Source organism: Hemibagrus wyckioides, linkage group LG14, assembly GCF_019097595.1.
Source record: "Hemibagrus wyckioides isolate EC202008001 linkage group LG14, SWU_Hwy_1.0, whole genome shotgun sequence".
Lineage (NCBI taxonomy): Eukaryota > Metazoa > Chordata > Actinopteri > Siluriformes > Bagridae > Hemibagrus > Hemibagrus wyckioides.
The window spans coordinates 12,341,066-12,485,244 of record NC_080723.1 but is presented as its reverse complement, the minus strand read 5'-3'; the positions used below and the strand labels follow the sequence as shown (position 1 = coordinate 12,485,244).

At 36.5% G+C, this 144,179-nt stretch overlaps 1 protein-coding gene across 2 annotated transcripts; it reads right to left on the bottom strand.

Annotated features, from left to right (window-relative positions):
- Positions 1 to 66,765: 66,765 nt before the first annotated feature.
- lrrc4ca (leucine rich repeat containing 4C, genome duplicate a) lies at positions 66,766 to 108,506 on the bottom strand. Of its 2 annotated transcripts, none has more exons than XM_058407490.1 (3): positions 106,967 to 108,506; positions 80,299 to 80,367; positions 66,766 to 71,636 (listed from the first exon to the last, which is right to left on the bottom strand). In XM_058407490.1, the coding sequence occupies exon 3, from the start codon at positions 71,581 to 71,583 to the stop codon at positions 69,640 to 69,642; it is 1,944 nt and encodes a 647-aa protein (XP_058263473.1). In that variant the 5' UTR covers positions 71,584 to 71,636; positions 80,299 to 80,367; positions 106,967 to 108,506; the 3' UTR covers positions 66,766 to 69,639. The 2 variants fall into 2 exon arrangements, with proteins under 2 accessions (XP_058263473.1, XP_058263474.1); XM_058407491.1 differs by having other exon boundaries at positions 107,388 to 108,506.
- Positions 108,507 to 144,179: the final 35,673 nt, after the last annotated feature.

The following is a 144,179-nucleotide window of genomic DNA, read 5'->3' as shown; positions in this document are numbered from 1 at the left end:
TATATTTTGTCAGGTCTTCACTCACCATGATTTCCTTTGTACTACAGGTATATTTCCCAGATTAATCTAGGACCACTCTCCTATTTTATCTAACACCACAGTTTGCCTGCAGTAAGTCTCATGATGACATTTTAACAATTCTCTTTCAGATAAATCTGAAACATTGATTCAACTAAGATCACATTTCAGGTATTAATCACGATAATGAATAGAACTGTTCAAACCCATAAATTATATGAGAGACCACAAAGTGTGTTTTAAAGGGGAATTTGCATAGGCTTCCCATCTAAACTAAAAATTCATTACAATAGAAAACCTTCAGAGTTAAAAGATCAATATCCTCAAGAAACAATAATCACTACACTTCTCAGAAGACTTCAATTATCCTTTCACAAGACTAGACAAAATCACTACTACTATGGGGACATGCCAAACTGTTTACTTCCCCTCAGGCTATTGACCCATCTCTTTAATCTATTGTGATGTTAAATTATTTGCTAAGAGTACTAGTGCCAAGCATAATGCATGCTGCTCAGACAAGTCCTATTAAAGGGCAATTCATAATAGATAACAAGAGAAGATTGCTACATATTATTAATATTACAGCAGACTCTCTAGATTCTCTCTTGACACTAAAAAGGCACTTTGGTGTTCAAAATGGTCAACCTTTGCACTGCACACCCACAGCCACTATATTTACTGGGGCATGTAAGTCTACTCCATCTGAATTACAACGAGGAACTAGACAGGGATGTTCCCTCACTGCTTTACTTTTTGCTCTTGAACCCTTTATACAAAAATCATCAGGCACAGTCAAATGATTTCTCATATCTTACTATTTTGATCCCCTCACTATATCTCCAACACAGATGATATTTATTCTTGGATTGTATATAGCATCAACCATTTTACACTTATTTTACACATATTTGATGACTTTTAATGTTTATCTGTTTAACCATATTAACTAGACAAAATTAGCTCCTAATATATCGCTTACATCGACATGAATTAAAAGTTTTAATTAATTTAATTGAATTAATCTCTGTTTATTAGTTCTTTATAGAGAAGCACCTACAATGAGTTGAATTTCATTCAGTTATATTCATATAGCAGTAGAATAAATTCAGTTATATTCATATAGCAGTTCAGTTATATTCCTATAGCAGTAGAATAACTATGGACATTGTCATAAAGAATTCAAATTTAGATCCCTAATAAGCCAGAGGTGACAGCAGCAAGGAAAAACCAGAAGATGACCTTGAGGAATCATGCTCAAAAGGTATCCTCTTCTGGGTATGTGACTGTGATATTATTTCTGTTTTTTTTTTGTTTTTTTTTGTTTTTTTAATAAATGGGCTCAATTTATAATGACCTTCATGTTTTGGGATGTTAAAAGTTTGGGATAAAATGTTAGAACCACTTTTTCAGAACTTTGACCCAGGCTTGCTTTGATAGCCCATTGGTCTTTATGGTGCTGTTGGTTTATGGAGGTTGCCTTTCAGAAAGAGGTGTATTTATATGGCTATACTTTAATTGCACACAAGAGAACTTAATTTAATTAGCTGTGTGACTTTTGAGGGTAATTAGCTGTACCAGACTGATTTACTAACTTGAACTTTGGTGTTCTTACAGCAAGTTTTATGTTTTCTGTAAATTTATTTGTATTTATTTATTTTTATCATAACTAGCCTGACTTTTGAAAACAAAATTGACCTTGTGGCTGTTACTGAGAAGCTTCAGTCAGCTAGATCAATCTCAATATCAATCTTCCATTCTCATGATTCTAGGAATTCGCAGAGGTGGTTTGGTTTTGATGTGGCTGGTCACCTGCTTCCTGGAGACTCCCCAATACAATCCCACAATGCTCAGTACTGGATTCTCTTCTGTTCTCCATCAATATTCCCTTTCTCAATGAAGCCATATCCTCACATGGGTTTTCATACCACTGCTACAGTATGCTGATGACACTTAACTTATCCTTTCTGTTCCTTCCTCAGATGCTTATGTTTCTGCACAGGTCTCATCTCGATGCATCTACATGCCAAGATCTTGTGTTTTCCCATGGACAACAATGACTTTTACCATTTGGTGCATTCCTGGATTCAAAACTGTCAGGTTCAAAACAATGATACTTATCTACAAAGCCAAAAAATGAAGCAGAGCCCATCTAAGTTTGTATGCATTTGTTATACCCCAGTCTGCACCACAGTTACATGGATTGAGACTCTTCTCTGCCTCTTCTCTTACCTAGGGTAATGGAATTAACTTCCCCTGGGTGTCCAAACAACTTAGTCACTGTTTGTCTTTAAACAAAGGCTAAATATCTCTAATGTCTTGTGTTTTCTTTTCATGCTGGTCTAACCCCTCAAACAGATGAACTAGCATGATATGTTTTTGATAGAGACTAGAAAGCACTTTGGTAGGTCATCTGGATAAGGGCATCTGCTAAATGCTATAAATGTAAATGTATTTTGCATATATATTGCTTTTCTCCCCTCAAACCTGAATATTATGGGCTATGTAGAGACTCATGACACATAATCCCAAATAAGTCCATTTCGGGTTTCAGCTTGTAACACTTATGAATACACTGCATGTAAAGTGGTGCCTTGTATCAATGATAATGTGTATTTTTCTTTTCTTTTCTTTTTTTTTTTTAAATGTCTTAACTTGTTATTCTAGTCCATGAATCTTTCCACATAGCTTGCTTTTCCGCAACCCTCATCAAGGAAACTTTTCCAATCAGAACACCTGTCATTCACAAGTGGGGTAGTTCATTCGGTCAGATAACTATGGGCTGACACATGGCCATAGTGTGGACCTGCTAATGTTTCCTCTCCTTCAACTTTTGGTCTTATCTTTCATCCTGTGAAAGTGCTGCTAAGTACAGATTGGCATCTCTCAAACAAGTCTGCAATTGCTTGTCAAGCTACTGATTTGAAAGAAGTGCCTTCATCATTATGTGTGCTGGGTAGTAAATTGCACTAGTGGCTGGCTTGGAATTCATACTGTGATTTCTCTCGATATAGCGAATAATTTCATTACATAAACATGAACATGTAAGTAGTTACAAAGTGAGCATTTAATGTAAAGTAGAAGTATACTAGAAGTTTGCATATCTTAGTTTTAAGAAGATTCATGAAAGAATAAGTTGTTTTGTGGAGAGTATTCCAATTAAGAACTTTGGATTTTGATCAAATATAGTTACTTGTTTACTAGAAACATTATTCAGCATCTACTGACCAGGGTGCTTGAAAAAAACACTAGTTGTTTTCTCACTGTAGCTGTGAGGTTTGTTAAGGTAAGCTTTAATGAGATACTGAAGATGTCAGAATTCTTTCTGGATGAAATGAAGCAAAGTGTTCCATCATCAAAACAACCGCATACTCAATTAAGAACAGAAAAAAGATTATTATATATATAATTCATTATACATATGAATTATTCAGAATAGTAACTAAATTTGTATAAATTAAGTTATGAAGATGGCATGCATGCCCTGCAGACACTGGATACTACACTGCAAAAATAATAGCTAGAGAAACTGGGCTTAATGAAGGCATTTTGAAACTATTTTTTCATAACACAATTATTAGGTATTATTAGGTGAAAATGAATGGTGTTGTTTCCACAAATAAATGGTCATAATTAGCAAAGTGATAGAAGATTAGAATACCAATAGAACAAAAAAAATGTAAAATATAAAAATATTGAAAAATAAAAAAATATCTAGAAGTTATTCTTCCTCTATTTTTCTACTTCTTAATAGTCTTTACATTTTAATAGTAGTATTAAATAGTATTTTGATAGAGTGATCAGCCATAACATTAAAACCACCTGCCTAATATTGTGCAAGATGATTTGTGCTGCCAGAACAGCTCTGACCCTTCGAGGCATGGACTCCACTAGACCTCTGAAGCTGTGTTGTGGTATCTGGCAAGAAGACATTAACAGCAGATCCTTTAAGTCCTGTAAGTTGCAAGGTGGGGCCAGGACCCAAGGTTTTTCAGCAGAACATTGCACAGAGATTCACATTGCCTCTGACAGGTTGCCTTCTTTCCATAGTGCATCTTGGTGCCATCTGTTCCCCAGGTAAGTGACGCACACACTCTGCCTTTCATATGAGGTAAAAGAAAATGTGATTAATCAGACCTGGCCACCATCTTCCATTGCTCCGTGGTCTAGTTCTTACACTCACATGCCCTTTGGAGGTGCTTTGAGAGGTGGACGGGGCTGTCCACCCCAGTGTTTGTTCCAACACCTTTTTTATCATAACATTTTTCAGCATTTTGTGCTATATAGATACATATTCAGAGTTAGATTTGTGCTATTACATTCTACAAATATGCCAATGGACATGTTCAGAGCTGTGTTAAGTAGATTAGCACTTGAACTTGATTAGAACTTGATTTTCACTTTGACCCAGTTTCATAATTTAAAAATTCTTCTTTCAGAGTTTCAGAGCATGGGTTGTTTTCCTAATGTGACAAATTACCTAATACAAAATGTTGACAAATTTATTCGAGTGGACAGGGTATGCATTGTTATAAAATAATCCTGGCCATGGTGATATTCATAATATCTATGAAAATTTGTCTTATTTTGGGAATGTAGCTTAGCTCTATGTTAATTGGCTGCTAGCCTTTAAAATAGCACTTGATTGCACAGTAGTCTTCGGTAATTCCTATTAATGGAGTCATAGGCCAATAAATATTAATGTCAATACAGCTCACTGTAACAGTGGATATCAAACAGCACAAAAAGCACTTTAGTTTAAAAAAGAATGAATAGAGGATGACTGAGACATGTCTCTTTTTAGAGCAAACTCTTCTCTGTACATAAAAGTGTCTGATTATGGTTTAATAACATACTTAATTAAGGCCCGAATATCAGTGCAGTTTCAGTAGTAACACATCACTTCATATGTTTATCTGAATACACAAATCTGAATAGGCTCATCATTTTCATGTTTTTATAATCATATTTTACTTCTCTTCTTTCATTTCTCATCCAAACGCAGCTATCAGGTTACTAGGCAGGACAAAAAGTCACTGGAAATTCATCAAGTGTGGAAAGACTCGGTTTCTGCCTGGCTCAGCACCACTGAAATGTATGCCTGAGGATTAATGGTCTATTGGCTTATAAACATTTAGTGATACATTATTATAGCTGAGAGCAACCAACTTTTACTGTGTTGTTTTTCAAACACTTCATCCCCGTACTAGATGTTTCCTATGTTTAATTAGATACAGCAAATAGCTGCATAAGCAAATCATAATTCCACTGCACATAGAAGCGGAAGTGACCTTACTGGTTTTGACTACATTCCCTGTAGTTAGGGTCTGTTGGGACCAGCACAGAATTTAAACTGCTCCTGCAATTGCATCTGTACCAGGAAATGAGGCCTTTAACTGCAAATATATACGCTAAGTTATTTACTTACTTAATGTTTAATTAAAATTTTTTACTGCTGTAATTTTGTTTTTAATATTCTTTTCATTACTTGAAAAAAAAAAAAACACGAAGAGATTGCAATTGATGTTTGCAATCTTGGTAACTTCACCCCAGTAAGAGCTCATCTACTCATTTGAATCCCACACACTCTATCCAAATCTCTCTCCAAAGTCTCATCATAAAATCAAAGAGCATCATAAGAGACTCAAGATTTATGTTCATGCAGGCAGGTACAGCCATTAGCTAAACACTGGGTTATAATGTGACAGTTTGACAGGGAAACACATTATTGGGAGGATAAGGAATTACAGAAAAGCATACCAGCTAAAACTCTCTAGTCCTCTTAGACCCTGGACTAATGCCCTTTGTTTACTCTATACACCTCAGATTTTCAGTACAACTCTGAATCATGCCACCAGATGATGGCCAGCGATGCCAGCAGGATTAACAAGCTGATTTGCAAGGCTGGATCCATCATTGGATACGAACTGGAGATGTTTGAGTCAGTGAGGAACAGGAGGTCACTGAACAAACTGCTCTTCATCATGGACAATCCATCTCACCCACTCTACAATACAATACAGAGTCAGCAGAGCCCACTCTCCAAAAGATTCAGATTCGTTGTCACAGAGAACGTTACCCATTCGCAATAACACTGTACAATAGTTTACCTGTGTGTGATAGTAATACTCTCACACTACATTACTACAACTATTAATACTATTTTCACACAACTGTGTTTCATATCTGCTCTGCTATGTTTCATGCTCCCACTCTTACTGTGAGGACATTTCTGGACATTTCTGGCAAGAGGGTGATCCAGCTCTAGTACATGGTAGATAGGAAGCGCATCCTCTCGGGGTGTCCTGGGTACACTGACAAAGCTACAGTTCCAGAGATGTACATTCAAATTTTCCAGCTGCCTCTGACCACATGGACAGCATTCCAGTCAGCCTCAGCTATTAGCTCTTTCTGTCACATGACCCAGATGATGGCCTGCAAATCAAGAGCTGCGGCCTTTTGGCCATCAATCACATCACCAAGTTCAGAAGACACAGAGCCGAACAACCAGTCAGTCAGAACAACCAGAGCCTTGTCCCAGAGGCCTTCTGCCTCATCAGGCATAACAACTAGAGGCAATCTCTGTCATGTCTACGTTGATGTCCTCCTTGTTAACCTCCTCATGCCACTGAAGTAGAGTGAAAAGGGGCTTGGGGATGGAGGCTGGGGAATTGGGGAGTGTCCAGACAGTCCTTGACTGGCCTGTCTATTTTTTTTTTTTTTTTTTACTTTTCTCCTTTTCATTGCATCATCTTTTTTTAATTATTGTTACTTACACATTATTTTTTTCTCTCTACTTATACGATTTTTTTTTCTTAAACTCTAGTTTGTAATTATTCTTAAAACATTACCACTATATCATTTTGCATTTATTTATTTATATATATATATATATATATATATATATATATATATATATATATATATATATATATATATATATATATATATTGTATATAATATATATAATATTATAGATTATATTATAGATTGTATATATTGTTTATTTATTTATTTATTTATTATTAAAAAATAGTAAACCTAAGAATGAAGGGAGGTTGTGCTAGAAGTGTTATTGAAGATATTTATACATGGCAATCAATAGATAAGAGAACAAAAATATGCCACAGGGATTTCCACAGAGATAAATAAATAGATAACGAGAGAGAGAGGGGGGGGGGAGAGGGAGAGAGAGAGAGAGAATATAAAATAATGTTGAGGTGGTGTGGGTTGGGGTTTGAGAAAGTGAATCAGGCAGGAAACAGGAGTAAAATCAATGCCCCCTTTAAGCCACAATCAATAGTTGCCCCACAAGAGAAAATGAAAAGGAAAGGACACTAGTGTTTCAACACTACTCACATAGTCCTTCCATTACTTACATTACCTACACACACACACACACACACACACACAAGCTCTGTATCCCTTTTGTGCAGTGATGTACACAGCTACACAGCCTGCCCCCAGCAGAGACCTTATGCATAAAGCAGCAGAAGAAGGGGACCTCGGGCTTTGAAGATCAAAAGCTTTTAAAAGGACTATTGGAGACTTCTCAGTTGTGTATAATTAAAAGCTGGGTAAGCCTGAGATTCTCTAAAGGGATAATGAGGCGGGTCTGCCTCAGCTCTAATAATTACTAATTATGTATGGCTGCAAATTTGGGTTATCACAAACAATAATCACTAAATGCCTATACCTTCAGAATTCTGCCAGAATTTTGACTACATTGAGCCAGAGCTTTCTGGGTAACATCCAAGTGCATTTTGGGTAACTAGCTGATTTTAAACAAACTTTACGAAATGACAATTTACATTTAAGCAAAACTAGTACACAATGTTATTTAAAAGCACCATTGTGAAATTTTCTAGTATACATAATCCTTTAGTATATTTCTCTACTATTTTACTTTGTGAAATGTATCTTAAAATATCGGAAATTCACAGCAAAATCAAAGTGGATAGGTTGGGAAGGGTATGTGGTGTGAAGATTTTCCCCATTCTTGTCATTTTGCAGAGTGTGTGTGTGTGTGTGGGGTGTGGGGTGGGGGGTGGGGGGGTGGTTGGGTCGAGGGATAGGAAGAGATGCTAATAGAAGTTGAAGTCCTAGCACCTGCAGGGGGCTGTTATGGGCACAGAGTTCTGCAGGGTGAGTGGTGAGATTGAAGGGCTGGGAGACTCTGTGCTCTTGCTTCATTTCATTCAGCCCTGCCTCCAATCACAATCCAATCCCCTCACTGGGCCACAGCTGTCCCCATGGACCCACAGAAAAGCTCTCAAAGTCATTCTGAAGGCACCAAAAGGGCACCACTCTGGGACAAAAAATAAATGTCTTATCCAACCATATCTATGCATTTGTCTATCTATCTATCTATCTATCTATCTATCTATCTATCTATCTATCTATCTATCTATCTATCTATCTATCTATCTATCAGTTTCATATTCTTTCCGCTCTGCACCTTGAACTTCTTCCATAATATTGGATTGTGTGTTTTCAATAGGTAAAATCATGCCACTGTGCTGCATTGTAACCTTGACCTTCACTTGGCTGCAGCAGCAAGCCTGCACTAGCTGCACTGTACTTAATTTCAAGAATGACAATCTCGGCAGCTGCTAGCACATTTGTGCTGGATCAATACCATGAATGCCACTCTTAGAATTCAGCTCCACCGTGCTCTCCTCCATGTGTTCCATTATGAATTCTCCTTTGTCTCCATGATACATCTGTTAGCATACACTATCACACTCTTTCTTCTTCCCATTTCTTGCCACTTCATCACTTGACAAAATGACAGAACCATTGAGTGCCACCAAGTTAGCTGTCAAATTATAAATGAAATAAAACAATTTATCTTTGCCAGATATATTAGGGAAGTCAGTGTAGTTTATGTGGAAAGCAATAAAACATAGACAAATTCTTTCTCAAAAGAGAGCGAAGCAAACAAGAAGCCAACCCTTTATGCATGGAAAATGTTCTATATTTTAAAAGAGCAGTAATTAAGGTGTTGATTTAAGCTATTCCAAAATTTGTTCTTCACTATAAGCACCCTTGATCTTAAGGGGTACACAAGCGAACTCATCTCATGAGTATATGGTATTCACATGAAAAATATACCCTTTCATTAGCAAAATTGTTATTTAGCTTTTGTGGATGATTAAAACTGATTTTGAAAATGCCTCTTAAAGAGCTGAAGTCCTAATTATTCAAAAGGTCTTGGTTAAGAGCATCTTTAAGATGAAGCTGTGCAAACATTCTGGATTTTCATACAAGCTTTAATTCTAAATGTATTTGTAACCAAATTTCAGTGACAAGTAAAATTAGAAGAGGGGCAATGTGATTGCAAATTTAATTTTAGTAAATTGTGCTCTCATGCAGTTTCACCCTCTCAGTGGAAATAAATATATTATTTTGTTTTTCAGTCAATGAGGAGAATATGGCATCTTTTGGCAGACAACACAATTTTCATTGGAATTCTAATTAGTATGAAATCATAAAAAAAAAAACATGATTGCTAACTTCTGTTCAGAGTACTCTTAAGCATGTCTGAATTTTCCGCAAAATATATTTCTAAAAAAATGTTACTTTAAATAGTTGGGTGCAACTATTATTAATTCGTGCACTGAAAAAAATGTTGGGTTGATCTTTTAATCCAACATTTACATTTACATTTATTGTTTTTGTCAGATGATTACATGACTGGCTGATTGGATAATTGCAACATAAATATCATAAAAAAAAAAAAAAAAATTGTTGTCATATTGTCAGGGATTGGGAGGTGAAGGCGTATGCAAGTGTAGGAATTTTTTTATAAAAGTGCAACATATACACAAACAAAAACTTACAAAAAACAAAACTTAAAACCAAGACAAAAAACAAAGACTACAGGCAAGGCTGCAGTGCTCAACAACAAACACAACAAAAGCTTGACAAAGAAACACACAGAACCTAGAACGTAAATAGGAGTTCTAATGAGCAGTGTGAGTGGTCAGTGACATGTGGCATGGTCATGTCGATTCCAGAATAACCTTTACACATATTATTGTAATATTATAGCAAACAATTTTCTTCACACCTGGTTGAAAATATAGTAAATAACCATATAACCTAGTGGAACCTGTATTTCTTTAGGACAAAATTACTGTCCCTTAGTGTCTAACTAAAAGTTTAAAACCCACATTTCATAAAGTGGAGGCCACCACACTTTATCTGCTAGAACTTTTGCCGATTGTAAAGTTTCAACATGCCAGTGACTGTCAAAGAATAGGAAAGCTGCATCTCCCTTGTGCAGTATAATATATGCAGTAACTTGTACTTCAGCAGATGTGTCCAATGTGCTGAAATTGAACATGGAATGAAGCTCTACTTTCCATACACTGGTGCAGAATCCTAATCAGCCTGGCAACGATGACCCAAATGTAGTGCTTCCTATAGCATGCTATAGTATCATGTTAGGTCAATTTCATGTATTGTTTCTCGGATCTCTGTTACATGTTGAATTTTGTAGAAAAGTAGCACAAGCAATATAGCTCCTGATTTCTTACTTTAGCTCACAGCATCTTGTCAAGTAAATACTAAAGACTAAGACTGAATATATATATAAGAGATAAATATTAATTTTTATTAAATGTCAGTAAAAAGAAAGAGAAAAGAATGTTAATAGAAACATGTTTAAATTACTGCAAACTACTGTTCTAAAAAAACCCTGCATCAGAGTTGCAGCAAGCTACTAAAAAAAATTAATTATTTAATTTCATGTGGCAACAAACTAAATCAAGGCTGTGAAAATGTAAAATGGTTGAACAGATAGTCTGAACAGGGTATATAGTCACCTTTTGACCTAATAATCAATGTGGCAATTTTGCTGCTCAAGAAAGGTATTGTCTCCTATTAGGATATGACTCTTCCATGTTTCTTATGAGAAAATATGGTAGCTTTGGTTAAGCTTAACACCAAACACCAGAACAGTATAAAAAATATAATCTCAGTTACTTTAAGTGTTGCATAGCTGTTGGTGTATTGGTTTGATTACAGAAGAGTTTCAGAACATCAGCTAATCTCATTATGATGTTGGTTATGGTTGTAGTTATGGTTGGTACTTAGACCTTCTAGGTCCCTGTTATCTCCAATATAATACCAATGTGGCTTCATGTTGTTTATTAAGAAAGCTGTTACACATTATATAACATGTTGCATGCATGAAAAAGGCACATCTTAAGCCTTTTTACCTTTGTAGATTTTCATAAATATTTCTGTTTTTACTTAGACTACAAGGGGAAATATATTTATAGAAAAGTTCCAATGCCCCTCCACACAAATATTTATGTCTTCAAATCTAAAATTTGAATATGTTGTATTCAACCACTAATATTCTGTGTATATTAAAATAGGTTAAAATTTCTAAAACTGAAAGCCAACAGTGTCCTGACTAAGTTTATATAAGACTTGCAGTGATAAAATAATTTATTTATACCAATTGAAATTGTCCAATAAGTTGATTTCCATTCACTATCCAGTTAACTGGAATGCTAGTGTACTGCTGTTTGCACATGATGGAATGTTTAGGAAGAATGTACAGTTGCTGCTTTGAAGCAAATGCTTTGTTGTATTTGGATGATTTGAATAACATTGCTGAAAATTCCAATTTTATTTAAAACAAGCACTTCTATGTACATTCAAGGGGCATTGCTGTCTCAGTGGTAGGTTTCTCGCCTACCATGTGAGAAAGGGCTGGGTTTGATTCCCAGCCAGTGCCCAAACCCCAGCCACTGGATGCAGTGCCAGTCCCAAGGCCAGGTAAAATGGGAGGGTTGCATCAGGAAGGGCATTCGGCGTAAAACCTGTGCCAAGTTGTTGTGTGGACCAGTTAGTCTGCTGTGGCGACCTCACACAAGGGAGCAGCCGAAAGAACAACAACAACAACAACTTCCATGTACATTCTAAGTGATGTCAAAAACCAAAAACTGAAGAAAGTATAACACAGAAAAAGCTGAATGTGATGTTTCGGCAGCTGAAGCTATCATATGCTGAAAAGAGTGTGAAACTGAAAAGCAGCTGAAAGCTTTGATGGTACTGGGACTGCATGACTTTTGGTTTGTTGACTTCACCCAATAAATTAATTAACATTGCTACTTGACAGAAGAGATGTGTGAAAAGTTTACAGAAAATTAATTAATCTGTTTGGAAAACGTCTCTTTTGAACATGACCCAGTAAAAATAACACCAGCTTCTGTATAATGCACGCCATTGACATCAAGCTCCATTTCCCATAACACACCCTGACCTACCAACATGGCCGTCACAGACCACACGACTCACACACTCATTGGATGTGTCTCAATCAGCTCCCTAGTTCAGCAGAAAAAGCACTGATTAGGGAGATGGCTGTTTTAAGGACTCAGTTTCAAACAGCACTACAAAAACCAGGGAGTATCAATGCTCACTATATTCCCTTAATGGATATGACGTTATATTTTCTGAAGCCTCTTAGTTTGAAAAAAGGCAGGCAAACTCTCAGCCAAGTTCATCTACAGATGTAATTAGCTTGTTATTGATGTTTTAGCTTTAAGGTTTGTTTGAGTCTTTTAAGTGTTTAATGATTTTAAAAACGTCCACTATGTAGCTTATGATCCTGCTTGAACTATCCTGGCAGAAACGTTTGTGATTAAGTTAACAACTCCATATGACATATAAAAAACTTTTTAAAATGTTTGGGTTTGTGTAGTGACTGATGGGGAAATTAGAATGTCAGCGGAAAGTGAATCATCAGTGTCCCAATGTGCAGTGAGTCAGGGTCCTTACCAGTGACAAACTTGTGTACACAATATACTGATTCATGACTTAGGGAGCTTGGGAGCTGATTGAGATGCACCCATTGTCACATTCATGCTCTTCTGATTACTGATCATGCGCACCTGGACTCAGTATTGCCTGACATACAGCACCAAGCTTTTGTTTACTTCTCACAATATTCTGAATAATGATTTTGTTCTGATTTTCCAATTCTGATGTTTGCCACGTTCAGCCTGTTTGTTGATCCCCTGATTCTCTGCAATGTTTTTTTTTTTTTTTCTACATTTTTTGCCTCATAATTTGGAATGGTTTGGCTGTATTCTTAAATAAAAGCATTTACTTACAACTGCAGCCATCTCAGCTGCCTGACACATGCACAATGACAAAGACAATAATTACTATTAGCTTACAGTGTGTGACTGAAATCACCAGTTTGATTAGCAACCAACAGTGCATGAGCCTGTCTTGACATGTTTATCTGGAGCTGAAACTGCAAAAAAATAAATGTAAAATAATTTTTTTAATACATTCATTGTACCCTACTATTGATAAGAATAAATTTAAATCAGTATAAGACATAAAGGGCAACAAAGTGGCCCAGCTCTTTATAAGTGTGTATAGCGTACTATAATTGAATATATTTAAACATTGTTGTGACATATTGTGTCTTTGTGTACAAAATATCTTGTTTCATATGGCTTGGAATTTCTGCTTTGTGCTTGCTTTAGTGTTTCATGATGATTTGGATTCAAATGTTATCAAATATGTGTGGAGGAGTGGGTTTAGATTTCATACCTTTCATACTTGGGGTTGTGGTAGCTTAGAGGGTAATGTGCTGGACTACTGATTGGAAGGTTCTGAGTTTGAAACCCAGGTCTACCAAGCTGCCTCTGCTGGGCTCCTGAGCAAGGCCCTTAACCATCAATTGTTCAGTTGTATAAAATGAAATAAATGTTTTTCTGGATAAGGGTGTCTGCTAAATGCCACAAATGCTTTAAAAAATTAACTTTTCATTTTTGTTATGTCATTGAGTAATTTCTTTATTAAACACTGAATACATAGGAGGTGAGAGATGGTTCTTAATTGAGTCTTTAAACAGGGTAAAGCTAAAACATTTTTTTCTGTTAAAAGTTCTTTTTCTAATAAAAGTTCCATTGGATTATTTTTGTTTGTTTACACTTAACAATGGAAATTGCCACAAAGCAGATTTACAGGCATGAGCATCGCTAGGCCATTTAACATTTCTACTCAGCCCTCCTAAAATTCTACGATTCTCCATAAACTGTACACAAATTGGTGATCGCCTCAGTTCCCTTTAAATTTCATAGGAAAAAGGCGGCAGACTTCGGCTCCTCCCTGTCTTTCAGCGCGTTCTTCAATCCGCAGACCGTGGCATTGCAGAGCGAGGATTAGAGTACAAGTGTGTGTGTGTGTGATCAGGAAGATCTTTGGGTTGTTCAGTTATACACATCTATGCAATACAGTGGAATGCTGCAATAAGTTTACCATCATACCCTGTTAGTCAAACCTTTATTGCAATTAATTAATTAATTAATTAATTAATTAAATAAATAAATAAATAAATAAATAAATAAATAAATAAATAAATAAATAAATAAATAATTCCTTTTTTATTTTTTACTATTATACCCTCATTGGGGGCTGAGCCCCCCCTAAAAAAAAATCCTAAAATCGTCCCTCTTTACAGGAATATGTAAATTTAGGAAATAAATTACACATTTTAAATTGGACTAGATTGTCAAAATTTCATTGACAAATTGGACATCTCTTACATTTACATGCTATCATGGTAGGTTATTTTTTTTCCCGATTGAATACTGTAGAGGCTAGACACTCAAGTAAACTAATGTAGCAGTATTGGGCCACGCCTTTTTAGAGAAAACAAAGTCAGTATGCTGTTGTTCTTCATCGGATATGTTCTCTTAAGGGAACTACACCATATGTTTGGTACATAGGAGAGATGCCTCTTTTTTCTAGAAATATTAAAATAAAATCAGTAATCCCCAGGATGTGATTGCCATAATGAGACCTGCAATAACAACAGCTGTGGATTTGTATCCCCTAAAATAATTTATTTATTTTGGTTCCTACTGCGTTGTTACACCTTGTACCAAGTGCACCTCAGAAAGTGCACCATAAATCTGTTTATATGTTGACTTTTAATTTGGGCTTGAGCATGACTAGAAGCACAAGTGTCTTTATGAAGAAAAACATGAAGGAATCTGGTAGGTATACTTTATTGTAGCCAGATAAAAAAAATGTAGAATAAATTAGAACAATCAAAAGTAGTGCTTTTCCAAGTATTTATTTATTTTTTTTTACCAGTGAAGAGGGTGACATTCAATGGCAAATTAGTTGTGCTGCTCCTGGTAGGTATGTAACCACATAATTGTATAAAATGTTTATCTTTTTTTAAATGACCTTCTCTGCTAATCCTATTTAGCTCTTGAGCAGTGACCAATACTAATGATTGCTACGGATAGTCAGCTGAAAGTCTGATAAGAACTAAAAGCCCTTTTGACCAGTCTCGAAAATCAGTATGAAATAGAATATTCAATATGAAAATATGATTTAACATATTTTTAACAGCAGATGATATGAGACACAGACAGGAACATTGCTATCCCAAGAAGAGCACTTGGATAACGTGATTAGATGGTTTCTCTGGCTTTGTGAAATGTATTGCTGTGTCATCAATATCCAAGTGCAATAAATGGACACCTGCCAAGATGCAATAGCAATGCTCTAGACCCCTGTTGATGCTTATAAAGCTAGTTTTGTGGAAGCAACCACCCTGATAGCCATACTATTTACCATTAACACCTTTTGCTTTTGCTGTAAATGAGGACCACAGATATAACTTTGCTAGGAGGATGTAGGTTATATTGAGTATTTGGTCTTTATAATGCTAGTTGTACTAATAGCTATACTTGTAAGATAACTGCATCTTTCCTGCAATATAACTAATGTGTATCATAAACAATAGGGTATAATCTGCCTTGTGCCATAAGTCTCCAGGCTACAGGTTTCCCACAACTCAGTAGGATAGATGATGTAGGTGATGGATGGAGGGATGGATGGATGGATTATCTACATCTAAATAAGGCACTGCGCAAAATAAACAGTCTACATCATTAATTAATGTCATGGCAATGCTTGTTAGCACTAACTCTCACTGAGCTCTCACTGACCACCATAAATTCTAGGCTTTGTGTACAAGAAACAAATGTGTTTCAGTAACAAAAGAAGGGATTTATTTGCCTTTAGCAGCAGGAGCAGCATTTCCCCCTCAGAATTCACTTGTTATATTTAGTTTGTTTTAATGCTTGTGGTTACTAGACACTTGCAAGCATGTAATAGTGTGTGAAAAAGCATACAAAAAAAACACAAATAGTAAATATTCAGAATTTATGCCTTAACACCACTGCATGGTCTTTTTTTAATTGGAAAGAGTCATTTTTTTTTTAAAAATATGCTACTTTTAGCATTGATGGTTAATGTGTGATTAGCGTTGTAGGACAGTATACCACCTGGTGATAAACATACACACCTATCTGTGATCAACATAAGAAGTTTCCTTAATACCACTTTACTTCAGTGATTAATTAACATAACCTAACTTTTCAGGGTGTTGGTCATCTGGGTACGAGTCACCTCATTGCACAACTGAAATATTCTAACTTGTCGACAGCTACAAAAAGTGTATTTAGAACATTTATTAACACTGGTAAAAAAAGCTGTGCTGTAATGACATCTTCCTAATTAGCAAAGGAAATGCATCGCTGCGACACTATTTGCAGACATTGTGCTGTCGTTGACTTGATCTGTGTCTGGGATGCACCAACAGCTTTTACTTGATATAGAGGACTCACTTTCTACATGGAACAATAATATGCTTTCGCATGCAGTTTTGCATGTAGCTTGTGTTCTGGTTGAGCCCTGATTTAAACTTCTAAACATGTTTGTGACATCCTGTGTGTGGGTGTGTGTATAAATATTTTTAGCTCTTTGTCATAACCAAAAAGTACCATATGCCTTTACATTGCCCCACAGCACTCTCAGAATATCTTGTTTCCAACAATTTTATTAGAAAAATCAAAAGCGATTCCTGTTGGTTACTGAGTTTACGAATACGATTACGTTTACACACAGCATTAATTAGCTGCGGTAATCATTATGTCAATGCAGGGCCCCCACAAAGATAGAAAAACAAGTAAGTGTGTGGACTATGTCAAGCAAATTTATTGTCCTTAGGGCCCTGCACAATATGGTCTCCAATGAAGGTGATTAAAGACACCCATGGTAATGTGTAAAATGATTGACAGTGTGGAGGCAATGGTGTGAATGCCCTGTACATTCTCCTTTCCCTCCTGCAATCCCTCATGTAGGTATGAATCCATTTCAAGGACATGTTCTCCTACAAAGACCTTGAGTTTCTCCTTTCCCATTTTCTGGTTTCTTACCCAGCTATATAATTCCAAGACCAGCCCAAGAGGCTCAAACCACCCATGAATCCCAGTAAATTTGTCAAATTCTGCACTCTTGTTTGCTAATGAACTGATTGCTTTCACATGGTTCATCAACACCTGGAGACTACACCATGAGGTTTATCAGGACAGGAAAACAGTCCCATTGAGTATTGTTAATCAGAACCACAGGAGACATTCTCATTATCAAGCCAGATTGGGAAGATGGTTGCTATCCTGTACATTACTACATTAATGCTACAGGAAGCATGACTGATGGATACAATGCCACATTTTCCACAGCTATTACTGTCTGATTAAATCTGGAAAACAGTGGCAAACAGCTGCCTCCAATTTTCCCTCAAAATTTTATCAGACACAAAAATTCAACATTCTCTCTACATAGAACTGGAGAGGGGGTCATGTTTTCTCTGTCTAAACCCCTTTCCAAATTTGTAACAAATGTCATCTTTGAATTCACAGCTGTAATTCTCATGCTGTTTTCTGAGTCAGGAACTGCATTTATAAATTCCATAGCAATTTTAATGGATTGCTTTGTCATTTAGGAAGTCATTTGATTTGTCATTTTCACTGTCATTTTCTGGTAGAACATGACTGACTTAGAACATGACTGACTTAGTCAATCCATTACAGTACAGGCAAAGCATAATCCATTACAGTACAGGCAAAGCAAGTGTATACATACTGTGGACCAGTCTAGTTATTGCATGCTTGAATGTGGAGTCTTGCTGGGTCACATATGACATTTTACTGTAAGAACTAAATATGATATTTAAACAATAAACTGCAGAAAAGTCCTTAGTTCCATTTTTACCAGTTAATTGAACTTTACTTGTGTCTTTTGGTCTACTATTTTGTTAAGAAAAAATATCTAATATTATAATGAAGACAAAAACATGGCTGTTACGATGTATTCCTTAAATTAGATATTAGAGAAATACAAATATTTATTAAGCTTAGAATATTGGAGTAAGTGCCAAGAAAGCAACAGGTTCATGATCTGGACATTTTATTAATATGGAAAAAGTTCTCAAAGAGTGCAATCAGTGAAGGTGTGTGAATTAGAATTCCACCCCAGGATTTAGCTTTAAACAACAATGAATCAGCACTATAGAATGACGAAAGAAAGGAACCCTGACTCACTTCATCATGCCTCAGTATGAAGTTGAGATTCTCACAAACTTCTGTGACTTAAGAATTAGATTTCCATCCACCAGGATCTTTGATCATCCACTTCAGAAAAGCGTTTTGAACTCTTAATTCTGGCTGATCCTGCCTCAATTAATGGCAAGTCCCCACTGTTGCAGAACAAAGATGCATGAGAACTTCAGCCCTTCAGTGAAGATATCAATTGTGCACAGAGAGTCAAAAAGGCAAGCTGACACAACTAAGGCTATGGCTAGACCTTTGACATAATTCCCACAGAAAATTGTCCACACAGCATCATAAGCCTTCCTCCACGATCCCTTGAGAAGCTGATGCGACACTCCAGCAAGACATTAAGTACTACCTCTGCTGAACCTTTTCACACTGAGGACTCTTTCTCTTCAATCCTCCACTGATGCAATGGCTGTCTATGCTGTCTAAGTCCTTCCATGGTTCAGAAAAACCAAAGAGACACCATAAGAATGTAACTATAAAGCTTCTCTATGTACCTTCTTCAATGTTGGCATGGTAGTTTAGCTAAAATTAGTACGTTAAGTAGATCTACTCTTTTGCCCATTTCACATAATAAGATCCAGATAATTGCCTACACTCACTGTGTATGTCTGCTATTAAGCTTAATTCCACTCAATAGCCAATTGTCTATCAATTACTTCCACAGCATTTGAATATATTTTGTGCCTCTGGTGAGGAGCTGTTGTTGCATCCAGCTGGGGCATTGGCTAATACATGACTGAAAAAAATAGAAGCTATAGTGGCAAATGTAAACTCTCAGAGAAGATTATGCTGGGGATTATCTGGCAAGAACTCAAACATGCTGGATAGTAATGCAAAATATCATAGCCTTCGTAAACACTAAACTGACATGAACCCAAGGTCCATTACTTAACTAGTGTGATTATTGATTCCAGTCTTTCATTTGAAGCTCATAAAGATAATTCTATTAGAATAGCCTTTTTCATCCCAGAAATATAGTGTCACTACCCAATGCAGAAAATCTAGTTCATGTTTTCGTTGCCTCTAGGTTGGATTATTGTAATGCCTTGCTGTTTGGATGCCCCAGTAGGTGCATAAATAAGCTCCAGTAAGTCCAGAATGCAGCAGTTCTTACAAGAACCAGAAGATATGACCACGTCACTGCTCATATCTACACTACATTGGTGCCCAGTCATATATAAGGTACTGGTACCTTATATTTAGATGGCTATAGCAGTGGGTAGAGCTTTCTCATGCAAAGCCTGTACAGTTATAGAACAACCTTCCAATTAGTGTTCATGTTCCAGACACATTCTCAGGGTTTAAGTCTAGGCAGAAAACATTTGTTTAGTCAAGGCTTTTATTAATATTAATGGAGCAGATCTGGAAGAATCATAGGCATAGAGTGTTTTGGTGAACTGGGATGTTTGGATGCTGTCACCCCCCAGTCTCAAGCATTCACTCAGGTTTGTTGTCATGGCTGGCCATTTTATTTCCCAGGCCTTCCTTTTAGTTATTCTGTCATAGCTAGTCTTCATGGAGTCCCTGCTTGTGCTCTGCATACAATATACATTGGCTTTAACCATTATATGACAATAAGCATATTTAGTAATCTCTCTCTCTCTTTTTCTGTCTACACATGCTACTCCTGAGATACCCGTGATCCTGATCCCTTTTGTTCTATGGACCTGCCTGATCCCTCCTGATTCCTTACTTTTGGATAGAGTTCTCATCACCTAATAACCACTTGCTGCTGCTGAGATTGGCCTCACATTGACAGCCTAAAGATACATAAGATTACTGTGGATTGTACCACTTAGAAATCTTGAAGATCGTTTAGGACTGAAATAGCTAGGAACAGATTTGCTCTGATGGCTTATGACTGCAATTGCTACAATAACCCTGAGACTACAATTGTTGTGATCAGTGTTGCATTCAAGTCTCCATTAAAGAATAGTTGATAACTTCAACAAAATAGTCTTCATGTTTAATCCTAATGAATTAAACCCTAATTAATGAGGATGGGTTTCCATTTGCATGTGGTTTCTCTTAAAGATTCTTCCTCATATCATCTCAGGGAGTTATTCCTTGTCACCACTGTCTCTGGCTCACTCATTAGGGATAAAGTTAATTGTATTGAAATTAATTGTCAACAATTAATTGTTTCAGGAAGCTAGGTTGGTGGTCGATACACAGCCAAGAATCTGGACAATATTGTAGCAAATGTAATCTAGTTTCACAGTGGATTATGATGGTTATTATCTGGAAATAAATCAGGAGAGTAAGCTGGCATGGCCACTTGAGGCTCATTCCTCCATTTACCCCCCCTTGCATTAAACAATTAGGATGACAGAGAGTTGGTCTACCTTACTGTTTTCACCTTTGTTGAAATGTTGTAAGTGGTAATGACTTTGGATATTTGCCTCTTAACTTTTTTGTTCCATAAATGGAATCTCCAACAGCCTCCCTGGAGGAAAGAAAGACATATTACCATCAACCCATGACAGAGAGAGTCATGAATGAGTAATGGTGAGCAATAGCTTTGTTCACTGTACAAAGCTTTTGTCTCTTGCTCATGCAGGCACAAGATTAATAGCTGTCTGCAATGGTGAAGAACACCTGCTAACTATTCATCATTTCAGATGCATTCTGGCAAGCATTCTGACATCTAACTTTTTCAGCAATATATAAAGCTATTTGCCAAATATGTTGGCAAAAGGAGAATGACCCATTCGTGGGTTTGATAAACATTTAACTGCAACATTTAAAAGGTAGGACAGAGCAGGTAGAAAAATTTGGCAGAGAACACAGCCCAGTCAGAATTCCAAATTATGGTTAGCCCAAATAATATTTAATTAATTCAATTATATAGTAATTCTAATAATTCATCAATTAATTAAGCAAGAAATGTATGATCAGAATCACCCTATGAATGATATACAAACTAATAATATACAGTACCAACTCATTTTCATGATGCTGTGGTGATCTAATGCCAACCCAACAGGATGAAAGCAACACTTGTGGATTAGCATTCAACACATTGTAGAATTGGATGTTTATATGTTTAATTAATGCACAATACTTCAGTTTCATGATCTCGACACCGCATACGCATATATACATTTATCTCCAAGGTGTGGGTAAATTTGAATTAATGAATTGAAGGCTTGAAAACTCACACAGCTCATCATGCAACAGAATAAATCTAATATTACATCTTTGAGTTGTGCAGTGGTCTATTAACCACCTGGATCTGTGATCATCACCTGCAGAGTGACATAAGAATTTCTCTGGACTTCACTGAGGCTACAAATGGATCTTTGACATAGTTTCTGCCTGTCCACACAAAGTCAGGAGAATTTCTCTATAATCTCTGGGAAAGCAAATTCAAAATTATGGCTACATTCAGTCTCCGTTGGAGTCTTAAAGCTGAGATCTCCAAAAACACCACAGCCAACTGGTTCTGATCAGACCAACCAAGGACAACACTTTCATCAATGTTATCATAGTAATTTAGCTATAATTAGTTTATTAAGTATAATCACTGATGTGTAAAGATATTTTCATTGTTGAAAAATTCACTGCTGCCCACATATTATAATTTGAATATCCATCACTTATACACTCTCTCCCTCTTATTGTATACATGCCCTCTAACTTTGTTTTTTGTAATTTGTATTATATCGGTGCTTACCTTCCTTCTTATTATAATTCAACTTGTGTTTTACTTGTTTGTGAGTTTCTTTCTTAACACAAATGAGTTACTACAAACTATCAAACAATGACTTAATTTGAGCAATCACTTTTCTTTCAGACAACAGCTACTGTGGTACAGTAATGTGAGTACTTTCAAAATATGGAAAATCTCTGCAATCTCAGTAGACTAAAGAATTTACAGCCTACAAACTATATGCATTCTGAAAATACCAGTGCCGTGTTATCTTGGGACTTACAAGCCTGAGTGTTTTGCAGAAGAGAAGTTATTTCAAAAGTTATTATAATGCCGTTAAAAGCACAAACTTTATGCAACTGGTCTATCATCAATATATTTTAAAAGAGATTAACATTATACATTATGTATAAATCTTATTCAGATATCATGAGGGTAGGGTAGACTTGGTTAAATTATATTGCAGAATATGACATACAGAGCATTTGAGTGTAATGTTGATACGCTCATGTACAACGTGTGCTTGTGACAGAGCATTGATATTTGAAGTATGAAAGGTGCTGCAGATACAATAAGTTGCATGTGAATATTTTTCTCCTCTGATACTGTGTTGCTAATAGAAGAGATACTAGTGACTGCTTATGCCTAAACTGCACACACTGTGTAAGACAGAATATGATGATAGAGATTAAGAATGATTTTTTAAAAAATATTTTTTCCACTTTCTGTACTGCTTATCCTACACAGAGTCACAAGGAACCTGGAGCCTATCCCACAAAATACCCTGGGTGGGATGCCAACCTATCGCAGGGCACAATCACACACAGAGTCACATACTCATTCCCACACTCCCGCAATTTAGAGATGCCAATCAACCTACAACACATGTCTTTGGACTGGGGAAGAAACCCCAGAAGCATGGGGAGAACATGCAAAGGTCATTCTCACAGGGTGGAGGTGGAAATCAAACCCTCAAACCTGGAGGTGCCCCCATACCCAATACCAGAAAGATTTCTATTGAAATTCCTATTGTCCTTTCTTCATCATATCAATTACAATCAAATGTACATGCTGAGCCCTAATAAAGAAAGATTATTGAAAGGCAGGATAATAAAATGTCAAACATGAGGGAGGGTTCAGCTAACATTCACCTCAGCAGGAGCTCCTCTGGCCAGTGATAATAAAGCTTTCCATTTGTTCTCAACTGATCATAACAATACCACATTCAAAACATCAGTTCTTTTAAACCACCCGCAGGAGGTCATAATCCTTGGCAAGATACTGTAGGAGTGTCTAATCTCTAGAAAACTGCCTAAATCACACTATATAAAGCGATTGATTTTATACACTTACTGGGTTATGTCATATTTATGATCTGTATTTATCACCCTTTATCCTTTACGACAGATAAAGAAATAAAAGATGATATATGGTTTTCCTCAATAGGAAGTTTCCTTGAGTTTGTCTGCAGAGTTATTAGATGAATTAATTTACATTATTGCTCAAAATGAAAAGAAAATTCAACAGATATTTTCTCACATGCATATTGACCACCACACAAAATGTAAAATAGTCAAGTTTTGGGTTTTATCTCAAGTACCTTTAAGCATATTTAATAAACTGAAAAGGAAGAGTTACTCTAATTGGGGAAAAACAGCTAAATCAAGTAAAGGACAATTCATTATTTTTTAGTTAAAGCTACACACTAAACTATACTGATTTTAAGAAATTTGGTGCTTATCAACAGATGTACACATTTATGGCATTTGGCAGACACTCTTATCCAGAGCGACATACAAAAGTGCTTTAAGTCTCTATCATTGAATACATTAACACTGATTCAATAGGTTACAGACTTAGGATACCATTAGCCTAAAATTGGATGGTACACATCAGTGGTACAGTGTCATATTGGCGCATCAACTTTAATGCTCAAAATATTATGTTGAGAAGAAACATTCTTAAACTTTTACACAATTATTGTAGTCTGTACTATTTTGTTACACAAGCATCTGGCTGAGAATTCAAGGTGTAACCATTCTGTAGGTAGCTGCCTCAGTAGCCTCATCTTTATATGTAGTGGACCCATTTCTACTGAAAAGGAACAGACATAGCATTCTAGACCCCAGTCAACATACTGTATCATATTTAATATACTTTAAAGGTAAACCAGCTTTTGAATATTTGAAGAATAACAGCTATGTAGTATAAAAATGTAAAAAAAAAATATGGCAGAATTTCTCTACTCTTTGTATTAATAATGCTAGTGCAGTTGCATGTATAGCAGTACATTGCTGAAGGACTTTGTGATCAAATAACAGAGAACAGGTCAGGGAGAGAGATCAGCTACCAACATTGTAAAAGAAGAATCAAAACACACTCTCCTCATTGTCAAACCTTTGTCTGCATTTTCTGGCTGTTTGGAGGATTTCTCAGTGCAGGGAGAGTGAGCTGGAGGTGAGTTGCTGTATAAAACTACAGAATACAAAGTGTATACAGTATACAAAGTGTCCTTTAGAAGTCCTAATGCAGAGTTTGGAATATGACCACTAGAGAGGAAAAACTACACATTCTAGGAATAAGAAAATATTTGAATGAATTAAACTTATTAAACATAGTTCACATAAAGCAGTTGTAGGGCACGGATGGATACATGAAGTAACTATAACACTAACTATGAATTCACTATAACGATCGATTAACATGATCAGGTTTATGTACCAACTATCTTTGAGCTTGCTTTAACAGCAGGTCTTTAAAATACATTGCCTGAAACCTTATTATACAATTCAATATGCAAATCATTCAAGTTTCCACAGAAACACAGTTTTTTTTTTTCAGGATTACATTGACAGCCCCTTGAGGGTTTTGCCTAAGATTCAGCTCTATAAATAGCTAGCACTGTGGTAGAACTGGCATAGCAGAAATTTCAGCAATCACTGTGGCCCTCAAAAGAAAGAAAGAAAAAAAAAACCCAGCTTGTTGATTTGTCTGCCCATGATTATTTTCCTGCCTGTGTTTTCTGATTAAACAGGCAGATACTGTTATAACAGTAGCTTATATATTGAGGTGAAAGTCCTTTAATTGTCTCTCCTCTCACAGCTTGTCATGTCAATTCTACCGTCATCATTCTTTTCTCATAAGAACTGTGCCTCTCAACCAAAATGGGTTTTTATTCTATTGCATTAAATACATTTTTTCCTCAAAAAAAAAAAACTTTATACGGTCTTTTTAATAAATGTACTTTAAAGAAAAGCACAAAAAGGCACAAATACATCAGCTTAGAGACCCACATAGGGAAAAAAAATAACTTGGCAAAACAAATTATGTATACGAAAGCTGGATGGACGAATTGCTGCCAGATTACGGCTACAATACTGCTATATTATTGCTACAGCTATATTAATAGTGTATTACTGGTTTATTGCTATTTTATTACTGTTGTATTAATGCTTTATTATTACTGCTGTATTAACAGTGTATTACTACTGTACTACTGCTGTATTGCTGCTAAATTTTAGCAATTCAGGGCAAACAACATGATAATATTAAAGAATATACTGATGGTAAGCTTTTGTGGTAAATTCATCAAATAATTTTCTTTAATTGCTTGTATTTAAAGAACAATTTAATTGCAGATGAGAAAGAGAAAGCTCTTAATTTGGGCATATTCCTCATTTGAGGCCAATTATTTGGCACAAGCCAATTTTTGGCTCAGGAAAATAAATCAAAATTTATATGTGGAAGTTTTTCATTCTTCATGAATGCAGTGAGTGATATCAGTTAGAACTGGACAGGTACAGGAAATCCAGAGAGAAGGCTCAAAAGTAAAATATATAATATTAAAGAATGGCAGTGAATGCATTAGAACATCTGTGTAGAGAACAGCAAGAATGTAAAAGCAAAATTAAAGTAGGGAAAACAACCTGCTCAGTGTTGCATTGCTGTAGGTAGAAACTAAATAAATACTAATTACCTTGAATGCTCCTCGGTGCTAATGAGCCATAATTCCAGTTCAGCTGCACACTGGCTCCTTGTGTTAATAGTTAATTATGTTTAGCTCAAGATGGAAGCTCTGTTTTTACAGACAGTCATTAAAAAAGTGCAAGTGAAAAGAAAAAAGTTTTACTTCTCAGACAATTCTTAGACACTTTAAATTATGTAATAGTGTTCCATGTTAATAAATGTTTTTAAAAGAAAGATATTGTCAAGAACAATATATTATATACAATGAATTTAAAAAGTATACATACCCCGGTTTTTGTGATGAATGAAACATAGATAAATCATTTCAGAACTTTACCGAACTTAATGTAAAAAACAAATGTAAACATTTTTATGGAAAAAAGGTAAAAAATGCAATAACCTAGTTGCATAAGTGTGTATACTTTTTGGCGCACCTTTTAATTTTATTACACCACTCAGTCTTATCGGACAAGACAGTATGGTTTAAGCCACTCCTTGATTGGGTTGATTTGGACGTATGCTTTGAGTCACTGGCATGCTGAAAGGTGAAATTCCTTTTCATCTTCAGCTTATTAGCAGACAATTGGTTGATCTAGCTAAAGAAAAGCACCTCTAACACATGATGCCACCAATACTGTGCCATGGGCATGGTGTACATTTGGTACTGTGTTTTTATTTTTTCGCACCAAATATACCTTTTGGAATTCTGGAAATAGTGTATCTTTTGAAATTGGTCACATAAGACAGCAATATATTTAGCTTCATGGTTTGGAGTGATTTAGTTGGAGCTTGGGTGCTTTTTTGTGAAAGGGCTTCAGTCTTGTCACCCAGCCCCATTGCCCAGACATGTGCGAGACTGTTGTCACATACAGAGAATAATCTGTAGTTGTCAGATATTCCTGCAGCTTCTTTAATGTTGCTCTAGGGGTCTTGGCAGCCTCCTGGTAGGTATTTGCCCTGTCTTTTTATACATTTTGGAAGGATGTCCTGTTCTTGGTGCTTCATTTTATCCATTGAAAACTTTTGTTTGTCCGAGTGAACAGGGGAAAAATGTTTAGTGGAAAGAAACCACTTGCTAATAGTCAAAATCTGAAAATCAAATGTTCCACAAATTATGTTGCGGTGACTTCATGCAAGAAAATTCATAGGAGTGCAATTAATGTGCTATCAATCGTGGCTCAAGTGTGATGAAAAGGAATGTCAAACTCATATATACAGGTAAGGGCATGAGAATGGGTCAATAGCTGAATAGGCACATACTTGATTAGGTTTAAAGACCCTAGACAGTACATACTGTAATATTTTTCAATATTTCTACAAAATTTAATAGTATGTATGGTTTAGCACAAAAACCTGAATTAGCAAACACAAATAAATTATACATCACATGCATCAGAGAAGCCAGAAGGTAACTACTGATATTTGTGTACTTTCCTTCGATTTCTTGCATGTGCTGCGACAGTTCCTGCTTTCCTGCCAGATGCCAGCAGAAAAACAATATTCTTCCCTCCATTTAAGATGTACACACCTCCCTCACAGCTCATACAGTCTGTCTCAGGCAAAAAGAAGCACACTGCTTGTTTTATTTGCTGTCAGGCAAAGCCCATTCTGAATGCTTGATCTATAATGACTATAAATAATCTGTTTAAAAAACAAATTCTTCTCAGCAGTTTTACATTTTTTCCTGCTGATTTCAGAACTTTATTTCACACATAACTACCCCTACCCCAAGAAGAAAAAAAATAAATCTGAAAAAAGCATTTTCGGTTTCTATTAGGCAGCTTAGCTTTATGTCTGACAAATCAATTGCATAATCTAAAGTGTAATAGATTTTCTGATGCAAATATGCATACATTTTGATTAGACTACAATTTTAGGAACACCATAGTGTAGAAAAGGATAGAAACTATAAAGGGATTGTGTGTCTAAGCAGCAGCAAATAACATTACAAATCCTGTATAAAAAGGGAAGGAGATTGGTATGAGTACTAACTGCTATAAAATACAATGAAAGCTACTAATTCCAGTAGCAGGACCTGACATTATCTAATTTAATGTTGTTTAACACAGTAATGGAATACAGCAAGCTCGTGCTTATGTGTTCACTCTTAGTGCTTTTTAAATTTTGTCATCTTCAGTCATTCTGTAAGGACAACTGTTGTCTTGAATGCATAAGGCGATTAAAAGGACTGGCTTAGAATATCATAATAAATCCCTTCACCCTTCTCTTACATTTTCCATTATCCCATATTATTGAAACAGCAGCAAATCCCATTAACATTGTTGAAGGTTAGTTTGAAATATTCACAATGCAGTCATATAAGGACCTCAATCATTGAATTGTCATTTTAGAGCTATAAGGTCCCCTTTCCGATTGAGCCCAGATAGAGCCTTATAAAACTAAGGTCACAAAATATTATACCTAGCAAATATTTCCAACCTTGAAAAAATGAAAAGCATTTACACAAATGTAAAACATTGTTTGATTAAGTGTAGAAATGCTACCGAAGTTTCTGATCTATGAATAATAAATATACAAGAAATATGCTAGCCTAAAGACTAATGACTCTTGTAAATTTGCCAGTGTAGTACAAAGTCCACTGATTATTGACAGTCCTGGTGTGATGTTTCTGGAGGGAAAGTACTGTTCACTGAAACATTCACCTAAACCAGCTAGCTAATGATAAGAGTTCTTATACTGAATAATCTTTAAAGATCATTAAATCTATAATGGGTCTCCTACCCATTGTTTGCTCACCTGTTTGTTGTCATCTCTTGACTTATTTAAATCCTGCTGCTTCTGTCTTTCACAGCAACATTTTATTTTGTATTCATGTCATTGAGTCCAAGCCATAGTCTTCTAAGTTTCAGGAGTTCAAGCAGATGAGAAATACATCACACATATTTTCAATTGAGCACAAACATAGACTCCAATTATAGGCATAGGCATTTTATTCATGACAGTAAAACCTCCACATAGTTAGGAACATAGAGAAAGAAATTGGCTCACTGCAATGTGAATGTAACATAATCCTTCACCTTGTCAAGAATTGTGCATGTGCAATTCAAACTGTGCACAGCATAGAGGCATCCGATGAGCTGACACTCAAGTGTAGAGTTGTGTTCAAAAAGGTCACCATATCACAGCCCCTGCATCTACCACCATACTGTATACACACACAAATGCAAATAGTTTGCCTTAAGAGCTCAGCGCCACAGTACCACACAATTATGCAAGATTTCATTACATTAAATTACAATTTCACTTTTTAAAACTGGTAAGTTTTTTAAAATTGAAACATATTTCCAAAATCATTGTTCAGCCTTATACCTTCAACCTTTTTCCCTTTATTTCATTTATTTTAAATTACGGTGTGTGCATATGGTCCTGTGGCATAACAGGGAAGTATATTGGCTAAAATTCATGCAGAATAATTAATCTTTATTAGGAAGACCTCTACATAAACATGAAATCCAGACTTAATTCAATAAAATTGCACCTCCTGCAAATATAGTCACTCTTGCTCATGTGAGTAGCTTAAGGGCCTTAAATTTCATTAGCACATTCTGCTTGTAATCTCTACATTTTAATTTAATTAGCAGACGGGTGAATCAAAACCAAATAAAAGAAGCTCTCAACTCATTAAGAGTACAGGAGCAATTACCTCACTCGAGGGTTTTTTTATTTTCAATTCTTCTGCAAAAGGCTCTTAAATGTAATATGCGAACACATTTTTCAGCATTATACATCTATCTTTTTTACTTTTTTATTTTTTTTTGTGTGTGCAACTCTAGACTAGTATGGTAAGTGTAGTATCTACTTACTAAGCTGCTCAAATTAGAATTGACTCATGATATTTTATTTTTTTATGTAACATCTTTATATAACTTATGTTAATCATGATAGATTATATTGGAATAAAAAAAAATATTATTTATTTAAAAGATCCTGTATCCTGACACCTTAAACAATTCTACGTTTATAGATCTTGTGTGTGATTTGTGAGGCTGAAGATGACATCTCTAAATTGTCCATAGTGAGCGAATGGTTCTATTAGATGGACTAGCCCCCCAGTCCATAGGCTTCAGACTCCTTGCCAAAGGAAGGATGGGTAAATAAATAAATACAACATCTCTGAACACAAAGGCTCTTTTGGGAATAACACATGGTGTATTTTTCCCTACTAGCATGTGCAGTAATATTATCACAATCTACACCCTGGGAAAAAAATACCTTCTTAAAATGGGCCCATGGATATCATTGTGCAACAGCATGTTGAGAGGAAAGATCACTGTACAGCTTAATATGAGTGCAACACATAGCTGTCCCACAAAGTTCATCTGCTGTGACTGATGAGCTGTGGAGTCCCAGTGATGAGGATTTGAATTAGTGTGATCTAGGAATGGAAGAACACTGTCCTTTGAGAATGTAATACATGGTTTTAGTGATTTTCTGTTCCTTTCTCTGTTACATTTAAATGGATTGTAAGGTGGAGAGCTCTTGAAGCTGTTTGAGAACAATTTAATTCTAGGTGAGATGAGATGTGGCTTTAGCTTGAGTGTGTAGAACACTGCTTCACTGTTCAAAGTGGTTTAGCTTTCCACAGGCTTTACACACTTTCCCTCTGGCAGAGTAGTCTCCTTTTCAAGAGGACATTTTATATCACAGTTGTACATTGTGTCTATTGTTCTGTCTTTGTGTTTTCTGTGTATGATATTTGCAGTGTATCATGCCAGCATTCAGACATTTTCAGAGACTGGTTATATATTTAAAAAAACAACTATAATATGTGTAATTGTACTGCAGTGAAACATGTTGTTCGCTGTAGCAGATGATGTTTCTGAGATGTTGTACACACATTCTTCAACTAGATAGGTTTATTTCCAGTTTAGCTCTGGTTTGATTCCATGTCAAATGGCTAAACTGACATGTTAGTTATGGGTGGATGGCTTTGGCAGCAATAATAGTGGAAACAGCTAACAATGTCAGAAAGATACTCATATTTCAGTATGAATTTTGTAAAAATTTGTGAAAACATTTTTCCTCAGGTGTAATGGTCTCTTTATGTATTTTGCATTTATGTGTTATCCATAAATAATTAGAAGTGCAGTGTTTTGGTAATTTCTTAACTTTTTATAATGCTATATAATGCTGCTTCAGAAGCTAAATCTCTAAATGCACATTAAAGAATATTTTGTTTTATTCTTATTTTAGTAAAACATGGTACAAATTCAAACATCATTAAAGTGAGGAAACTTTAGGTAAAATCAGTTTAGCTGGGTGTAATAAATTTTTTTATACCTAAAAATTTTTATTAAATTTTTATTATTTTTAGGTATAAAAATAAAGTTTTGCTGTGATCTTAAACATGCAAAATTGAATAATTTATTTACAACATAGCTTTTGGTGACCTGAGCAAACTGTAAATTATTATTGCTTCTTAATTTTTTGTACACATGTACAGATCTTTATTCTTTTCTATTTCTCTCTGAGAAATCTGTCTGAAAATTAATTCAAACTTACTTAACTTAACCCTTGTATGCTGTTTATAAAAAGAAAAATGATATGATTAATTATTTTTTCAAACTCAAACTCATTGGCCTTGGGTCATTTTCTGTGAAGAACATGTATCAGAACACATTTTCAATGACCACACACACTGTACACCCCCCTACACATTTATATTACATACGGGATGTTTGGGTCCACTAGACCCAGGGCTAATAAAAGTGTGGAAATTGTAGGTCCTGTGTACCTACACTGTCCTCCTCCTGTTTGGGCCTGCTGTTTCTGTGTGTGTGTGCCTAATGTCACCAGTGATGAGCAGCTGATGCCATTTTGGGGCCGTTGCCCTTTTCAGGCAGTATATACCATGTAAACCTGCAAAATATGGTATAAAGATCTGGGCTGCCTGTGATGCCACTTCCTCATATTCTTGGAACTTCAACAAGTCTACACAGGGAAACCTGATGGAGAAGCCGCTGAGAAGAGTCAAGGAGTGAGAGTTGTCCTGGACATGACTCAGTGGACACAACATCACATGCAACAATTTTTTACCTCGCACAAACTGGAACAGGAACCCCTAAAGAGGAAGCTGACCATGGTGGGAAGGATACAAAAAAACAAGTCTGAGCTCCCACCACCAACTGCTGACCACAAAGAACAGGCCTGTCAACTGTACACGTCTGACACATCCCTGGTATCCTATGTGCCAACGAAAGGCAAGAATGTGGTACTCATAAGTACACTGCACAGGGAGAATCTGTGGCCAGGAGCATCAAAAACCAGAGATCATCATGGATTATAATGCCACAAAAGGGGGGGTGGACAACATGGACAAGCTGGTGACTGCCTACAGCTGCAAAAGGAGGACCCTATGCTGGCCGGTGGTGATAATCTTTGACATATTGGACATCTCAGCATACAACGGCTTTGTCAACTGGATGGCGCTGAACCCAGAGTGGAACAGATGGAAGCTCCAGGGGAGATGCCTCTTTTTTGAGGAACTGGGAAAAGCACTGGTGAGACCTCAAATCCAGAGCAGACAACATGTTCCAAGAACCCCAGCGTCTGCAGCCATCATAAGGAGGATTCAGGAGAAGAATGCTAGTGCCCCATCCACCCAATCTACAGAACCACCATCAGCAGAGCCTGAAGTGTGTGTGTGATGCTGCTGACACACATGCACATCCAATAGTGAGGTGTAAATGTTAGGTGTTCCTGATCTTCTCAGCGTTCTAGGTTGCAGTCAGCAAACAACAAAAAGAAGCGCTGTGAAATGTGTGGACCCAAGATGGACAGAAAAACACAATTTGCATGCATCAAGTGCAAAAAGTGTATATGCAACACACACAGTAAAACTCTGCCCCTCATGTGTTGTATAGGCTGGTATGAAAAGGCAATGTGTTCAATGGGGCTGATGTGTTGTCTAGACTGACATGGTTACTGTATATGTTCAACTAATGTTGTGTTAACTGACCTGAAAGGGTTAAATTTCTAATGAACTTCAAATAAATAAGAATCAGTAGTTATGAAAAACCTTGCTTCATTTGTAAATTTGTTGAACTGTTTTGTCATATCTTGATTATAACTGATGTTCCTTTTTTTTTATTACATTTTATTTAAAAGCGAAAATAAAAACAAGCAGCAATGTATTTCATTAATGTGGTCTAACAAAGGGAAAGGGCAAATATTAACCATATATGTTGTTTATATTGCTTGCAATTGGGATAAAGTAAACACCTGTTGAGTATTTTAACATAAAATTGTTTGATTGTTTTGAATTAAAGACTCTGAAAAAATTCAGAGGGTCCACCAGACCCACAAACATTGGCTGAGTAACAAAAATATGAACGCCATACAAAGGTTAAATTTACTTCAATATCGGTACATAACCCTGAATGCTTGTCTTTAATGTAATTTACGCTTTTATTAGTGCTGGATTTCTTTAGTGTACTCTTCTGTACTGAGGAACGCTTCCTAAATGCTTTAAACTAACTGAATGTGAATTTTCAAAAGCCAAATTTTGATAAACAGATAGGACAGGAACCCACTGCAAAAAATGTAGCAGCCATCACCAAAGTCTCAGTGTCCACTAGCTGTAACAAATTGCACACATCTCGATATAGCTGGATTTTACTGCCGTATTGGGAGAAAAATTCTACTGTGGTTATGCATCAGTGATCCCCCTAGACTGGCTGGGGCTATGGGATTTTTCAGAAGTGGGTTATTTGCCTACAGCTGGATATCAAATGCCAGTTCCTAAAATACTAAGTTTTCTCCAAGGACTGTTAGTCCTCAACTACACCTAAAGTGTACAGTATAATGCTGCCATATCAGTGTGCCATTGCACCATGGGTGGCAGCTCTCTGGGGTCTCAAACTTATTACAACATTTTTAAAGGGGGATGTGCCAAGTTTTTTTTAAAAGCCTGACATGGGATATCCCTCTCATACTGAATTCCCTTAAGGCATCTCTTTATGAGCCTATGCAAGACACTGATCTGAAATAAGTCTCTCTGAAAACAGCCTGGTTGCCTTGTCTAAGCAGTTACCATGCAATGTCACTCTACCATGTAATGCCAGTCTACAAGGAAAATTACCCCTCATTGGAATTACTTAAAGCAGATGTGTGCCATTTCTCCATGTTCTACAAGGTTAATGTTGCCCCTGGCAGTTAGCTGGGGTTCATAGAACTACAGTTCCATTTAAAATTTCATGGCATTTTTCTTTGCTAAGCTGTGATCATGCTTGGTTTTGGGTGAGTTTCTTCCAAGTAGCACTTCCTGCTGGATATTGTACCACTGGGCACTGAAAATATACAGAGAGGTTACAAAGTAATTGAAAAGTCATTGGCTCTGTCATGATGTGGAGGACATCTTGCTGGCATGGTTTGGGTACACTTGTCCCCGTAGATGGAAGGATAACTGGAAATCAATACAGACTAATGCTGACTGATCACCTTTATTCTATGATCACAGATTTCTATCCTAATGAAAGAATGACAGTGTCTACACACACTATTCACAATGGCTTGTTTGATTCTTTAATGAGTTTAAAAATAATTTAAATCATATGCATGGCCTTCGCAGTTACAAATTGAACATCTGTGGGAGATTTGGGGTCAACAAAGAGAGAACAGAAGAGAACAGAAGAACAATGTGTATCCCTACAAATTTAGTTCCGGTGGCTTGTTGTAGCCCAACACCTAACAAAAATTATTTGTACAATTTAATTTATAATTTTTTATAAAATAGTCTTATCGGACACTTTAATGTCTTAAGTGCCTATATACTAATGTTCAATAAATTGGCACACTTTAATTTTTTTTTTTTAAATTATTTTACTTTATTATATACAGCTTTATATAAACATTTTTACAGAGTCTCAAGTAGATAGAAGAATAGATTAGCATATTTTGCTGTTTTACGTCTAAAGAATCCACACTAATAAAAGCACAATAATGGGCCTTGTTGTCATTATTATAAGAGCATGTTGTTACTGCCAATAAGGAAAATACTTACATAGGTTTCACTTTGAATTGAAAATGAAAGCATTATCCAAATAATAAAATATTGTTATATTTTATAATACAGTAATATTTATTGTAATATTGTTTGACTTTTTCCTAACTCTTTTAGGGAAGTTAGCCACTGGCAATTTTCAAAGTGCTTTTCTAACTTTTTTCTTACCCGCAATTACTACGTTACAGACAACTTGTTATTTGCATTTTAATAGATTTTGCTATTAATTTTTCTAGTTAATATTTTTAGTTAATATAAGAAACTAATATTTTTGTTTTATTCCACTAGACAGCTGATTGTTATGCTTTAGCATTTAGATTTTGCAATTTATTGAGAACTAAAATTACAGTGTAATTATATTGCATTTTTATGTCTCTTAAGGAGAAATTCCACAGGTTGTTAACCAACTATATTCACTTAGCCTCAAAGACAGAGCTGCTTTTATAACCATTTTGATGGGTGATTTTTCATTGGAGGTAGCTAGGCAGATAATCACGACTCTCAGCTCCCATTTAGCTTCAGGGCAAAAGGTCATTCCCCCAGCTTGATCAGGCTGTAATAAAAATATATAATATAAGTTCTAAAAGAAAAAAAAAACTTGCACAAGAATAAAGCAGACTATTCTATATTTTATTCTCTATTCTATACTATATCCAGAAGGACCCAAGTGAACCATTTTATCCGATCTCAGCTTAAAGGCAACATCCTCCACACAAAACAAGGCTGCTATTGCATTCCTCTAATTTATCTCAAAGCCAACGTATGTGGGTGAGCTGAGGGGGCGGTATCAAGCACTGCACTTTGTCTGCGTTCCCCTGGAAACAGTAAGAGAGGGGTACAAGGGGTCTACTTAGCATGCAAGGTGCTCACTCCCTTGCAAGAGAAAATGTGAGTCTTCACAGAAGTTACACCCTGTTCTTTCCAGGGAAGCACTCCAAAAAAAACTCCTCTTTCATCTTTTTCCTGCTTGTTCATTGGTATTTTTAATCTCATGGTAGACTGCTGTCCTAACATACATGTTTTAACCACTCTTTTGCATACTTTGTTAGAAAGGTAGAATTCCAGTTGCTTTTTAACGAGAAAGAATATTACACATCCTGTTTTTGTTCTTCCATCTTTTTGTTATTACTATTTACATTTGGCAGACACCCTTATCCAGAACGACTTGTGTGTGGCACTGGAAATCTACTAACTGACTTTAATCTGTAAAAAATAAGAAAAGAATTGATTTTTGTAACATGATTCAGTTGATATTGTCATTACACATCATGACTGATAGATTGGATAAAATAAAATGGGACAAATTTTCTACTTTAATGTCTACCATGTCGTTACTGAATTTTTCCGGTGGCATTAAAGTATATTCACACCAAAAGCATTCCTAAACCCCACCCAGCCCATCCATCCATTCATTATATAGACACTGTGTTCTTTCCTACTTCCTTTTTTACTTGTGTGTGGTGGCTTGGCAATATTTGGCCCATGTTTGGGCATTGGCACCTCAGTGTTAGCCTGAAATCATTATTTTTAACTCACTGCCTGATTACAGTTGCGGTTGGCTTTAAAAATTTTTTTTCTTACTTGTATCCAAGTCTCCTTCTTGTTACATGACTTCAAAAAAATATAACACAAAAAAGTAACAGAAGACCACAGGGCTTTTCACACTTTTCACACTGGGTTATCTTGTTTCATGTTTCACACTACTCAGATTTACCTAGTATTAACAATTAATCCTGGGTATTCATATCTGACATTTCACACTGTACATTCCTAAACCCTGTGCTAACATTCATATTTGGGTTGCCAACAACCATGATTGGATAAATACAGCATTTGACTGGCTTAAATAATGCTTGTCTCGCACTTTCACATAGGTGAGGAAAAAAAGGACAGGTCTGCAGTTTGAGGAGGTATGATTATCTTTCTCAGCCTTGTAACCTTTTTTTGGCCTTTTCAAGTTCGTCGCATAGTTGACCAGGCATTCGTTGATATTCTTTAATTAGATTAACTTTTGCTAATATTACAGTGTCATGTATTTCCCCCATTCTCTACAGCACACACTTCCATGATATTCAGGATTTTGCTGTCTCACGCTACTGAGCTGCTTTTATTCTCCTATAGTCAGATTTTCATGTGCTATGAGACACGTGCTGTTCAATTCCTGATTATGTGTCAGTTGCTAAGCATCTTGATGTAACATTGTAACACCACATTATTTCACACTGTACACCTTTGGCACAACAACACAAGGCTAACTCTGCAAAAGTGATAGCAACCTTGTTTCAGAACAAGGTTTCATAACCCTGGATAAAAAGTGATGCTAACCCTGCTTTTAACTTGAAAGTGTGTAATGTTCCTCTACCCAGGGTTAAATGCAGGGTTTATAATGTCGATAACCCCGAGTTGAGCGCAGCATCAAAAGCTGTCTTGTGTGTTTGCAGGTTCTGTCAGTCACCTGGTTATTTTGTGTTAAGCAGATTGACAACCAAGGGGAAGAAGCTGTTTCTTAGCCTACTGGCATGACAGCGGAGGCTCCTGTAGTGCTTCCAAGATAAGACAGAAGTGAACAGTCCATGGTTGGGGTGAGAGATATCCTTGATGATGCCTCTTACTCTCTCTAGGCAGTGTTTGAGATGAATGTCTTCGATGGAGGGCAGCTGGGCATCAGTGATGTGCTTTTCACCACCCGCTGGATGGCTTTCTGGTTGGAGACAGAGCAGCTGCTGTACCACACTGAGAGGATGCTTGTCAGTAAGCTCTCAAAGGTGCAGTATTAGAAGTTCACTAGCATCTGAGTAGATAGACAAGCTTTCTTCACTCAAGAATAAGAGATGCTACCCTGCCATCTTTTTGAAAATTTGAAAGTAAAAAATGTGGACATCCAGGGATCTCTAAAATAAGCTGGTAGAGTCATTTGCATGCATTCTCCTATTCAGAATTGTGTGCTTCATGCATGATACCTATAGCAAAAGATTTTTACAAACGCTCTTGGAGATCTCTGAAATATCTCCAAACACATATTCTATTTTCATACAGCCACATATACAAACACATTTCCTGTGGCCTTCCTGCAAAAACATATTTAAATCTTGGCTGCAAAAATTCTCACACACACTGAGTAAACTATGTATATCACTCCTATTTTCTATTAGCTTTTTTTTTTTTTTTTTTTTTACTTTACATATTTCTTTTGAAGACCTTGATGGTCACTTATCTCTATCCTTCTTTTTTTTTTTTTTTTTTTTTTTTTTACAGCTCTTTCTCATACTGGCAGGTCCTCTGGCAAGAGACAGTTTGCAGTCTCACAAACATTAGTCTCCTAATGGGTAGAATGTCGTTCAGGTCTGCCAGAGGGAAAGCCCTTCCCAAGTTTGTCCTTGATTAATAAAGTTGAAGTAGTGAGTCTGCTTAAAAAGGACATTTACTTTTGGATGATGGAGAAGGAAAGTACCACCTTGAATAAACTTTTTGCCGGGTTGTACTATTTCATCTTCTTCCCCATAATACTCAGGTCAGTGGGTCTTGACTCATTTTCATAACTACATAACTTTTCCCAGAAGTATTGTTACATAATGAATCATATTTATTTACTTAGCTCTATGCTGGGAACTAATTTTGGTATTTATGCTCAAAACTGCTTGAGAAAGACCTTCTACTACATTTTTTTTATTTGTGTCTTTCAACGAATAATTAGATAGTGCATGATGTTAAAGGAATAAATATATGAATTCTTTGCTGCATGACTTCGAGGGCAAAATATACTGAACCTTGAGCTGTGCAGAAACTGCATAACCTTGTAAGTGTTTGACAAAGCACAGTGTTTACTGTAGGATAATGGAGCACTAAAGTCATTTACTTACTGTACTTCCTTAAAATATAATGTTGTTCTACACTTTATGTACACTGCATTATTAAGACTGTATAAAGTATTGTTATATTTTTTTTTTGTCTGTTGAAAAAAACAGTCTCAAGCCGGTAAGAGGAAAAGTGCCTGTTAATAGAGAAAGGATAGAGAACATAATCACATTTAGTTTGTATCACCAAGTTGAATCACCATCAAGTTGAATTTCATCACAGCACATTAAAACCAACATACGTAGCACCTATCTTTTGTAATAAAAATGTCAATAAAGTAATATAAATAAAGTAATATAAAGTAATAAATGTTATAAAATAAAAATGTTTAAAGTCAGAGTTGGAACCTTTGGTAAACATTATATCAATTAAACAGATAATAAGCTTACTTTCTACTGTCAGAAAAGTATGTTTAGCTTATTTTCTCTAAATTTGTAAGAGGAGCTTCTTTCCAGTTCGGTACAATAAAGACATGAGGCATGAAATAATGTGCCCCTCACTGGATCTAATAAAGAGTTTAATAATACACTCACTGAACACTTTATTAAAAACACTACTCTAATACTAGGTATGGCCTCCAAATGCTCTCAGGATAGCTTCAATTCTATGTGGCATGAATTCTACAAGATGTTGGAAACATTCTAGTCCATTTTGGAATGATAAAAGTAAAACCCAAATCCCAAAAGTGTTCTGTTAGATTCAGATCCTGTGAATGAAAAGGCCAAAGGAGAACACTGAACTCATTGTCATGAACCCATTTTGAGACAGTGAAGTGGTTTGAGACCATGCTTGTAAAAGACGGTGAATTGTGGACATGATCAGCCACAATACTTAAATATGTTTGATTGATTGATATTAATGGGCCTAAAGTGTGCCAAGAAAACATTCCCCACACCATTACACCGCCTCAATCAGCCTGGACCGTTGACACAAGGCAGATTGGGTCCATGGTTTCATGCTGCTGGTGCCAAATTCTGACCCTACCATCTGTGTAACTCAGCAGAAATCAAGATTCATCAGAAAACAGTAAGTTTTTCCAGCATCCAACTGTTCAGTTTTGGTGAGCCTGTGCCCACTGCACAGGTATTCTGCTGTTGTAGCCCATCTGCCTCAAGGTTTGACGTGTTGTGCATTCGGGGTTCTGTTCTGCTCACACACAATTATAGTAATTATTTAATTATGGAGTGGTTACTTGAGTTACTGTAGCCTTTCTGTCAGCTCAAACTACTCTGGGCATTCTCTGTTGACCTTTCTCATTAACAATGCGTTTCCGTCTGAAGAATTGCCGCTCACAGATGTTTTTTCTTTATTGGACCATTCTGAATAAACTCTAGAGACTGTTGTGCATGAAATTCCCAGGACATCAGCAGATAAGATAATTACATGAATGAATCGGTGAACAGGTTTCCTAATAAAGTGTTCTGCGGTATTTGCATGCATATTTAATCCCATAGTCAATCAAGTCAGTTATTCATTCAATAATTTTCAGTAAGCATTTTATTCAGGTATGAGTCACTTAGGGAGCCTATTCCAGTAAATCTGATCATGAGAAATATCAGACAGTAACCTGAGCTCAGGATCGAATCATAGACAATGGAGCTGTTAGGCAGCAATATTACTTGCTGTGCCACCATGCCACTCATCTCTCATTTCATTAAACATAACGCACTCACTGCAGATTGTTTAACATTTGGACATTGTTGGGCTTTAGTAAAGTTGCTACGACAGAAAATTACTTTTTGCAAGCCACTCTGAAATAACAGTTATATTTCCAGCTCAAGAATACCTGGCACATTTGGTAAAAATCGGTAAAAAAAAAATTTTTGTAATTAAAAAAATATTTTCACAGTGAAATATGGAGGAAAATTTATTTCATTATACAAAACGTGTCACCATTACTGGCATCTCTGGATGTAGTAAGATATACAACCTCACATTCCCAACATTACAGTGCAGAGTCTACTCCTATAATGCTGGGTGAGATGCAGGGTGTTGAATCTGACGTCTCTCCTCAATACAGAATCTCTCTCAATCCTCCAGGGTCCTAGATCCTATCCTTTGTAGTCTCCTCTTCACCTCATCTCACAAATTTTCAATGGATAGTAGTTCATGGACTGGAATGGCCATGTCAAAAAGATTTTTGTGTGGATTTAAGCACATCTTTTGGATCAATAACTTACTGGAAAATCCAACCATTACCCAGGTGTGGCTTCTGGGCAGAGATGCACAGATTTTCCATCATTTCTGGTATCAATTTTCTGGGATTCTCAGGGCTTTTAAAGCAAAAACAAATATAACATACTCATTCATTAGAATTAAACTATTTGCTGTATAATCATTCTCATTTTTATGCCAACTTGATTTTGGCAGACAAACAAAGCTCTGTTTTGTTTCAACTAACCATAAGTCAAAATTCCAGAAGTATCATCCAATTAACTCCATGTGGATAGATGAAAGTATATGTTTTCTTCAGGCATACGTTCCACTTATTTTGCTATCATTGATATGGCATCTAATTATAGATTTGGGAATTCCTGACTGTGCTTAAGAGCAAAATACACATACATACTCTTCCAGGCAGGCTCATTACAGTTCTAGTTGTTTTAAACTTTTTAATTAGTGATTAGCTTGACACATTTATTCACAGTTGTTTATGAGAATTTTTAGTGGTGACAAATGTGGCATATGTTTTTGAAAAAAAAAAAAGTATTAAAAAAATAAATAATTTCTTTCATATTTTCAGTGTGAGATAAAGCTAAATAATTACTATATATATATATATATATATATATATATATATATATATATATATATATATATATATATATATATATATATACACACTATATTGCCAAAAGTATTCGCTCACCCATCCAAATAATCAGAATCAGGTGTTCCAATCACTTCCATGGCCACAGGTGTATAAAATCAAGCACCTAGGCATGCAGACTGTTTTTACAAACATTTGTGAAAGAATGGGTCGCTCTCAGGAGCTCAGTGAATTCCAGCGTGGAACTGTGATAGTATGCCACCTGTGCAACAAATCCAGTCGTGAAATTTCCTCGCTCCTAAATATTCCACAGTCAACTGTCAGCTGTATTATAAGAACGTGGAAGTGTTTGGGAACAACAGCAACTCAGCCACGAAGTGGTAGGCCACGTAAACTGACGGAGCGGGGTCAGCGGATGCTGAGGCGCATAGTGCGAAGAGGTCGCCAACTTTCTGCAGAGTCAATCGCTACAGACCTCCAAACTTCATGTGCGCAGAGAGTTTCATGGAATGGGTTTCCATGGCCGAGCAGCTGCATCCAAGCCATACATCACCAAGTGCAATGCAAAGCGTCAGATGCAGTGGTGTAAAGCACGCCGCCACTGGACTCTAGAGCAGTGGAGACACGTTCTCTGGAGTGACGAATCGCGCTTCTCCATCTGGCAATCTGATGGACGAGTCTGGGTTTGGCGGTTGCCAGGAGAACGGTACTTGTCTGACTGCATTGTGCCAAGTGTAAAGTTTGGTGGAGGGGGGATTATGGTGTGGGGTTGTTTTTCAGGAGCTGGGCTTGGCCCCTTAGTTCCAGTGAAAGGAACTCTGAATGCTTCAGCATACCAAGACATTTTGGACAATTCCATGCTCCCAACTTTGTGGGAACAGTTTGGAGCTGGCCCCTTCCTCTTCCAACATGACTGTGCACCAGGGCACAAAGCAAGGTCCATAAAGACATGGATGACAGAGTCTGGTGTGGATGAACTTGACTGGCCTGTACAGAGTCCTGACCTCAACCCGTTAGAAGACCTTTGGGATGAATTAGAGCGGAGACTGAGAGCCAGACCTTCTCGTCCAACATCAGTGTGTGACCTCACAAATGCGCTTCTGGAAGAATGGTCAAAAACTCCCATAAACACACTCCTAAACCTTGTGGACAGCCTTCCCAGAAGAGTTGAAGCTGTTATAGCTGCAAAGGGTGGACCGACGTCATATTGAACCCTATGGATTAGGAATAGGATGTCACTTAAGTTCATATGCGAGTCAAGGCAGGTGAGCGAATACTTTTGGCAATATAGTGTATATATATATATATATATATATATATATATATATATATATATATATAGTTTTTTTCCCTCCAGTGAGAAGTGTATTCATACAGTGGTAAAGCAGATGGCCACACTACATGTTTCTGAATAAGTAGCCTATTATGTTGGATGAAAATTGCTCATGTCACCAAAAATAGATACAGAGTCCTCAAGACATCCCAAGGGACTGAAAAGGCTGGTGCAAACTTAAGCTTCGAATAATATGAATGGGTATCTGCATATTTCAGCATACTTGGCAATTTCCTGATTCTAAATTTAGATACATCTAACCTCTGTTGATGGACAACACAATTCTTCTGAATTTTTCCCAATTAACAAAAGCTAGCATTCAGCTCACATACAGCGATATGAAATAGTTTTTAAAATCACTAATTTATGAACAACATCTCTACATGTGTGTGTCTGTGTGTGTGTGTTGAGTACACTCATATTCCTGGCTACCACTCATATAGAGTCTAGCCAGTGTCTTTAATGACCTTCATTTGTAAATAACCATACTCACTCTAGATGTATTTTAAATTGTTTGCAGTCATTTTGTAACTCTTCCCAGATTGATTTTCAGAAACACTTGCTTCTCTGGGACTATTGCCTTTCTCCTGGTTTTCTTTTTTTTATATAAAAGAGCTCACACTTACTATTGATCAAACAATGCAATAGGTAAGCAGTGTTGGTTACTTATTGTATTTTTCTCTACCTTTCCTGCATGTACACATACTTTGTTTTGAATAAGTAATGAACCAGTGACCTTTGTTATGTGTTATGTGTGATCTGGACCTTAATTTGTCCAATGGTAGAGGCTGGTGAGGGCATTTGTAATTTACTTTTTATGAAGGTTTTTTCCTCAAAAATTGTAATATATAGGGATATGCAGAAGAAATGACCATCTTTATTAGAACTTTAAAAACATACAAATATTACATGCTAAGTTACAGAACTTTCTTTTACTTTTCTATATTCAAAGTTCATAGAATTCATAGTTTTTCACTGATCTTTCCTGTCAAGCTTTGATTTTTTTTTCATTTACCACCGAAATGATATGCTCCATTACTCCACTGGCAGGTAGACTCATAATCAATGACTGGACCAGTTTTTTGGGCCTCTTCCAGGATACCACACATGCACATGTCAAAGCTTATATGTATTTCTATTTATTCCATAACTAGAAACTTAAGCTATGGAAAAACTGTGTTGCCCTTAATTTATGAATAATGACAGAAAATACAGATTATAAATTCAAACATTGGTCTTTCTAAAACTATTTTTTAACAAATTTGACAAATCATCAGTCACCAGCTTGAATATATATAGATACATCTTACAGACACATCAGCATTGGCATTTATTTAAAAGATGACATTTCAAAGACTAAGTAAAAAACTGAAATATCAAAATGGCTTCCTTCCAGTTGGCTTGCACCCAAAGCTTTAATCAAGTTGATAACTTTAAAGGAAGGTTTAAGTATCACGACCAAATACATATGCACAACTGTTATTCAAATGCTACATGACATTTTGAGAGGGCATTAGAGAGGGCAGTAACACCTAGCACAGACATTTTACTTCACATTCAGATAATATTTACCTGAAAACTGTATCCAGTTAGGTATTCAGTGGATACTGTACCTTGATTCATAAATTCAATGCTATCACTTTTTATCAGTTTCAAATAAACACCAGTCTTTATGGTATACTTCGGCAATCGGTGAGATAGGTCATGACTAACTATCATGAAGGCCCATGATAGCAAGTGGCATCTGCAATTACATATGAATAGCATGTTACATCAGCCTTATGCCTCAGGGATCAGATTTGCTGTTACCTTGTTACGCTCTACAAAATAAGCATTCTCATTTTCATTCACCTAGTAGGAAAAGAGTTCTCAGCAGGAGGGTGAGGCAACTGAATGGTGTTTAATGTAGCCTGTGCTTTTTATGCCTTTAAGAGTTCTCTATTCAGATAAGAACTGAGAAACTGCAACATGTAAATACTATGAGGTGGAAGGCAGAAGGTAGTTTTGGGAGTATAAGAAAAAAAGGTTTACAGTTTTGAGGGAAAAAAAAGCAGCATTGGCAGTATGGAAGCAAGGAACATTAAATCCTGGGCCCCTGGGCAAGGCACCACATTCTGCTATGCATGAACTGATACATGTAACCCTTATATATAAACACAGGCAAACAAGGTCTTTTTCACTATATTTATATTCTCCTTTAGGGAAGAGGACCATGTTTGCCTGGAGTGTATAATTCTCTGGTCAGTGAAGGTAGATATTTTGCTGAACAGATTCCACATCACTGGTTGCTGAAGGCAAGCACTTATGCCTTTATGGCATTGTCAACAGAAAACTAATTAGTTGATGCATTTAATTCCATCAGAGTCTGGGGAACAATCTATCATGGTTGAGGGGGACAAACAGAATACAATACTCACATAAATTTAATCCTCAAGTGCCTCTGGCTCAACATAGATCATTTTTATTCCTGTATTAATTTATGTCTTTACCATGCTTTATCACAGAAATCACCTTCCCATACTGCTACCCATTACATGCCCCATATCTTGTAAGCTTACATAAAAGGTAAGTGCAAATTCAGTGGTTTACAATAAAAAAAATGGAATATACTTTTATAATACACCCAATTAGCTGTACAGCCACACGTGACTGTTGGCTATATAGAAGGACCAATACACAAGAGTGGAACAAAAAAATCAGAACTTAAAAATACTAACAATTGCTGAAGAAACAAAAATGCATAGATATTAATTATGTCTGGGAACCTCCAATATATTTCCTCAACATTTTGAAATCTTTTATTTAATGTTCAATCTGGTTACTTGTGACTAGAATTTGCATAACATCTGTCTAAAACAGCACTAACATTATATAGTTCTACTTGGTCATTTTATTGTAGCTGCTGCAGAGCTTGTCTTTAGCTTACTTAACATTATCAACATCTGAATGACATCTGCTGTCAATAAAAGTTAATTGTCAAGAGACATGGTGACTACAGTTGGCAATTTAATTCAGCCACTTATGTTCAAACATCAAATCAACATTTACATACGTCTCCATATTCAGACTCAGCTTACACATTCGCTTCACTTGAATTTACAGATCATTAAATTACCTGAGTGCAGTTCACACCTCCAAGGTTAGTACTTCTCGTTTAGCTCTTTGGAGACAGCAGATGTTCAGTTAAATGTAGACCACTGCCTTAAAGTCAAGCACTTTCCTTTCATTCTGGGGGGAAAAAAAAAGTATTATACAGCTGTCAATTGCAATACTTAATTTTTACACAATAAACTAGAAATAGGCAAATAAATATTGCATTAACAATGGCAAAAAGAATGCTGCATAGGCAGGAGTGGAAATGGGGAATTGTCTTGGCCACTCAACAAACTATTTATTTACATATTTATTTGGTATTCTATGTGGCAAGATACTTTGTTTATTCAAAGATTACTTTGTTTGAATTAGTCTCTGTTAATGGAACAACTGCCAGGTCAAACTGGTATGCTATGGCTATCGTACTTGGGTAATAAATCTTTCTGATTCTGAGATTCAAAACCAGGGTCATGAAATCATAATGTGTATGCAATGTACTTTTAATGCCTTCATTATGCAATTTTGAGTTTTTAAGAATTAATATATTAAATCCTTCATGTATCCCCATTTTAATGGATAATCTGACTGAGAAGTCATTTGTTCTGGTTACAGATTCAAGATCTTGCTTTAAGTCGGTAAAGTTCCTAATTATATCGTAAGAATCAACATTCCATATAAAATTTGGTCCTTGAGAGATGACATTTTTCAATTAGGAGGTCATCTCAGCTGTGCACTCAAACATAATTTATATATTTAATATTGCTCTGTAATGCTGTTATATTTACATTGTCCAAAATATGTTTCAGTATGAAGTATTGTGGTTACAGCAAAATGTCAGACAGTGGATAGACTTCCAAGATAACTGAGCCCCCTTCTCCACCCTTTCAAAACCAGGAATGGATTAGACTTTAGGATGGGTTTGGCACAAAATAGGAGTATAAATTTGTCCAATAAAAATATTTGTATTCAGAATATTGGTATTCACCCGATCAGATAGATTTTTTATGTGTTTGTTCAGCTTATGAATCTATGAGGACCAGTGGCGGGCTGTGCATTTCACACCTAGGCCTTCACTGGTGTCCTTCCTGAATGAATCCACCTCTATACCATCATTGTGTCATTTTATTACGGTTACTTTTCGCAAAAAAGTAATTCTTGATGACGTAGACAGCAAACTGCAATCTCCGGAGGACGCAGCATCCGAAATAAGACGCATCGAATGTATAACAGTGCGTTGTGTCACAGGCTCTTGTAGCAAACATGAATAAAGTTACATTACATATAGCAAAAAACAAATTAACACAATTCAGTCTCACAAGTCTCCTTTCACTGCAGCAAAAAAAAACAAAAAAAAATACACAGCCCTCCCCGGGGATCTGGAATGAAGGCAAACTGAAAACCCAGAAAAAAAAAAGAAAACCTAAAAGCATAAATGGTTCTTGAAAAAGCTTACCGACTATTTTGAACAATCAAAAGGATTTTCTTGAAAAGTCCGCCTTGAAAATGCATTTGTAAGGATGTCCGCGACCAAATCGATTTCTTCTCCTCTGTCAGCCATTGTGAGTTAAAATATATATATATATATATATATATATATATATATATATATATATATATGTTTTATTTAGTTTGTGCGGTTTGCTGCCTCTGACTGCTCCAATTATCCAATCAAAAGACGTGAAATTGCTGACGTAATCGTATGCCTGCTAGTTGTGACGCTAACTCGAAATCTGATTGGTTAATGGAACAGTTTCATTGCCACTTATTTTAAGCTACGGGCGCTTGCACTATTGATTCTGAAGGCCTTAAAGCCAGGCAACACATGATGTCAGCCACTGGCTGAAATATGACTGGATAAATACTCTTATCATAAATATACACTACTGGAAGCAGCACAACCAAGAGAAAAGCTATAAAATTTAGAGAATAGACTCCTGGGAATAATTTAATACACATTCATGGAAAAATATATTAACTATATTAACATGCAATTCAGTGATTCAGATCACTGCTGTTTAGGCCAGCAGAGAAGGCCTTGCTGGCCCTGATTGTCCACCACTGATGAGGACGTTTAAACCATTCTCCAGCCTATCTCTGTGGGATAGTGAGCATCTAGATGGCTGCATAAAAATGGCTTGCATCAGCTAAAATATGGAAGAAGTAATCAGGAGAAGTATCAACAGTCAGTCTTTACAGGCTTATTAAAATGTTTTTTTTTTAAAAAAAAGCTCATAAAACTCAATACCACATTATTTATTGATATTAACTATATACAGTACATGTATGAAGTGTCACATGTTATTCACAGAAGCAAATCTGCATGTGACACCCATGGTGATATATTAATTCCCCAAACTAAAAAAAAAAAAAGGAAATAAAATGGATGGTCAGTGATCCATCCAAGTAAAATGTAGAACAGGAAGCCATTAGACTTATAGAGTGTTGTTTATGTGCAGCTGGCTCCTACTCATTTATTAGTCAGTGTTACCCAGCAACAGCAAAGTAGAGGGAATAAACATTAATACTGTTTTGTTACACATCAAAAAACTGAAATAGATAGATAGATAGATAGATAGATAGATAGATAGATAGATAGATAGATAGATAGATAGATAGATAGATAGATAGATAGATAGATAAGCAAACAAACAAAACACCATAAGTGGCTTGTAATGGTGTGGCTTGTTAAGTTATTCTGGCTAATGTCCTTAAGATCCTATGTTACCATTTCTAACTTAATTGGAGTTGTCTACCAGGATGATACTGTCCACATCCACAGGGCACAGTGGGTCACTAAACAATTTGATGAGGATAAAAAATAATACAACTCATAACCTATGGCCTACGGTGTCAATAGATCTCAACCCAAAAGAACACCTGTGGGGGTTTTTTTAAACAAAATGACAGTGCTGTCTTCAGTACCACTGTGAAATCACCAAGTCCTCAAACACATTTTCCCAGTTTCAAGTTTGTGTGTGTGTTGCATGGACTTGAGAGTGAAAAAATACTTCTCCAAACAATCTATTCTTAGAGCTATAGAGAGCTTTTGCAAAAAAAAGAAAACAGCAAGTCATGGGAAAGTAAGCGTGGAGGAAATGGTATCGGAAGACAGTCTTGAAATCACAGGAAGTGACTTGTTCAGCACTTTTGTTTTAAGTGAGTTGACCATTTCAGTCCCAAGGTTATTGTAAACTGTGTTGAGCAGCAGTGGCATTTTATACATATATATATAGTACTATATGGTCACCAGATGTCCTCATAAACAGGTTTTTACCAATATGACCAATTACGTTATGAGACCCAGAAAAGTGAATCTTTGGGTTATGTCATAACACTGCAAATTTACAACACTGAAGGTAGGTAGTTACCATGTTATGGAAAGGTAAGAGTTATATGCTGCTATATCAGCTGTTATATCAGTACTGATCGTTTATTCAATGAGTGGATTTACAGGAGCCTATGACTTGTAGCATCCTATAATTTATCACATGCCCAAATCAGAAGGGATTTCTATGTTTGGACAAACTGCTGCTCCAATGGAAAATTAGTTGGACAAATAAATATTTTGGTTGCTTCATAAATACTTAGCATTTATGCTTGTGCTCTCAGGAGATGAACCTAACACTTTTGTCACTCTACTTATGGATAAGGATGAAAGTGTGCCATTCTTGTCTTAGATTGACAGGTAAACAAGGTCTTACCACCAGTTTACTGCACTCTTTAGGAAGGAATGGAGTCTTATAAGAAACTCTTGCCGGTATTAGACCTAGGAGGAAAACTGCCTTTTCTAAAACCTTGGACATCATGACTACTTGTTCATGCCAGAAAAATATGTTGTAAAGAATCAGTAAAGTAGTGGTTGAGAGACTGTGCACCTCTGCTGGATCAGTGTTGCTTGGCAAAACTTTGTGTAAAATGGACCTCACTGAAGCACAGTATGGATCCATAGGCAAGAGGTTTATTCATACACAAAGATAGTCTATACAGTCCAGGTTATATTACAAAAATGGAAACAAATAGAAAAAAGGATATTCAAGACACTGTCAAGAGGAAACAAGGGTCAAAAAACAGTTATCAGAAACCAAAATCAGGCAAGGCAAAGACAAAAACAACTTGAGGCAAGGCAGAGCCATACACAATAATATTTTCATTGATGGCATTTGGCAGATGCCTATATTTAAAGCAACTTACATTTATTCCAATTGAGGGTTAAGGGCCTTGCACAACAGCCTGGCAGTGGCGACTTGGCAGTCCTGATCTTTGTCCTTGAACTCAAATCCCCCAACTTCACGATAAAACATTAAACAAGTCCACATGCATTCTACATTGTGCAGGAAATGAGAAGATTAACTAAAGTAGCAGTTTAAAATTCAGGTGAGGCTGCTCTCTAGTGACCTGGAGGAGAAATGTTTGTGTTGAATATTATAGCTACAACGTAAAACACATTTTAATAACCTCTTAAGACATTGTTAGTAGATTTAAACTTAATACATGAGGTTGACAAGTGGTGTGAAATCTTTCAATTCAATTTTTTCAATTTTTAATAATGAATGCTTTCCTTTAGTCACATCATTTAATGAAACTGAAATGACTTTGAGGAAATGCAATTTTCTTAACAAAAGAATTTGATTGGCATATCACCAAATATGGGCAGACACAGCTAACAGAATGAAACATGTTCTTGGCAAATGACTGCATCAATAATGAAATGTTGCAGACGAACTGTCCATACAGATGACATGGCCATCTTCGTAGTAACAACAGCATTTTTTGTCAATTCACTCACAGTACCTGGAGTATAACATCTAAAATGATCTTGCTCAAAAGAATATTTCATTTAGATTTTTCTTTATGTCACGTAACAAACTTTATTTAACTTGATTAAAGTGGGCTTGCATTCCAGCTGTGACGATCATTACATGATTTTAGGTGCTAAATGTATTATTTTACATTGTATTATTATGCACAGTGTCCTTGTTTACCATGAAAAGTTTCATTACAGATAAAACAAACTAATATTTATATATAAAATATGCAATAGGCTATATCATATAATAAGCCACATTTTAAAAGCATAATATCTCTTTTTATACACCTTTTTCAGTGACATTTTTAAATGAGAATTTGTTTATACTTTCACTTGAGTCACAGCTTGAAGACAGCTAGCATCATATATCTCACTTTATCTCTGTAACTCGATGTCCACTGTTATAGATTAGTGAAACAATTACTCTGGTTTTCTCATGAGATTCAGAGAGAGAGAGAGAGAGAGAGAGAGAGAGAGAGAGAGAGAGACAGAGAGAGAGAGAGAGAGATCTCGAGGGTCCCGCACAGAACAGTCTAAAGGTTTAATCTTGGGGACATTATTGTCTTGAGGTTCTCAGGAACACGACATTAGACAATTTGAGGTGAGGCTATTCCAGAGTGTTGAAATGCTCTATGTTGAATTTTATTTTGTGTATGTAGTTTCTGTACACTTAATTGATAGTGAGTCTTTCCAACAGTGTTATGTTCTGAACACAAGGGTAACTGATTTATTTGATTTTTCCCTACATTTCTATTTGAATTAATTAAGTAATGTATTTATTAAATGAATTACATTAGTCAAATAACTGTATTAATTAATAAGCTTGTTTGCTTGCCATCCTTGCTGAGAATCTCCTATTAAGTTCAGAAATTACAATTTTTGGGGGGAAATGCTTGAAACATTTCATTATAAACTGTTTCATTTATCTCCAAGATTCATTGATATTGGCAAACATTGCCCAGTCTTTGAGATATGAGGAATGTAGCTATGCTGCTGTTTGGAAATGTGAGCTTTTGGCACCACTTGGTTAAACATCTTTCTTCACTCTGATGTATGACACAGTTACAGAAATGCTGATCAACACAAGCTGGGAGAGCTGGGCAAAGCTTCAGGCAAAGTGGTATTTGACTGTCAACACCTCAGCTTACTTAAGACTACAGAACTTTTTTTTTTCACAGTTTTAGACATTAGGCTTCTTCTAGAATAGCAATTTTTAATGTGATTACAATTGTTTGCAAACTTAGTAGAAATAGTGAAGAAAGGCCTCCATTATGAGTATGAGATATTTATAAATAGCCATAAATAGTCCTAATTGTAGTGATAATGTTGCTTTGGCATGTCTGCTGATAAGTTAAATAAAAAAATAAAATGACATAACATAAAGACATAGAATGATAACATGAATAGCCCAGCCATTTAGGTGATGATAGTAGCCTGTATCAGTCATTTAGTTAAAAAAACATCAAAAGTAATGTTAATAACTGCATACTGAACAGCAGGGAAGTGGAAAAGCAAAAAAATAATGTGGCAAAAGAAAAGAGACAAGAAATTACATCATTTATTCAGCTTTATCCTGGTCCAGGTCACAATTGGCAAAAAATTTTAAAAGAAAAAATAAAACATATTTATATGTTTGAAATGATGCGGTGGAACTACTAGTTAACATTACACCTGAGTCTTAGCAACAATCTTTGTTCTCAGTGTGGTGTGTATTACTAGAGTGGATTGAGGAGCAGTACAGAGCATAATATAATTTTGTGCTTCAACATGAGAGTGTAATAATAAACCAAAAAAGAAGAAGCCTTTATTATTGACACACATTACCGCACAGTGGAATACTTTTCTTCACATATTCCATCTTTGGCGGTTGCAACAATGACACAGCACCCCGATACAAAGAGGGCCTTGCTCAAGAGCCCAACAAAGGCAGCTTCAAGATGCTGGGGATTGAATCCTCAACCTTTCTGTCAACAACCCAGAGCCTTAACCTCTTGATCCACCATTACCAAAGCCAAATTAGTTTTAAATAAGGAATGATAGACCATATGTAAAACCACAACCTTGCAAAAAAATGAGTTGAGAATATGTTGAATATAGTTAAATATAAAATATAAAGCAGTATTTCCTTAACCGAAAGACTGCAATAAACCAAAAAGATTTTTAGGGTGGTGGATAATTCTGCATATTTTTAGCATTTATTTCTAGAAAGTAGTAACATTATCTGCAAGAAAATGTCAAGCATGAAATTAGTTCAAATAAATAAATAAACAAACAAACAAATAAATAAATGACATACAGTTTATTGTAGTCTTACAAGAATTACATAAAGATAGGATAAAGTTGACTACATTCAAGACATTTTTACTTGCTAAACATTTTGCAGTGAAAAAGAATGCACAGATTTGGTGCTGTTACAAGCGCATTTTCATAAAGAGATGTCCCATCCACAAGAAAAAAGAAATAGCATTTTATAATTTTTTATAATTTTTAAACTCACCCAATCACAATTTTGTGTGGAAAGCAGGCCACAAAAAAAACAAAATACATTGTCAAAATTATCCACATACCTTATGTCACATAATGGGCATATGCAGTTGATTGTATAGCAGTTTTAATGAAACTAGTCAAACAAATTCAAAACAATAGGCAGGTTCAAGGTCAAACAGGTAATAGTCAGACAATCAGCAAACAGTATTAACTAGGAAGGGCAAAGGCAAACAACAGTAAACAGAAGAGGACAAGCCAGAGAATCAATCAAAAACAAATTACTAAGGAAATTCATGTACACAAGAATAAAACTGAGCAAATACTTCACAATCTGGTTAAGAATGAGAGTCACTTTGAAAGAGAATCCATGGAAATCCATGGAAATGGAGTCCATGGATTGCTGTGACCTAACACATTATGTATGGTTGGGACATCAGAGCATCAACATAGCCCTTCAGTGGAAAGAAAACAGCTCTCTTTCATCTATATTTTACAGTAATAACTGATGAAAGCTTGAAGAAAGCTCCCTGAGCACAGTAGTCAGATCACATAGTACAGATGGAAGTCCTAGAAGAATGTACAGAGGAAGATCTCCAACAGTGCTGCCACTTATCTGTCTCAGGAATGCTCTCTAAACAGGATATTGGATCAAATTAACCAAACATTGCAGCATTGTCTGGGGATCTAGTGGATCCAAAGGTAGCAGCAGATGGCTGAGCAGTTTCCCAGTGGGAACTGGCTGAGGACAAGTCAACCAGTCCTTTTCCTACTGTACTACCTTATAAATACCTAATAAATGCATTTTTGCCAGTAGGTCCCTCATGCAAGGGGATAAAAACAACTTCAAGTGTCTTAGTGAGGTGTTGGGCCAATATATCCTGTCACAGCTTCAGTGGAACTGTATTGGAGATATGGACTACTGTATCTTCAAATATATTCCCATAAATTGATATTTTAAAGGATCGAATGGCCTTTTTGTCTTCTTAATTATAAACCTGTGCTCCATACAGGTTTTGTACTGTTATTTATTTGCTCTTTAATTTTCAAGATTGAAGTGATTGAAGCAACATTCTACAGCTTGGTTATTTCTCATAATAATATCAATAATATACCACTTTATACCAATATACCATATACCATCCACATCTTTTTCATTTTTATCTTGAATTAGTTTTTTTTTATATTCTCACCAGACATATCTCTGCTATGAACATTATTTGAAACATCACATTTCCATTTGAAATATTCATGTACCACTTTCCTATGCTATGGCATGTTGTAATGTTGTAAGTGGTGAGAAATAGATTTAATATCAGCACTGAAATCTTTGACCATACTGCAAGTTCAGAAGCATCAATACGACTACAAAATACATGTCTATATTTACTGTATGTTCACAGCAGTGGAGCTGAACATAAACATTATTTTGTTGTTTGAGCAGACAGTGATAAGAGCCGTCGAATTACAAACCACTTCTTTTGATTTATTTCTAATATATTTATCTAACTTATGAATGTATGGAGGGTCATAAATGAAACAAAAGTTTCAGTTCTGTGGACATGAACAAACATTAATCTTGTTTTTATCACAATCCTGTTATCTTCTGTGTACATATCAGTTAAATATTAGATCAGTAAATCAGTAACATTTTTTTTTTATATATTTAAGGAGTGCAGAAAGCTAGTTGAAATATTGATTTGGTGGAGAACACTTTGCCTTATGGTCTGAAATTTAAGAAAAAAAGTGTAGCAAACTGCAGTATAAAATACTTATTCAAAATGTTTACCAGTGTCCAAAATAGAAACATGAATAAATATTGATTTATAGATTGCTTCATAGACTGATTCATTGATTGATTCATTCGTTCATTCCTCTTCATAAATCTCTTTATCCTGGTCAGGGTTATGTTCCCGATAGTCCAGAACCAATCCCAGGAAATGTGGGTGGGAAGCAATAAACAAACAAATAAAAACGTGAACAAAAATACATGAAGTGTTTTGTCCTTCAGTTCCTCTCATTACCTCCCACTAGTGTCTGTTGTGAGGTTTCTGCCAGGCAGTGACTCCATCCTCAGAGTGACATAAATCTAGCAGCAGGTTTCTGGTGTCTAGGCACAGCTGTCTGCCTGTCGGTGATGACTAAACACCTCTGTGTCCCTCTCAGCATGGCTCCAGACCCCAAGACTCATTTGCCCACAAAGACACACAGGTGAGTTGACAAACACTCACCTTCAGAGGAGACCAACATCAATGTCAAGGAAGAAAAAAGGACACATACAAACAAGGACACATGGTATCTGCAGAACCCTGATCACACAATCGGATTAAAAAATAAAAAAAAGGTGAACATTTGTGATTAATTGTATTTAAGTCTTTTGTTATTCATATTGTGAAAGATGTGCTTTTATATTTTTTTTATATTACATTTTAATCAAGACTGCTATACAGACTTCCTTTTCCCTGGCGCTGAACAGAAGGCCTTACATTTACTCTCTGTTCTTTACCCTTACTAAGCAAAGTGTAAGATAGCTAGTGAGTCAAAGTCCAAGTAATACAATCAATATGTTATTGTCAACCTAATTAATAGTTTATGTAGATTCTGCTTTAAAGCAATTAATTAGCCAGTATTGAGCTTGACTCTTGACTCTGCTTCAGTGTCCTTATTTTTTTATTTTTTATAATCAAGTTAAATATTATTTATATATTTAATATAATATATTAGATATATTAATATATTATATTATAGAATATATATATTATATATATATATTAATATATTACATATTATTTTCTTAAAAATACAATATATATAAATAACTGAAATAAGACCAAATGGCAGGGCATGTAGCATCTGCAGCATCCACAAAAAAAAAAAAAAAAAAACTGATAAAGGTTAAAATCATCAATGACAACAACAAAAAATTAAAACAAGCATTCAAATAATAAAATAAAAGTATCTTAAATTAGTGGTCAGTTTTTTGATATAGAAAATGGGGAAAGTGGACTTTATAATGTGCATGTTTTATGCTCAAGAGGTATTCTTACAAACCAGTCTGTAATAGTTTGTGAGCCAGTGTTGTAGTGTAACAAAACAATGATTAACATTAAAGATAAACACAATATACTTTTAACATATAAGCAAAAACCTTTGTGAAGATCCACCACTTCTGCAACATGATAGATGCCGGAAATTTCTCATATTGCAATCGTCTTGATTTTTCAACACAGTTTTGTGTATTTACTGTGACTGTGTCACTGTGAGTTTTTAGACTCTGTTGCCATAATGTATACATTTAAAACAATAATAACCCATGATCCTTACTTTACACACTTTAATTACTCCATCCAAGGCAAGCTGATAAATGCTAACTCAGTAGGATATCTGAGAGCAATGTATTCATGGTTTACAGCTACTTTAGTAATGAAAAATAATATAACATCAAATTATAAATAATAATAATAATATAATATATAATATAATAATAATATAATAATATTAATAATTTAAATAAAACATAACCCCAACCCACCACACTACCCCATTCTCCTAAACACCCAGAATTCCTATTGCACAACTATAAAAAAAAATTACAAATCACCATAAAATGTCACTAATTGACCTCATAATGGACAAAAAGACATATACATATGCTTTTAATGTTTTTATTTTATTTCTAAGTACAGACTGTTGTTATTTATAACATTTGGAAAGTCTTTTCCCCTCACCCATGTCGTGTGAACTCTCAGTGGTTCTCGCTATACCACAGGTATGTTTGTTAGGTTAGGGCCCTAAAGCAGTGGGATGTTCTTGAAAATTATAAAACTGATTGTTATAGTGACCTCAATATTATCTAAAAAAAATTTGGAATAACTTGTTCTTAGTTATATATTATAACATTAATCAAAAAATTGTATACATATCAACATGATAAATGTTTCTATATAATTATGTGATTACATTTATAATTAAATGTTTTAAGTACAAGAAGAAAAATGAGTTAAATGACTTGGGTGGTGGTAGCTCAAGTGGTTAAGGCTCTGGGTCGTTGACCAGAAGATCGGGGTCCAAGCCACAGCACCGCCAAGGTGCCACTGTTGGGCCCTTGAGCAAGGCCCCCAACCCACCCTGCTCCAGGGACACTGCATCATGGCTGACCCTGCACTCTGACACCAACCCCTAAGGATGGGATATGCGAAGAAAGAATTTCACTGTGCAGGAATGTATTTGTGACAAATAAAGACAACTTAACTTATATTGCAGTAAAAACCTGTTTAAAAATTCTTTCATTAAAGGTGGTAATAAATGTTACATTTGACAATAATATTTACAATCCGATCCAAAATATGATCTGGAAAATCAAATTATTGACATCCATAACAATAATTTTTGCAGAATGTAATAAAGAATTCAGTTTTTATTTTCCACATAAGAGTCAAACCTTGTCTTGTATTCCCTAAACAGTGATTATTTTAAAACAACAGCTGTTGAGCTTTGCGACCTGATTCATTTCTACAGAGGACATGGTTTGCTTCCTCTCTGCTTGTTTGGCATGGTCTTAATTAATATGTCTGTCTGTTTTCCAGCCCACAGGCACCTAGATCAGAGGGGCTTCTAATGAGCCTCTTTTGTGCCCCATTTGAGCCACAGTGATTAGGGATATTTTATTCAGTACAGAGGCTAAATACAGAAATGTATCTATGTATTAGGCATGAATGATTCTTGTATTAAGTTAACAATAAATTCAGACTAATCTGCAAATTCAGCCATCTTTTCTTTCTTGCTAACTCAGATTTATTTCCAAATGATAAGGCACTGTGGGGTTCATAGAAAGACAGTGCAGAACTAGCATACTGTAACACCCAACCTCTCTTACAGTTTCTCTTTTTATTATTATTATTATTATTATTATTATTATTATTATTATTATTAAGAAATTATGTATTTCTGAACAAAGATTTTAGGATTCATTTATCACTTTGATACTTTGGAGAATTTTCCCAAGTGCAATTATTCTATTATTATTATTAATAATAATAATAATAAAAAAAAATAGTAAACTTTGGTCTACTGAGAGCAATGTGTGGAAAAACTGCAGTCATATGTCACAATAGCTGTAATTTGTCTACCCCTCTCCCTCTGTGTGAGTGTGTGTGTGTGTGTGTGTGTGTGCTACATAAAATTCTGAAATGCTTATCATTTATTAATCTGTGCACCACAATGGTCCTGAAAATGCTATTATATTTCATAGTAAAGTACAATGAAAAATAATTAAGACAAATACCAGAAAATAGATATTTTGCTATAGTGCATGTGTTGTCTTCAGGAGATATAATACATGTAGATATATCTAGAATTTTCCGTTTCATGAAGTGCAAGTGATATGGGGGGTTATTATTATTATTATTATTATTATTATTATTATTATTATTATTATTATTATTATTATTATTAAGAAGTTATGTATTTCTGAACACAGAATTTCAAATGCATTTTTCACTTTGATGCATTGGGGAATTTTTACCATGCTCAATTCATCTTCTTTCTGTGTGTTACCTCCGATTACCATTAACCCTTAGATATAATTTTTTTGTCCATTTTGACCGATTTGGACATTGAATGGCTGTGATAAATTTCCCTGATGACGATTCTTAAAGTGACAGAAATTTCCAATCTGACCTGCACATACTGATCTGACCTGCTTGAGCTGCATTTCATTTTAATCACAGCTTTCCTGCTGACATCTAACCATTCAGAAAGTGTCACTTAACAATTTAGAAGTGTTAGATCAAGAGAACAATGAGGAAGAAGTGACAGTGCAAGAGGACAATGTGGAACAAAACTCTGATCACAGCCCAACTAATGAAGATAAAAGGATTTAGAAGACAAATGACGCCAAGGCATAACAAAGACCAAACAGTATCACTTCCAGAGTATGAAGAACCACAATATACAGCCATATTTTCTTGAGAAGTTCTTGCTATCTTACTTCTAGTTCCAAATGATAAGGCACTCTGAGGTTCATAGAAACACAGTGCATAACTAGCACACTATTACACCCAACCTATCTTACAGGTTGTAACAAATATCTGGATAATGTTTGCAACATAGTATTGAGAAACAGGACTAGGTTAGGATATAACCTGAAACATGCTCAAAGATGGCATAAAATTGAAGAACCATGTGTTAGGGTCTGTTCTGTTCATGTGTTTCCTAGATTGCTAGGTCACAGTCTTCAGTTGGCTATTCTGAATGGGGGGAATCAAATCAGGGTGTTCCAACCGCTATTGAAAGCAATATTGGAAATCAAGGTCTTGCTGGCAATCTTAGGGCCATAAGCAGGTGTCTGTGGCCTAGTTGAACAGTTTCTGTACAGGGTGGGAATAATCAAAGGTAGTAAATGAGAGGCATCTATAATAGCAATCACCCTGAGCAGCCTGTCTCAATGGTCTTTCCAGCTCTGCCATGGAGAACCTTAACTGGCAATGTGTTGAATTGGCACTGGCAAAGAAATCCAGCTGTGACCTGCCAAACCTGTCCCAGATCTGAGCTATCACTTCTCAGTGCTGCTGCCACTGCCCCAGACATATTCACCATCATGGCAGTGTGTTCTCTGCATTATTGTGCAGGTTTGGCTGATGAATTGCTTATAGTCAGGCTAGTCATGGCTGGATACACCCGAGGAGACTGTATGCAAGGTGGATAGAGATGCTTAACCTCACGCTGCCCTGATGGTGGATGTAGCCGTCAGTCTAAATGTTTTGTTTGTTTTTTATTTTACTTTCATGATTGTCATTTTATTACTTTCTGTCATGCAGACCCAGCTTATTTTGGGATAGGAGATCCTTTTTTAATTTGCATTTTTTCACAACAAAAAAAGATCCCTCTGACCACTTAAAATTAATTTGGCATTATAAACCCTTAAACCCTTTATAACCCTATATAACCAATAAATCTCTTTATTGTTGAGGTTTAAAAGTGTTTCTGGAAAAGAGGAACAATGGCTCAAAATCTGGCCTAGAGAATGAATGTTAGGTGGTAGATGAACAGCATTATGCTTTAAATTGTTCATCTCTGTACAGTATGCTACTTGATCAATTTTTTTTATGAACATTTTGTTCTAATGGTATTTGTACATGAAAATGATCATGGTGTTTTTAAGTAATCTTTTGCTCAGATTTATTATTAGGATGATGTTATGGCTATTTTTAATGTATGTAGTATCAGTTAGAGTAAACGCCTACTCAAGACTAACAGCCTGGTTTATGAATATTTCTGTCCAGCAGTAAATTTATATTAACCTTCATCCCATTACTTTGGAGCAGTTTGCCCTCGGATTTACTGCAGTTTTCTGTATACACAATGATCCTCATTTCTCAGTCTTTCAGAAAAGTTGTCTGCAAAAGTTAAAAGCCAAGCAGAAATAAAATTTCTGCCAGAATTACAAGCTGAAAAAAGTCTGGTTTACCTCACATATTGCATGTTCTGGTCTCAGCTCAGAAGAAAATTGGGTTGACATGAAAAAAGATCTATGCTATATGCAACTGACCATGGACACTAGTGGACACAAATCTGCAGAATTAAGTCCAATTCTGGCTGAAACACCAAGCATGTCACACAGAGAAACTGCTATTTTAAGAATTGTTTTAAGTGTCTCACCCAGCAGGCTGGATCTAAAGTATTGCACAGCATTAAATAAAGTTGCTGTAGCGAACAGAATTGATTTATAAGACAACCTTCTTACTCCAGAAAATCATAAAGGTTTATAAACATCCTTCGTTTACAAGTTCTTCTCTCAGCTGTGGCATTTGTTTACACCTTATGGTTATACACAGACAGATATTTAAAGAAGCATTTATCTAATCATAACTAAATAACTAGCTTTATTTATTTATTTATTTATTTATTTATTTTTAGAACACTATGAGCACTGACAGAACACTGATTATTTCCTCATCATGGCACCTGTTAGTGGGTGGGATATATTAGGCAGCAAGTGAACATTTTGTCCTTAAAGTTGATGTGTTTGTCCTCAACAGTTGGGGTGTTCCCAGTCTGCAGTGGTCAGTATCTATCAAAAGTGGTCCAAGGAAGGAACAGTGGTGAACCGGAGACAGGGTCATGGGTGGCCAAGGCTCATTGATGCACATGGGGAGGGAAGGCTGACCTGTGTGAACCGATCCAGCAGACGAGCTACTGTTGCTCAAATTTCTGAAGAAGTTAATGCTGGTTCTGATAGAAAGGTGTCAGAATACACCTTTCATATATTGTTACGTATGGGGCTGCATAGCCGCAGACCAGTCAGGGTGCCCATGCTGACCCCTGTGCACCACCGAAAGCGCCAACAATGGGCATGTGAGGGTCAGAACTGGACCATGGAGCAATGGAAGAATTTGGCCTGGTCTGATAGTTTTCTTTAACATCACGTGGATGGCCAGGTGAGTGTGCATCACACACCAGAACACATGGCACCAGGATGCAATATGGGAAGAAGGCAAGCTGACAGAGGCAGTGTCATGCTTTGGACAATGTTCTTCTGGGAAACCTTGGGTCCTGCCATCTATGTGATTGTTATTTTGACATGTACCACCTACCTAAGCATTGTTGCAGACCATGTACACCCTTTCATGGAAACAGTATTCCCTGAGTATTCTCTGTGGCCTCTTTCAGCAGGATAAAATGCTGTGCCGCAAAGCAAAAATGGTTAAGGAATGGTTTGATGAGCACAACAATGAGTATGAGGTGTTGATTGGCCTCCAAATTCCCCAGATCTTAATCCATTTGAGCATCTGTGGGATATGCTGAACAAACAAGTCCGATCCATGGAGACTAGTAATAGGCTATTAATTGGTTAGTGGATTAGGGCAGTGGTTCATCAGTATTTCATCCCAAGAACAGCTTAACTCAGCTGTTAAAAGCTCTTACTTGAGCCTGATTTGGCCAACAATAATATTATATGTGCAAAAATTTGCTGATAAATTGCATTCTTACAATCTCCTTTCCACATGATTGGATGAAAAAAAATGTTGTTTCACTCAGTGTGGAATAAACTAATTACACCCATGTTAATGAAGAAAAAAAATGTTTCCAGTAGTGCCCCGTCTAGCACCCCTCTTTCTGCATGCCCCCTAAAACTTTTAATAAGCATTCAGAATATTGTACAGCCTACAAATCAGCAGAATATATGTGTACTATTGTGAGAGCAACCCATTTATTTTACCTATAAGGAAGTGAGAAGCACATTGTTGCTAATAGTTGGATTGATTAATGAGTGTAATTAAACAAGGAAAGGAATTAATGATTGTAGGAAAACACATGGGGATGAGGGAAATGGGACTACTGTAATTATGATACATATTACAAGCACAAAAACAAACAAATGGATTAGATTAGGTTTACTAGTGAAAGCACTGTAGGTGACATAATTTACCATTTAAGGTGAGATCCACTTTTCTTGGATGACTTGCAGCAGCCCTTTGAAATCTTCTATCCTGATTTAGTGTGTTAATGTGGATCTGAACAGTTTCTTCTAAATTACACACTCCACTAATATAAGATTGAAATATTCATTGGCCATAGGGTACATTTAATATTACAATACATTTAATAATATAATATAATAAAGAGGGGTTTGAACATATTCATTTTGCATGCTTTGTGCAAATCCATGCCTTCACGTATGGACTAGAAGAACCTGGAAATGAAGAACCTGGTGCACTACCTGCACTACACCCAACTGCCCCCCCAAGAGTATGTTTCCAACACCCTTTCTTCAACAGCAAAGAAACATATATGGATCAAAGTACAAAGTTTGTGAAAAATAAATGATGCATCCAGTCTTTCGTGTTTATATGCAACTATTTTGTATATGGCAATACATCTGAAGCACATGCAGTCTGGTCTGGGGTGTAGTGGGGAATTCATAGACAAGACAAAAGGCCAGCTGGAGGCACTTGAGCTCTGGATCAGAACCACACACATTAAATCCAATGCTTTCAAAGTCAGAATCTAAAATCAATTTAATATATTTATTTCACTAACTGTGTACTAGTTAAGTACGGTGGAGTGACAGAATTAGCAATAGTATTCATTTAATAATCCATTTCCTAACTAGTCAGACCTGGCACCCAAACTATGTGGGATGATAACGTTACAAGTAAGTTTTCTAACATCCTTACTGACAGTACACTACTTCTGAAAATACTTAAAAGACTCTTGTGAGTTCAGAATAACAGCATGGCAGAGAGTGTAAGAGAACATCATTTGTCAGGACCTCTAGATGGAAGCATGCCATTATCCTATAACCTGTCAGTAAGAGTGACACTTTTTATGTGGTTATCAGTTTTATCATCATCATCATCATCATCATCATCATCATGAACTTATATATATATATATATATATATATATATATATATATATATATATATATATATATATGTTTCTTAAAATATATAGGAATATTTAATAACATTTGACTGATTGAGTCTTATCTTGTAAACTTATTTTCTCCCAGTATCAGTTAAATAGCTTCCCGCTGCTGTGGCAGCAAGTTAGTATTTAAATGTTTCATAGCTAATCAACATGCAAAGTCACAAACTGTCAAAATACTTTATATTCAAAAGATGCTGAAATTGAAAAGGTTTTAATTAACCATTTAATTAACACATTAAGAGACTGCTATACTTTCTTTCTGTGTATAGATAGCTAGGCTTGTAAGGAAGCCCTCCAAATAGCTTATTGGTAATGTAGTAGAGAGTGCAATATTCACTAGGCTACAGAAACCCTCTCGAAAATCTCAGAGATGCCACATGATCTTGATAGTTTCCAAAATTTGAACATGGTTTAGAAGATGCATAATTCATAAAGATTGTGGTGAGGCTTCATATTTCTTAGTGGCTTGGAGGTGACTGGTGCCACTGCAACATTAGAAGTTCAAGAAATCATAATCTCGAATACTATTTACCCCTGTCAGGTTTTAATCATAATGTAAAATTCGTATCTAATGAATTTGATAAAAAATAGAGTATAAAATAGTAAGGAATAAATAAATAAATAAATAAATAAATAAATAAATAAATAAATAAATAAATAAATAAATAAATAAATAAACCTCTGTATCCCTTTACCACACAACCTGAAGCACTAAATCCCTATTACTGATTATGTGGATGTGGTTAAATTATGGAGTTGCAGTACATGACCCACAGTGTGGTCTAAAAAAGATGTTGATATACATAATGTGTGTGACACAATTTTGTTATTCATTTTGTAAATATGTTGCATAGGATCATTGTTCTTAAGACACTGGGTTGGGAAGAAGTAACAAGTGAGTGGAAATTGGCAGTGATCAAATAGGTGGGGGAAATAAACATAAGAAAATAAATAAAGTTTTCTTTTAATACAATTGGATACATTGCATTTAGAAAATAGACAACTGCCAGGTTAGTTCTCAAGCACTGACATGAATTGAGTGTGTAAGTGCAGCCCTTGCTGACCTGCCCTTCAATTTAACAGTTTGTCCTCTGTGTAAGGCATGACTGGCAAGTTCTATTCAAGGCCTGACCTTCACAATAAATGTAAGGAGTACTGAAATTGAGAAAATAAAATACTGTAGCAACAGATAATGCAGCTCAGTAAAGCATTTAAATGTAAAATATTAAAAAGTGGCAAATTGCATTCATAAACTAGTTTGTCGTTATCATTTAGAATTACAGAAACAAATGTAGAATAGTGTTACATCTTCTATGGGAAAAGGTGTAAACAGCCTGATATTGACCAGTTAGGATTTCTGAGAAGAAGAAGAAGAAGAAGAAGAAGAGTAACAAGAACAAGAAGAAGAAGAAGAAGAAGACACAATAACAACAACAACAACAACCAAATTTACTGTTTTTTTTTCTTGAACAATTTTTAACTGCTATCCAGTTGGCTGACAGGAGGAATCCGATGTGGTCTTCTGCTGTTTTCATAGCCCAGCTGCCTCAAGGCCTGAAGTGTTATGCACCATGGATTGAGTGGTTATTTAAATTACCATAGGCTTTCTGTCAACTTGAACCAGTCTGGCTATTCTCCTCTGACCTCACTTATCAACATGGTGCTCACTGAAGGTTTTGTTCTTTATTCTTTTTTCAGCATTCTGTTTAATCTCTATTGTATGTGAAAATCCCAGGAGAGCAGTTTCTGAAATACTCCAAACAGCACCAACAACCATGCCATGGACAAAAGCACTGAAATTACCTTTTTCACCCATTCTAGTATTTAGTATGAACAGTAAGTAAATTTTAAGCATTTCACTGCTGCATCATGATTGGCTGATATACAGGTATACAGGTGTTCCTAATAATGTGCCATGGTGTGTGTGTGTGTGTGTTTGTGTGCGTGTTGTGTGTACAGTTTGCTCAAATCTGTATCAGGTTTGTTCAGTACTTTTTCTACATTCACCTCAAAATATTACAGACATTTACAAACAACCTACAAACCCAACATCTTACATTTACAAATCTATATGGAACCTGATATGACCAGAATTGTCTTTAGTTGTTACTGTGTTCATGCGCACTCCACTTTATTTTAAGGGATCTCAAAATTAATTGAGATATTACACTACATCAGATTTTTGGTCAGCACGGGTTAGACAATGATATGCTCCCTGCTCCCTGGCTGCAGAGTACACCTGAAAGAAATCATATTCTAGTATACTTGGGATACAAAATGATTCATGAGCAATGGTTTGTGAAATAGATCCACAGTGAAAACAAATATTTCAAACTTTAAAAACAGCAAATATTATAGCATGGAGAAAGGGAAGGTTCATGTACTGAACAGTATTGTTCATGTACAGATCCGTATTTAGTTGAAGTTATTGTCTTTTACCGAGGTGTACTCAGGTAATGCTCTGCAAGGTATGCTGTACTCAATGGTATGTGAAATAAATATTTAAAATAATTGTTATTGAAAAGTATTAAAAATATTTAGTTGTCTAGTTTGTACTATAGCAGTGATTCTGCAATATCAAAAACATTTACTATTCACATATGCATCTGCCATGTTCATGTGTTTATAATAAAAATAATAATAATATTATTATTAATAATAATAATAATAATTATTATTATTATTATTATTATTATTATTATTATTATTATTATTATTATTATTATTACTATTATTATTGTTGTTATTGTTATTTATAGTAATAGCAGAAGTCTTCTTGTTGTTGTTTTAAACATACCCTTTTACATATGAAGCAACACAACCTTATGATTATTATAAAATAATTTTTTTGAGTACTATTAAGAACAATTTCTTTACTGTCTTTCAGATACCGCCATAAAAAGCAGGTCATACAGAAAAAAACAACAATAGTTTATTTGTAACCATATTTCTGTGTATGAACTACAAACTCCTTTTTCTATAATTGATTTTTTAAAGGTCATGAAAGTATGCTTACATGAAAATCAATTTTGTGTTTTCCAACACGTTTCTTTTTCATTTTTTTTTTTTTTAGAACAGGTTGGCACATGTAAAATTGAAGTCCCTTTTTCCCCCAAAATGTAATTTTATATAAATCTATCGCTAGAACAGCATTCCTTCTTAAAGAAGAAGAAAAAATGTGCAGAACAAAGAAAAACTCACTTGCTCCTTCTTCAATACAAAACAAATGCTTTCATAATGAGACAAAAGGGAAAAAAAAAGCCATCACACAAGAATTTACCATAGAGCTTTTGAGAAAGAACTAAAATTGAATCAAAGCACAATTATGAGACAGAAGGACAAAGACTTTTCATATGAATGGAATTTTAAGACAATGATCTAAGTTCACAAACAAAGCAAGAGTTGATAAAACACACAACAATGTGCTGATCTCAAGGCATTACTAGCATAATCATCAATTTTACAAGGTTGGCATCACTGAATATGAAATGGGGTTTGGAAATGTAGCACTTGAAATATGGATACCTTTACCAGACATAGGAGATGTTTATATAACCATGGCTTCATGAGTCCATTCCTGTTATAGTTTACCAATGTTTAGGCTTGGGTTAGCAGGTTTAGGATAATCAGCTTTATTATGATCTTATGACTTTTGAATTATTACATTACATGTACCAAAATTGAATTATTTTGGAATTACTATATTTTTGTGTGTGTGTGTGATTCGATTTTCTTCCTACACCAGAACCTGTGAGTGATGTGTTTGAGTGCAGGTGTGTGTCTTACTGGAAATGTTTGTTTTACAATAATCATCCTTCTCTGAGAACAGATCAAAGCTATGATCAAGGCTCATAGATGTTTGAGCTTTGATCACTAATGCTTTTTAGCCATAATTTTGAGCCCACTGAAGTTGTCTAGCAGGGACTTTGTTTATAATTATTAAACATGTTCCTGGGTTCAAGCAATGTGTACGTTGACTTAGTATGCTAGAGGGAAATTTAATGTTAACATGTTTACCTGCTAAACAGTTACAAGATTGGTTTTATGATCTGAACAATGCACTTCAAATGAGTCTTCTTTTGGCACTAATGCGGGTCTCTCCATGTACTTTAGCTCTGAATACATTAAACTGTCAGGTCAGTGGGTGCTCCATCAGCTATTACCTTCTCACTCAAGGTCATTCGTTACCATAGTGACTGTGTTGGCCAACTCATTATAATAATTTCGCATTATTGGAGGATGCTTTTCTGGCTATAGACTTCTTGAGACTTACTCGTTTAATCAGCAGTGGGATGCATTGCATAATTGCATAGCATAATTTGTTTTAAATGTTTTGATGCTGTTTGTTTAAACAAATTTAACAGTAAAAATGGAGGCATGGAAAAGTTTCAGTTCACATAATCTATAAAGAGACACCTGGGGAATCTTTGGCTAGCATTAGATTTGAAGGGCACTAGCACTGACTTCCCATTGATGGCTTATTGATTCATGCATCAGGCTTTGAATGGCTCCCAGGATTGACGTATTTGAAAGTGTGTCTCAGCACACTCCATGACTTGTTTAAAATGGAAATGGTGCCATCTATGCGGCAGATGCAAACCTAACATCTGCTTGAAGCCACGGCTATATATATTGTTCCTTGGGCCTGTGTCCTAATCCATGCTTTGTCTGAGACGCAATCATAAATGGAATACTATAGGCAAAATGTGGTGGGAAAAGTGGAAAAAATGTTCAACTGTGATTAATCTTGAATGACTTTTGTCAACTTGTCAAGGTGAAGGAATCTTGAACAACAGGTACAAACAGGTACAACTGGGAAAATACTTTATGGAAATGCACAGTGATCTCTGTAGGGTAAAATTTGGGGGTACTGACATCATTCAGATATTTCTTTAGATGAAAGAAATAATTTAGATGATACAGGAGAATTTTAAGATTATCAAGTTTTAGGATAAAGCACAAGCATTCCTTCCAAATTGCTATTAAGCACATTTGGTTTATATTATGCCTAAATTTTCACCTTCCACCCAAACTATAATGCATATATTTGACAGAAAATCCACCTGTTTTTAAATAATGGCATGGTTGTCACCAAACTCAGAGATGGAAAAGCCAACCACACATCTGATTTAATCAAAACCAGAGCAATATGTTCTGACAATGACATGATCAGCTCTAATCAAGCAGGAAATTCATTGGAATTAGCAGCTGGTCATTAGGATGCTTGGTGTGGTACAGTTGCTTCTAAACTGGCATGCAGGGATTTTAAAAGTGGTGACTTATAAAATAAATAAATAAATCATGACAATCAAGAAGGAAATTTCATAGTTAGGCATGAACAACTTACTGAATCAGCACATAGTATGAAATGAAAGATTGTGAGGATTGAGAGTTTTAAAACATATTAGTAAACCAACCATTCTTACCAATCCTAAAAAAAAAACATGGTGTAATGATTGCTGGAAAAATAATTGCAGAATGTTTTTTTTGTCTTGAAATAACCACAATAGAGTTTTTCATAAATAAATAACTTCTGTTAGGTAAAGACACTTTGAAACAATTAACATACCCTAGCGCCCACAGTCATTGAATTGCCTTCATCATTCGCTTTTTGTTGCTCATGGACTTCCATATCATCAGTACCTTGAGCCATTTTCTTTAGATTGAAAATGTCAGATATTTTTCTTTTAGTTTGTTTTGAGTTGTTTTTTTTTTTTTTTTTTTTTTTTACCATTATGAAAAAGAGTTCAGATCTGGGTTTCTTGTACATTGTCTTTTGAGCTGGCCCGAATAAGCAAAGGTTCGTGTGCAGAGCTGTGTATAGAGTTAATGGTGGATGCATGATTGTATGTTGTCTTGTAAGTATTGTAGTGGTTAAGATGCTCATGCTCAAGTGGTGGCATAGTCAGATGATCCTCCATGGTTGGTCTAGCAGTCATGCAGCCCTCATCCACAGTAATGATCTCCATGGCTCGTGTTGGTGCATGGTGATTCTGCTGGTGATGTTGTTTGCGCATTTTGTAGAAGATGATGAGCATAACTGCAGCCATTAGTGTGATGGCCACAAAGCAGCCAATGATTATCTTAGTGGTCTTCATCACCTCATCTAGGGTGTTGAGGGAGCCATCTCCCAGTGCTGTGACTGGGATGGTGTATGTTTTTTCTGTGGCCTTGGTGGAGACTTGTGTTCGGGTTGTTGTGGTGGTGGTTGATGAAGGTGCAGAAGATGTCTCCCACACTCCAGAAGAAGGAGTTGGACCCACTTTCTGGTGTACTATTGTGTGCCCTTCATCATTGGTTGGCTCGATCGTCTCTACTGTCACTGTGGTAAAGTAGCTGAAACTGCTGTTCTCTGTTGATGATACATTTAGTGTAGCAGAGGCAGTGGTGTTGCCTGCTGAGTTGCTAACCATACATGTATATGTCCCTGTGTCCTGCATTGTGACATTTGTAAAGTTTAATGTCCCATCATTCAGAACCGAAATGCGTACTTTGTATGCTCCATGAGTCATGATTGACCCATTGGGTGTAATCCAACTGACTGATGTCAGTGAACTTGCTCGGCATTTTAGTTCTGCAGCCATGCCCTCTGTCACATTTAAATCAGCAGGTGGCTCCACAATGACAGGTGCATAACAGTGGAAATAATTTTGATCCAACTCACCAATGTACCTTCCCTTGTGGCTTGCAGGGGTACTGCAGCGAGCGCAGCAGCTGGTGTTGGCTGGTACCACTTCCTTTAGCCACCAGCTAAGCCAGAGAATGTCACAGTCACAATTCCACGGATTGTGGTGCAAGTGCACCCTCTCCAAATGGTGCAACGGAGTGAATAGGTCATGAGGGAGCAGGGTAAGGTTATTATGAGCCAAATTCAGCTCCACAAGTGACTGAAGATCGTCAAAGGCATTCCTTTCAATTGTCTGGATCTGAGCATGCATCATCCACAGTTTTTGCAAGTGGACAAGGCCTTTGAAAGAACCTGGACGTATAACTGAAAGCTGATTTCCTGACATCTCCAGCTCATCTAAGCGTACCAGAGGTGTGAGATTAGGGATCTCCTTTAGATTACACATGCCAAGGTTCAGGTAACGCAGGTTGCTTAGGCCTTCAAAAGCACCTTCAGAAATATAGGAGAGCCTTTTCAGCTCACCCAAATCCAGTCTTCTCAGGGAGGGCACCCGGTTGAAGGCATAGGCTGGTATGCTCTCAATGGGATTATTCCTCAGCCATAACTCCTTTAATTTTGACAGATACTCAAATGCTCCATTAGGTATTGTAGTTAACCTGTTATCGAAGAGTTCCAGTGTGTTTAAGCTGGCCAACCCATTAAAGGCTCCTATCTCAATGCTACGGATATGGTTCTTGCTGAGCTGCAGGATTTCCAGGTGACGTAAGTGCTTGAAGCTGTCTACTTTGATCACCTGGATTAAATTTTCTTGTAGGTTTAGGTACCTGGTGTTTGTAGAGATACCATCTGGTACATCTCGCAGGCCACGACGCGTACAGATGACCTTACTGAACTGATTACTGCAAGAGCAGACGGATGGACAAGTCTGGGCTCTCACCAAGCCAGCGACCACTAGCAATTGCAAGGCTAACAACAGTATAAACAATGGGTCGGACAAGGCCCGGTTCCACCTAGGACCTCTCATCGTCTGCTGCTGTGGGAAGAAGGTCATCTTGTTCAACATTCATAATTCGTAGGATGGCTGTCCACTCTTTGGGGTGCGTTGTAATGTGAAAGCTGGAAGAATGAGAGAGAATGAGGTTAGTTCAAGCTTAAGACAAGGTGTCAATCTCAAGAGGCAATGTTTGCAAATCACTGAATAAGCTTAAATATAAAGTAATAACAATTATCCCAAAACATATATTTTTAATTTTAAGTTTATTTCATGTTATTAATAGATAGATAGATAGATAGATAGATAGATAGATAGATAGATAGATAGATAGATAGATAGATAGATAGATAGATAGAATGATTGATTGATTGATTGATTGATTGAATGAATTTATTTTATAAAATAACAGATGGGACATTTTGAAGTCACATAGAACATTCTTAACCATTTAAAGATTCAGACAAAAAAATCTTTATAGACTTTCAACATGGATGGCCTTAGCAGAGTGCAAATATCATCAAATATTTAATACATTCTAAGCATTTCCATATCCTATCTGAATAAAGCTGAAGCTCAGTAGTGAGAACTGTTTTCTTGTTTCTCCTGTCCCCTGGCAGAGGTATACAGGCAAACATGTCAACTAGTGGTGCTTAATTTATTTTTGCAGACTCGGGGGTCATAAATAACTGTGGGACTTGCCATGTAGCAGTCCTTCAATCAACCCAACATGTCTGGAGAGTTCTCATTACATCACTCAGAAATGCTCAGAGGCATGGATGTGACTAGACTGGGAATAGAAAACAGCAGTGGAGGAATATGTGGGGCAGCTTTTGACTAAGAGTGAGTGAAGTTGGAAATCCTGCTACTCTGGGAATACAGCTAATCTAACTCCACTGGCTCTGTGTTTATGTATGTGTAAGTGTCAGTTCAGAATGTAAGATGCAATTTATTTTACTTTCCTGTGCAGTATAGTGAGGCATTGAGTGTGCCTGTGTGTAATACATCACATTGTCAATCCATATTTACTTCCTGGATATATATTTACGTGTGTAATATTACTCTCTTGAGTAGTTCTAGTTCTGAACAGGTTTGGATGTATGGTATGTGGAAAACTTGCATGCGGAAGAATTCCAAACAGAATACCATCTCATTTTTCATCTAAAATGAGTATTCATTCATTGCATTTAACCAAAGGGCATTGCCATAAGGGAAAGGCTCTTTTCTTCTACTGAAAGGCCATTCTGTTACTCTATAATTGCATGATTACCATGATTATTAATTCTGCCAGCCTGAGGGCAGAAAGACATGTGTTCCAGCACACAGAGAGCATGACACAGCAGGCAGGGAACGCAGAAGACTGAAAATTATATCAAGTCCATTGATGTTAATTGTTTTAAATTAGGCCTTACTGCCTATTATCAGACCTAACTGGAATACAGATCATAACACTGCATATAAAAGACATAGTAGATATTTCATTGATTATACATATAAGGACTATTATAGGAATGCAGGAACCAAATAGGAGTACAGGGGTTTATACATAAAAGGACTTTTCCCAAACAAATGATGATGATGATGATGATGATGATTCCACTCTTTAATCTTACCATAAAATTTAAATAAATTAGTTAATCATATTTGGCACCATTAGATATATTTTGTACATCAAAATACCACCAGGAAGGTGAAAAAGAAGGAACTTATAAGCAACAACACTGGCAGATTTTGTAGACAAGCAGTTGCTCCACGTTTCCACATTTCTGTAAATGCAACAGAGATCTTAGTCATGATTTAAATGTCAGTTCTCTTTAAAGGAATGACATTAGCTCAGTCTAATCCCATGTTGTCCTCAGACATCAGCTGTGCGATTCACAGGGTGCAGAAACAGTGATTTAGCAGTGTACAGCCAGATGTCAGTAGGGCCACAGATGCCAGTTACCTTGATGATTCAGGCAAAAATAGCACCAATGGCATATTCCAGCTGGAGGAAATGGCTGCTGTTGCAGCTCTCTTTGTTGAGTACAACATTCAGTTGATGGAAGTGTGGGATTCAGGTCTCTCGCTATGGGCTCACAGGTGCTAAAGGCCTGTTAGGTGAAAAAAAAGGCTGTAGATTGAGCTTTGCACTGTAAACTTCAGCCTGCACCACAGACCACTAGTGCAAAATTCATGAGCTTACTACAGACAGCCTCTATAAACCATAACAGGCAGGCCTTTGGCTTCATCGATTGGGAATGGGTTGGTAGCTGGGACAGAAATATAGAGGCTCAAGGAACAGCATAAATAGGAGAGGGACTCTAGGTGCACTAGGGCAGTAGCAGTAGCAAAAGCCAGAAGATGTACTGCTGGTAAGATGTATTCCATATATGCCATCAGCTAAATATAAGAGAAAAACATATTAGAGAAACAAACATAGAACCCATAAATGGATATGATATGGAGTAGAGAGAGAAGCCTGTCAATCAGATGTACTTAGATGTTTCAGTGAAGTAATACATTTTGGCACTCATAGAACCAAATAAAGCTATATTTGGCAAAGCTCACTGTGGTGGTGGCAGGTGTAGGCAGACGAGCAGGGCTAAAACAAAACCAACTGCCGATGACAAAGATCCTCCATGATGGATATGTCTCTGTCTGGCCTCTGTCTAATCTCACAAAGGGAAAAATGCTATCTGATTCTTCTCTAAGCGAATAATGATATCTGAAGACTTTATTCTCTTCCTTTGACCCACAGATGCCCCTTCCATCTTGAAATGTTGTGTGTGAGAATAAGAGAAATGTAACTGAAAAAAGACTAGTAGAAGAAATAAAAGGTTGTGGATCTGACACTTTAGGTCTACGAGAGAGTCTTTGCAGGAACTGAGAATTGAGATGCATGTGTAACAGGTCAGAGAAAGTCTGGATTTTCACAGTACTAAAATGAAGGTGAGTACAAGAACACGATGGCAAAGATGGTAGTAAAGAAGCATTTAGTATGGGCTCAGTCTTGTCTGGGTACAGATGGCTCCTCTCTCTTTCTGTCTGTCTCTCTCTCTCTCTCTCTCTTTTGTCACAGTCTCTTAAATCAAGATGCAAGGTGGTACAAATTGCCCAAGTGGTAGAAACTGTAACAAGTGTTAGTGAATGGATTACTAAAGATCTTATCAAGATGTAAGTCGTTAATTTGTATTTTGGCAAAAAAAAAAGCTGATTGCACAATACTTTTGTACTTATTTCATAGAGATACTTTCAGCTTATAATATTTAATGCCAGTATCGCAAAGTATTAAACATTTCAATGAACTTATTACTGGGAAACTGTGGAATTTGTTCAATTAACAGAGGTGACATTTCCTAATCCATACTTGTGCAAACATCTAAATATTAGCTGCATAACAATTTATATTCAGAATATCACTGCCAAATTGCAAACAGTTGCATAGTTTGCTATTGGAAAAACCTCTATAAAGTGAGTGATTTAATATGCACCCACTTGCACTTGTCGTGTTGAATCTAAGACTAGCATTTTGCAGTATAAATAACTACTGTAACAAGTGGACATCTGTTGTCTTTATGTGCTGCAATTCTGTTGGTCAATCCTTTAAGCAAATTTCAGTTCCGCTGCATGTGGAATATTCAAATATGGGTATCCTGTAAATGCTTAATTACATAAGCTGCAAATTATTGAGCAAACTGTATCCTTCTATGGCCCATCTGTCTCCAGATGCTCATCAGCAGGGAATTACACAAACTTGTGCCTCTGAGTCTCCTTGGAGACATTCCTTCCATTGGCATGGCCTTACTTCCTGTTCTCAGTCACCATGCCAACACCTTATAAGGAAACATGCATTCATGACTGAGACAAATCTGCAGAGAAATAGCTTTTACTCTAATTGTGTCAGAAATGGAAAAAAGCCCACATAATAGCTTATATGACTATTTGTTGTCTATATAGTATATATTCTCTGCAAAATTGTATTCTTATTTTACGTGACATGCTGTTTTGCACACTTATCCAAAGTTTGTAAATGAAGTTTTACTTTTAACTGAAACATATAAAAATATACACAAATAACCTGCTTCTTGAATTCAATGTCTATCAGATTCTATTTTTCAATATCATGAATAAAATACAAAGCAGCCAATTCATTTCATATTTCATTATACTCTGAGAATGAATAACTTTCATGTACAATACGTTATCCAAGCAAAAGAAACCAAAAGCATCAGACACAACAAAAGCACTAAAAGCATAACAGCTTAGAGGTTATACTAAAAATTATAACAGCTTAGAGTTTGATTAAGGTTGTGAGTTTGATTCCCAGGTCCACCAAGCTACCACTGCTGGGCCTCTAAGCAAGGCCCTTAACCATAAATTGCTCAGTTGCATTAAATAAAAAACACACACAAGATAAAATGTAAGCCGCTCAGGATAAGGGTGTCTGCCCAATGCCAGAAATTTAGAAATTCAGCAGCAAATTCAGACACACAAAACCAAGGCACAAAACACAACAGCATTAATTAAAAAATGTAAAGTCCTTACTGAACATCACATACTCATTTTTAGTCATATTAATTTAGATAAGCTCTCAACTTTTAATATAGAGTATGCATTAAATTGTATTATTACTAAATGTTACATATTCACATGAAGTAGTCATAGTTAATATGAGCATATATAAGCTGAAAACCTGCCTGAAGGGAGCCAAGTTATTCAGAAGAAAGAATTACTCCTCACTATATGGACACCATAAATATGTTCCTATTAAAGGATGAGTCCCATCACCATAAACACATTGAGAGAGACAAGTAAAGAGACACAGAGCAGAGAGAGATAATACAAGCATCACAGGCATTTAGTCATTAGCAATAATTAAAGCCCATCAGGGGATTTTCCTCATTTGGGATGCTATGATGTTATACACAGATAAGCTGCTGTGCACATGAGTAACCATGAATCCTCTTGGTGATAGGGAAAACAAGGAAGCAATGAATGAGAAAGAAAAAAACAGGGAAAATGGAAAACGCAAATTGATATTATTTGTGTCAGAATGTCTATGCAATGATGAAGGGGGAACTTACTCAAGAGGATAGTGGAATAAATGCAATGAATATTGCATACGGGTTTGCCTTATTGAAAACACTAGAAAAATGCTGCTTCAATAACAGTTTCTCCCTTGAGTTTAAACAAACAAACTCACTTGCCATGGAATAATTAAATGTGTCAAGAGGTTGAGATTGTGAATCCTAAAAATTCACAGAGAGAGCGAGAGAAAGAGAGAGAGAGAGACTTCTCATTCATTTAGCACATATATAGTAAGCACTTACACAGGTTTAGTTATACAATAAGGTCTACAGTGCTGGCCACTTCTCAGCTTTCTCTCTCTCTCTCTCCCTGTGGAACACACATGCAGTTGTGCATGGAATTACTGTTGGTGCAAGAGCAGCATAACTGTTAGCTGGTTTGATTTATTTGTGTTATTAAGCAGAAGCATGTCTGACATACAGACATGTTATTGATCAGACCTGCCTGGGAAGGGGATAAGTGGGTGTGCTGAGGAGATGGCTATCAGTCTAGGTCAATCCCCCTACAGATTTACTTTTGTGATCAATGTTCCATGAGCATTACCATATACCACATCTTTGGTGTTTGCATGTAAACATATTACACCTTTACACAAATCACAGAGTATGTGTATATGTGTCTTTATCGGTGTTGCCAGTGTGCCGGCTTGTTTTTAGTTTATCAGGGCATAAATAAGTACACCCTATAATTCAGAAACATGTAAGACCACCTTTAGAAAAAAAAATGATGTGAACATTTTCTGTAGGATGTTATTAATCTGTCACAACATTCTGGAGAAATTCTGGCCAATTCTCCTTTAAAAACATTGCTTCAGTGCATCGATGTTTGAGGGCATTTGTCTATGCTCAGCTACCATTATATCCTGCCACAAGGCTCAGTGGGGTTGAGGTCTGGACTTGTCATTCCAGCACCTTGTCTTTTGCTTCTTCAGATGGCAATTTGCTAGTGAGTTTGGGATCACTGTACTATAGCATGACCCACTTTTGGCCCTGAAACAAACCCAAATCATCCATCCTCTTCCACCATTCTTGACAGTTGGTATAACGTGTTTGTGATGATATGCTGTGGAAGTAGTCCACAGAAGATTTGGAACTCTGTGGAAGGCTTTCTGTTTGTAAACAATACTTCTCACTGTTGAATTTCAAATTATTTGGAGATCCCCTTAAAGCCCAGTATGATGAACAGAAACAATTTCTTTTTTGAGGCTTTTGTATTTGGTATGATGTATACACATATCTTTGCACACCAAACTGCCAAATATTCTGCTTTTACAGAAGTACTCGCAGTTCCTGATGATTGATCGCATGCATTTCATTAGTAACATCTGGCTGCTAATTACTCTTTTAATGATTGTGGACATAGGAATGGCGTACTTAATTTTTCCCCCTGGGGTTCTCAAATAACCTCAGTTTCCATCTGAGGTTATTTGTTTTTTTTTAATAGATGTCAGTAAGGACCACACAAATGTTATTTAGGCAGCAACAACATAAAAATATAGAATTAAAGACGGGTATACTTTCTTGTTCCTAAATATGTATGTATTTTAATTGAATTACACAGGATATAATGTGCAAAAGTAGGCGTTTTAATTTAACATCAACATCAGAAAAATAGTCAGCAAAATTGTGGTTTCACCTGATTATCTAGTGCCTGTTGAAGATGAGCCGTTCTCTTGTTCCACTACATTTGTTGAATTAATAACAGATAATTTGGCTTTAGGTGCAGTCACGGTCTATGGCCTTCTCGTTACACCCAACACATAGATGTCACTGTGTTCTGCTAGACTTGCAGCTCACTAATTTTGCATGTAAGAGTGCTAGAAGGTGCCATTTTATGCTTCCATGAGCTGAGATCCATACTGTTATATATACTGTCAATATATCTAGTGGTCAAAAACAGACACCCCATTAGAAATTTAAGTGCTACTCAATATTGGGAGCAGAATCAGCACCTTCTTTGACTTGCTCATTCCAAACATATTTCAAATCACTAAATAACTTACTTATAACATAATCAATACCAGTAAATTAAAGGTTTTAAACAGTGCAGCCATTTCACCAGCATTTGCATGCTATGGGATTAGTATAACAACTATTATTTTCAATCAATTTGACAACAACTACCTTTCAAAAATATTCACTGAATATCAGATTTTAAAACAAAAGTATTTAATAATCTGCCAGCTGCTTAGACTTACTGGAGCAATGACCAAAAGCTAGCAACTGAATGAATGTAAAGGCGATTTTATGTAAAGCATTATGCTGAAAAAAAAAATTCAACAATTTAGTTTTGAGTTAAAAATGCAGAGATGAAAGCATGCCACGAGTGTGCATAGCTGATTTCAAGGATGCTTTGAAATACTTTATTATACATTTTGACATTTGATGGTCACTGAGTAAGTTTACCTGTTATTACATAGGCATATATCATCTTTCTTATTCTAAAATTGTGTTAAACAGTAAAATAATGTAAACTCTTAAGGTTTAAACAGAAATAAGTGTGTGCTGTGCTGGACAGATTTTTGTTTTTCTTCTGACCTTCTGCATGTCCACAAGAAAATGGATAGCATTTTAATTAAAAGATGAAATATTTACAAAAGCTGCCCATTACACTGCAATACAGACACTGTTTAAATACAAATACTTTGCTGCAGTATGCAGTATTTGTGTGTAATAGTATTCGAAGTTTGTATTGGACAGAGTACACTGAAAACAGATTCACCATATGGTGACACTCGTGCACTCATTAACACTACATGAATATACTGAGTCATATTCATTCATATTCATCATCACTTTAAACAAACATTCTGTCAGAAAAAGAGGAAGAAAGAGAGAAAAATCCTGCAATAACTTGAACATGATTCCATTAATTTAATTTTTGCTACTCAAATATCAAAATGCACAGCCACTTGAGGACTGTTCTGAGAAAACAGGGCATTGTTGGATACATTCAATAATGCCAGATTTATAATTGTAGCCTGCTGCTTAATTCAACAAAGGCACTTAGACGTAGAGCTAGTTCCAGTGTTGCCATCTGTTATTTATATAATAATTGCCTTGTGGGAAATATTGGAAACATCATATAGAGCAAGAGAGTATTAGTGAGCATTTTCTAAAATAAATAAATAAATAAACCACAACATAAAGAAATCACCAATGTTATGGGATAAATGAGAAAAAAAAGAGAAAGCACAGACTACACCACTAAAGACTATTGTCCTATATAATTATTCCTGTGATGTGGTGAACAGCTGCCATATCAGATGTTTTGGTAGATGACTGATCTTTTATTTCTATTGCAATAATAATAATAAAAAAATTAACCAGTGTTTACAATAAACATTGTAAAAGAAATGAGATTCTGCTTCTTGAGTTGCCTAACATGCATGCATTTGTACCTTCTCTGAATAAATGAAAATAAATAAAAATAATAGAACAATATCTACAAGTAGTAGATCTCCCAATAAATTACACAATATAAGAAAAGTATATCTGGTAAATCACTCAAACTAATTCATTCAATATGCTGCGTAAAAAGATGAAAACTGAAGGCAAACAATGGTGCTAACTATGAGCTATTATCCACCAAATGTGACAAAGATTCCTGATTCCTAAAGTAGGCTCCTCATTATCACTTACACAATAGAAAGAAAGGTACTGTCTGACATTCAGATGAGTGAAATGGACTCCTCACCAACTCTCCTCCCACACTTACCTGCCAAATTATCCACAGTGCCAGCAGTCTCTGGACATCTTCACACTCAGTTTCACTTGGTGGCCCACCCTGCAAGAACAAGAGCAACAGTAAGAATAACTGATATGAGCAAGCATATTTTGCATTTTATTATTATTCCAGTGTTGTTTTTTCCTCCCTTCTCTGAAGACATGGAATTAAAAAGAACTGGAGAAAAAGCAGGGATTCAGACTGCCAAACTGCTTTGTTTAAAGAAAATGACTTATGAGTCATTCAGCAAGAGATTACACAGATGTGTCCTAGCCCAGATGACAAACTTAAATATCCCAAAATAATTCAAATTTATCAGGCTATTATCATGTTAGATCACTGAACCGCTGGAAAAAAAAAATTATATTATATTATTTTAATATTATTTTTTTAATTGAATTTTTACATTTTAATTTTAGTCTTAGGAATCGGATGTCTGTAAAACATTTTAACTGAAAAAGTGACAAGAAGTATAAAACCGTGTAAATGAAAATGAGTAAATGCTTATTATTCATATTAAGTTGTTATTTTTAACAATCAAATAAATGAATTAATTTATACATACATAAAAAAAAAATAATAATTTGATTTAAGGAGGAAAGCACTGTGCTACACAGTCACTGCTCAGTAATGTTTATTTATGGAGCAATTTATCAATTAATAGAACTATTGTCAATTTCAATCGCTTCCCTCTTTATTGCTCCATTCATTTGCTAAAAAGCAGGGCAATTCTTTTTTTTTTTCTCCAAGATAATCTCTACCAACAAATAAAAATTAATAAAGGAAAGATCGAGAGATTGAGAGAGTGCTAAGGCGAGACTCCACACATCATTCCCCAGCGAGAGTGGTGGCTTCTTTCCTTCTTCCTTGAGGATGTTGTGCTAGTCATTAAAACACAAGTGAAAGGAAATATGCTAATATTAAATAAACCTAAAAGCTATCACTTACTAGTTCTATGTAAATAACCCCAATATAGGGCAAAATGAATGCTCTAAAGTTTGCATTTGTATGAATTTTTACACATACCTGTGTATTTTTGTTTGCTTGACAGTAAACATTGTAGTCTCCAAATCTGAGCAAACACACAACTAACTTCATCATCGTGATTTTTTTTTAATTATTTCTATTATACATAACAAACATACCATAACAATATCATTCTCATAGTCCCTGCTGATAAATCTTAGAAATAGCATTTCCTTTCAGACAGAAAGAATATGTCAGCTATAATTAGTACTGAGAGACATACATATGCAAACATTCATTTGGAGTTTCTGTTGATTTTAGCTCGACTCTAGCAAGTGATATACTAAGGTATAACCTAATCTTTAAAATAGGCTATATAATCAAGAACCGACTTCACACCACAAAATCAATATTGATCGGCTAAGATATTTATGGTGTACAAATTCACTCTGACAGGGGGCTCACTCATAGATTTTATGTCTATTATTAGTAGTAGAAATAATCAGCTGGCTGACAAGACATTAACAATAAATCTGTTTTCAGTCTTCACACAAAATGTGCCTACGTGTGCTATTTGACCCAAGGCAGTTTTCATTTGCTCTGACTATGCCTGATACACAGTACATACTAAACCAATCATAAAAGCATCTTGTCACACCGGCCTCTGGGAATGCCTACTGAACAATATGTCTATCCACAATCACCTGTTTTCACTCTATGAGACTGTTAATTGTAATATTTGTCATGTCTTCTTGTTGATGCATTGTATAGAGCCCTCCATGATTTGTTTGTGTTTTTCACTGTTTTGACTCATTAGGAATGTATTTTGTGCTATTTCACCTGTAATTTCTAGCTGTGTCTATATAGATTAAAGTTTGGGGTTTTTTTGGATAAACCCTGAAATTGTGACTGTTCTGGGCATTACTGAAGAGTTCACTGCAAAATCAATGCAGGTGTAACACTGAATTTGCAAACAGGCATCAAAGAAAGAGAAAACAACTTTGTAAAACATAGTCAGTTAGTACTCACTACTCACTTTGCTCAAGACTCAAGGAAGTGGTTTGGTGTCTAAGGATAACAAATTTATTAGCTTCTGTCTAGGGATGAAACTGTATATGGCCCTGTAATATACATTTCTCTTCTCCACAGTTCAGACAGATTCCCTCCCAGGCATGGTGCTTGCTTTCATCCACTGAAATAGGTGTTCTGCTGATTTGCAAAAAATTTCCAGTTCTAAGACATTTTATAGAATATTGAGGAGCACTTTATTTCATTCACATAGCTACTTGTCCCTCAACTGTCCAGCATACCTTGCAAACCACAATGCAGGACAAATATGACAGAACCCCAAATATGCAATCACTATTTCAGTGTTTTATTAATTTTTCCCAACATCCAGGGTTGAATCTGTTGAATTTCTGCTCACTGCCGTTTATGGGAAAAGCACTGAAATGGAAGAGTTCATCTCTCATTTAATCAATCAACATTTACAACTGAGAAGACACAGCTGCTTTGCCTCTTGAAGTTATCAGGAAGGCTCATTCCCGTCATATCTGTGAGGTGTTGAGTAAGGTCAGGACTGCTAATTTGCCTCTTCATAGTCCCTGGAACAGCTATTAATCTCTCACCAGAGCAGTTTTCCTGGATGAAATGTCGACAGATACAGTGAATATATAGTAAAGTAATATGGGCCTCTAGTGCCCCATCAGGCTTAATCAGGCCTAATCCTTTATTAATGAGGTTCCCACCCCTATAATATAAATGGTGTTTTTTTCCACTATTTCCTAACTTTAGTCACAACAGCTTGGACAACAGTTACCAACTGGCAAGGGGAAAGTCGAACACATGCTTTCTCTAAGCAATATATAGCCATTCCTCACATCTTTTTCAAATTGCTCCACCATCAGCAGACTTTTGTGACTGGCAATCAGAGACTGGTTTGAAAGTAATACTTCTTTGGACTCAGTGGGTCTAGGATAATCAGAATTTGAACAAAAATAGGAAAAAGGTTTGCAGGTTTAAAATGAAATTTAGATTACTCTTTATTTTATAAACCCTTCACAAACTTCCTGGAAATGAATTCTAAACAAAAGCTTAAAAATAAGAGTCTGTTCCCAGGTTACATCATTAAGATATATGGAGTATAACTGGACAAGCCAAAACTAGAGGTGGTACAATCCCGGCCAGAACAAAACAAAATCAAAAACTATGCTCTCTGTCTTAATGATAAACAAGTTCACCATAGAACCTTTGCTCAAGTACTCACTCCCACACTATAGAAGTGAAGGACCTAGTGTCACCGATTGGCCAGCCATAATTAGTCTTTTTCTGAACTAAATTGTCTCTTACAGAACATAATTGCAGGTGGTAAATGGTGAATTGCTAGTCATCAAACTAGCCCTGGAGGAATGTCAACACTGGCTGAAGAGATCAGCAAACCCATGATGCCAGCTAGAAGGACACTATCTGAGACAGTTCCTGTGTCCCTGTTGCCCAGGAAAAATGGCCCAGATATGCTGTGATTTGAAGAACTTTTGAGGTGGGTTCATGTATCCCTAGCCACAGACACTGCTTACACTGCACACATCTTCTCAGAATGTTATTTTAGGTTGTGCACACATACATACAATTATGCTCCCTCTGTACCTAAATTATAGCCCCATCCCTCAGCCAGGAAGACAGCCTTTCCCAGCACTGAATAGACCTTGATGCTTAAACCTTCTTTTCAGAATTTGTGGTTCATTTCTCTAAATAAAATGTTAAACATTGCATAAATAGAGCACCATAAAGGAGAGTGTGTTGACCTGCAAACAGGGTGACATACAACTTGGAAATTTGGTATTTGCCACTGACTTAGAGAGCCCTATTTTAGGTTACATAGAAATTTTATATATAAAATAAGGTATAAATAAACTATGTGCAATGAGAAAGAATTTGAAATAGCATGTGTATTATAGTGTGAGTCATTAGAATTAAAGCCAGACACTTTCTTCCGGGGCATGAGAAAGGAGGGGTAGTAGATGAAAAACACCCATAGACACACTAGGGTAATTACTGCAAATGTCAAATTTGACATCAACCATCTGAAAATACATATTCCACTGACTGTGATGTACTGTAATTGTGTAGCTGTTTTATCTTTAAACTACTACAATCAGTGTAAGTGAAGTAGTGCAAGTGCCAGTGACAAATGTACACAATCCCCTTGTACACTAAGATCACACTCCTGCCACTGCTCTCTCTTTCTCTCTCTCTCTCTCTCTCTCTCTCTCTCTCTCTCTCTCTCTCTCTCTCTCTCTCTCGCATAAACCCACACATTTTTTCTCTCTATCTCATTGAACTGTACTGATTCAGACCTTCCTCCAGTTCTAATCCAATCCTGATTTGTAACTGTGGGATCAGCCGGATACCAAATGAGCTGAAATGCACAATGTTGGTGAATCAATCACCTATAGTTCCTCTCTAAATGAAAGGGACCAGGGTCATATCTGACCTCCTGGCTGAGACAGAAGTAGGAAAATGCTAAAATCAGCAAGAGTGTTTAAATTGTCATCACTTAGGGATAACTCCATCTGTATCTGCACAAGCTTACACATGGAAGACAAGCAGCACATGTAATGCGTCATCATACACATGAAAAAAAGAGAGGGATACAAAGAGGGAAAGAATATACTAGACGTTTAACTAAGAGTATATAGGACAGTGGGTAAATGCCTGCCAAACTGGGCCTAACAATTTTTAGAGATTTCTGGGAAATATTGTATATAAATGCCTCCATTTAGAATACGAAGAAAAAAAATCTTAACTTGCACTGTGCACCTAATTCTCATTGTTCTTCAAATGCAATTAAAAGGCTGAATTAGCACCACCATGGTGATCATATTAACATTAAGTGTATTGTACAGAATATGAAGATGTGTTATTGTGTTTGATTTAAAGTCATAATAAATTCATATATTAATTATCAAGCATTATTATGCAATTAATGAATTATAATGTTTTCTGTTCTTTGTGGATAAAAGCTTATTGGGTGTTTAACTGTAATTTGGATGTGTGTGTGTGATTGGAATATCTGACTGTTTTGACATTTGACATTAATGAATCCATTATATTAAGCAAAATAAAGTAAGTATTACTTAATGTAATGTACCAAATGACAATAGACTGCTAAACAGCAATCAACATTTAAACTCAACAGAGCCTTAAAAAAAGGCAAAGAAACTGTTCCCCATGGTTTTCATCTAGCTCTGTCACTTGTAGTGAGTTAATCTGCTATTTGAATAGAGAAGTGCACTGTTTTATTTTATGCTCTTCTAGTTCTTTTGGTGGAGTATGTAAAAAGGAGCCTATCTGATTTGGTTGCCCAAAATTAAACTCAATCTTTTGACATCATTTTACCTTTGAAAGATTGAGGAAGGCTTGTTACACCATTTATACCAGCTGTCCTTGTCTACACTGCAATACTACATGCTCTCTACATCTTTCTAAGGCTTTTACACAGGTTCTAGTTTTTCAGGTCTTTAACTTTAACCTTTTCTTTTTACACTCAGCATAGTGTAGCATTTTCTAACCTGAATGAACATAATATGGAGGGTTTTTGAAAATTACAACAGTTATTTTGTATCCTTCAAACTGCTGATTCATTACAGTTCTCTCTATTGAACTGACCATGAGAGTTCAAAATGAGGGAGTTCTTGAAAAAGGTATAAATTGGCCATCACATAAGATAAGGATTCAGTTGTAAAACTGGAAAATACTTAAAAAGTTAATGCAGTTAAAAATTCAACATTTTTTCTTTAAAAAGCATTGGGTATTCCAGCTATTGGCCTGGTACAATGCAATTTTTCTAAAAGTGATATTGATTTAAGGTAACTATCTGTTTGAAGATGTATCTGTTCTCTTCATGTCTGTGTCAGTGTCCGCTGGGTTTTCAGCCCCCCCACCCCCCCACCCCTAAAATATATTAGTTTGATTGGATGCTCTAAATTGCCCCTCCACAACCCTGACCAGAAGAAAGTGCTTGCTAAAGATGAATGAATGTAAATTCTCTGGAGAAAATATTTAAGTAGGTTGATCTTGCCAACTTTTTCTTTAATTTATGTGAACTCTCCGATTCACCTGATTTTAATACTTCTGCTATTTCTAGAAATAATTTCTGGATATTTTGTGTGATATTAAAGATTTTGCATTATGTTTTATTCAAAAGTTTCCAAACAGGAACAGCAAACATTTTCTTCAAGGATCCTGCTTCAGATCTTCTTCTTACACCATTTTGCTCCAACAGGAATGCCACCCTTCAAATGTAACTGTCACCTCAAAAACTAACCCCAAAATACCAGAAGCTGCATTATTTGAAATGCGAATGTTTGTCATAGACACAGTTTAAAAAAATATTAACCCAGGTGCCACTCCAAAACTTCTGCCATGGGCTTGCTTCACTATGTCCGTTGCAGAAAAGCTTCATCTTATCCCCTTACTAAAGACTTTGCAGTGTGTAAGCCTGTATTTGTGCATGCTTGCATCACATTTCTCTGCTCCAAAACCATATTGTCATGTTTCACAGAGCAAAAATGACAAGAGTATGATGCCAGAAAGTGGAAGAACAAAAGAGTAGGGAGGATGGTACAGGATTCCATGTATAAGCACAAGTAAGTGCTGTCATTGGTTATCTAAGAGCATTTCAAATAAAAGCAATACATTCATTACAGTTATCACGAGACATGATGGAAGTCTCAGAATGCTGATGAGTTGCATAAGCGGAAAAAAAAACTACAGTCTAATATTGAGTAAGCAAGAGAGATTAGTATTTTGAGGATGTTAGAGGTCAAATAATAGGATTAAAAATGAACAGAAAATTACTATTTATCAGTGATTATTGTGGTGTTTGTATGTTCTGATCAAATAATTGAAATGCATTTGTTCTACAGTCTTTAAATTACATTTTGTAAAGAAAAACAACAACAACAAACAAACAAAATATGTTATTCTTTTACAAAGTTCATATCACAGGCTAAGCTGTATTCTAGCTTATTAGATGAGAATTGCAAAAATTGAAAATTGAAAACCTTTTTATTTTAATACTATTATTACATGTCCACGTATCTATTGTTTACTTATCACAGCTGTGGATCTATTTACAGGGTAGCCTCTCTGTGGTCTCTGTGGCACCACCAACATCCATCTAAACAGGAAATGGAGGCGTCTCTTTGCGCAAACTAACCAAGAAAGCGTTTTTTTATGAATTAGACTATTTCCTATTCTAAAATAAATCCCTCCATTTTCTGAACTGATGCAGGGACATGGGGAGCCTGGAGCCTATCCCACATGGACATCCTGTAAGGGGTGCCAACCCATTGCAGGGGACAATTACACACACACACAAACACACACAAAATCTATCTATCTATCTATCTATCTATCTATCTATCTATCTATCTATCTATCTATCTATCTATCTATCTATCTATCTATCTATCTATCTATCTATCTATCTATCTATCTATTATAGCAATAAAACACAAACACATTCACATACATGCAAACAGGTACAGCATGTAAACACACAGTGGCTAAGAGGATAATACAAGGGTGCTTTACAGATGGCAAGAATTAGTCATACTGACTGATTATTGATGATTATGCTCACTACCTCTCTCTCTCTCTAACACACACACACAGACACACACACACACAGTTCTTACTCTTATGCTCCTCTGTGAGGAATGACAGCTTGATGATGATGGGGTGAATATATTACACTTCAGTAGCCATGGACAATTTCCTCAGGAGACAGAACAGTGTTTTGCAGCTTTTCTGGAGAAGACACACTAACTGTGGGTGCTCTCCCATCACCCCGTCAGAAACTCAGCAGAGCAGCATGACAACACAGACACCCATCTGTCTACATGATCAGGCACCACAGGCAGCAGGACTTCACATTTCTTCAGCATGCCATGGTTTGAGTATATATACTGATGAGTGCAAACCTACATACACTTAATTCTGTATTTATTCATTACAACATACAGTATGCTCTACATGTTCACCATGTCACTCTTCAAATTTTCTCAGCTGCTGAGAGAGAAATGATGAAAATCAAGGCTAATGATTGGAGGCAAAAAAGATCTTCATGTATGCCAATTAGCTGCCTGGTATATGGCTATAAGCCATATCTATTAGGGCAGGCCCCTTGCCCTATGCACTAAACACATTGCTCAGGCTAACGACATGTGTGTGCTCACAAATGTACTTTGGGGTATGGCCGGAATTATGAATAATAAAGGTGCACATTAACTACAAAACAACTAATAATAATGGAAACCATATAGAACATTAGGAAAACACAAACTGTGAATATTTGAATCATACCACCATGTATTTTTCGTATTCTTATTGTTATGGGGCCAGAGAGTGGTTTTGTAGGAGTACAGTAAAGACAGCAATAGAGCGAGAATGGTACAGAGTCCAAATCAATCACTACAGCGTCCAAATCAATGGCTTTCTGTACAAGAGTGAGCTGTTCAGGTTATTTTTTTTATCATCTGGATGTGGTGAAGGAGAAATGAATAGGGTAGTCCCAGTAGAATTATCCAATCCTGTTGCCCACTGTCATTCAGCTGCTCCTTCTGAAGACCCGCCCTCCAGCGTTAGACTCCACTACCCTGCAGCACACTACATTCAGTTACTGTCAGTCCTCTTCTGTTCGGTTTGTGTACATATTAGGGAATAATCCCAAATATCATCAGAGCACTGGAGACTCAAGCTCGCTATCGGGCTCATACTCGCCATGACATCTCTACTGACAGATATACTCCATAGGGTTGGAAAGGTAGGGGTTTATTTAAATTTAGTTAGATCATGAAATAGTGAAATAAACCTGAATTAGTGGTATAAATAGGCACAAAGGCCTTTCCTGTGAGCATTGCCAGGGGACTTAAGCAACCCTGTATCTTAACTCTCCGCTGCTTTTAATGAGCTAAGGTGTCACATTCATTCCAAGAAGGCTCTCATTTGGGAGATCTCACAAAAAAGCAAAAATAGCACCTGGTATGCTAAAAAAAAACAAGTCTTACTGAAAATAAGCATGCAAAGGTGTATTCTCTGCTCAGCGTCAATGGTCTTTCCCTGTAGTAATCAAGCCAAGGTTCTAACCTAGCTTTTTTCAGAGGGAAATATAATTAAGATGATGTTGTTGCATATTCCTGCTCCTGCAAAAAAAAAACTCATATGGTGATGGTGCCAGATTCTTTGAGCTCACCCTGTTTCCACTTTCTGCATTACATCATGTTGACTGAACACTTTTAGCAGTGTGTAGTTCATATACATCACCTGAATAAAACTGGAAAATTAGGAAGAGGAATGCATACAGTATGTGCAATATGTAACATTTCACATTTCATTTTCGGTACATCTTGATGCAGCGGAAAAATACAATAATACTGATGCTATATAGGCAATCGCTTAATCTTTATTCTTCTCTTGAATGTGTGCATGTCTATGTACCACTGGGTGAACAGGCTATGCCATCCAGAATATGTACATGGTAGAGAGGATATCAGTGGAGCCTATCACTGACAAAATCTTAACTGATATCCCGCTTTTCATTCTATTTCCTCCATCTTTTCATCTGCTTTTTCTGGCTCTCTCTTTTTCCACACCCTTTATTTCATCTAGTGCAGATTAACTTTGTTGAAGAGAGAGAGAGAGGGGAGATTGCTGAAGAGGCAGGCTGAGAGGAAATGCACTGCAGTGAGATTTCAAGTGCACTGTATTTTAGCCGCCACTGCCAAATTAGATAATGAAATGAATGGAGGGAAAATAAGTCCATTGGAGAACAGATGAAGTCTAAATTTAAATCCTCCTGACGTGGGTCACAGCCTCTACCATTCTGGGTCTCCTGAAAAATGTACATTATGTTCTAGTGCTCAACGTTTTAAGTCCTCTGCCAAAAGGACATTATCTTCTATTCCATTAGTGCACTGTGGTGGTCTTCTAACTTGGATAGTATCCATATCATACCTCAAAAAATATTTAATGCTGTCATTAACTCAAGATATCTTTTTCAACACTGCATGGTCCCAAATTATACTAAACTCATTATGTTTAAATTATATTCATTCACTTCACCCTGTTTTGTATTACTATTAGTCCATCTGTTACAACCTTTCCCAAAAGAATCAATACATTGCATACAATTTGTCTGTTAATTTTAATACCATTTGTCCACATTATCTCTCCATGTTTTTTTTTTTATTAATTATTAGAATCAGAAACAATGGTTTTTCATTTATAAGTATATAAATAAAGACAGATTTTTTGTTTGTATATGGTTTAATGCCTAATTCTTAGAGTATAATATTGTTTGCTGTAAGTTTTAAGTTGACATTAATCTCCACCTTAAAGCAATAGAAAAATATCCATTTTAATGTAAGAGAGTATGATCATCAGCAATATACAGCTATACAAAATACAACTCAGGTAGTCAATTGGAACACCATCTTCCAAATGTGACCTTGTGATCAGTGAAATGGCTGCCTGCAGAAAATACAGTTGATTAACCAAATTATGAGATATGTTAGCTTTTAGGAACTTACTACTTATGAAACTATTAGTAAAACATATTACATACACATTACATACAGTAAAACCCATTTATCCTTTTCTGTGCTCCTACTACAGGTGTTTCCTGCTTGTTCCTCCAGTCTAGTGCAGAGAGTTAAGTCTGTCCCAAGCCTAATGGATTTTCAACACATCACCAGCTGCAAGCCTTATTCAGTAATAATTTGCCGAAAAGTGTATGGGCTTAAGTAACAGCAGTGGAGCATCTAATAATTGCAGTGAGAAGACGACAAGGGTAGGAAAAGATTTAGCTTATAAAAAAAATGCTGAGAGGCATACAAATAAATGTGTTAAAATGGTAAATAATGCTAGACTTAAGCTATATAAAATGGTTCAGGGTTGTTGATATATGCATGGACATGCATAATGCTCTGCAGAATTTACTGTGCTGTTTCTGTTAGTAATACAGAAGTGAAAGAACAAAACAACTACTGTTTTTAAACATATGTTGTGAAATTTAGCCATAAACTGTTTTATATATATATATATATATATATATATATATATATATATATATATATATATATATATATATATATATATATATATATATATGAGGTCTATACCGGTCTATATATGAGGCAAGCTGCTGTAGTGAGATTTGACTAGACTTTGACTAGACTAATATCATGCTTAATATGTATTTATATGTAATATGTAATATCCATTTCTCTAGGTACAGACATATTACATACATATTGAAAAAAACTCCCACATATTCATTACAGTGTTCTGAAGATGTTTTAAACCTTACACATGGTCCATGAATCCTTGATTGTTTTCTAACTATGTTACAGTTGATCTTTCTGGCAGAGAATATACAGTCTTCACCCATCAGCCACAGCATTAAAACCACTGACGTGAGGTGAAGTGAATAACACTGACTGTTTCATTACAATGTCACCTGTCTGGTGCCATTCTATGTGATGTATTAAACAGCAAGTGAACAGTCAGTTCTCAAAGTTGTTGTGTCACAAGCAGAATAATAAGCAAGCATAAGGATTTGAGTGACAAATTGTGATGGTTAAATGACTGGGGCAGAGCATCTCCAAAACAACTTATCTTGTGAGGTGTTCATGATATGTAGTTAGTAGTCATTAGTGGTTCAAGAAAGGACAAATGAACCAGCAACAAGTTTCAAGGACACTGAAGACTCATTAATGCGTGTGGGGAGTAAAGGCAGGCCTGTCTGTTTCAATCCCATAGAAGAGCCACTGTAGCATAAATTGGTGAAAATATTTTCCGCTGGCTGTGATAGAAAGGTGTCAGGACACACAATACATAGCAAGTTGCTGTGTATAGGAGGGCGTTGCTGCAGACTGGTCAACGTGCCTCTGCTGAGCCATGCCAACCTCCTACTATGGGCATGTGAGTATTAGAACTGGACCATGGAGCAGTGGAAGAAGATAGCCTAGTCTGATGTATCATGTTTTCTTTTACATCATGTGGAAGGCTGGATGTGTATGTGTGTGTGTGTGTGTGTGTGTGTGTGTGCGTGTGCGTGTGTGCTGCTTGCCAGGGAAATTGATGGCACCAGGATGCACTATGGGAAGAAGGCAAACTGATGGAGGCAGTGTTATGCTCTAGGCAATGTTCTGCCGGGAAACCTTGGGTCCTAGCATTCATGTGACTGTTACTTTTACACGTACTACCTACCTTAACATTGTTGCAGACCAAGTATACCCCTTTATGACAAACATTCAGGTCAGGCTATTGTCAGTACTTGCATTATCCATGAACCACAAACAAGTGACAGAAAAGTGGGTCAGTGCATCACTGAACTGAATGAATAAACTCAATGTATATGGTTTATAATACCAAAATCCCTTACTCCTGCTGTATTTTAAGCATCAAATTTTCATAAGCAGTCGGACATTTATAGCGTTCTTGGTAGTAAAACTGGCAGAACTAGTGACAGTATTTCAACTCCATCCCCTTGTACTTCAGGGACTGGAGCTGAATGAAACATTCAAAAACTATTTTTTTTAAAGTGTAGAACATTTCCTTAGTGTCTCACCAAGCATTGAAAATGTGTCATTAGGTATTTTGGCAGGTAGGGTACCAGGCAGGGTAGTCAAAAGACCTGTTAGACTCCATGACAAAGGTACTAGTACTGACCCACATATAATTCATGGTTATTTACCCAGCAGTGATCCTCACACAAAAAATCTCAAATTCCACTGAGCAAAAACGACTGCTTATTAATTAAAATAAAGTTATAGGAAAACGCTCTAAATTGTAATCTCAATTTTTTACTTAATTGCTCAATTTTTTACTTTTTTTACTTAAATGATTTAGTTAATCATAGAAATCTGTTTCTTCTTTTTTCACCCATAAAATCATTTTTCCCTCTCTGCAAAAATGCACTATTCTTGCCTAAAGAGATCAGAGTGATGCATGACTTTTGGTTTCGGTGAGAAACACGCCTGCAGGATATAGCTGGAGCGTGTCCACTCTTGTCTCATCTGGGCCACTCGACTCAGCCTCCACCGATTCCTCATTATGGCTGCAGTGTGTAAGCGTTGCTTTACTTGTTTACTCAATGTGTTTTTATGTCGACACTACATTGTGGTCCACTGGGATGCTCTATGGAACATAGCAGAGTCAGTGCCGGCAAGCAAGACATCCATCAATGGCAGATCTATTCCTCCCATATGCATAGGCATAAATTACAATACACATCTCGTTAAGTCTGTGGTTCCTTGAGAGAGAGAGGGTGGGGTGGTGACGGTGGGGAGGCAAGAGAGAGGGCTGATGGACTAGAGGACTGATTGGCCCAGAAAAGCTTAATGTAGGGAGAAAAAAGAAGAGTGAACGGGAGAGAGACATGGGGGGGGTTGTAAAGGGGGTAGAGAAAGGGGGGTATCTACATGGAGATTATGGAATCACACACTGATTTCAGTAATATAGGTGAATATCCAAAGAAAGACCAGAGAACACACACAGGAGATGGAACGGCAAAGAGACTGAGTGAATAGACTAAAGGTTGTTCTGGGTTGTCGTTGTTGGCTAAAATGGGTATTCAGTGTGATGGAGGGTTGTTGTGCTCTGACAGCACGCAGCTGTGTGTCAGTGCTGTATTGTTGGGCTGGAGAACTGATTGGCTCAGAAAAGCTTAATATAGGCAGAGCAAAATAGGAGCAAGTGGGGAAGAAAGGATGAAGATAGAGACAGAAAGGGAGAGAGTATAGGAGGTTTTTATTTTTTATTTTTTGGTATTTGACCCTTTGCCTCAATGAGTTGAAGCATTAGCATCAGTGAGTGTTTCACAATGTAACTCTTAAAAAAATATGCATTTTAATCAGCCATGATTGCCAGATCATTTTGTGAAATATTCTCAGTGCCATCTTACTTTGATGGAGTGCCATTTCAGTACATATACACAAAACAAAAATGACCAAAAGACACACAAATACAACTGTGATACTGCAGTGAAAGAATTCAGTGTTTCATGTAGATTTCAGTAGGTAAAATGCTGTTTCAGCTTTCACTGGGAAGTGGCTTCGATCACGACTTTACTACGTGACTTTCCAAGCCTGCACCTTCAGCTTCCTTAATGTTCTGCTACTAAGAATAGCATCCCTGCTCTGGATTTATGGATCACGCACATATGTGTACCTTTGTGTCACTGTGTGTATGTGCTTGTGTGTGCATACATGTTTCTGAGTATTTGACAAATAGCAGATAATTTGTCGCCTAAGGCACAGTGGCGAGAGAACATAGTGTCACAATTGTTCCATGCCTAAATAAAGGAATTGTCTGGTTCTTTTAAAACCCATCATTTATAGAACAGGCATTTAAAGCAATTACAATGGAAGTGGGGAAAAAAACATTTAGATAAGGCAGACATGAAGAAGACTGAAAGGGTCTTAATGTAGATTGGAAAAAACATAAAAACAGAAATAAACAGAGAAGAGAGGGAGTACATGAAAATTGATTTTCAAGCATGCCACTTGTACCAAGAGGACATGGGAGAATGAGAATTTGAGTAGAAGAGAGAAATGAAGAAGAGAAGGAGGGTGCAAGAGAAAAGACAACTGGCCCAGGCTGAGAGAGCCCAGCATGGAAGTGTGTTGGTGTTTGAATCCAGGAGAGCTTGCCTGAGGGAAGTGTTACCCTGTGTGCCCTCCACTACTTCAACCCACACTGCCCTTTTACAAGAAGGTCTCTGAAGAGATAGCCTGCAGTTTTCTCCCGGGCAAGAAGCCTTTTGATAAGAGCACTACAAGAGATTGGCAGCTGCAATAAGAGCAAACTAGGTAGTGTGCACTTATAATTCTGCCTAATGTAAAAATACAAAGGAATATGCGCATGCTGCGAAACAGTCACATAAACTGTTTCACATGAAAGTATCTGCATATGTCACTTTTATGGCATTTAAAACATTATAAGCATAAGGTGACCACATGACGACTACATTCCATCTTAATGTATGTTTTAAGTCTTAACAACTCCTTCACAGGCACGTGAATGGTACATTCCACGTATTCTAAGGCCAATAAGCAGAATAAAAATGTGCTGCTTTTTAAAAAGGAACATATATAAGGGCAATACGTGAGGATTTTTATATGGAAATGTTTATTTAACATTTATAGAAGGAGTTTTCAGTGTCCAGTGTCAGCATATTTTCCACCATGGAAGAATCTTTACAACATATAATTTTGTACCTTCTAGTTTCATAATAGCATGAGAAGAATTGAGAGATAAAAAAGAAATGCTGGTGACAGAATGATTGTTGATAGATGTGATTGTTGCCAAACTGATATGGTAAAACAGGAATAAAGCACTTCAGGATGTGGTAAAGGTGTGTTAATTGGCTGGTAGAAAACATCACATCACACCAACTCATCTTTAATTATTCGCCTAACTGTGGTGTTTGATTCCCAAATTATTTTTTAAAGAATAAACCTGCTCCTAGATCATAGTAAAGTATATCAAGTAAACATGCAAGCAAAATATTCAAAGCATGTGAATATATCTGTGTGTGTGTGTGTGTGTGTGTGCTAAAAAATTGCGTGAATGTAAGAGAGCTCTATGCCTCTGTCAGCTCAACATATTATATTGGGTTAAGGGTATTTAACTTTAGTTCTGGCTTAATGCTCTACTGAAATAAACAACATAACACTATGGAACGAGTAAGCAGGATATAACCTTTAATATCAACAAATATCAAATTTAGGCCACAGCACTGATGAATTCTCAAATCTGACTGTTAAAAAGGTTTTAATTTGGTTCAGTATTTTTATATGGCTATAACATGAATGATAGGTTAATATTAATGTGCTCATTCTGATATGGGATTGTTTCTATAGTAACAGAGAGACTTAAATAGTAGACAAAGACTAATAATAAACCTAATAAACCTTTGTAAGAGTTTAGGGGAAAATTCCATAGCTTGGGGCAAGTTCCCCTCATATGTTCTGGATGATCAGTTTTCTACTTTTTGATGGTCTAGAAGCAACTAGCTTGGTGCTAAGAATAATTTAATAAAGGACATTAGGACATGGCATGAGAGAAAATCTTGGTCATTAAAACAATTCAAGATACAGGTATTCAATAAAGAGCCAGCACATATCAGAGGCAGTATTCTGAACTTATTCTGAACTGTAAGTGTGTAATAGTGCTCTTGGATTTGCTCTTGGGATCATTTTATTGGCTATGGGAGGAAAAGCCCAGCTTTACAGCTTTAGGAATAATATTCTAATCTGCGCCAGCCCAGTCATTCATTTGCATTTTTGACACTTATGGGTGCACAATTCATGCTTAGAGAATCATTCATATGACATTCATTAATATGGTTCATTTGTGGATTGATAGCTGCCATTTTAAATTGGATTTAATGAATAGCTCACCATGAGGCCATGAGGAAATGTGATCTTACAACTCACTCTCAGTTCCAACAGTAACTCTCTCTTCCCACTCAAGTCTTCGTTTGACTTTGCCAAGTAATAGCATTCAAAGCCATCTTTTCCCTTTTAATTCATCACTGACTTTTATGCACAATTAGAAAGTTTGATTTAGCTGCAAGTTCAGAAGAAATGAAATTTAAAATTGACCAGAGGAGAATTTCAAATGAGCAAAGGAAGATTAATATTGCTGTGAGTGAAGAAGAGATCACTCATGATGCTTTTTATTTGGTATGGAAATGTGAGCAATTAGCCCCCAAGCTAACCCAGCAGGAGAGTGAAATAAATAGTGCTTGTGAGCAGGGTAATGACTTGAATTTGTTTTTCCGTATTCTACACCTATATCATACAAACAAGAAAATAGTTGGAAAATTACTTTGAAGTAAGTATAATTAGGAAGTAGTGCTGTGGCTATAATGTCCTTGCAAAAGAAGAGGTAACTCGTGCATGTTGAGAGCGAGAGAATTCATTTAGCTCACGGTCAGTTCGTTTTAACAAATCACATCCCTGAACACACTGATTACTAAACTGACAGATAGAGACTGGAGCTTAAACACCACATCCTTTTATATTTTCTGTCAGGGAAACTCGTCACCACCAATCACATTTGATATATATTTTAGATTCAGCAGTAAAAATCATTTTGTGATATCACTGTGCCATTAATGACCACGGGGATAAAGACAAGCCTTATTTAGCCAGATGGCGATCTTATCAATTCTGAATTAATTGCTACCCATATCTCATTATAGTTTTTAAATATGTCCTATATTAAGGACTAACTTGGATCATCTCACACTGAAACATGCTACTGAGCGAAATTAAGGTCATGTGCATATGTAGAGCAGGTTTCTAGGAATGACTATTTTTGACACTGACAAAAATGTCTCGCAAATGAGCTCCTTTATTATTCTATGTCTGTCTCTTTCTCCTCTCCTCTATTCTTGAAGCTAAACTGCCACACTGCTGTTAATATCACACCAGGTTATTACAGATTTTCTGCTGTTTGGTCACATCATCCAGAGATTAATAAGTATGAGAGTAACCTTTAGAATTAGAACAGGAAAATTCCCTGTTTGCAACAAAGAATAGACAGCAGGCAGAGCAAGGCCAAATGCTGCTGCGCCACTGGGGTGAGAGGTCTGGCAGGAACTGTAGGACACATGCCAACATTCTGGCATCATTTGCCTATCCTCCATTGCTAATATCACTCTGTTCAGCTCAACACCACCCTCCTTCAGCAGGGGACAGACTCAAAACAGCCATTCTGTGGGTGTATATCAGCAGGGTTTGGGTAAGAAAAGAGAGAAATGAAAGAGAAGGCAAGTAGAAAAGAAGATAGAAAATTGGGAGAATTTGACAGGGCCGCGTTGCACTCTGCGGAAGCTAGATAATGATATATATATATAAAAAAAAAGTTACAGAAGGATAATCAAAATGACTGTGTGTGTGAGTGAGTGTGAAAGAGAAAGACAGAGACAGAGAAGGGGAGAGATGGTGCAGAAAAGAAGAAATATGATACAGAATGACAAGACAAACCAGGTGAAAAAGAAAGACAACCTCTAGCAATGAAAAAAAAGCAGAAAAAAGGAGCATGAAAAAATGAAAGAAATAGAGAGATGGGCCTTAGTGGACATCAGGGCATGAAGTAGAAATTGGATTGCACACACTGGAGTGTGTCCATAAGTCTAGCACATCATAGCACCTGCCATGTTTCAACAGTCTTCACAGGCCTTAAGTGACCAAGCCGAGGGACATCACATAAACGATAGAAAGAAAAAGAGGGCAAGAGATCCAAAAAAGAAAGAAAGAGATCTGTAGTAGCTCTGAAGAGCTAAAATGTTGATTTGATTTCTTTCAACATTAATATTATGCTAGAAAAAGGTGCCTTGGATGACAGGCATCAGCTGTCTGTATCTGAGCTGTTTAAACATACACACAAACACACTCACACACACACACACCCCTGTGCCCTAGAGCCCAAACATACACAAGCCCTAGCATAGCAGTCACCTACACCATGACACTCCACTCAATCACCCATATCTCTCTCAAAAACTCCTGTGATTTATATACACATGCATAACCATGACAGGTCGCAGTTACATGCTCTTATCATGATAACTCACACACATCAGAAAGAAGACCCATGAGCATAGGTCTAATATGTGCTAGTGCAGTGGAGGCGCTGCTGTATTAGTTTAGAATACGTCTGACTAAGATGATTGTTCTAATCAGTACCTAGAGGGCTGGAAACCTAATACACTTTAAGCTGAAATTATACTCTAAAGAATTGGTGGCTATACTCAGTGGTTCATTGAAAGTGAATGTCTTGACTCATTCGAGGTGCAATTACTTAATTTAGTCCTGTAATTTCTATAAATGAACATAACAAGTATGTTACCTGAAAGGACAGAAAGGAACTCTTGTTCATGTGTATATGTATTATACAGGACTATAGCCTACAGCATATTATTTTTTATAATACTACTACTAATAAAAATACTAAAAACAATCATCATCATAATCAGAACCATTTGGATTGGTAAAACTGAATTTGTTAGCAACATCACATACTTCATTCTTTACAAGGCAACAAGCAGTCGAGGCTATATGGGTTCTCACTGGATTCTGAGAATGTGTTTTATGTTAGCTTTAGATTTATATTTTAGGATTTTACCTAAAGGTTGACTCTAAACTGTTGCCTGTAAACCTTCACTGAACTGGTCCTTACCAGCCCTTACACTTCTATGTCTTTCCTCTGGAATGGTTAACAGGGGTCTTTAGACCACAAGCTGTTTAACACAATACACAAATGTAAACAGTTAAGACTTCAGATAACTATAATGTGAAATTCCACAGTATGTCTAATTAAATACAGATTAGCTCAAATTTTCATTAGAATGTGAATTGGGTAAAACGTACTCTGAGTCCTCTGAGACTTAAAGATCAGGGTATGTTTAATGGCCTGCAATTTGTCAGACAGCTATCTCAGAGCATTGATCATTAAATAGAAAATTCTTCTGATTTTTATACAACAATAGATCAAATCCACTCATATCAATACCTAACTAGCACCCAAAATGACACTGAGTATTAATTACTGCCGTTCTATAGCTCAGACATATTCAGTTCAGGCTTTAAGAGCTCAAATAACTTTTTCAAAGCTCTCTTTGCTTTATTCTCTTTTGTAAACCTTATATCACATTTACGTAATAGTGGAACATTAGCTAAAGCTCAGTACAGTGAATATCCACTAGCAAAACATAGAATTTTAGATATCTGCTATTATGAACATCTGTCACATTATTTGATCATTACCATTTTTCTTTTGGGATTATTATTTTGTATAGTAAAATCAGAAACTTATACATTTTAAACTTAAATGATATAAACTCAGATAGTCAGTTAATAAAGATATGTGGTGCTAATCTATGTGGTGCTATATAGTACACAGCCAGTGCATATTTCTAAATATTTATTATTTTCCAACTGAATAGTGGTAGAATTCCTTAAGCTCCCAACTCAGCCATGCCACAGTAAAGTTGTTTGAAGTTTTAATCCTGTAAAGCCGGACATGAGTCATATGTCACAGCCATTCACAATTCTGTCAAAAAAACATCTTTTGTATTCATCCTTCGACAAGGTTTGATTTGGGGGGAAAAGCAAGTTGAGGTTAAAGAGGGGATAGATGTCAGTAAGGACAGACGGAAGGATAATTTAGAGCATGCTTAGATTTGCTATAGACCAATATGCTTTGAAATGATTTTAAAGGTCAATAAATAAACTATGTGTAAATCCTTTTTTTTGTATATATATTGTATATACAGTGTATCTTGTTTTGATTATACTTTTATAATAACAGTTTTATAAGAAATTGTGGATAGGTAGAGCAATAATTTAAGGTCGCAGCCCACTAAAGGACTATGACAGTGATGCATAGAGCATGCTTACAACACCTGATCAAATAGGTAAAGTGTTTTCCTCTAACATCCACTTTCTCAAATTCAGTTCTCAAGACTCATTTATATATATTTCAGAATATATATATATATATATATATATATATATATATATATATATATATATATAATACTATTTTTGTAAATGAGCAAGTATTGATTAGTCATATAATCCAAGATTCATAACATAACCCAATTTGTTGCTTTTCTAAATAGAAGTCAATGCGTCTACCTTGGCATTAGCACAGTGGAGTTTAATAGCTGATCACCATTTTGGTACAGAAATACAGTCTCTTAGCATGGACACAAGGGCAAAATAATAGTTTTCTGAAAGTATACATTCTCACTTCATGTCCAGTACCAACTCTTTAAAAAGGTTAGTGGAAGAGCACTTCACTTATATACTGTAAATAAGCTAATTTGCCAAATGACTAACTAAATGCCAAACAAAGTCGCAATCATTTTTGTCTGAAACAAATAAGAACAAACAACTCAGACATTAATGGCCCATTACACACAGAGCATCATATAATTAACAGAATTTAATGAACTGGCAGACTCACCAAATTTACTGCCATGTCGAGACAAAGACTTCTAGACTGCTCACACATGAGTGAACACATACAAAAGTCTACAAAAGAAAAAAAACACCGTTGTTGCCATTTTCTTTGAGTCAGCAGTTTATTTGAACCACTGAAATATTAAAGAGAAATCTACAAGTGAAATCAAATTTTGTGTCATTTTGAAAATGTCACTGCACTTAGCTAGCTTTGAAGCTAGTTTGATTGTCTAATATAGCTGCTGGTCTGAGCATACCTCTTTGTGATACATTCATGGAAATAGGGTTGCAAGTGTGTAAATATATATGGAACAAGATTCTGATGCGTGTCTGTGTGTGTGCATGTGTGTGTGTGTGCCTCAGCAGCTGTGACAGTTTCTCATTTGTAAGAGTGCTGGAGGGCTGCACAGACTGGCTGCTCTGGTCATATCCAGTCATTAAAGGAGGCTGAGAGCTTCATACACAGGCCTATTTTGAGAGGAAGTTACATTAATGAACTCCGATAAGAATAATCAGCTCCACCTGCACTGCCCTTTTTTCTGCTTTTTCAAATAACCCATTAAATGAATATTCTTCCTAGCTATGCCATTAACATTCTGTACCCACCCCCCATCTTGCTTTCCTGTGAGAGGGGAATCACTGAAGCTCACCTCCATTAAACAGGTGCTTTACTACGTGAGGAGCAGGCAAGCATGAGCATGTCAGGGTTTTTTTTTCCTCCAGCCTATTTTAACCTTTCAAATTAGCAGGTAGAATTAATATAGCAACCCAATGCCATGTCATATAAAACAGATGCCTCCCAGGTGCAACTGAGGGACAAAGTAAGAGTGCTGCAGCACCTACACAGAGAAAGTGTGTGTGTGCGTGTGTGTGTGTGTTGGAGTCTCTTGAATTAAGAATGAGGGACCAAAAAGAAAAGGAAGCTAGCACTTAAAAGGGCTGATCATTCACTCATTCTCCACCCTGAATTTTGGTCATTTGCCTTTTAGTACCATTTTGAGACTGATATGGCACCCACATTCCAGAGTCATTAAATCAGTACTACTTTGGGCTTTATTGGCTTCATGACCCAGCTGCTGCAGCCCATTCTGCTGCTGACGAGACAGCTGCACTTTTACACAGCAGTGTGCCGATGGAGTGTGTTGATTAGAGATAGTGAATTAGGATTTTTGTTGGTGAGGCAGCTTTTTGTGACTAACAAGACAGCAGTGGTGAAAAGTTAAGTGTAGTCCAACTCTTAATTCATGTTTTGGTTGCTGATCTTCTTAAACAACAGCTATTGTATGGGAGTTAATCTTTTCAGACCCGCTCTTCCGATTTTGGCTCATCGTCACTGCTGAGGTCTTCAAAGAAACGTCCACAAGAACAGTGAATGGCCGATTTATGATGTCCACTAGAGTATTGAGAAAGACTGATGGGCCGGGGCAGAGTGCTGATTGATTAGGGCATTGACTTGGAGAATGTGCTGTGCTCATCCTGCAGGAAATGCTGCCAGTGGGAGACCTCTCCAATGAAACCTTCCAACATTCTGACATTCAGGTTGGGGACATAGATAATGAGGAATTAACATGAGTGTTTGATTGTTTGGTGCTTGTGTATAAGAGAGCAAGTATGAGAAAGAAAGTGTGTGTGTGTGTGTGTATGTGTGTGTGTGTGTGTGAGAGAGAGAGAGAGAGAGAGAGAGAGAGAGAGAGATGAGATTCAAGATGATAAGCATGATTGCATATGCAGTCTGTATGCATGGAGGTCAATTTTGAGTATGAGTGAGTGCATACATTTTCTGTGTGTGTGTGTGTGTGTGTGTGTTTAAGGGGCTAAAATGAGCACATGGGCTGAAGTGTGTGTGGTGGATAGAGTTGACAGAAGTGAATGCTGTTTAGCTGTTTTTAGATTCAAATACACATTTACAAATTGAACATCAGCTTCAATGCCATTTATCCATTTATACTAACCAATCCTAATTTAGAACATAGTTACTGATTGTTCAATATGTTTTTTATAAAGAAATAGTAAGAATATTAGTAACAAGTATATATCCCTTTTCCACATACCCATCCATTGCTCTTCTCCCAAGAAAGAAATCTTCCATGTGATAGCACATGATGCATGTGCATGTTTTTAGAGAGAGAAGGGGATAACACTGAGAATCTCCTTCATTCTCTAATTTCCCTTTCCCGCTGTATCAAATCCCATAGAATGTATACCTTCAGGAGGTGAAAAATTGATGGGCGGATACCATTATTGCTGGAAGTGTGTGGCAGTTTATAGGATGAATAGTCACGCTTGCCTAAACTGGGTATTACACAGACTAATCTTCCTTTTTCAAAGGAAGCATTTATGACATTACAAAGAAGAAGGTCTTCCTCTGAGTCCTTAAACTGCTTGAAAAAAAATGACATATTATATGAGATATGAACACAAACTGCTCCCTCTCCCACTGTTTTTTTCCATCTTTCTTTCTCTTGATGACTAACACCTGTGTGCTATAGGGGTTCTGTGTTTGATCATTTATTTAATACTTATACTTAATACATGTCATAATACTGTCAATGGGATAAACCTCCTACACACTGGATATCCAATATGAAATACATTCTAAAACAAAAAGAGTTGAAGGATGCCCTATCCAGCCCTAAAAAATCAGCCCTAAAAAAATAAAGAAAAAAGTAAAATACTGACACTAGATGGATGGCAGGCTTTAGTCCCTGTTGGTGTCCATGCTGCACCTGCTCTGCTGCAGTCTGCTATGTGCTAATGACCCAGGAGGCTCTGGGGATTCCACCATTGTCATTCTTGAATAGTGAAATAAACAAGCTTGCAGATGACTAACATTTCCTGGAATCCACCACAACACACTGCAAATCTATTTTTATAACATTGATCATTTCTTTAGATTTTATAATTTCATAATTTTCATCATCACCTGTTTAAAGGTCTTCATTTTGTCAGCATCAACATACTATAATATATACTATATTGTGTATATGTATTATATATATATATATATATATATATATATATATATATATATATATATATATATATATATATATATATATATATATATATATATATATATATATATATATATATATATATATATATTCTGGATGTCCAGATATTCTAGAACAATTTTTAAAACTTTCATATATGAAAGGATGGAGAGAGTGTTGGTGATGTGAATGGTAAATAATGTAGTGCCGTTGTGCAGACATGAATCACTCTGCATCATCCACCAACAAACAAATGTCATCTTTCCAATCAGGCCCATATATTCATCATACTGGAGCCCCTGACAGGGGAAGAACATAAAATGAGCAGTCTAATTTGTCTCCTCAAGGCAATACCACTCCATCATTCTGATGCACTTTTTCATATTTTGACGGAAAAGGAGAAGAGTCCTTTTGGTGGGGTAGGAGGCAATGAATGGCTATATTAATAATAAATTTATATATTTATAATTACCGCCTAACCAATGTGCACAGTGATATACTTAGATGTGTATAATTCCATGATCAGAACAAATTATATATGTATATATATATATATATATATATATATATATATATATATATATATATATAATAGATTTAAGTCTTCTTGTCACACCTGACCGGTGTACCTGAAAGCCTTTAATGTATGGAGAGCTTGAACTGACACAGCCTACTAAGCCTCAGAATGGGCATTTTGCCAACAGGAAGCTTTCTCAAAGGGATGACAGTGTGTGGGTGAGTGTACTTTGGCTGTTTCATGAAGACAAAATGGAGGATTACCACTGGACTTATGGAAGCAGTCACTTGCGGCACATATATACTGCATGTAATTAATATCTGGGACCTAAAATTATAAGTTACACTTTACTAGACTATATTCATGCCAGTGTATTGAATCTGTAATTGGTCTAATAATAAGACAAACATAGATTATTTGGGGACTCTGGAATGGCTCATGAGAAGGTCAATGAAAAAACCCAGCTACTTTATACAAATGGACTTGTTAGACAAGGTGCCATGCATGTTCATGTGTAAGTGTGAAAGTAGCGAGTGGACACTTAGAACAATATTACTAGACCACAGTAGTTACAGATTAATGGGCACACAAGTGTCAACCATATATCCTTGGTTTAATCTCCAAGATTAAGTTAACCGTGGGGTACCAGACTTCAGTAAACACCTATACGGAATAGTAATAATCGTATTTATATCCCAGGTCCACACAAGCTCTTGTCCCTTTCCACTCTTAATTTATGTTTTTCTTTTTTAATTAATTAAACATAACTTGCCCCAGTATTGTTGAGCTCAGGTGAAGTTAGCTAATGGGATATTGGTTTTCATTGACTGTAGTGCATTAAATCTCAAGCTTCAAGTTTATGTGTAACTGTCTGAGCCCACTCTAGCAATTTTCTGCAGACATAAAGGTAGTTTCATTAGGCTAGCCTGGAAAAATTAAAGAACATTAAACGTGGTTGGCTATAATTACTTTAATTAGTTACTCTGTCTTTTATTACAAAATTAATTCATTTGTATTCTATTTTTAATTAGCTGTACTGGGTTAATTGAAAGGCTTGTATAAGTACAAGAGCACATAGCCTATAATAAGATTAACTATGACAATCATGAAATTTATGCCAAAGAAAATAACTGTGATTATTTTAGCCATTGTGGTTGAGACCAGTATTACCTCTAATGCTAAGTATACTATACATAATAACATGCCAGCGGTCACAAGTGCTAAGCCAATAAGTTTCATCAATATCTAGTGCATTTCTATTTCTTTAATAGTGAAATTCTTGATTTCATTATAGTTTAAATAGTCTGTAGGTGTAATTAAATAAGTTTAGCGTCTGGAGAAAAGTGCGCTCCATCGGTTAGAGTTTGGCAGAGATTTCAGCACTACAGGGGTTGTGGACAGCTCCATGTGCATGAGGCTGAAAATCCCCACTCAAATCAACACATGCGTGCCATGGCCAAAAAGGACAAGTCACACACTGCATCGCTTCTCACAGGATTACACAAATCCGATAAGCAATATTTCATTCATTTTAAGCCTAGACATTATCTTGCGGTCAATGCGTAAATATCCGCCATAATCTCATATTTCTTGACAAAATATCAATGCTTGAGGGAAAGGAAAAAGAAAAAAAAAAAAACATATTTAGTCTGATGTCGCAGTCAAACAAGCGACAAACAAGAAGCAACAGCCTGCATCCCTTCCCTGCAATAAACCAATCCATATTGGCAGAGCCGCCGTGCGATTAATGATCATAAGTGCAGGGTCCATTCAAACTGCGCAAGGGTGCGAGATGGAGGAAAAGAAAGCTACTGAATGGTACTTCATACTTTTTTTTAAGAAGCGGTAATTTTATGATTAATGAGGAGAGAGAGAGAGAGAGAGAGAGAGAGAGAGGATGAGGATTTTACATTAAATATGAGTTAGCTTAATGATCAGTGTACAAGTGGTCACAGCACAATACACTCGTTACATCCTTTTAATAGACTACAGGCGCTTTTTAAGTTGTCGCTGAAAAGGGAACCACCAAAACAACATTCCATAATTAGGATTTTTATCCATTTCGAGCTGCAATAACGTGACGCACATGACGTCTATAACGCTGCCAGTGTATATAAATGAAGGATGAGCCTACTTACTTTTCTTTTTTTTTAATATCAGTCAAATGCAGGGAGTGCACACTTGGACTCCTTCCCCACGACAAACGCGACGAAACTCCATCCGCAATTCTCCTGCGGACAGTTTTTCTTTAGACTACACCTCGGAGCCAAAAATCTCCACTAAGTCTGAAATCTGAAACATGCGCATCCATATGCTGTTCGGTGTACTTTTTCCACACGATGAAATATCAAACTGACACGCGCCACTTTGTGATGCAGTACAAAAGCATGTCGTATTAACTGGACACCGATTTGTCCATCGTTACGACTGAAGCCAGCACTTTTCCTGTCACTACTTAAAAATAAAATCAGATCCCGTTTGGCGTTGGTGTTCCATTCTTAAATAAAGCTAATTAAGGATCTGTATTATGGTTTTATGCACAGCCTCGCCATCACTTACAGCATCTCCTTCAACAGTAGCCCATTACTGCTGAAACTGACCGCTCTCTCCTCATTCCCCTTTCCGTCCTTTTCCAGAAAGTAAAAGGAAAGCACCCAGACTGGTTCATTCCGTCGTCGTGTTTTATGTTGGAACTTTTTTCCTTCTTTTTTTATCCAGTATCTGATTAAATTTCTTATCACAGAACAGTGCGGAATTCAAGACTTATCTCCCTTAACTATCATTACGGCCCCGGGAATGGTTTGGCGCGTTAGCCATTTGAGAACGTAGAAAAAGGGGTGGGGGGTCAATTTAATCACACCGAGGTTTCCAAGCGAATCCTCGCCATAAGCCTATAGTTCATACAAAAGACCCCACGGCGTCTTCCTCCAAAAGCGCATGCCGATGCTTTCACTGAATTCGCGGAGAGAATCAAATGTAGAGGTCCTCTTCACTTCTTATCAAACAGCTGCTCTAAAAAAAGTCAAGTGTCTTTTGTATAATCCTTGTGAGATGAACGTAAACTCGTGCTCTGTGTAAATGAAGGTCCATCCGTGACTTCTATCTAACCCATTGCGTCCCGGAACTCTGGGGCGAGCAAATCACAGGAGGCGATGCCACGAAGATCCACACTGACTAGGTTTTCCCGTTCATTCCATATCGACGTTCACGGCGCAATGAGAACAGGGTGAATGAAGAAAGAAATGGCTATAAAAATCCCGTGGGCAGGAGAATCTTCTCTAGTCGTGATGAAGTCCTGCTAGAGATGATTGCAAATGAGGTTAAAATGTCTCGCGCTATACACAGACCTGTCCACTTCCTCTCGCCTCCATGGCACAGCGTATGAGCACATCTACTCTGATGCAACGTGACTTGAACTCCAACGCCACTGATGCTCACTGACTCTCACAGAGCAGCGCGTATGGTTCTGTAATAAGTATACAGTCCTTACTTTAGTTTCTTCTTATATAACAAATCTCCTGGTGGCGTCTCGGGTAGGTGAAATATAATTATCCAATTACCTCCTATCAGCCTACTAGTGATTGGCCAATATGAATAAGAGCATAGAAGAGCATCTGACCGCAGAGACGCATGGAAACGTGAGCGCGTGTTTTTGCGGCGCCGGCAACTGCGCGCGCACGAAAGAGAGCGTGTGAGTGTGTGTGCTGGTGTGTGCGTGTGCGTGCGTGCGAGAGAGAGAGAGAGAGAGAGAGAGAGATTCTCCGCAGCCTTCTGTCTATAGCAAAAGGGACACGACTGCCATCTACTGATTCTTTCACACCTATCTTGACATGCTTAACCCCCCCCCACCACCCGAACCCAGCCAACCCCCGAACACCCCCCCCCCCCCACACACACACACTGATTGGAAGGCAGGCAAGTAACTGCACACATTTTCGAAGCGGTCACAGCTATCGATGTTCTATACTCAAACAGCAACTTAAAGCAAAATTCCAACGTTTGCCTACGTGAGTGGCTGCTCAGATTCACTGACCTTCAAATAATTTGACCTTCAATTAAGTGTTTTGCATATTAACAGGCCATATGGATGTGCATTGCACCTTCAAACATGATCCTCATAAACAAGGCCATAAACCTCTATAGGAACACCAGTAGTACAAGAATAGTAGCTAACAGATGTAACTCCTACTACTACCACCACAACCACCACCACCACCTACAACAACAACAACAACAATAATAATAATAATAATAATAATAATAATAATAATAATAATAATGCATAATTTAATTGTATTATTCCAGAGTGAGCAATCCAATTCACCTACTCATTCATAATTTAACTATTTCTGACACTTTTTCCTGGCACAGCTTTTTGCACTGGCTGTAGAAACCAAAGCGAAAAATACTGCAGCCAAGTCTTTGACATGTTGTGGCAGCATTTATGCTTGAGCATTTGTGAAATGTGTTCTCATTCCTTACACAGAATGTGCTTGTCAGCATGGCATCATATCCACCCACTCAGCCGACACCATTTATCTGTTGGAGTAGCCATGCATGTTCCTGAAACACAAATGGCTCCCTTCTTTTTATGTAACTGCACTTATTTGAGCTTGAAATAATTGCTTGTACACACTATGTTGTGTGGATTAAGCATTTAAAAACAGTTTATTAATGTTTCACATTCTTACTTGTGTCAACACTACATGTGGTATTGTATATGACTATGCATAGTCGTCTTCGATTAACCATTTAGAACAAATCCATTTCACATTCTATTCAGAGTTGACTCAATAGAAGAATAGTTCTGAAATTGTACAGAGATACATGCAAAATTAACTTTGCCCAAGACAGAGCAGAGCCTAGGGTACCCCTGTTTCCATCCTTAAATTCCATTCATGCTTTTGATTCTTGTCAGCTTTTTTCTAAGTAGTTGCTTTATATACTTTTCCAAACCATCTATTTACCGTTAACAAGCCTATTAAATGATTCTGAACAATGTCATAAATTGTATCTGTAGAGTTTATAGCCTATAGATTATATACTAAATGTCAAAGAGCTATAAAGAGGACAATCCTTGTACATTGTATAATGTAATTTAAATGGGATCAGATAATAGTCTGCAGATTATGTAATCAACAGCCATAAACTGTTGATGAGAATTAGTTGATAAGTTAATTGATGAGGCAATTGACAGTTTGGTGGCAGTCTACAGATGGCTTGTTGAATGAATGTTGTCTAAACTATTCCAAAATCCCAAACAAAATGTTATCGAATATATAAATATATAATGTGAAATTAAACAATGTATACACAGTACAAAACATACAGTTAGTGTTTTGCTTTAGTGTCTTTTTGCATTCGTGCAATGTTGCAAATACTGCATAGATGATCATTTGGGTGTGTTAGTTTATTGTCTTTCTTCATTTCTTTTTTTGAGCTATGCTGTATAGTTCTGTGGTAACAGACTATTTTATAGGCTGGCAAACCATTATTATGTATGGATTTAAAACTGCTAAAATTCTGAGAAATTAATGCAATCATCACTGTTAGAAATCTAGAAATATATTCACACCATATTAAGCTAGTCTTAAATGTATATTTGAATCTTTGCTTAATTTATTCATTTATATTTTACCCTCTTTCATTCATCTTCAGTAAGAGCTTTATCCTCGTCATGGTCATGGTGGAACCAAGGATTGGAACCGGCAGGATTACACAATGTGTGGGATGCCAGTCTATCACAGGTCACACATTCGCACACTAATTCATCCTTCGTTGCCATTCAGATTAGCCAAGCCACCAGCTGGGAAATGACACACAGTACAAACATAGGTTCTTGCTGAAGGAATGAATGAGTGTAACACTGTATACAACTGGGAATAAGAGGAGAACATGTGACAGTAACAGAGAGACAGTAACAGAGCTCAGGATCGTCTCCTAGAATAGTGAAGAGGCAACGCCACCATGCCACCTTGTTTATCACTCTTTTTAGAATGTGTTAGACTTTCTTTATTGAAGCACTGTATTGCAATGTCTGAAAAAAATCGAAATTCAAGAGAATTCATCCTCTGTCTTCGACCTTTTTCTTCTTTTGTGCTTAATAGCTTGGTTTATAAGTTATCTAACTTATCATTCAATTACTAAGAGAAAACTAATAGGAAATGTGTTATGTGTTATTAGGAACCATTATGCAAGCAGAAACATCATTAGCAGGATAATGATGAATTGGGGAAATGCAATTTGAGTTGTTTGAAACATTTATTAGATATTGTGTGGCACAGCATTTAAATCTGCTGTTAATTAGTCGTGGATATTCAATAATGGCTTTAGAAAGTATTAATAAAAAATATTACAGATGGCTATTTACTGTTCAGGGGAGAATGCATTAAGGTGAGTTGCTAAAAGCACAGTGGTAAAGCATCTTATGACAATTTCTTAATAAATTCTTAGGAACTAGGGACATTTTAAGATAAAGTCCAGTTTATTTACAGCTCTTCTAATTAAAAGCATAAATTATACTTTTTCTTTCTTTTGCTAAATTTACATGGGGAAATTTAAATAATAAATCTAAATAATTTTCCCCTTTGTAGCCATTCTTACTGGCAGTGTTATTACAAATTTTCCAGTGGAGTCAGGCATACAAGCAGAATCCTACCTCACCACTAGAGAATAAATTCAAGATAAAACATCTTAAAGCCCACTGAGCACAAAATCAGAGATTTCTGAAGTATTTTCTTATCAATACACTAATGAAGAACTATAGAGATCGATCTCAAGAAAGATTTTTTCTTTATTAAAGCAATATTTAATTATTTAGTGATAAAAAAGTGAAATCAATAAATAAATAAATAGAGGAAATGTCAGTGTGGTGAAAAATGTAGTGTTGCTGCCTCACAGCTCTGGTTTGATCGTAAGCTTTGTATCGATCCTGAGTTTGGATTGCTGTCTCTACTGAGTTACTGGATTCTCTAGTTTCTTCCTGCCTTTCAGAACATGCTGTTAAGGCCAGTGCCTGCTCAGAACTGTCCATACATAAGGGGTATAGCATAATGCCAATAGCAAAAGCAATTTACAGAACAATTTTTCAATCTTTTGAACCACCTGCCCTGTAGAACTTTCTGGCAAACTTAGCATCATCTATCTAATGTGACCACAGCATGCCCCGCAGCCTACAAACATGGCCGCCATGTACTACACTCCCCAAAACACTCACTCACTTCACCCAGATACTGACTGAATCAAGCTACCAACTGAACACACCTGTGTTCAGATAGCCCCATACCCCCCCCCCCCCCAACACACACACACACACACACACACACAGAATTTTAAACATTCTCACACTCGCAATTCATAAAAAAATATTCTCAGTTCATTTGCTACCAAGCCATTTGTATTGTTAGTTTACCTGTTTTGACCTACTTCTTTTTATAGTTTCATGAGTTTCTTGTCTAGTCCCCAGTGTGTTGTTTGCAAATCCCCTGACCTGTGCCTGTTTTGACCTTGACTTTGCCTTTGGATTTGGAACGCTGCCTTAGCTGCATTTGCATCTGCTTAAGTGTCTCTGTCCTGACAGTGTAAGCAAGGTAACTATGATTCAAAGCAGTGATTTCCAAAGTTGTGTATAACAGCGAGACAGTTATATTCCAGAACAATTTTGTTTGTATGCCAAAGGTATGTTGGAGAATCTAAAATAATCCTGGGACACATTTACAGTGCTGCTGTGAGTCAAAATGAACATTTCGTTATTATGAAAAGTTAACAGTGGTGCACATTTCTGAATTGCAGTTTAAATCCATGGGTATTTATTCAGTGGCAATTACACAAGATGGATGGATTTTCCAAGAAGATGCTATTTTAATAACAATGCGGAGCAATCATTTAAAAATGATGAAAAACATTAGCAATTAACATATGTTTTAATTTCTTTTCTTTAATTAAATGAATATTTTGTTGTGAGCCCAAAAGAGATATGCTGCTGTGTGTGCAGCATGTTGTCTGCGTGTCAATTGATATCATTTCTATAATATAGCTTGATTTGATATAATATTGCTGATATAACTGGGCTATATATATAAAAGCACATTTAGTTTTTGTATAGAGAAAGTTGATTAATTTTGGAGCTCTGTAAAGCAGTCGGGCAAAAACAGAATAGAAAATCTCATATTAATAGCATGTTAATAAGCTATTCTGTGATTTGGGTTTGCCAGGTTCTGTTTATAATCCCTACAGATAAAATTTACTACAATTCAGAAAGGTATACCCCTATTTAAACATTCCCCCTGAAAAGATAGAGAAAAGAAGATAAATGTGTCCACTATTTTCTATGCTATCCTTTTGGCCTATCCTTACAGTTTTGGGATAGTTTTGAGATGTAGTTAGGGTGGGAATTTTGGTGAAACCTGCCAACAACCGTCCCCATTTGCTTCAGCTGTGCTTTAAAGCTTCACATTAATGCAAAACCTATGTACAAAAGACAAAAAGCAAACAAAACAAACAAACAAACAAACAGAAAAAGCATATAGCATAAAAAATATGAATATTCTGATATTTGTTTATCAGTTCTCTCCAAATAGTATTCATACTCAGTTACACCTATAATAAGTGTGAATGAGATTGTTAATGTGTAAAACTAAAGAATTGCACTATGGAAAGCAAAATACTGAACCCACCCTCATCCATTACAAATTTGTGGCTTACTAAATACGATTAAAATATTATACTCTTAGTAGATGCTGACACCATTTGTATAACCATATCATGATATCCCAATGGCCAATAGTGAATTACATTTTTGTTGAAACAAACATAAATTAAGTACCAAAAACTCAAAAGTAATTTGTGAATGTATCTTATACCATTGATATAAGCACAGATTTGGTTAATGAAGTGAAGAGTCCATCCATCTGTGATTTCAGAATACACATGCATCCAAATGCCATGCCCTGATTTACCACATATGCATATTATTTGCATAGAACATGCACTAATTTATGCTGAAAGGAATTTGCAAAGTTTACTATTTTCAGACACAAATTAAAGACACACACACACACACACACATACACACACACACACACTTTTTTAAAGAAAATATATGGCATGCCCTGGGTGCGAGGAATGGAAATGGAAATGAGGTGAACAGTCCTCTCTTCTCTTCCGCATCAGGTCTGTTCTGCTAGAATAAATACATCATACTCAGTATTAGCCCTTGAGAATATTTTTATTGCAATATTAGTTTTACATGGTTTTCTATATGGTACAATGACAGTGTTCCAGAAAAATAAAAAAATATACCATTTGACACAATCTCTAACATAACAAAAAAGATTTTGCTCCTGATCTGGCATCAAATGTGCAAATAAGATATTCTTATTTAAAACATCTGTATTGTTCTTAATTATTGTTTATCCACAAAGTATAGATTATTTTGGTGATACCTTAGTGATACCTTAATGATACCTTAGGCCTGAGTTTGATTGCACAACTACTTTTGGCAGTTGAGTCCAGTGAAAAGCCATTATGTAATGTGCAACTAGCAGAGACATGAGATGGGCAGAATGTAGAGGTCATCAGCTCTGTGGTTGTTTTCTGCTGCATATACTAGGAACAGGTATACACAAATGTAATAAACAGAACAGGGCTACATTTATTGGAGTATCTTCCAGCTTCTGGTGCATATGCCCTACAGTGCACAACTCACAGGACGCTTTCACTTTGATAAACCAAGTAAATGATATATGTTTGTTATTGATTTTCTTCAAGCGCGATATGTTGGCCAGCCTAAAGGCATTATAAACTCATGTCTTATGCAAAATAAATTGTCAGCATGAATATAACTTGAGTTTAGCAAAAATGCAATGATACTAAGAAGTAGCAGGTATTTTTCTTTATAATAAAATAAGTGGTGTTTTCCTCCCCATGTTAAATGAATAAATAGCCAAGCCAGCATAATTGGCTATTTGCAAGCCAGCATAATTCTTCACTAGAAAGAAGAAGCCAGACCCTGTAGATGAAGATGTAGGTTGTTTGAAGTCCTTTGTTGATGTTATTCTCTCATCATTCATTAAACCCTTCAGCCCCCTGGAGGGCACAGGTCATTGATGAGTTTCTTCCATGAAGTATGATACTTGGCTCTCCCCTCAATCTGTCTCCAGGTATAGGCAGCTCTCTTTAATTCTGCCTTGTACTCACAAATCCATGTTGCCTAATGTCACCTGACACCTTTTCTGCTCTGGGGCTTCCAAGTAAATGTTAAATTTGTGATGTCATTAGAAAGACATCCATAAATTCTTCAATATTTTCTAATGATCATGTCGGTTAATTTCCACTGAATACTTTTCACAGTTGTGTTACATATAGGCTTGTTACTTTGGACATGTCATGTAATTTGATATAATCAGGGATTCCTTACTTGCCCCGAGAAGCCGAAATTTTGTATTTTTGGTGCCAAAGGCCTAAGATTGTCTGTCTGCAAACTTGTATTAACACCTTGAAGCGATCCTTTGTCTTCTTACATCTCCTACCTGGAGGCTTAAGCTTGACTGAATTTCTGCATGTATACATAGAGACCTGGAACTTCTAAAAATGAAGTGAAGCATGCTGCAGTCCAGCCTATGGTGGGATTAATAGCTAATGGTGTGAGGAATAGTGCTTGGAAAGCATGCCAGTGCAGGCAGAAGCTCAAGATTAGTGAGAATTGAGTAAAGAAAAAAGCCTTACAAGTTTCTGAAAATCCATCATAGAGTTATGAGTCATTGAGTAGTGGTACAAGGTTACTTTCTTTTACTTACTTTTGGTAGGACCAGAACTTATTTGACAAAACATTATGTTGTCTTGCAATGCTTTTTACTACATACAGCAGATGATAATGCATGATGTTTTTTTGTTTTTTTTTTGTTTTTTTTAATGAACTTTTCAAGGCTTATATTCAAATTGGAGAAAAGCAAATTTGCAGTGATTAATGTGGTCATTACGATTAGGGCTATTAATGCAGCAATACATCAGCAACATTCTGGAGTTCTCGTTCAAATTCTCATTTATATATAGTTGCTTTATTTATTTATTTTTTATGTCATTAAATAGGTTATTCAGTTAGTTGTTAGTTATTCAGCTAGTTAATATGCTAGTGTATTTATTTGCTTGCTTCCCTATTTACTTATTTAGAAATTTTGCAACCTTGAAGGATGACCATTATAGCAATGCATGTGAGCCAATAGATTACTGTGACCATAATCAGCACAGTGAGTTAAACAACTTTCCATATGGTTTAGCACAGTACTCTTGTAAAAGTGTAAAAAAAAATATTCTGAATATGTATCTTAGCAGTGTGCACAATTGAGTAGCTAAAGAGAAAACAAACAAAATAAAAGCTAAAGGACAATGTTGGAAATACTACAAGTAGGGGGTTGGTAAATCTAGAATTACTGTATATTTTAAGCTCTTATATTGAAAATATTGAAATATCACTTAAAGAGCAAATGCTGGAAGATCTTACTATGTCCTTGAGCAGGAGCCCAAGCTTCCTGCAGACTCTGTGTGAGAACATAAATCTTCAATGTCCTCCAATTTTCTGTTCTTATTCTATACTGGGACCTGCTCTCAGGGTCAAACATCACACCAAACAATAGCTACTGTACTGTCAAGCCACAGTGTGCAGTCAACATGAAAGACTTATCTGACAGACCCTGGCTTCAATATATTAAACAACATTTTGGCAGGGGATGTGGCAAAGTGCCACTGTTTTTGACATTAGATAAGTGTGATTCTACAACTGATACCTTCTAAGATTGTTTTCAATTTAAGAGAATAAAGCCCTACAATACAAATACACACATACATACAGTATGCATATGTACAGGCACATGCACTTTCCAAGAATTACCTGTCCTTCAAGCTCTTCACAAATCACAGTGACTAATGACCATAACATTTGGAGTCAAAATCTGTTTCAAAATCTATCCATTTGATCTTGGCCTTTAATCAACTAGAATGTAGAATATATTGGAGATCTTTGGTCTAGCAGGTAAGTGGTTGTATAAATACATGTGTTCAAGAGTATTTTTGGGTGTTACATTCAGAATAGAAGATAAAACAGTGAAGAAATAAAACATTGTAATCCTAAGCACACTGGTCTATTGTACTCTGTAGTTGAAAGTTCTAATGGGAATTATCTATGTATCTATGATGGAAAATATAAAATGAGAGTTAATCTAAAAATGGGTATTCTAATTAGCATAAGATATAATATAAAAATAATATAGTTCCCACAGAAACTGTACTCAGAGCTAATCCTTAATACCTAATGATTACTTCACAAATTATACATTTCAATTTCACTATGAAATATTTAAGAGCCTGGAAAAATAAAGAAAAGACATGGCCCATATATCAAACCATAATTTTAATTTTCCAGCTCTATCAAATATATTTTAATATGCTACCTACATATCATTCATAGTGATCTAGCAATAAATATCACATCAATCCTTAATACTTAATGGGGCTGATAAGAAGTGAAATTTAATCAGTGCTCCAAGTTCATAGGAGTTTTATCCTTTAATAAATAAATCTAAGCGCACTTGTCACCATACACAGATCAGCCATAACTTTAAAACATTTCTAATATTGTGTTCAACCCCAGTGCTACCAAAACCGCTCTGTCCCTCCATGGTTTAGACTTGTTTGTCCAGTACATCACCCAGATGCTTGATCAGAGGATTCTGAACGCTGAACAGCACCTTGAACTCTTTGCCATATTCCTCAAAAAATTTCTGAAGAATTTATGCAGTTGGCAGGGTGCATTATTCTGCTGAAAAAGGCCACTGCCATTAGGCAATTCCATGCCATGAATGGGCGTACTCGGTCTGCAACAATGTTCACCAAGGTGGTGTGTCCAAGTAACATCCACATGGACAGGTTTCCCAGCAGAACATCCAGCAGATGTTCAGAGCATCACACGACCTCTGCCTGCTTGCCCTTTTTACATAGTGTATCCTGGTGCCATCTCTTCCCCTAGCAAGTGATGCACATACACCTATCCAAAAGTAAAAGTGATTCATTAAGACCAGGCCACCTTCTTCTATTGCTCCATGGTCCGGTTCTGATGCTCATGTGGCCATTGTTGGTGCTTTTGGCGGTGTACAGAGGTCAGCATGGGCACTCTGCCCAGTCTGTTGCTATAATTTGTGCTACAGTACCTCTTCTGTAAGATCGGAGCAGATGGCCTAGCCTTTGTTCCCCATGTGCATCAGTGAGCCTTGGGTGCCAATGACCCTGTCATCGGTTCACTGGTTGTCCTTCTTTGGACCTCTTTTGCTAGGTTCTAACCACTGCATACTGGGAACACCCCACAAGACCTGCCATTTTGGAGATGTTCTGACCCAGTCATCTAGCCATCACAATTTGGCTCTTGGCAAAGTCGCTCAGTTCATTACACCCACTTTTTTTCCTGTTTCCAATAAATCAAAGTGGAGAATTGACTGTGCACTTGCAGCCTAATATAACTACTTACAGACCTTAAAGGATCCCACCCCTTGACATGTGCCACTGAAATGAGATAACAAATGTTATCCAATTTACTTGTCAGTAGTTTTAATATTATGGATGATTAGTGTAAATTGTCACATTGCATAACTTTGAGACTTGAATATCAATTTTGATTTGGAAATTAATATGCAAAATTCAAATTTGTTATGCAAGCACAAGATTTTATATTTGTGCACTGATCACACATAACATTATGACCAACTGCCTAATATTGTGTTGTTCCCCCTTTTGCTGCCAAAACAGCCCTGACCCGTTGAGTCATGGATTCTCATGGAGTCATGGACTATCTGGCACCAAGATGTTAGCAGCAGATCCTTTAAGTCCTGTAAGTTGTGAGGTGGGGCCTCCATGGATTGGACTTGTTTGTTCAGCACATCCGATACTTGATTAGATTGAGATCTGGGGAATTTGGAAGTCAACACCTCATATTCATTGTTGTGCTCATCAAACTGAACCATTCCTGAACCATTTTTGCTTCGTGGCATGGTGTATTATTATTCTGAAAGAGGCCACAGCCATCGGGGAATATCATTTCCACAAAAGGGTGTACATGGTCTGCAACAATGCTTAGGTAGGTATCATCCACATGGATGGCAGGACCCCAGGTTTCCAAGCAGAACATTGCCCAAAGCATGACACTGCCTCCACCGGCTTACCTTCTTCCCATAGTGCATCCTGGTGCCATGTATTCCCTAGGTAAGCAACCCACACACACAGCCATCCATGTGATTCAAAAGAACATGTGATTCATTAGGCCAGGCCACCTTCTTCCATTGCTCCGTGGTCCAGTTCTGATGCTCACCTGCTCATTGTTGCGGAACACAGGGGACAGCATGGGCGCCCTGACTGGTCTGCGGCTATGCAGCCCCATATGCAACAAACTGTCATACACTGTGTATTCTGACACCTTTCTATCAGAACCAGCATTAACTTCTTCAGCAATCTGAGCAACAGTAGCTCGTCTGTTGCATCGGATCACGCGGGCCAGCCTTCGCTCCCCATGTGCATCAATGAGCCTTGGCCACCCATGACCCTGTTACCCTTTCACCACTGTTCCTTGGACCACTTTTGATAGATACTGAACACGGCAGACCAGGAATACCCCACAAGAGCTGCAGTTTTGATCCAGTCGTCTAGCCATCACAATTTGGCCCTTTCAAATTCACTCAAATCCTTACACTTGCCCATTTTTCCTGCTTCTAACACATCAACTTTGAGGACACAATGTTCACCTGCTGCCTAATATATCCCACCCACTAACAGGTACCATGATGAGGAGATCAGGAGATCAGTGTTATTCACTTCACCTGTCACTGCTCAGAATTATGGCTGATCGCAGTGTATATCTACATAATAATAATAATTATAATAATAATAGTAATTGTTATTATTATTATTATTATTAGTAGTAGTAGTAGTAATAGTAGTAGTAGTAGTAGTATCATGATCATCATCATTGTCATCATCATCTTCAATATAAAGGTAATCCATGCAGAAAAAAAGACCAAAATGTCTAATAGAACAATGATAATTATGTACATGAAGCTGTACCACCATATTGTTTGAGCAGACTTAGATCATCAGGGCTAAAACATAATATAATATAAAGTGAACACAAAGTCAAATAAACCTGAATAAAAACAACTAAAAAGCAAGTTTTTTTCTTTTCTTTGAATACTTCATGTTCAAAACAATTTGGGTACTCTATAATCAACATACTTAAATATAAACATTTTACACATGATTCAGTGTGTACACATGTGTACAGTAGTGTCTGTATGTGAAGTGTCTAAACAAATTCTCAGAGCCACTATCTTTATCTGTATCTATACTCAACAGTCACTTTATCAGTTGTTGGCGATTGTTAATTGGGTTATCTATACCTAAACAGTATTTCTTTTTTTTGGCAGTTTGTATCATGACAGCTAGCTATTAGCATGTTTGTTAGTATTATCAGAGTAATTATAATGCTAAGATAATGTAGATTATTTAGCTCTTCTCAGCGTTTAGGCTATTTCAGGTCCATGGCTCTTTGGTTAAAGGTGACTGCTGTTTTAAGATTCTTTCTCGGACCTTTACTTATATTTGTGTTAAAAAGTTAAAAAATTAACCATGTATAAAAATACCAAGGAAAATATTTAAATAAATGTGAAGTTGAAGTAGTGCTTGAGTATTTGTGCAGTTTTATTGTGGCTGATTGGCAGAGCTGTACTCTGGTTGTGTGGACCAGCAGTATTCCAGTCATGTCCATCATACTCTGGGTCAGATACTGGGTCAGACTTTAGTATTGCTCTTGTTCAATGTTCATCACTGAGAGCACCCCAAAGAGCATCACTCAGATCACTGGCAATTATTTGGGTGACACTCTCTTAGACACTCTTTTAAACCCTCTCTATACTACCATTAAACAGTCTATCATTCTCCACACTGTTACAAAATGTATCTGTAGAGCTCATAAAGCAGTGAATTTGAAATTGTAATAAAAATAGGAACTACTTGTGAATGTACAGATCATATACTGAACATCAAGAACTATCAATTGTTCCATCCAATAAAACGAAAACAAAATGGACTGAATGGTTTATAGATTATCTACTAAAATATAGTTCATGTAGTAAAATCAGCAAATATTGTTAACATAATAGTCTGGGTCACTTGACAAATTCTTAACTATAGATAGTAGACTTTTTGTAGAGCATCTACGAAGGACTACCCAGTGCTGATGTGCTTTTAAATGTAAGCTATTTCAGTGTGCCTTTTAACACAAGGCCAGGTCTTATAGATGATAATTACACCCTTCGGCTAACTCTGGGTCATTCACAGTTCTGTTGTGATTGTTTATTACTGGGGACTGTTCCTATTAAATTAGTTCATTTTCATAATAATAATAATAATAATATGCAAAATTCAATACTCATACCATTAGTAAAATAAATAAATAAATAAAACTCATATATATACAATTTTTTCGGCTGCTCCCTGTGAGGGGTCACCACAGCAGACCAACTGGTCCACTCAACAGTTTGGCTAAGGTTTTACGCCGGATGCCCTCCCTGACACAACCCTCCCATTTTATCCAGGCTTGGGACTGTCACTGCATCCAGTGGCTAGGGTTTGGGCATTGGTTAGGAGTTGAACCCGGGCCTTCTGCATGGCAGGCAAGAAACCTACCACTGAGCCACCAATGCTCCACTCATATATACAATAATATACAATAATAATACAATACAATACAGTGCGTACAATTCAAGGCACTGTAAATAGGTATTCTTCAGCATGACAAAGGATGTTTGTTGGACCAGCTGTCTGTGCTCATGATGTTTTTATTTCCCTGCTTCTTACTTTGACGCTGGATCACTAAGCACACATACATGAGGTTTCACTCCAGTGAGCCCCTTCAGCATTAATTAGTGTGATCATTAATCAAGTCCAGCACAGATAGCTGCTTAATCCTGCTCTAATGCATTTTTCTGCAGGATGGCTACGAAAGTTAATTGGATTTGATTGGATATTGCTATGATTGTCCCACATGAAACATCTTTAGTTATTAATTGGAGTATAGATTAATTGTTGCCTTTGATTAAATATATTTTATACAAGAATTCAATCTAAATAGACGTTAGTCAGGAAAAAAGAAGGTCTACATAACTACATTTCCATACTTACAGCCTTTAATAAAGGATTGCATTTTTCAGGTGTTTTACTGAGCTTGCTTTTTTGGGAAATGGGGAAAAAAGAGTAATCTAGACAATTGAGTGTATGTACTTGTATGTGAGCGGAGATGGAGTGTCGGAAACATGCCACCAAGGACAAAGGCCCTTCGCCAATAATGTGTGTATTTTGAAACCTTGCTGTACATTTTGACATTCTGCTTGATGTAAGGGAATATCTTTTTGAAGAATTGTGTTCATCCATCTAGTACAGTATTGTACTGGGAAATTTGCACAGTGTTGTTTTTTTGTGTGTAAGACTTTTGATGGATTACTGAGTGTGTTAGTCTATATGTGAATTCCAGGTTCAGTAGCCAAATAGCAGGTTTTTTCAGTTCATTAAAAATAGCAATATTAGAGTTCAGTTTAGCAGTAACTTTAGAAAATGTTTGCCTAGTTGTTTTTAACCTACCAAATTATATCTGCTTGGTTATTTGCATTTTTTTCTAGCATTCAGACATACCATTCAGGGATGTTAGCTAGCTGACTGGCATTAGCAGCAAAGAACATAAACATGTAGGGATGCATTTTGGAAATTCTGTCAGAAATCCTGTCAGGTTAGCTTATATTTATCTACACTGACATGATTCTGAAAGGATTTGTAACTACTGCTTAACATGATCAAATCTGACAGCATATGGAAAGATTTTTTTTCATAAAATCATATTTTCCATCCTCCTCACCATGTTGGTGCAGTATGCTTATTCAGACAATGTCTGGGAAAAGTTTATCTATTCCAAACTTATGCTTAAACTATGCTACCATACAATTAAAGTGGCATATAATCTAAGTTTTAAACAGCTGACAGTAGTATGACTGATGTGGAAGTACCACCAACTGTCTAGATGAAGTAAAGAAAAAATAAAAAGAATAAATTAATAGACAGATTAATCTGCTATGACAAAGTGATGCTACAGACAGTGCTTACAATGAAATTTTTTGAACTACGAATGATACAGTCCTGATATAACTGATATAACTAACAGGTTCATTTGTAGATTGAAGATCTACAAATTTAAGATTTAAGAGAAAAAGCATGCAAAAGTTGATAAAAGGCATTCACAAATTCTGCATGTAACTTACAGCACAGAAGAATAAAGAAAGGGCAGCAGGTAGGAGTGTAGTGTGACATTCAAAAAAGGAATCAGCCATTTGGTAGTGTTAGATGAAAACAAGACATGTGACATATGGCTGGGCTTGAAAAGCAAGGCACATCTACAAAACTACATACAACAATATACAAAGTGTTCTATACAGATTTTTCAACACAGCCACTGTGAAGGAATGAGTGAAGTTGGACAGTGTGTTCCACCTTTTGCAGAAGTGAGATGAGTTCAGCACATGCTGGCGTTATTATCAGGCAACATTCACTTCCAGACTAATAAAATCATGATCATAACAATGAAAAATTCTTTCATTCATTACTTTGTATGCAAGCATCAAGGACCTGAAGAGAACAGCTACATAGAGCTGTCTCCACAATAAGAGCAATGAAGTTTCCCTGCCCTCTATTATGACCCTCTAATGAATAGCATGCTCAAGGAAGGATCTGAGCACATTTCCTGTGAGACAGATGATGAGGAGGCTTATGGATTTAATAAGCATCTCAGACCACGCATTCCCAATCCACATTATTTAGTTGTGCATACGCACAATGCCCTGAATGTTCATTACCATTTGAAGTCTTATGAAAGATTTGAAATTGAATACCCCACCCGTACCCACTCATGCTCCCAGAAACTGTGATATATATATATATATATATATATTTCTTACTCTGAGCCTTTTACTCTTGGGGGTTGGACAAATCATAAATTCATTAGGTAGTCCACTGGGCAGGTGCAAGCTTGCCAGTCCCATGCTGCACTTGCCTGAGAGCCCAATTAACTGGGCTAAAATGCAGCAACTAATGTAATTTAACTCAGAGGTATAATAAGCTAATTATCTGCATCAATATCAGAACAGACTGTGTAATTTATGTGTATCAGTACAAACCAAGTACCTGAATCCCTGACATGATCGCCCTGACATCACAGAAACTAGGCTGATTTCCTTTATATCAAAACCTGTCCATTCGTAGCTTGTGCATTATGGCTCAAACTTAAGACCTCTAGTAAAGTTTACATTTGTGGTGTATTCTTCAGTTTTTCCAGACATAAAATGCATTTTGGTTCAACAGAAGCTACAACAGAACTAAAATCTGGACTGTCCAGGACTCCCCAGGATGCTTTTATTTAATGTCAAACACAATAGGATTGCATCATGGGAAACTTGAATATGTTTAATTAGAACTGTTTAGTATGTGAAGTACAATTAGGTCACTGTTTTCTCTGTTTGTTTGTTTTTTTTTTTCAGCAGGCTTCCATGGACACTATCTAGGGTGGCTGAATTGATGCACTCTGGCCCACAGCAAGACAATTCAAAGATTCTGGTCTGAATTGTGGCAGATGAAAGAAAAAGGTGGTGATCAAACACTCAAAATGGTAATACTGGTCAGGCTCACACTCTTTTGGACTTAGCATAGAGATACCTATGATATGGTGGTAGTGAGGAAAGGATTGCTGGAGGCTACTACACATTACATCTAAACAAAAAGGAAAAGAGAGAAAAAGTAAAAAGGTCTACATGTTAAATTATGCCAATATACTATTCAGGAACAACACTAGTGATGTTTTTCTTCACTGAAAATTGTGAAATGAGGGGAAACATCAACTATTATTCATCAGGGTCACATGTGAGTGGCATACATATCAACTTGGGAAAAAGGTAACACATTTTAGTTCCTATTCCTTAACACATTTTTCTTGTTTCCTGTCATTCTGTTTACCCCTTCATGCCAATACTAATCCATAATTCAGGTGCTCTCACTAGAGTCTCTTGGGCTTACATCAAACAAACCAAAGATCTCATTGGAGACCAGGTGTGGTAGAGACAAAATACAGTGTGTGTGTGTGTGTGTGTGTGTGTGCTTGACAGAAAACACCCAACATTTTCCATTTTTCTCATCAGAAAAAGTTAATTATACAGCCAACATTACAGTTTATGAAATTAGCTAACAAACACGAGCTGCCTATTGAAATTACAATTGAAAAAGGTTTGCATATTTCAGTGAGTGTCAAACAAGGGGACTTTTTCTGTCTCAATGTGCATTCCAGATGCTGATTATGATGCTTCTGCTTAGATGTACATTAAACAGAATACTTTCCTTTTATCAGCCACGGAGGGGTACTTATAATGAAACGGTTATAAATGACAAAATCTTTGCACAGAAGTGCCTTTGCCTAAATTTGTATCAACTGTTAATATAGTGAACCAATTTTCAACATTGATGTTAAGTAATGTTGCATCTGTTGTAATTATGATTGATCTGCACAGGATAAGAAACATCTGTATAAATCACCATTAAGAGCTTGTTCACTGTTGGGAGTATGTTTGAAAAAATCCATGAATATTACATACAACTCATTTTAATACAGGTTAATTGTTTAGACATTTATTTTAAGAATTTGTCACATGACTAGAGCATGTCTGTAGATATTTTGCACTACTCAGGAATTTACCTAAAACTCCTCTGAATAATCCCTTTATCTATAATTTATTGTTTTACATTTCGAAACTATTACAGTACTTTATTTTGGTTTAAAAGTGCAAAATCTCTTCCCATAGAACAGGATGGAATCTTTACTGACATATTACATGAGGTTATTTCTACTGGGTATTTTATAGAAGTTAAAGTACTGACATACCAGATATGGATAGGAATAAAATATGTAAAACTAGTCCAATCCATATCATGTTACATTCATCGTAAGCTGAAACAGAGAGTGGCTGTGAAGAAATGTGGTGCGCTGATCCAAAAAAAGGGATGGTGGTAAGGTAACCACCCAGTCATACACCATTACTGAATGTGAAACCATGACACTGTAACAACCCTGTTATCAGTGTTGTTGTCTTTCTGTTTACCCGTTTAGCCTTTATATTTCTCAAGTGTGACCAAAACAATATCATGGTTTACAAATGTTTTCAAAGCTGAAAACTTTTCTTTTTTTCTCCGTCCATAATTGCTTAAAACCTTTGGTTGTCAGGTTCCGGAGAATGGAAATATGCTTCAGTAACGAAAAAATTGGATGCCAACTATCTGTCACACACTTTCTTAAAACATCAACAAAATTAAAACATCTGCTTCTAATTAGCACCAAACGAAACCCACCTAAAACAGCTTTGTATACCTATATCAACATTTAACATCAAAGTGACACAAAGAGACACACACATATATAAATATACCTTACCTGGATAACGTCAACAAGCTTAAAGGATCCAATACACAACAACAAATCTGCATTTAAGTTTATTAATTTTGTTCACATTTATTACTTAAATCTAGCACTAAGGTTTGTTGACCTACCTGCCATTGGTCAGATATTTCTGATTCTCACTGGTTCTAGAAGGAGGGGCAGTTACTGGTATTAATCATGAAATAGACTCACTGTAGTCCTTAATTGTCTTTAGGGTCTAGAGAAATTTATACTATACACTATTTGTTTCTAGACATTTCAATATAGTACCCCATATATTAGTTGGAAGTGTGGTTTGTGGTGTCTGTTTTTGAATCACATGGAGGTCATCTTGTTTGTGTGGGCGTTAGAAATAAATCACAACAGGATATGCCATTTTTATGCTAAATACACTGGACAGTTACAAATATTATAGCAGCAATGGTGAAACATAAACAAAACATGGTATAGTAAAGAAAAAAATATCCTCATTACTGCAAAAGTGCACTTTGAAACATATTTTTCTATGTTTTCTATGTAATTTTCTGCATTGTGGTGATTGATGCCATAAGCAGAATGTAGTCATTTTGTTTACACACAGGTCTATTGGTAGAGGATCTTCATCATACAGTCTGACATATAGAACACATGGTATCACACAGACTGTTTTAGAATTTGGCCAAGATATTGGATAAGTAATCGTAAATGACCACTGAAATTGCACAGTCTACTTTGTTTGCTCCCCTTAAGCAAGACAACTTTCCATTATTGGACAATTACACTGGAGTTGTAAGAACTTAATAGCTCTCAGGTATAAAACATTTTCCTCAGAAAACTACTTATCATAATTAGAAAAAAGTCCAACAGCTTCCTGCTAAAAAGGAGTAAGTACAGCCTGACCAGATGCTCAAGGCTGGAGTTTGAAATTTGTTAAGAGACATGTGATTAGGCCGATGTTGCTCTCCTGGCTCTACTCACTGCACTGCAGCTATAGAGCCTGGGAAGGGAAACATGAAGAAGGACAATTGAATGATCTGAGATGTACTGCTAAATAAATGTGCACTTGGTTTAATGTATGCGTAATATTTGCAGCAAGGGTCCTATATGTTGTGTTCCACAAAAAGAAAAAAAGAAAAAAAAAATCAGTGCTTGAATCGTTCTTCAGTAAACTAAAGAACATGTACATCTCAATGTAAGAATTCGAGAATTAGCATTGATTTTGTCTGGCCATCTAAGAAGTTGTTCCATATTCACGTAGAGGTGAACTAAAACATCAAGGAAATGTCCTGAGGAAAGGATTATGCATTAGCGATGCTGTGCCTAGAAGACTTTGGCATGTACACAAATTGCTATGCCAGTGAACGTGGCAACAGCTCTCTAAATATTTCTTATTTATTTTGTATAGTTATGTTCGATTGGTGTATGTCTTTTGTACATCATCTTAATTTTTAATCCATAGTTTTTCTGATGGGAGCTCTTGCTGGGATTTTGTTCATTTTTAATGCTAGACTGGTTGATATGCTTTATTTATTTATTTATTTATCTGAGAACATAAATGCATATGATTTGATTTTATACTTTTGCTTGAGATACAGTTTTGTAAAAACACAAAGACAAGTTGTTAGAGGTACTCTGTAGGTATTCTGTCAATGTTATTTTTTTTTTAACAAGACACATCATTCTGAGCTAGATTTTTGAGCCTCGCTTTGCATTAACTCCATTTTGCAATAAATAAATAAATATATAGTCTCTCAAATTTGCCTCATTAGTTTCACTCATGAAATGAAAGTGCTGCCTGGAAATGTACATTTGCATTTCCTTATGCTTTAATAAAATACTGCTTATATTCATGAAAGCAAATAAACTAGTACAGAGAATACTGTATAGCCCAAAAGCTGTGACTTTCCTCTGTACAGCAGTAAAAATTACTGTGAATTACTGTCAAAAGTATTGAACTGGCTGCTTATAGTTTAATTGGCCAGTGTTGATTTTGTCTCTGGAGAAGCAGACAGTAGTGTAGTGCACATGAAATGAAATGCCTAGATCTATGCCTATAATGCAGTCCATCATTCAAAGGAACATAATAGTGCTTAATGTTGGCTCCTCCACAGCCGAAATTAGGCCGGAATTCAATTTACTCTACAGATGAGGATTTAGAAAATCATACATTTATTACCAAGACTAATTTCATATAGTATTAGTCACTGGTTCAAAACTGTGTTAAATTCATTAAATAGCAGAATGCTGTAAAATTAGCTTTTTGTGCACACAAATTAATACAAAGCACTACTGCATTCAATTAAGAAAAATCTTTATATTAATAAGTCTTACTGCAGGCTCCAGGCTTGGAAATAGACAAAAGCACAAAATATATTCATACATGGGCAAAAAGAAGATAAATATTTGTTTTTGGTTACAGTAGTTAAGGTCAGGTGCTAGTGGTAGGTTTAGGTGTAGGCATAGCATTATTTAACTTCATTAATAATTTGTCACTACAAGGTCCTAATTTGTGCATATACTGTGTGTGTGTGTGTGTGTGTGTGTGTGTGTGTGGTCAGCCAATGTGTGTGGAGGGGGAAATCAAAAGACTAGGCCTTCGAAATCAATTCTTTTGAAGTCCCTGTTTTGAAGCCTTTCATTTTCTCAGCATTCTACTGGGATGGTGTATTTGCAGAAGTTATAGGCCATGCATGTTTCATGATCATGTGTACAGCTGGGGAGCTTTAAATGGGCCAACAGCTGTTTCTAGTCTGATCTCATATCTGTTCAGGTTGGATTTTCTTTGCTAGTCTCTGGCCATATGGACGTTAGCAGAGATTTGGAAAGCCAAACAAGCAAATCATGACATAAATAATCCCCTCTTAATTGGAGTCAGGGTTAACGCATGGATCCATTGCAGGTAGGGATAGCATACGTTACTGCTCAATCTTCATTCCACTCATTTTATTTGAACATATTTACGGCTATACAATATATGCACCTATTTTTCGAGATGTGAAATCATGCAAGCATGTTTTCCAGCACAGTTGTAGGATAATTAGTAGCTGTAAACATTTATCCGAGAGTCTTTTCACAGATGAATATGGACTCACATTGTTAAAGCTGTCATCCTGGTGTGTTCAAATTGCCTGTTTGTTCTAGTAACCTCTGCAAAGTGACACTTGTGGTGCCATTCAACTACACTCCAATATGACACATCTGTATATGATTACAGGTTTCTACTCTCATTTGCTGTTTCATTGTATAACTGTAGGAGGGAGAAATGCTGGGTGGGAAGAACATTGTCACATTGTCATATTTGATTTCAGTGCCATCTATTATCTTAGGTTAAGTTTGGATTAATTACAAGTGACAGGGAATCCAAAAAGTATACCAGAGAGTCAAGCATCTACACTTCTGTTCATTTTTGTTGAATGTGGAATGAGCATATATTGTACATTCTGGAGGTTGTGATCATTTCTCTGGGAGATGTTTTTAACTCAGTCATGTATGGACAGGCAAGAGTGCAGCACAGTGCTTGCCTTTGCCTCTAGGACACTGTCAGAACTCTGAAAATAGCAATTCACCAGTTCTGACTGCAAAAGAAAGAAACAGATAGGCAGAGTCTGGGAGGAAGGTGTAAACTTTTAAGTGTCAAATGGATGTTTGGTATAATTTCACTATATAAACTTTTTAGGGATTTGTCAGAAGAAAATGTTTGATCATGCAGAATCTGTCTGTTTGATCATACTATGTTGGTTTTTCACACCTCAGTGGTATTTCCTATGCTAGAAATGCACTATACTATTTGGTCCCTAAGGCTTTACCTACCTGTTTATCGGTGCAGGGGATGGAAAATACATCCACAGCGTAATACAAGACATCAGTCCACCAGGACTGGAGGCAATACTGTCACAACACTGGAAGTGAGGATAAAGTTGGTGCAGCTTTATTGTTATGTAAATTATCATAGCTGTCACAGGAAGACATTTATGGGTCACTGTAAAAGCTGTTTAGAGGGAAAAAAACAAACTATTTTTTCAGGTTTTTGTGAGACGTGTTTGTTCAAAAACTTGGAAAACTTTGAAACACATCACTACAGCAGAAAAAAGGTATATGAAAATACAACTGCTCTTTTTTCTCTATATGCCTTGCAGCATGTAGTTTTTTTTTAGTGCTTGGTTTGGCTAATGAATATAAATGCAACTCTGTAGTCAGGGATAAAATCCTCTATTTAAGACCAAGTTCTGTTGTTGATGACTTTTACAGTCATGTTGGATCTTACTGTTAAAAAATCATTTGCACGGCTCTTTTAATTATAGATTATTGTTGTTGAACTTTCAGGCCATTAGAATTGTTGTGCTAACAGTCATAAGCTATTATCATGTCATTTAAATGTATGAAAACTGGCAAAACAATGTCCTGAGTGCTGTGATTAAAGTGTAATCATGTCAATTGTCCACAGAAACATTTGTTGACCTCACATTTTATTGAATGATAATCAGGATGCCCCGCTCACTATTTAAACTCTCAAAGCACCCACATAGGAAATAATTACCAGCTTACAAGTTATATTTATTCCTGGAAATGTTCTACATGCAATCATGGGTTCACTTGGATGTCCATTACTCAAGTGATGCCAGTTGCTTTTGCAGAACAGAAATTATGCAGATCTTACATTTTAGATGTCTAAAGGAGTTGGTTGATGCTAAAGCTAGAGATTTATTACTGATTTTGAAATGGTTATATCCAATGGTTATATAAGATCTGTTAGATCTTCATCTGATTACAAAACTCAGTGAAGTTCAGGTGCTACAATTTGTGAGATGCTCTCTGAAATAGTTGTTGTTCATTTTATTATACAATTATACAACCATAATTGCTGCTGTTTATGAAGGTCTGCAAACAATCCAGGACGGAACTGTATAGTAAAACACAGGAAGTTTCTCAGTATTATAAAAGAAGGCAATGCACTACATCATATACATTTACATTTATTGTATTTGGCTGATATACTTATCCTGAGTGACTCAAGTGCTTTGAAGTCTCTATCAATGAATACGTGCTGATACTTTTTCACTTGATCAGACATTAGAAAACTATCAGTCTAAAAATTCTTTATAAAAGAGGCATCAAAAAGGAGGCATTCTAGTAACAACAACAACAACAATAATAATAATAATAATAATTTATTATTATTATTATTATTATTATTATTATTATTAAAGTGCTAATTTAAGTAATTCATGATGGGGTAGGTCTTTAGTCGTTGTTTAAAGATGAACTAGTGGAAGTTCATTCCACCACCTAAGTGCCAGAACTGAGACACATGACACATGCCTTCCTTTTACCCTGAGAGGTGGTGAAGCCACTTGAGCAGTGTTGGAGGACTGGAGGGAACGTAATGCAGTGGAGAGTGTGAAAAGTGCTCTATGGTAGGTGGGTGCTGGTCCATTTTTGCTTTGTAGGCAAGCATTTGTGTTTTAAATCTGATGTGGGTAGCTGCAGTGCTGGGAGTGTAGCAATGGGGTGATGTGGGAGAATTTAGAAAGGTTGAAAACTAATCATGCAGCTGCATTCTGAATCATTTGTAGAGGTCAAATGGCACTCAGAGTTAGACCTGCCATGAGTGGCAATAGTCCAATCTTGAAATGACAAAGGACTGAAAAAGTATGTGAGTGGGCTGACTGGATAGAAATGGACAAATCTTTCTGATGTTATAAAAGAGAAATCGACATGAGCATGTCAGTTTAGCAATTTGAGAGGCAAGTGACAGGTGATTGTCCATGGTTACCCCAATGATGTGTAGAAGGTTAGATTTAAGAGTTGTTCAGTGGAATCACAAGATTCTGACATGGGGAGGAATGACCTGGCATAAACAGCAGTTCAGTTTTTGCTGATGATCTGCCATCCATGATGAGATGTCTGCCAGACCTGCTGAGATCTGAGCAGAAACATGAGTGCCTGTGGGAGGGAAGGAGAGGATGAGTGTCACCCACACTGCAGTGGTATGAAAACCCTTGTGGGGATATGAACTGGAAAAGAGCTTGTCTATAGAGGGAGAACAGAAGAGGACCAGACACTATGACTTGTGGATAGCAGTGAAGAGCTTGAGAGCAGATGCCATTCTTTCACCTGATATGACTAACCTTCCAGAGAGGAAGCAAACCAATACTGCTTGTATGCTTATTAGATAATAGGCAAAATAATATACCAATAAATACACAACAAGGGATAACGACCACATTGGGTTCCATTCCTGACAACCAAGAGCAGGAATTTGAGACTGTCAAAGGCACAGACTGATTAAAACTGGAAGATTAGAACAAAGTTTTCAAGTGTTGTATTTGTAAATATAATATAACAGTCTGCATAAAGTACACACAGTAGGGATAGCATGATATTAACGTATGGCAACAGTCATGACAATGTTTATGATATGGATATACCAGCATTCCAACACATAGTTTAGGTAAAGAATTACCATCAAGTTAAAAAAGGCCATCTGTGTTGTCACAGTACCTGTTGGTACAATTATTGATTGTTAAATAAATCCAGCACGTCAAGGCAGAACAAATAAAGACATTTGAACCAAATATTCTTTTTGTACCAGTTCATTGGAACTCTCCAAATGCCAAATCTTTGCTGTTGACCAGGCATTTATGTGAATCATTAGACTGCGGAAAGCATTAATTGCACTTTGGGAGCACACATTGCTGTCAGCAGGTGCTTACGGTGAGTCACTGTTCCATGTAAGTGAGTCATTATTAATATTAAAGTGCACTGATACTGTGGGACTGTGTCTACAGTACACGTGGAAAATTTCCAGAAATTAAAAATTGTGCTACTTGTGCAGATTAAAGTTTTATACAGTAGTGTCAACTGGGCATGAAGGCACACACAGTTTATCATATCAGAAAACTGCAGCTGTAACACATTTGTTTACGCTTTTGACACCATTCGATTACATCGACACAGACATTGAAACAGCCCAGCTTTTTCATTTCCTTCCTGAGTCTATTTAAATTTGATTGGTCATACTCCAAATGCTGTAAATGTCAAAATAACGACATGCCAGCAAAGGCTTAATGTGCAAATAAATATATAATAAAATAAGCTGAATATGTTTAGCAAGCACTGCTTCTATCAAGCACTTAAACGTGGGTAGATGCAGGGAATTTAGAATGTGTGGCTTGAAGTCTTGGAATGGGTTGTTGCACTTTTATATGCATCCATTGGTAAGCAGGTAGTACAGCATAACCGTCCTAATAGCATGCCCCTTTTGGGGAGATGACAAGAATGTGGCAGGTGCCTATATATAAAATGTACTCGCCTGAATATTAGTCATGCTCTTATCTGCTATAATATACTTCACTGGAACTTGGGCAAAAAAAAAAAAAGCTGGAGTTGAAGGGAGATACCATAGCTCTTTGGGTCAATTAAAGCAAGCCAGCTGAGGTCCTTTGCTTTACTTCCAGCTATCTGCTACTCAAGAAGAATAATCAGCCCTTTATGCTCAAAAAAACACTGATATTTGTGCCTCTACGTGCAATACTGTTCTTAGCTTGAGATTTGACAGAGTGTTTCCCAAAACAGGATTTAAATGTATCACTTATATTCTGCATATGATCAAATAATGTGATGATAGGGTGACTTTGCCAAAGATGCAGCTACCCTGTAAATAAACTGCAAACTACGCTTTTCTAACAGAAAAAATAAAAATCAGCTTTTCTCCCTTCAGATATTAAATGTCAGGAGTTTGAATAATACAAAAGTTCTGCTTCAGCTATCTTAAGACAAAGCAGTGTTGAGTATTTAACAAATGTAAGGTAATTAAGTCATGCTCTCTTGCCAGCCACTGCAAACCATTCCTTCTTCTCTGCTGCTGTTTGCATTTAGACTATATAATTTATTCACGCTTTGCTTCTGTCATCAAATGCCAACTGTCACAGGAAGCGTTCATTGACTTATAACAGCATGAGACAGTGAGACATTTCCTTTGTGATCACACAAGGATAAAGCTTTCCGATTTAAATGAATAATTCTGTAGCTGAATTTCTCTCTAATCACGACCGTGAGAATGACAAAGAATTATAATCGTGTATGACTCATGCAACTCAATTTTCTGCAAGAAGACAGTCCACTAAGTCCACTAAGTCCACAGTAAAGACTGCACAACACAGCTGTTTAAAGTTGTACAGGAGCATATTATCTAAATAAACATACATTTTAATAAAGTTTACATACTGGACCACAGTGCTCTGATCAGAATTTAATCTGCCATATAACCTGAATGGTTATGTGGGAGAGGTTGAGGCTGAGGCTCAGCTGGGGAGAGGGAAACACTGTGAGTTAGATCACAGGGCTGCGGCTGACCTGCATTTCTAAACAGCGAGAGCATGGCTGTCAGCCAACACATTTTCTTCCTAAGTTTTCATTAATTGCATTAATTGTCTCTCAGTTTACAAGATTACCTGGTAAGCACACCATACAGCAGTATGCCGAAAAAGGCAAGCAGTCATGTTTGACTGCGCTTCGTTTCAGATTCCTATGCTCAGTTTATCACTGAACTTACCTGAATTTACACCTGCAAATCCTCAACAAGCTTAATTCTGTACATCAAAAAAGATAAATAAAAGATCATAACCAAATCAATTGACAAGCAATTGTCGTTTGTCCTAACCATTTTTAATGCCAAAAAAGTGTGCCATTGTAAATATCTTTTTATTTCTACAATAAATATGCAACCATCTTGTATCTTGTGTAGGATAATTGTGTTGATCAAATTTGTGTTTAAATTTGTAGTTATGCATGCTAGAAACTCTCTACAGTTAAAAATGCTTTTGGTTTCTGAAATGACTTGAAAAGCTGACTTTACTGACTTTGAAGTACATTCAAGCTTGCTGTTTATGGTGTCTGAACTAGGTACATTTTCCAGTGCTGCTTACAACATTGCATTTCTTCTTCTTCTTTTTTTTTAAAGAGGACAGCACAAAATAACTCACTCACTTTAAGTAACTGCTTTATCCGAGCCAAGGTCACGGTGGATCTGGAGCCTATCCCAAGAACACTCAAGGCAGGAATGCACCCTGGATGGGATGCCAGTTCATCACAGGGTACCATACATACATTCACACACTCTTTCACACCTAGAGGCAATTTATCTTAGCTAATCCACCTGCTGGCAGGATTTGGGGAGTTAGTTTGGAGGAAACTGGAGGAAACCCTTGAGGATATGGGGAGAACATGCAGGGAAACACCATATAGACAGTAATTCAAGCTCAGGATTGGACTGGGAAACCTAGAGCTATGTTCTGAGCCTCATTACAACCCAGCATGAAGTAGTTGATGTGGAGATTCAGTGATTCAGTTTTTAAGTTAGGGAAATTGCTGGAATAATTTTAAATGTTGTAGTTTAATGCTAATTTAGTAGCTTATCAAAAGATTGTATCACTACAATTTTAAAAGTTCATTTGAAAATAAGTTGCCCTGGGTTACATTTTATTCATATTTTAAGGAAATTACACTCCTAAAATAATTTTACAGAGATATTGTCATCTCTAAAGCAGACACCATTAAAGTCATACCTGCTATAGTATTTTATCAGATTGCCCTTATATCAGTATATATATCAGTATATATTCGCCCCCACTTACTTACTAACTTACACTTAAATTTTCAGCATTATGCAGTAGAAGCAGATGCAATTAAAAAAAAGTGCTTTATTTAAAAGCAGACTGGCAAAGGTGATGAGCAAAAAGAACAAACTCAGAAATCCAGATTCACAAAGACTAAAGAACAATACCAAAGTCACCAGAATAGCAATCAAAAAGACAAACACTCAGCACATCAGAACTTTGATAGAAACAGAACTCTGAATGATTTTTCACAATGAGTGGAAGGTCTTTTAGACAGCATGTGATTGGTATACCATTATAGGTGGTGATTGGAATCAGGCATGTACAGTCAAAAGTCAGGAGAGCTTCAGCATCTGGATGCATGTTAACAGCAGAAGATACAATTTGGCCCTTCTCATCTTAATAGGTATATAATTATAGCTGGTAAATAAATAATTGAGCAATTAGTGTTCTACTGGTGTCAGCTATTAAATCTCAGAATATGTTTAACTTCATAAGTACTGTCTATTTTTTTAATCATGTGGAGTTTCTGGATTAAAATGGCTGTTTTCCCACAGTCCTGACTGTAGAAAAACAATAAGCTATATTCTGTAGGATGTTGCTAAGCACAGGCTAGAGGCAGGTGTATTATCATGTCTGTTTCCATCAAATCAGGCTTCTCAGGTCTCTTTGCTATACTCAGCTGGGTGTTTGGTAGCTTTGAAAAGGCCATAATCTGAGGCAGAATATGAGTTTATCTCTAGGTTCACCCCACAGCTGTCCCTTAGGCTTTGCACAACTTATAACTCTGGATCAGAAGGAAAGTGGCCTCAAATGGACTGGCCCAGAGAGCCCTGTACTAGATGCTACATCCCGATGGGATTAAATTCAATGCATTAACCACACTACTTTTGGCTAAGTAACCTTGTAATGTTGTAATGTAATGGCTTTAACCTGTGGTGTGTTCCATGTTCTTCCCTGCTCATACAATTAGATGTTTTATCACATTAGCACAAAATCTCACATTCAGTGTATGTGGTTTTGGTAGTTTTTAGTTTTTAGTATTGTTATTGCTCATTTTGTTGCTCATTTTTTCCTTTTAATTTTAGCTGTTGCTTGATGTATTTTGATCTTGCTTGATGTCTCATGTCTGAAAAGTTTTCTTTATGTTTTTGTCAACATTTTAACTGGTATTGTAGAGGGTGTCATTAGCAGATAGTCAAAGAGGCAAGATGTATGGGTATTTTGTGAAGCTAGGAGATAGGGAGCAGTACTAGCTAACTAGCCAATGCAAGTGTCTAAGGGAGCTGTTAATGAGTCCTCATCCATCACAATGCCTTTGGATCCTTCTTATAAAGGACCGCTTCTCGTGGCCAAGAATGCAGGCGGAGGTCCAGACTTTCTGCCGGGCCTGCCCCAGGTACCAGCAGACAGCCCCCCAGAAGTGCCGCTGCCTCTTAACCCTCTCCCTATCGGTGTGCCATTCGAGCAAGTTGGCATGAATCTCATATGACCGTTGCTAAAGTCAGCCTGGGGTCATGAGTACATCCTGGTGATGATAGACTACGCAACCAGGTAACCCGAGATTCTCCCACTTCAGAAGACCACCTCCTGTAGCATCACCAGGGAGCTTCTTGCGCTCTTCAGTCATGTGGGGATCCCCAAAGAAATCCTGATTGACCAAGGTACACCCTTCACCTCACGACTAATAGCTGATCTGTGTCGGCTTTTGCAGGTTAAACACCTGGGGATGTCCGTGTACTACATGCAATCTGATGGACTGGTGGAGCGGTTCAGTCAAACCCTCAAGAGAATACTATACTGGGTGGTAGATGAGGAATGGAGGAACTGGGACCTCCTCTTTCCTTACATCCTCTTTTCCATCTGAGAGACGCCCCATGCCTTGACAGGGTTCACCCCATCTGAACTTCTGTTCTGACGGTGACCTCGGGGATTGCTAGACATGGCCCATGAAGCTTGTAAGGGATAGCATTCGCCGTTTCGTGGTCGACTACATTTAGGACATGCAGGCAAGAATCGTCAGAGTGGGGCCCATTGTAAAGGAGCACAAGGAGGCAGCCCAGCAAGACCAACAAGGGGTATATATCCAGCCTGCTCAGCCCCAGGAGGTGATGCAGCATGAGATCAAAACCCCTCCCCAGATGGTGGTTTGACAGCGGCTGTACAGGGAATAGAGGCCTGTCATCATACTATAGAGGAGGAAGTAGAGCAGATGCTGAATGTGAGGATCATAGAGGAATCTGCCAGCCCATGGTCTAGCCCCATTGTGGTGGTGCCCAAGCCCAACAGGACCCTCTACTTCTGTAACGATTTCATACCTACCCTTGTGTGGACTCCTACCATCCCTTGTGAGGGCGACCTTGGGAGCATCCGGGAAAGGGCGGATTTGTTTCCAACCTTGACCTCACTGAGGGTTATTGGCAGGTAGCTCTATCCCCTGAAGCCAAGCCCAAAACAGCTTTCACCACCTCCAGGGGCTATTGGCAGTACCAAGTCCTGTCCTTTGGTCTCCATGAAGCCACAGCGACATTTCAACCTTTTCCTCTGCCTATCTGGAGGATGTGCTGATTAACTCCTCCATGTGGTCAGATCACCTGTTCCACCTGCGGGAGGTGCTGGGTGGCCTCCGGAAGGTTACTGCATAGGCTGGGGGTTGGTGCAACCACAGGAGAGTAAAGTAGAGGCCATCAGAGAGTACCCCCAGCCCACCAGCAAGAAAAAGGTATGTGCCTTTTTGGGTTTGGCGAGTTATAATTGGAGATTTGTCCCTAACTTCTGCTGTATAGCCTCTCCCCTTTCAGATCACCAAAAAGGGTCAACTGGACCGGGTGCAGTGGACTGAGGAGACCAAATGGGCATTCCTGTAGCTGAAAACAGCTACCCTGGGCTCCATAACCCTGATCTCAGCCTCCCATTTACCCTTCATACTGATGCGTCTGAGACAGGGCTAAGAGCAGGAGCACCCGGTCCTCTATGTGTTAAGTAAACTGACCCTTGCCAAGAAGAACTAGATAGCTAGATAGTTCTAGTTTCTAGCTCTAGTTCCAGGATAGACCCTGCTCACCCTGGAACCAGCGAAGCTCTGCCATACTCCTGGGCCAACACCTCCAGAACAACACTGCCTCCAGCTCCAGCCCCAGCTCCAGCACCAGCTGCCAACCCCGGCTTTAGCATGGGCAACAGAAACCACTTTCTAGCAGTCACTTAAGGGAAGCTGTGGCTTGTTTTTTTATATACATATATAAAAATTTTATATATACACTACCAGTCAAAAGTTTGGATACACCTTTTAATTCAGTGTTTTTTGTTTAGGGATTTATTTTCTACATTCTAGAACAATACTGGCGATTTCAAAACTATGAAATAACACACATGGACTTAAGTAATCCATATGTAATGACAAAAAACAACAGTCAGTTGTTATTTTAAGACACGAAGGTCAGGTGTTTTGGAATAGTTCTTGCAAGAACAGTATTGTCAAGTGCATTTGCAAAACTCATCAAGCACCATGATGAAACTGGCTCACATGAAGACCATCCCAGTAAAGCAAGACCAAAACTTACCTCTGCTGCAGAGGAGAAGTTCATTTAGAGTTTACAGCCTCAGAAATCACCAATTAACAGTACCTCAGATTAGAGTCATTATGAAGGCTTTACAGAGCATCAGTAGCAGACATATCTCAATGTCAACTGTTCAAAGGACATTATTGTGTATTTCGGCCGCCTTCAGCATTGTTTTACAATGTAGAAAGAAATAAACATCAAGAAAGACCATGGAATTAGAAGGTGTGTCCAAACTTTTGACTGGTAGTGTGTAAATATTACATTTACATTTATATATTACATTTTGTTTTGTTTGTAACACCTTACATTTAAATTCTGTTAAATCTAGACCTAAAATGATTTAAATAGTATATTTTAATAACTTGATATCAGGTATATCTCTTTCAAGTAGACTAGTGATATGTTAACATAAAATAAATGATTATGTTTTTTGGAACAATTAATATTGAAAGAGCTACAGTCAAAAAAAAAAAAAGGCAAAGAAGCTTTATTGTCACTTCAACCATACATAGCTGATGCATTACACAGTGAAATGAAACAACGTTCCTCCTAGACCAGAGGTGCTACACAGAACAAAAACAAAGTACAGGTGATGCATACAAACATAGAGCTAAACTACACTATAAGGTGCATTTGTTTAAAACTAAACATACAACATAAGTGCACAGGATGACAAGATAGTGCAGACAAACAAGACACATAACACCGATTTGTACTACAGAATGTACAAGACACCATATGCATTTCACTTTGCCATTAACTCATTAAGTTCTTTACCAGTACAGGCATGTGAGAGTGCATTGCATTTAGGGAACCCATATTCATCAGAGATTCCTCAACACACAAAACATAAATTGTTAAATTCAGATCATGGGCATGCTATAAGAATATAAAGATGTGAAAAGACTATAAATAGAGCCATACATATAAATAGGGGATTTGTCTCCTTACTAACTCCTAATTCTTTACTCCTAGCTCACTTTGGACTAGACATGATGTGATCATTATCTATGAGTCATTGGCAAGTTATTGTGTGCTTGAGAAAAAGAGGTACAACATTCTGAAATTGAACGAATGTCCAGATGAGTCAGCAGATATTGCAGAACTGCTGTCAAGAAAATTATAGGGTGATGAAAGTGTGTTGCAATCTTTCAGTCACTAGCCCTTCTTACTTTTGTGTTACTTTGATACCTTTCATGGCTTTCTAAGGTGAACACTCAACTCATGCATTCTGTCAAAGTCTTATTATCTGGAAAATTGCATGTCTGTTGAAGCAGACTAGTCAGTCAGCTGCATGCTAACAGTAAAGGTGATATTGTCTCTATTACCTTGCATTGTCCAATTGTCCATTATACACACACACTCACTGATTGCACATGAGTGCATAGATGATCACAACAGGAGTTGCAATGTAACCCCCTGCGGCTAAATGGATATTAAGCCATGAGTCAATGGACAAATCAAATTGTTGTTTTGTTCTTTTATTAGTTTGGTATGTCAGCAGTGAATTCTAACACAGTTTTTAGCATTGGTTATTAGGTACCTTTTTTTGGCTGCACAGAGACCATTAGAGCTATTATTATGACAGACACTTCAAAGGATTTTTGGTTGTCTGTGCACTTGGAGTATAATGTGTTCATTGAAATGCAAGCATTTCTTTTCCACTCTTCTGCTACAGATTATGGCACAATAAGGCATGAACGGTGAACAAGTTTTTTTTTTGTTTTTTTTTAATTGCCAGCAGTATATGATTTTGAAAAGCAAAATGCACTGCTATCTTCAAACGTATAGCCGTTATTGCCACAAGAGCTCATTTATAGTCGATTCCTCCTAAATCTAATGATAATTACTCTTTTCAGTGTATTAAGAGTACTATAATCTAAATGATAAATTGGTCATTATCCTTCATAGTTCATTCCAGAAAAAGCCTTGAACTAATGCACTGAATCTATTTCACAGAGCAATAGTAATCATTCATAGACAGGTATAAAACACAAGAAGATGGCATAATAGGCTAAAAAAGATCTGGAGAAAACTTACGTCTTGTTATATTTCTCTGTGGCCAACTCTCATCGCTCTCAGCAGGCAAGCAGACAGGACAGAAGGTCAGAGTTACTCCATCAGCCAAAGCTCCCAGGGTTTTCTTTCTTTCTTTCTTTTTTTTTGTATTTTTTCCCCTGTGTTTTCTGAGCCTTCTAATGAGACTATGTTTTTCTGTGTTACCATCTGCTTCTCTGTTTTCCTGTTTGAAATAAATAAATAAATAAATAAATAAAAAGGCAAATGGCAATGGAAACCTTTTGAATCTGGTTCTTTAGTACGTTCTGCAGCATTTGATTTGACACTGTATGTCACTGTATGCCTTGATGTTGTGCAGCATGTGATTGGCAATTGACACTGAAGCTTTTACATATTCCAGTGTTAACATACTTCTTTGGAAACTTCCTATGTATCATTCATCTGTGATTATAAAAAAAAAAAAAAAAAAAACGCCTGGTGAGAGTACATAATTGAATTCATTTGATCAAGGTCATTGCATAGTCAGTGTCACTGCATCTTTAATATTTTGTACAATGTAGCTGAGAAAAAAAAAAATCTGATCAAAGGCTGAGGCGATTTAAGAGAGAATTTTACAAAGAGAGATACATGAATAGCAGGCTGGTAGGGCTCATGTCCATTACAATGATATTTGAGATAATAGCTGGATTCTCTGTCTTAAATAATTTCTTGAAGTATTGGAAGGTCAAACTTAAAGTGCAACATATAAAAAAGAACTACTTTTTAAACTTTGATATGAGCTGTGACCTCAATTCTGACTGTCAACAGTATATATATCTAGTTGCATGGAAAAAACTGCCATTCTTTAATGTATTCTGTCCATTATACCACAGTGCCGTTGAATTCTTAAATCAGAAGGTGGGTGATAAATTTTTTAGAACAGTCTGTCTAGTTGTAATGTAACAGCTCATACAAAATGAATTTTAAAATGTTGTTATTTAATGTATTTATCAAAAATAGACATATAATCATTGATATGTCAGTTTCTGTTAGGACATGCTCATGTAACATTTATGGAAGGAGTTTTGAGTGTCAGCACATTACAACAGTTAGCAAATTTTCCACCACAGAAAAGACTTCAAGGCATGCAGCATTTGTAGTTATGGAAGAAGGTTGTTTAAGGTTTAGCTCTCAGCAGTCTAGCTCATGTAGATGGTGATGATTCAGAATTTGAACATGGACTTCACTCGCAGCTGTATTCAGAACAAAGGTGAGTCAGTCAGGGGTTCAGGGTCTGAAAAACCTAGATCTCCTATTGACCTATAAATAGATACAACACACACCCACACACACACACACACACACACACGTGCACACACAAACATATTTTTTCTTGTTCTTCAACTTTGTAACCTAAATATTCTCCTGAGCTTGCTTTTATCTCCAGCTTGCTTTTCCAGCGAAATGTAAAATTGTACTGTTTCAAACTCTTACCAAGAGATGATAGATTAAGAAGGAAAGGTTAGATTTCATATTTGTTCAAATTATTGTCAATTTTCAGTGTGAATATTTTAGAAAAGAAAGAAGTATTTTTTTTTTTTTCTCAATCGTTTATTCATAGTATTGAGTCATTGCACTGAATGGTGTGGCTTTGCATTACCAAGGAGCAAATCATTCAGGCTGTTAAAGAGTGAGCCAAAATTGAATGTATTTTATAGATATGTTTTATGGCACAGTATATTTATTCATTAGAGCTGTATAAGTGTATAATTTTTCCATGTTTGTGGAAGCAAGAACAACAGCATCAGCAACAACTGTATATTAATACATTAAACAGAATAGTATGAATTTTTCCTCGCTCAAAATGTAGATTCTGACAGTTTCTTGTTAACAGCCATGACAAGTTATTAGACATTGCGTCCTGTCATTGCCTAGTGAAACTAATTTTTTCTGCCACTTGTCAGACATGTTCATAACATGTAGGTAGTGATCAAAATGATATGTGAATATAGTAGCATGTAAAATAAACACGAATTAATGAATATCTTTCCTTTTTTATTTTTTTTGAAATGTCATTGGAGCAGTAAATAGACTAAGCAGACATTACTCTATGTGACAAACTGTATAACAGTACGTTTTATTATACAGCAGATCTGGCTAAATACAACAAATAATGCAAAGTTTTTCTGTTTAAACATATTTTCTATTTGGAAGTGAGTGTATGTCAATAAGTGTCAGACCTCATGCTCTAAGTTGCAATCGAAGTGGTTACAGAACAATAGAGAAATTTGTGACCAGATTCAACATCATTACCAGAATCAGAACAAGGTCTCAATTGGGAAGGTAAATCACTGGTAAAAAACACTGGTAAAAATCAGCGTGTGGTTTGTATGGTTTCAATTTAGTTACTTCCATTTCATAAAATATGAACAAATTACCAGTAAAACCACCACAACTCCAAGCGGTTACTAAGGTTGATGTAAATGATTTCAAAAGCACCACTGAATGTGTTTTTCACTTTTTCCAGAAAGCTTTATATCTGACAGCTTATTTATGCCCACATGAAAATAAAATGCTTTGAATCTTTCTGACAACACTTCACATCTTATTTGCATCTGGATTTTTGTATTTTTGT

Coding starts and splice junctions, on each gene's coding strand:
- lrrc4ca (XM_058407490.1), bottom strand. CDS start 71,583: ATGTTGAACAAGATGACCTTCTTCCCACAGCAGCAGACGATGAGAGGT.